The sequence below is a fragment of the Cyrtonyx montezumae genome, unplaced genomic scaffold, assembly GCF_038088225.1.
Source record: "Cyrtonyx montezumae isolate F1298 unplaced genomic scaffold, pur_monq_1.0 scaffold_16, whole genome shotgun sequence".
NCBI classification, from domain to species: Eukaryota; Metazoa; Chordata; class Aves; order Galliformes; family Odontophoridae; genus Cyrtonyx; species Cyrtonyx montezumae.
In genome coordinates, this window is record NW_027071892.1 from 10,477,628 (window position 1) to 10,579,242 (window position 101,615).

At 48.6% G+C, this 101,615-nt stretch overlaps 5 protein-coding genes and 1 long non-coding RNA gene across 9 annotated transcripts; 2 read left to right on the plus strand and 4 right to left on the minus strand.

The window, feature by feature from the left end:
• Window positions 1-1,137: 1,137 nt before the first annotated feature.
• Window positions 1,138-37,343, minus strand: EPN2 (epsin 2). Of its 2 annotated transcripts, none has more exons than XM_065732777.1 (9): window positions 37,227-37,343; window positions 19,308-20,081; window positions 11,564-11,676; window positions 9,996-10,088; window positions 9,576-9,732; window positions 6,386-6,559; window positions 4,688-4,780; window positions 3,588-3,803; window positions 1,138-2,104 (listed from the first exon to the last, which is right to left on the minus strand). In XM_065732777.1, the coding sequence occupies exons 2-9, from the start codon at window positions 19,900-19,902 to the stop codon at window positions 1,767-1,769; spliced, it is 1,779 nt and encodes a 592-aa protein (XP_065588849.1). In that variant the 5' UTR covers window positions 19,903-20,081; window positions 37,227-37,343; the 3' UTR covers window positions 1,138-1,766. The 2 variants fall into 2 exon arrangements, with proteins under 2 accessions (XP_065588849.1, XP_065588850.1); XM_065732778.1 differs by lacking the exon at window positions 37,227-37,343 and adding an exon at window positions 23,154-23,174.
• An 11,984-nt stretch (window positions 37,344-49,327) lies between these two features.
• On the plus strand, window positions 49,328-53,196 carry GRAP (GRB2 related adaptor protein). 2 transcript variants are annotated; one of them, XM_065732805.1, is made up of 5 exons: window positions 49,328-49,491; window positions 50,439-50,536; window positions 51,416-51,538; window positions 52,223-52,391; window positions 52,607-53,196. In XM_065732805.1, exons 1-5 carry the CDS (start codon window positions 49,414-49,416, stop codon window positions 52,790-52,792), a joined length of 654 nt encoding a protein of 217 aa, XP_065588877.1. In that variant the 5' UTR covers window positions 49,328-49,413; the 3' UTR covers window positions 52,793-53,196. The 2 variants fall into 2 exon arrangements, with proteins under 2 accessions (XP_065588877.1, XP_065588878.1); XM_065732806.1 differs by lacking the exon at window positions 51,416-51,538.
• Window positions 53,197-53,460: 264 nt separating this feature from the next.
• Window positions 53,461-82,996, minus strand: SLC5A10 (solute carrier family 5 member 10). The gene is made up of 16 exons (XM_065732808.1): window positions 82,955-82,996; window positions 81,686-81,866; window positions 80,992-81,063; window positions 80,316-80,420; window positions 79,703-79,762; window positions 79,474-79,578; window positions 76,292-76,397; window positions 75,207-75,287; window positions 72,143-72,348; window positions 71,098-71,233; window positions 57,743-57,850; window positions 57,249-57,399; window positions 54,680-54,848; window positions 53,965-54,180; window positions 53,719-53,800; window positions 53,461-53,623 (listed from the first exon to the last, which is right to left on the minus strand). Exons 2-16 carry the CDS (start codon window positions 81,794-81,796, stop codon window positions 53,469-53,471), a joined length of 1,863 nt encoding a protein of 620 aa, XP_065588880.1. The 5' UTR covers window positions 81,797-81,866; window positions 82,955-82,996; the 3' UTR covers window positions 53,461-53,468.
• On the plus strand, window positions 60,496-72,164 carry FAM83G (family with sequence similarity 83 member G). The gene is made up of 5 exons (XM_065732789.1): window positions 60,496-61,078; window positions 64,289-64,456; window positions 67,447-67,571; window positions 68,296-69,730; window positions 71,690-72,164. Exons 1-5 carry the CDS (start codon window positions 60,590-60,592, stop codon window positions 72,068-72,070), a joined length of 2,598 nt encoding a protein of 865 aa, XP_065588861.1. The 5' UTR covers window positions 60,496-60,589; the 3' UTR covers window positions 72,071-72,164.
• A 683-nt stretch (window positions 82,997-83,679) lies between the features above and the next one.
• On the minus strand, window positions 83,680-97,697 carry PRPSAP2 (phosphoribosyl pyrophosphate synthetase associated protein 2). 2 transcript variants are annotated; one of them, XM_065732779.1, is made up of 11 exons: window positions 97,570-97,697; window positions 94,664-94,814; window positions 93,927-93,979; window positions 93,741-93,807; window positions 92,527-92,699; window positions 91,551-91,666; window positions 87,990-88,045; window positions 85,600-85,748; window positions 84,884-84,954; window positions 84,527-84,673; window positions 83,680-84,016 (listed from the first exon to the last, which is right to left on the minus strand). In XM_065732779.1, exons 2-11 carry the CDS (start codon window positions 94,780-94,782, stop codon window positions 83,858-83,860), a joined length of 1,110 nt encoding a protein of 369 aa, XP_065588851.1. In that variant the 5' UTR covers window positions 94,783-94,814; window positions 97,570-97,697; the 3' UTR covers window positions 83,680-83,857. The 2 variants fall into 2 exon arrangements, with proteins under 2 accessions (XP_065588851.1, XP_065588853.1); XM_065732781.1 differs by lacking the exon at window positions 97,570-97,697 and adding an exon at window positions 95,410-95,476.
• A 1,614-nt stretch (window positions 97,698-99,311) lies between these two features.
• On the minus strand, window positions 99,312-101,392 carry LOC136046275 (uncharacterized). The gene is made up of 2 exons (XR_010621972.1): window positions 101,270-101,392; window positions 99,312-99,450 (listed from the first exon to the last, which is right to left on the minus strand). It is a non-coding gene; the product is annotated as an uncharacterized LOC136046275 (long non-coding RNA).
• Window positions 101,393-101,615: the final 223 nt, after the last annotated feature.

Consider the following 101,615-nt stretch of genomic DNA (forward strand, 5'->3'; position numbering starts at 1 on the left):
AAAGGCCACCACGATGCATCAGTTCATTCAGAGATGTCCTCGAGGCAGGAGTGAGCACCAGGACATCCCTTCCACACACACACACACACACACACACACACACACTGTGTGTTCACAGAGCTCAGAGTGCTGCCACCCCGGGCAGCCAGGTCTGAAACACAGACACAGACTGAGCCCTGAGCGTGGTTTAGTGCTGATGAGTCCAGACATGCACGTTAAAACGTTTAGTTCAGCTTACAGTGAGTGCGTGGAGCCAGTTATTAACACGGAGCACACCTTTCACGGAGGAAAATTAGTCGGTACAGTTAATGAGCTGCGTTTGTACATCAGGACTTTAAATGTCTTTAGGGGAAAAAAAAAAAAAGGGGGAAGTCAGAACAACAGCCTCTCTTCTGATCTCTGTGAAGGATGAACAGAGTCCGTGCCGGGAACAAATCAAGGGAAAGGCGACTTTAGTGTTTGTTCTTTTTAATGTAGTCTTAAATCACGTTATGTTCAAATTCATCTAAAAATAATTAGTCACGAGAATTTGTTTTGAACTGCATTATGAATACTTCATTTAAAAGTAAAATATTTTAGTGTTAATCTTCCCTTTTAAACTCTCTTTACAGAAACGAAGAGCTAAAACCATAAATAAGAGGGCATTAAAACCATAAAAATGACATTTGCCAATATCTTAATTTTTCAGCCAGACTTGATAAATCTATCAAAACCAGACAGTTAAATAAGAACCACATTATAAAAATTAGCAAAAAAAGGACTATCAGGTAACTCTGCAAACTCAAATATGAAACTGTACTAAACAAAATATGTGCAAAAGTATACAAGAGTAACTGCATATAGCAAGGTTAAGCCTGAATTAGTTTTAAAGCTTGCCACGGTGAAACTGAATTCAAAGTTGTCCCACTGTATTTTTTTTTTTTCTCCTTTCAACTCACATTGTAAGTCAAATAAAAACAAAATACACAACTTCCAACGAAGCTGGTACTGGACAAGCACAGAGCAGGACACTCACTCAGCACGAGTGCAGCATGCCACTCACAGAGAGTTCCTCAGCAGTCCTTAGAGTAGTGTACGAATTCAACACTGCATACAACAGCACACGTTATACTCGACAACTCGTGAATGTTCTTGGGCTTTTTGTCTGCTTTTTCCTTTCGAGACAAGCTTGCTTTCTCAGTCAGACCGCTGATACAAAAGCAGTGCGACTTTGCGTTGCAATGTTTAATGCATAAAAACCAGCCACCTGGGCCCTCCGAATCATCCTCTTCTAAAAGTAAGGACTATGGGTGAACCAACAGTCTAGAACTGTGTACAGTTATGTGCAAAACATTCACTAGCACTCTGAATCTCAGGTCTATCATATGGGCATAGGAAGTGACAAATGCAGGTAAATAGTAATTTCAGGATCCAGCACATCATCTGACATCTACAAAACAGCCAACGGAGTTTAAAATGGCAGGTTCTCCCTAGAAAGTGTATTGAAATGATTAACGAAGTAACAAAATGGGCAGAATCTAACTTTGGTGAAAAGTCTGAACATTTCACATAATGCTCAACAAGCCAAAGTAAGGTACCATCTGTAGCAAAGACTAGATTTAGATTAACTGGTAAGTAGAGACAACTCTTCAAAGATCATAACTGTAAACTGCAAATCTACTTCCAAGTCTCTTACACACCATTCAGTCCACACAGGCCACGTTTGTTTCGCTGTAAAGACTTCAGCCTGGAAACACTATGAAAAGAAAGTTCCTTTAATTGGGTCTTTATAGGAGAAAAGGGTTAGTTGTATTTGTAGACTGGGACGCTGACGGCGGGATTCCTGTACTGTGAAGAGGTTGGGTCATTGATCCTGCAATGCTCACGTTCATCCCCTGGCCCATCCTTGTTATGGATGCCACAGTGCCCATAGCTGGTATCGGTGCCATTCCCACAGGCACTGGGGCCATGGAAGACAGAGGTATTGGCTCCATGCTTATTGGTGGCACAGCACTGAAAGAAGGACTGGTTCCCATCACAGGGCTTGCTCTCATCTGATTTAGAGTGAGTGGCTGAGGCTGATTCACTTGGAAAGGGTTGATTGGAGTTGGTGCTGTAGCTGCACCTAGTTTTGAGAGAAGGGGGAAGAGGGAAGAAGATCGCACCTCCATAAATGCTGAGGTTTTGGAGATCATCTTTTCCAGCAAAGATCGCACCCTCCTGTACATACTGCCAACCCCAAATCACCCAGTGGAGAAACCCGTGTGGATGCCACGCAGCAGGCTGCTGCACAAACACGGTCTGTGTCGTTCAGACCACCTACACCACTGAATGTTCATTTACTGACCAACTGCTTCCACTTCTGATGGCAGTAACAGGACTAACAGGCTCTAAACTCAATAACATTAAACATGACTATGACATTATTTAATTTAAAAAACACCTTAAATTTGCCTTAAGAAGGCTATTTCTAACTCCCTTTCTGCAGTCTAGCTACTGCAGATCTTCAGGATCCCTTCCAGTGAACTCCATTTAGAAACTGTACATGTTTCTGGCACTAAGTTTTGACAAGAATTCATAAAGTAAACAAGTTGTTTCCGAGTTACAGTGGTGCTAGAAAAAGCAGAGAACGACTTTCCCAGCATTTGAGGATTTTTGGGCTGCTGCCAACGCCACAAATTCCTTTTACCGTATATGCACAGTGTTATTTGCATGGCCCAGTGACCCCTCACAAACTTTTTGTGGACTGGTAATGGCAGATACAGAGATTTTCTCTGGTTAAGCACTGCCAAAGCTCTTCAGAATTACTGCCTTTGTTCTTTACACAAGGAGATTAACAAACTGCCTTTTTCCTCCAACCCCCCCAGCCAGAAAAGTGAAGAAAACAGATACTGAAATACTGCTTTAAAGTATTTCACCAGACCAATGTCACACAGAAATTTCAGTGCATATCAGTAGCTTTTAAAAATACACACATCCTCCAAATGTTTACTGCCACCTTCTAAGTCCACTCAAAATAAAGGTCCACCTAACAATAGGGATAATCAGAGAGTGTGTTTTGATCAAAACTGGGTTCCCATGCTAGCTTAACCAGCAGCCCATCATAACATACAGCAGATTTTGGTGTTTGGAGCATAGGCTGGAGTCAGAGATACTAATTTGCTTGAGCATCAGTAGGAAAAGGGCTTGCCACAAGAATCTACTACCACCTACCACTTTCCCACAGAATTCTCTGATGGTACTTGTTCACATCTTACCTGTTCTTACGATCAGCCAGTTTTAGCTCAGGCATTTCTGATAACCAAAAGCCTTTCTCTAACCCAGATCCTTTTAAGACAGTAAGTGCAAAACTGGAAGAAAACCTGCTTGAACAAAGATAGCCCAACAGTTCAGCTGCAGGCACAGGGGTAGAAACACCCTAGGCTTTCAACAGCAGCACTCCTAGAAACCACGCTGTCCCACCCTCCTGCCCCCAGTCATGATCTGCTGGCTGAAGTAATCAAGAAAAACATGCCAAAAATGGCTTACATTAAATCAAATAGGAATGAGTTATGCAGAGTTTTCCTATAGGAAAGATAAAATAACTGAAGGAATGTACAGAAACAGACCTGGTGCCAAAAATGGATTCAGCGAAGTTACAGGTTGTGGTGGCTTAGACACCAGTGAATCCAGGTTCACCAGAGCAGCATTGGGGCCCAAAAACGACTCAGGGGTTTTCCGAGCTGTGCTCTGTTTGCCTGATGTCATGCTTGAGTGTTGGGAATCAAAGAGATCAGGACTTGTGGTACCGCTATGCTGGGACGGCAAAGTGGAACCCGATTCAGCTGTAACAACACAAAGAGAAAAACAACACTTATTTCACTGATTACATAATCAAGCAAAGAAGACCCTGAGGTCTCTGACATTGGAAATATTTTAAAATTTAACATTCATTTAGGCCATCTCCACCACCAGGTACACACAACACTCACTGTACCCAAGCAGATACACTGCAAAAGTTATTTAGAAAAGTAAGTAGCTACAATAAGAGTTGCAGGGCTCTCCAGAATACCCTGCCCAGTTTGCCCCAGGGAATATTCCTGTAACTATACTGCACCTAGGAATTAACAAGGAAGAAATACTCAAAAGCCTTCACTTGTGCCCTTGCAGCACCACACCACTGTACCCTTCCCAACCAGATTAAGCTCAGTTTTTCCTTTGTGGTAAAGAAGCCTAACCTAGCTTCAACTCAGTCACCAGCATTTCAGTCAGAACCTTCCTTAAAATACAGATAAGCAAAGCACTCATATGCTAAGATATGGCAGCATTCATAGAAGCTATTTCCTCATTTTCCAACCATCGTCATTCACTGTAACTTAAATATTTGAGAAATTTAATCAACATCGCTGTTCTGTTTGATCACATAAACCATATTCCAAGCAAATGCAGGACATCATTAATATAGAAACCAAGCAGATTTCTAGGCTAACCCAGCAACTTTCATTGCAGAGTAAAAAAAACTCTGTGGGTCACCAGGGCAGAAGCCAGCTCCCCCTGAGTTCACGGACAGGACAAAAGGTTAACAACAAGCCCTTAAAGCTGCATCATCACCAGCTTTAATCTTTGCTTATGGCATTGGGGCTTTGTTTTTTTTACATACAATTCAAGAACAAATACAGTTGTTGAGGCTATACCCAAAGTGCCTGTGAGCTAAGAATTGGATCCATACCTGGCTTTTTGGAAGTTCGGAGAGTGTCAAATTCAGAAAAATCATCTTTAACTGTACCATTCAAATTAGTGAAGAGGTCAAAAGATGTACTTCCTGTTCAAAACAACAAGAGAGCCCTGTCATTAGTAGATCTTTGACTGCATCACACATCTGATCCTATTAAAAGCAATTTCTAACCCACTCCTGTTAGCAGGAAGCCACTCAGGTCCAGGGCAGCAGCTCAGAGCAGCCACAGAGCTCCTACTCTTACGAAGGATCAAGGAGAAGGATAATGGCAGAGAATTCTCCTCACACTATCAGCTGAATGATTCACAGTAATGTGCTTTTAATCACAATGTAAGGCACACCTTAGCATGCTGGGCTTTTATTGAACGTCTGCACTTAGAGAGAGGCCCAGGTAAGCAAAGATTGCTGTGGAAGAAGAGAGAGCAACAGTTTTACAGCCTGAACTATGGAGCATGTTAATCAGCCCTCAAGTAAAATACACTTCTGAATATGCTTCTGAACACCAATGGAGTGTCACTGTAACTTCAGATTTGACTTAAAAGGAGAAGAAATGCAATAGAAAAGGTTATCTGTAGCACCTAGAGAGGGTAAGGCCCTGTTAGCTGAAACACTAAAACTTAGCCATAGCTTGCAACAAATGAAAACAAAACATCTTCAAAACGTGGACACACCCTTGCCTCAAAATGGGGAATAAAAACCACACCTAAACGAACAGTAATCACATTACTGAAAAGCTTTGACGTTTTACATTCACCAAAGTGCATATATTTTTTTTAAAGTTAGCTTTAACCTTCAACATATTTCCAGCAAACAAGAGTACAGACTCTCAGCTCTGTAATGAGCAAAAGCAACAACAAAAATCAAAACCAACAAGAAAGAGAACACCTAAGACCCTATATAATAGTAACTCTTAACAAAAAAAGAATCACCACAGCTCAACAATCCCATAACGATCCACTTACACTCCTTTGCCAAGGCAAAAGTACGTTAGACAACTTGTTACAATATCTGCTCTGTGACTCCTTTGTTTATTAAGAACTGGGATGAATGACTGGCAGAAAATGCATTTCGGATGTATTTAGCTATGGTGCCAATGTGGAAATTCCAGGTACTACGACTCATCAAGGCTGCATTAGTTACAGAGCATGAACAGACAATTATATCAGCACCTTCTTGATCTTGCTGTGCAACAGTTCAGGAGCAGATTTGACATCCTCATCTGAAGCAACAAACCTTCATTTGCACCTCTAAAAATCTCCACAGAGTGTGGAGCTGCTTAACCTGTCAATCTGTGCCTGCAGAGACATCCATCTGCACAGCTATTTATCACGATGAAAGGTAAAATTACAGCAACATTCATTTCCAGAAATTACGTCCCCATCTAATTAAAAATAAAACTCATTTAAAAATGCAACGGCAGCAGCAGTCATAACAGCTCGGCATGCATCCACACATACTAATAGAAGAATGGAAGAGAGCACCAAGAAAGCAGCAGCACAAACTCAGAGCTCCAAGTTAAGTGTATCTGAGGTTCTTTTTGCTGCTAGCCATAGTAACTCCTGTTAATTTTACAGAACACTGCAAGTAGTCCAGCGCACTGTTTCTTTTAAATAAGCAATACAAGAACAAAAAACTCATCCAGATTTCACTATTTTACTCAAATGAAACACACAGCAAATGAAAATTTCTCACCAGAAGTAGAGAGGGGTTTGTTTGCAGGTGCTGGTCCCCAAGGATCCACCGAAGGTTTTGCTGCAGTAGAAGATGGCTGAGCAGGAGCCCACGGGTCAACATTTTTGGACAGAGACTGAGCTGCAGATCCTGCTGGTGCTGCCCACGGGTCAACGGAAGCAGCTGGTTTGGCACCTGCAAAAAAAAGCCAGCAGCAATGCAAGTCAGTGCAGGCTGACCTTGGAAAGCTTTCCTAGATCAAACTCTCATTTATGAGTCACTATTGCCAACTAACGCTAAACACAAAAAGGTGAAGCAATTCAATATCAGGAACACCAGTCAGGTTTTAATAGATTAATAAAGCTAAGCTCCCACACAAAACTGAATTTTAGAAGATCCGCAGTTCCAACAAGAAAATGAGAATGCTTCTGCTGCAGAACTTGCCATCCCAACAGAGAATATCTGACCGGCAGCGATCTACAGCACACGGAATACTTATGAACTCATACACAGAATGTTTCTGAAAAGCCTTTGTGAAAGATACGAAGTAGATAACATAACGTAAGATTCTTTTCCACAAAACTGTTCCTTTATGAAAATATAATCTGCTTCCCTCCTTGCTGGCTGTGCTTTCTTTTATCCCCATTTGCAAGCACACCTCCTGACACAAATCTAAAATGTCCCTTTCCACATTATCAATTTTTAACCCTATGCCTCTATGCTCAGCATTCCAGTTTTTATTAGAAGACATTAACGATTCTTCACTCCAATAAATTCAGATCACAAACTGGTCCTAAGTCTTCAGGCCCTGCACAGTTTTAGGGCTTTTCCTTCTGCAGAAGGACAGATTAAGACCATAAAGGGAAAAGAAAACAGAAGAAAACTTGTCTCACTGTATGTAATTTCCTGCCCGTTTCTTCCTCCTTCCCACCCTGGTAATTGATTGCTCTTCAGTGTAGGTAACCTCTTCTTCCTTCCTCCACTATATAGTGCTATTTGGGCTTATCAAACCCCAGGACCACAGAACAAAATCCCTTTTCAGATTTGCAGTGGGTCAGGGCCCTGCTGGAAGGCATTGCTCATGCTTTGTTCCTATGGTGTCCACTCCCACTGATCCTGCCCTGCGGGAAAGCAAACCTAATGCTTTAAATACATATCTTTTGCCACTCTAAAGTGACCAAATCAGACAGCAGATGTACACTCAGTTCTTTTCCCAATGAAACTTGGTAATGGATTAACTAAATTAATTAATTAAGCATGGTTTAATTACCTCAAACAACTGTATGATCCAAGAGAAAAATAGAATTACCCATGAAGTACACAGCTGATGTCTTTAATCACCTTGTGGGTTTCAAATCACAACTGAACACTGTTTTATACTTTAAAAGTACATTAAGCACACACAACCCTCCCACCCCACCCCTCTGCATCACACTCTGCACTACACACACAGTACAAAATCCAATTTGCAATACTGGCCCTTGTTTCATCAACAGGTGGCACAGTCTTGTTGCAGTTTCAGATCAGGAAATGCTCCAAATAAATCCAACCATTCCCACTCCAGTACTTAGATTTCCTTTATCTGCCCTCAGTGCTGAGTTACAAGCAATGCCACACAAGAAATGCTAATGACAGAGCTTCCCATAAACGGAAGCTTTCAAAAAAGTCTCTTCCTTCATAAAGGGAGCTTACAAAATGAGAACACTCAGGAAGATACCTTCCCTCAGCTTCCATTATCTCTGCTGAAATGCTTAAGTACAAGCAGGATTTGAGAAATACTGTTTAATGAGTCACTCTTCTATTAGCAGTCAAATTCATAAATCTCACATCTCCACGACTGCCCTTGGGAGCCAAGCAACCAGCAAGATGGAACAAAGGGTTGTTATATGGCGTTAATAAAGTTAGGAGCCACTGAGAGGAAATGCTACAGCTGCAACTGATGCACAGAAAATCTTGCCAGAGGGTGATATATCGAATGCAAGATTGGAGGGAGGTGGGTTTCCTTTGTTTTTTAATCGTGCAAAATCAAACTGAATTTCCATTATATTAGGGCCCAAAACGCGTTCTCATTGTGCACTTGCAGTTTTTCACTAATTGAGTCACAAAATACACTTAAACAATGAGCTGCAGTTGTCCTTGCAGCTATGTGGGTGCCCTTAAAAAAAATTAAGTAAAAAAATAAAAACAAATGCACTTCAGTATTAATATTCAAAATTGTCATCGTGACAGCAGTGGGAAGCACACTGGCTCCTCACACAAACAGCTTTGCAGCATGTTAGAGCACAGGTCCTACAAACACCTGTCTGAAGCAGAACTGTCACAACTAAGCTGCTGGTCTTCAGGAAGAACAGCCCTCCTGTGCAAGGATCTGCTGTGTCATTCCCCCTCCCCCAAAAATCTCCAACGTCAACCAAAAACTATCTCCAACTGCAATTCCACAGAGAGAGTTTAACATCTGCAGTGAGGAGCCCATCACCTTTCAAAGGAAAGGAGTAACTGCTTGGACAGACTGCAGAGGCAGCGTAACAAATACACATGTAAGCAAACATGCAGGAACTGGAGTTACTGCCCTTTAATATGAGAAACACTGGACCTTTCCCTTCAGAAAGAAATTCCACAAATTTAGTAACAAAACCTTGTGAAACTCTGAGGCTATTCAAGAGAATCACTTCAATTTTCCTTGAGTATAATAAATAAATACATAAATTCAAACGCTTCAATCCATTTCATTCTGATGGTACACACAGCCCATTTCCCTGGGAGCAAGACTTGGCAATTCAGAGCTGCAGCCTTCCTAGCGAGAGCATCCTGCTTAAGTGCTATACTCAATTAAATGCTGGCAAGAGTCTACATCCATGACACTGGACACAACTAGCAGCCAAAGCATGAGCATCCCCCCAGGATGAGATGAGCTGTTTTTGCTGCACAAAGAGAAGACAAAAGCTTCCCTCTTCTCTTCTTTCTTAGGATTCAAAATGCGCACACAATCTCAGCTGCTTAAAAAAAGATGGAAAGGATTGCAACTCGCATTTGTTTCTGCTTGAAAATGAGTTAGAGGAACATTAATTCTGAAGTCTAGGAAACAACCAACATGGACTGATCCCCTGCCATTACCAAACATGACGCTGGGCACCGCTATTGAGAAAAGTTCAACATTAAAAAGCAAGCACTCTTAAGATAAATATTTCTTTCTGGCAGAGTACATTCTTACCAAATGATTGCCATGGGTCAGAGGCAGTAGCTGCAACTGTGGATCCTCCCCAGGGATCGGTTTGGTTTGCAACAGCAGGAGGTCCCCAGGGCTCTGTTTTCTGTGGGGCCGGTGCCGATGAGGGCAGGGCATCCATTAGGTCCAAAAGAGTTGTATGCTGAGGGCAGGAACAATCTGAGCTTTAATCAAGAGCATTACCAACCTGAAGTACAAACCCATGAGCGAAGAAGCTATTTTTTTTTCTCCTTTTACACACCTGCATTGACTAGTACTTTGAAATTTAACCCGCGTGGAAGAAGTTTTAAGCTATACAACAAAGCAATCCCAAAAGCATAAAAATGCTCAGTATTAAGCTACTTTGTGTTACTGTATTTCAGCTTTTGGCAGCGTAACCGGGAATTTCTTAGTTGAAGGCACTACCTCCTTCTTTTTGGGAATTTTAATTGTGTCTCTGCGACTCTCCTCCAGAGCCATCTGTAATCTCAGATCATCTCCGCGTCTGAGGCGCTCCTCCTGCAAAGGAAATCAACACTGTTGATATAGACCATGAGCCTAGACTGTGCTGCCTGCTCCCTCCGGCGTGCGACCCCGCTGCCAGGACAGCCCCGTGCAGCACCACTGGCCTCACTGCCTGCACCTCATCTGCAACCCAGCACGAGAACAGAGCTCCTGTGCTCCTCACCTCGCTCAAACAGAGGTCAGGAGCAACCTGACCCCAGGCCAGCAGTGTAACTGCAGTCATTACAGCGTCCATTTTGCTGCTTGAAATTTCCCTTTGTGTTGTTTTACTCCTAATGGGAAAGCTACAGTTCTGTGCAAAACTTGAGTTACAATGCTGGAAACACTACTGAATTTAAAAGACAGAGGAAATACTCCCTTTTCATCATCAGTTCTGCACATTCAAATCAAACTGAAGGATGCAGTGATTTAGAGTCTACTGCTGCTGGCTTTTGTCAACATCTCTCTACAGCTGATGCAACTGACATATTTACAAAGAAATCCAAGTGAATCAATCTAGCCAATTCCACGCATATTCTGTAGGTTTTTAACATCTGTCAACTGCCAAGTTTGTGGTAGATTCAACTACTGCAAATATTTTCACTTTCATTTGGTCTTTCAGAAGTTGACTGACTCCACCACTGGCATTTCCCTCGCAGTTTCTTTAGCTATTTCATCTGAAGTCTTCTGACTCTTTACTTTCCTTAACTTCATTGCAAAGTTTACAGGGTGGTAACTTTTCAGAGCACAGAGATCCTGATGTGAACATACAGCAGTACACCACACTTGTCTCAGGAAGCCTTTAAAAACATTACGGACACTCAGCATGGCAGACATGAATTTCCACTCACAGCTGAGATCCAGCACCCTTGTTCTATATTAACATGCAGTAAACTTTACCCACAATTACAGCATTTACTCCAAATTCAGAATGAATATCTTAAGAATTAACATAGTAATATAACAAGTGATGGCTTAGGAGCTACATTATTTTATAACAAGTTATTTACATATTCTAGCTCATTGTGTTCAATCACCCTTCTGTTCCAGACAGATCTTACCGAATTAACAGATCATTCAAAATTTCATTATAATCAGAATTCACTGGCATTTCATATGTTGGCCCCATTAAATGAAGGCTTTCAGGACTAGTCATGTTTTCAGTTCTTCCTAACTGAAAACACCTTCAGCAGTGTGATGATTAGCATCTTCCCACACAACAAAGTCTTCTTGCAAAGCGACTGCCATCTTCCACTAGTCTCAACAGCACGAAGGCCATAGCTACTTTAAAAAAGAGATTTAAAAGAACAATAAGCAACAAAAAGAATGAAAGAGCAACATCTTCCAGAACGGCCTTTTTGTTTTGTTCTGTTTTTTTTTTTTTCTCCCCCTATTCCACCTGGAGTAAAGCCAAGCTGCCATTGCAAAGAGAGGCAGGTAGTTATAACTATGAAAGCATGAACATGTGGGAAACCTACACGGGCACTGACCTGCTCCGCCACCTCCCGGCTCATGGCCAGCGCCAACTGCAGCTGCAGCTCCTCTTCCCCACTGGTTTGGGGCCGGGCCTGCTCCAGCTCGGAGGAAACTCGAGGGGACGTTGCTGTTAGGGGACAAAGCAGCAGATTTTATGTGCTAAATACTAAAAAGGTGGAAGAGCTCTGATGCCTTCTCTCCACATTCACACACCATTCTCCACGGTCCGAGGGTGGCAGCACTGCAGGCATGGAGGGGACAGGGCTGCTCCCAGCACTGAGATCTCAGCACTCGGCTGATGGCCAGAGAAATTAAGAAGAGAGAAATCCACAAGGCAGTTCAGTTGCATTAAAAGAAAAATGTTGCTCAGAAACAAAGGCTTTTTGTGTCAGCAAGACTGCAGGATCACCACATCAGCAAGCTGACAGCGAGGAAGGCTGAGACCCTCAGCACCGCCAAGCTGAGGGGGGACAGTCACTAACTGTTAGAGCTACAGAACAGATTATTTGAAGACTGACTGTTGGTACTTCTTGCATCTTCTGTTATCAGTAAGAATTTGCTGGGAGTTGGCCAATATCAGGGTAAAGCTGGATACCGCCCACTTTTCTGTAAAATAATACAGTCTTAAATGGGACAGATAAAGAACTATTCTTAACTGCTAAGAAGCAGGCTCTGGGACAAACAAACCAGCCATTCAGTCTCAAAATTTACAAAAATACTTTATCATTCCCTGCTTAAAAAAAGAAGAAAAAAAGTGCCTTATATAGGTCAGGGGGTAGTGTTTATTTCTTCTTGTTTGCCAGTCTGCCCTTGGGTGAAGGCTGTTAGCTAACAGCTAGCTGGTAAGCCCTACCCACCCACCCTCCCCCTCTCAAAAAAAAAAACCCATCAGGCTCAGCAGCTAAAACAGAGAAATCCTCAATACGTAAACTATCTTGTGCTGATGTTTTCTGAGTAAACAAAAATGAAATTGCCAAACTGTAATTTTAAAACCACTTTTTCAGCCATTACTTTAATTCTCCCAACATTCCCCCTAGGCTTTAGACCATGACAATACCAGGTAAGAAGTGCCCACTCTTCTCACACCCTGCAGCCATCCAGGAAGCAGCACTCAAGTGTCCATCCCACCCCATCCTGCTTCTGAAGAGAAAAATTATCACTAAATATTCAATTTCTCCAAGCTCTTCTGGTCCTGCAGCTTCCAAGCCAAGCAGACAAGCTCCTTGGTGAAGGTGTTACTCATACTTCAATTCTATCACTTTTCAAACTTGCTCTCATATAAAGTATCTGAATTTAGTCAGCTTTGCAAGCCCATTTTGCTCCAGCAGTCACAAACAGGCTCTCCTGTATGCTATCTGGAGTCTTACAAGGTAATATGGAATAAAAAGGACATCAGAGAACATGATATATCTGGCAGCACGGAAAAGGATGGCCTTAAAACGTTTGCAAAGCCTGAATATTCTCAAACACAAAAATAAAGAGAAATAAAAACAAAAGAGGATAAAACTCAACAGGAGGTAACCGAATGTAGCACATGACAGAAGAACTGAGGACTTTCCATGTTTGTTTGATTTATTCAATCAAGAGGAAGAGCAGCAGATACCCCGTGTGGCTGATGCTAAATGGGATGGTGCTGCTAGAGAGAAGTCATTGCAAGCAGCAGCACTGGGCACACAGAAGCTGCAGAGGAGCTGGCATCAGAGCTGCCTACCTCCAAGGAAGGCTCCCAACACTTTTTCAACGTGTGGCTATAAGACCAACTTAAAGTAAAGTGGTGTACTCAGCAACATGTAGGAGGTTACGGGAAAATGTCAAGATAACACTGAGAAACAAGAGTCACACAAGAGGGAGAAACCAGAATACAAAAATTTGATGCCTGAGAAGGGACAAATAGAAATGGGATGACATGGGAAAAGAAAAACACGTTGGTGACAATCTTCTGCAAGCTGGAGGCATCCCCGTGAAATGCTGGGGGTATAGAGAACTTTGTCTAGTGCCAAACCACTAGCTTAACACAGCTGTCATCAGCATTAGCACCACTGCAAAGCATTACCCAAAAGAAATCTAACATACCAAATGCAATTCCAGCCATACAAATCCTAGACTGATGGTTTCGTAACAGAATGCTGCAAAGATGCTTCCCCTCTGAGCACAGAAAACAAGTTTATCTTTGCAGAAAGATTGAGCAGATTACAGTTGCTAAATACATCACGTTTGCCAATGCTATGGAGTGAAAAAAGCCATTTAAGATCAAGGGGCAAGAGGTAATGATATAAAACAACCAGAAATAAACATACAAAGAGAGACAAATGGAATCGGGTCACCTCCAAGAAGCAGTTTTCTGGCAGAAATTACAGAAGGGATGATCCCCAACTGATTTCAAAGCTGAGTGGGATACACACACAAAAGCAATACAGCACAGCCACTGCGAAGGAGATGGCAGCTGCAGTGGGTCAGGAAGGTGTCTTCAGCTTCTGTAACCACAGTGCTGGGGGAGAAGGTGGTATCCTGGGCACCCTGCACAGGAGTCTTTCATCTCTGCTGATGTAACTGCATTCCACAACAACTGAACAGCTGATGGTAGAAAGACTTTATAAGCACATGGAATGGATTCCTTCAGTCAACAGCCTCATGATTAAAAAAAAACACTGAGAGAGCATAGGCATTTTACATTAAAACGTGTGTGGTAGTTGTAAAGCCATCTACATTGAACAGCACAGTGTGGGACTTTTCAAGAGAGGATCGAAGGACACTGAGCACACTGCTCCTGGCTGTCATCTGGCACGCTTCATCCAGCAGCATCACCTCTCGAGTCACTCAGCACCACAACTGCCTCTCTTTGCCCAGCACATCCTGCTTTCACATCTTCCTTGCAAGGGGCAGGAATAAAGGCTACTGCCTTAATGACAGCACCACTGCCACACAACCCCTTACCCCCAGCACATGAGAGTTAACTCAGATGTTTATGTAAGCAGGGACTCAATGGATCAATCCCAACCTGCTAAGTCCCATTCTGGGGCTGCAACAATTTGGAGATGCAGGCTACTCTAATCTGCTCCGCAACAGCTACAAGGGGAATGCAGCATGGGGAAGTCACTTCCAACCCCAGTTAATCACTAAAGTAGGATTCTGCTGCACCATCTGTCTCTAGTACAGGCTTTGATATCTTTTGTACTTACTTACTGGAAATTTACTACATTTTGGTTACATTAAAAGCCCTCTGGATGTGCCCAAAGGTTAAGTAATGAGTTAAAACTTATGCACAGTATACAGTTAGAAAGCAGAACCACTGCCTACATTAGTGATAAAATCAGTCCCAGCATAAAAACGACAGAGTATCATTATCCAGAAGCGTGTGCTTGGTTGTTGGTTTCTCACTGCCACTCTGGCAGCAGAATGGAAACTGGAAACAGAGCATTCTGAATGTTATTGTTTCACACCTGAATTAGTTACTTCTGAATTATTTTCTATTCCAAAGGAAAAAGGAGACAAAACCTGAAACAGCTGAGTGAAAACTTGCTGATGCTTCACAAACCTTTTGAAGAATGAGTCAACCTAACGTGAATAATTGCTGGAAATATTAAAACACACCATTTCAGCTGAGACAACTGCTCCCAGTATCTTTATACACAAGGTTAACAGACTTGGCATTTCACAAGGTCTGTAAAAGCCCTTTACAGTCCATCTTCCATCACTCCTGTATCAATCAGGCCAGCTGGGTAATGAATCTAATTTCCCAGTCAAGCAGCCTACCTCCAGGGAAGAACACTCCTGTGAAATCAGGTCATGCCAGGCACACTGTGCTGCTCCAACTCTGCCACGTCTGTGTGAGATCAGGACACCAGAACATGCACCAGTCCTGCTCAGCAGCACTTCTAGCTGCAACCCAGACCAAGGCAGCAGATGGGCTGAGGAAGGGACATGTACAGCCTGACCTAACACGGCTCCTGAGTCAGGCCTAGCGCAACAGAACATCTCAAGAAAGCAGGGCTTCTATAAATTCAGCTTTAAAACATGAAACAGAACAGGGGAGGAATGGCGTTTTACAGGGATCCTTCAAAACAAAGAATGAGGGCTCTGCTTCTGCTGTGCTGGTGGATCCAGTGACATCCCTGCATTGAGCTCTGCTCAAAGAGCACCCAAAAAAGAGTTACCCAATGAAGGCCCTGTCTGAGAGCAGGAGTTCTAACAGAGGCACCCCCAGATCTCTGACAGCCTCACATTTGGACTTAGAGCTCTATAAAAAGAATCAGAATCCTATTTAAGTGACTGTTGGCAGCCACAGATGGAACAAGGCTAGAAACAATCTGAAGTTCTCAAAGCTGGGTGACAAAACAACAATAGATAGACACAAAGCCAGCTTAGGGTGGGGCACTGCTGCTCCCGAACATTTCAAATATTACCCTTATACTCCTCCTACTCCCCAGCCTGGTTAGTTTCAGCACCACACAACTACACACCCTCAACTTGAAACAAAATATCTGCTACCAGATTTCATGAAAATGTATATAATTTACATACTTTACAAAAAAATCTGAATAACTTCTACATATTTTGAAATAGGATATTTCATCTTTCTAACCTGAACATCAGTAGCCCCTAACCTAAAGTTAGCACATGGCCCCAACACATCACAGACTGCTGGCAACACAGAGGTCAGGAGGATAGGGCTTTTGCGCTCATAGCTAGGAAGCATCTCTCATAGCTTCTATTTACACATCACAAGACCACAACTATAAAAGTATTGGTAGGTTTTTACTGATGACTACATCAAGCGGGGGGGGTTGGACTACATGATCTCCAGAGGTCCCTTCCAACCCTTCCAATTCTGTGATTCCACAATAGTAATCATCACAGGCCATAACCTATTCCCAGAATTGGAAAAGATTTACAGCACAAAGATACTCAGGCCCAACAAATACATTAAGAGAAAGCTGTGGGGGAAAGGATTTTAATGAAAACTACCATGCTTCTCTACTGCATTTCTCACTTTTTCTAGCTGATCACTGGAAGTCAGATGAATCTATCTGTAAGGAACAGGGGAAAACATCCCTATCCACCACCACGCCTTGCCTGCAGCAGTAAGAGACAAATGTAAATCACTCCAGAGATCTTTTTTTCTATCTTTAATTCCCTCATCTCACACAGGCTATCAATGCTGATTTTTCCGGAAAGGATAATTTGGAACAATCCTACCAGAACAAAACAAAAGCCCCTAGCTTAACATCAAATACAAAAATCAAATCATGTGTGCACAGCAGATACAAGCCTACACACATGCTTGAGAAGCTGCAGAAGAACAGCAGTTAGGGCACAGCAACATTTAGTCAGAGCTGTGCAGCCGAGCTACTCCAGCATTTAGAAGAAATCAAATGAAAAACAGTGGACTGGTCTCTCCAACACTGCCCATATAGTAACTGACAGGAGAGGAAGCGTCCTTCCTGCCAAAGCTTGAGAGATCATCCACAGGAAGTTACTTGTTCCCCCTGTGCTCTGTCCTACAGAGGCTATGAGGCACCTTCAGACCGCTCGGATTTCTTTTTTCTCTGCAAGAAAGTACTGAAAATTGGGAAATCATTGCAGCCAAGCACTCTCTCTTTAAGCAAGTAGAATGCATTCAGCTAAAACCTCTCAAAATCTGCAATCCCCATCCACTGTGCCTAGCCAGGGACAAAAGTAAAACCTGCTAAGAGCACAACACTTAGATGAAATACTTCTTTTAACCATGCTGATAGAAAGGCTGTTACTGACTCTCCCCCCAATTTTTATCTGCATTCAAATACTATCTAAACATGCTAAATCTTTGGCAAGAATTAGCGTACACTTTCTAAGAAGCAAATCTCAAGCTACTGGGAAAGATATTACAGTTAAATCTGGACGCTTCTGTATAGGAGAGTCTGTGAAAGAGAAGGATCTACAGAAAAAGAGACAAGCCCAAGATTTCTAAAGCTTCTTATGTATGTAGCTTATGAGGGAAGAGGGAAAAATGGTTAAGAAATCATTACCTCAAAAGCAATCTTTCGAACAGAGATACACAGCAAACCAACACACAGGCAAACGAGAACATCCAGTAACCTCATGCTCGGGACTGAAAGAACAACCAAGCTTGCTTCCTGACATCTCGTCCCCCATCAAAATTCCTCAAATGTCCAAGGAATAACAACTCAAACACACCCTGCATTGCTCAATCTTGGCTGTAAGAAATAGCTGGGAGCCTCTGGCCACGCTCAGCATGACAAACACTGGTTGTGTGCCCCAATTGAAGCATGAGCTGGTGAAGAAATACCAGTGTGGGACAAACCAGAGGTGTGCTCTGTGTACCTTGGTGGCTATTAGTTCAGTCCTTCAGCAGATGTTAAAAACAACAATATTTCATGCTATCTCCATAGTGAGGGATAATTTTTTAAGGTCAATCAATGAGGCCTAAGTTCTACATTAAAGGAAAAAAAGTGTTAAGACAGTGATGGAAGTATGTCTTCTTCAAAAAAAAAAATCATATTGAATCAATGCTCACGTATGGTGATTAAAGAAAACCTAAAATATTTGTTACTCCATTGTTAAAATAAGAGACAAAAACAGAAACTGTCATACCTGGACATCTTCATAAGCTTTTTGTTTTTAATCCTTGGTCTTAAAAGCATTTCCTTTTGGAAAAATGTAACCTTTTCCTGCTTTTCCTCTCCAGCCTTTATCAGCCTGAGATATTCTTCATCCTAGCTTGCTTTGTCCTGCTAGCTTCCTACTGCCCTGTACACAGCAAGGGTACTGACACCATTCCCATACTTATAACTTGAGCAGCACTTCCGGATGCAGGACATGAGAAACCGGAGGCCCTTAAAACCGATCCTCTATGGATTCACCACACTGGCTCTGTTACAGCCCCCCCCATACACTATAAGCATTCATGTAAAGAAAAGATTTTCCCTCAGGATTAGACCACAACCACTGACACTTCAGCCAAAGCATAATTCCTCAGATCATTACTTATATTAAGGATTTAGTGCCAACTCAGGCCTCTTCTGAACACAACAAGGAGCTCCCCCAAGCAGTGGTATAAAGAATCCATTCTTCCCACATCACTATACTTTTCTGGTGGTTTTATTTATTTATTTTTAGAATGAAATACAGTATTTAGCCCTGACATTAGCACACCAAATGTTGATTGTATAAATATCCAAATGCTGACATATTCAAAGTGTTATTAAACTAAAGACAACTAAGGAAGAAAGAAAAGCAGTGAAGGACACTCAATACCAACACTCTTGCTAAAATAGAACAGTGGCATCATGAACTACCCAGCAAAATGATGTGAGACAAGCTTGGTATTCCTAACTTTTTTTTCAATTGTATTTAAAAAGGAAGAAAATAAAAGTGAAGTAATAGTTTTTAAAAACAGAAAAAAAAAATCCATTAACCATCTCCCTCCTGAGACTGAGGACCTGTCACATCAAACATTGGAACACATTCACAAAAGCAGCCCTACCATGCTATTCTTGGGAACTGACAGTAGACAACTGCTTTTTAAATTGAGTTGTATCAACACACCCATCCTTTCCAGATCAAACATCCAATCTCAAAGACCTTAGTGCACAGAACAGGCCTTCAAAGATTCAGCTCCTGCAAACAGTGCCTTGCAATCAGCACCTTAACCCTTCTAGAAAGCACTCTCACTTCTAATGGTAATTCAGAGTAAAAAATATCCCAAAAGGAAAAACAAAAAGAACGAAGAAAGCTTCCCACATGTTTGCTTGTACTTACAGCCATGGTAGGATGCTGGGGAGCCTCCAGACTTGCCATACTCCTGTTCCGAGTAGCTGGTGGACAAGTTGGGCTGACTGGAGCCCCGACCAAAGGTGATCTGGTTGCTGCCCACCCCGGTGGCCACCTGAGCCATGCGTTCTTTGGTCTTCAGTGCCTGGGCCCTCTCTGTCTTCAGTCGCTCATCGTCCTTCAGCAGAGACACAAGCTGCTTGGATTTCTCCCTTACATTGATGCCCTGGTCTTTACCATCTCGATCAATATACTGGAAATCTTTCAACGTTTGGATAGCAAAAATATTCTCTTTACACTGCTGCGCCACTCTCTCAGAACCAGTTTTAATCAGGTAATCTAACAGAGTAAGGGCCTTGTACACGTGCCGCCAGTTCTTGCCGTGGTCATTGAGCCGCTTCCAGATCATGCTCATAATTTCAGAGAAGGCCACAACATTGTAGGTCAGATCTGCTATTTCAGTCATCAGTGAACTTGAGGGACCCCATGGGTCGTTGGAGGTTGCTTCCCGGACTTTGATCTCGGCCTCCGAGTAATTGTTCACGATGTTCTTCATCTGCCGCCTAATAGACGAAGTCGTCATTTTTATTTCCCTTTTTACTAAGACAGATGCTGGAACACAAACTAAAAAGGGCTATATCTGCTCTTCTATGAACGTTTCTGAGCTACGATGAATCCGTATCTGTGGCTTATCTGTAAGAAGTTCCACTACAATCATTTCCTCTCTTCAAGAAAATGACACGAGAAAATGAAAATCATGACCTAAGCAAGAAAAGAAAACAAAGCACATTAGTTGCATCTTCAATTATTCCTACTTGGAAAGCAAACTAGATATGCTTTCAAGAAATTCTGTGAAGAGTCGAGTGATGAATTTTCTCTCCACATTTCCTCAGAGCATCACATTTTGGAAACACATTGTTTGGAAACAACTTGCTCTTTCCATCTCAAGAATAAGGGTTAGAGTAACTACTGCAAAGTTGCACTATAAAACAATATTAAAGCTCAATAACATCTGCGCTGCTGAACACGAAAGCAAGAAAGTCATTGTACTGATGCAAATGCAAAACCTGAGAAGGGAATCAAAGTCCGAGAAACAAACTGCCTAAAATTTTTAATTACAGGAAATACAACATTAGCTTCCAGAGCTTATGGGAAATCACATTAGATCTGACAGTTGCAGCCTACACCCACTGCTGCAGAAATCTTGTGCTGAGAGAACAAGAGGATTTCCTGCAAGTTAACCAAGCAATTTCCGAGGCCCCAGACAAATGCAGAGAGCACCGGGGTCAGGGCAGAGATCTTGAACTGTGCTCTGCATATGCCCGAGGCCCAGCGAGGAGAACAGAGTACAGAACGATGCACTCAGCTCAAGGTGACCTTTAATGCTAAGCAGATTACAGGGGAATGTTTTTTTCCAAATGCATTTCCTTTGTGCATTTGACAGCAGTCGCCAGGCTCTCAATTTCTGCCCTTCGTGTCTTTCACATGGCACAGAGGAGTTTTTAATTATATGAAAATGAAAATGTAAAACCAAATTGACCAGCAAGAAAACCCGAGGACAAGCTCTGGAGCTGAAAATCTGCTTCAGTTATTTTTTAATGTCACTGTTTCAAGTACACAGTGCTCTATTAAGCGTTAGTATACGTTACTCGAGCAAACGGTAGGTTTTGCTATGTCACTCACCAGTTGTTTGAACACTAAGCATTGATTTGGTATTTGACAGGTTAATAGAGATTGCATTAAGATGTCCCCTAACAACATTTCTCCACACACCCAAAAGAAGGAACCAGCTCGCTTACAAACAACATGGGAAAGAAGCAAAGCACAGACTTCCTTCCTAACGCTGTTACCATTCTTCAAATTGTTATCATGCCTTCTAAAATGAAAGCAGAATTAAGTGTCAGCTCAGACAGCAGGCAGCGTTATAATGACTTTTTCAGCACAAAGCCATATATCCTCCCCAGAAAGCATCTCAGTTCAGCTAGGAGAGAACAGCAACAATGTGCTACGGTATTTTACGGTATTTTATTCTGTTCCACTACAGAATAGAGTAAAAAAGAACTATTACAGGATCATGGAAAAGCAAGCTGCACCAACTTGTTGTTTTCCTCAATAGTTAAAACTAGGTGTTAAAATCAAATCTGCCGTCCAATTACAGCAACAGAAACAAAGGGCTCATCCTCTGCAGGGCGTTCCCAGTTTGCATGCTGCAAAACAGAGCCCGAGGATGGTCCTGCAGAAACGTTCCCAGGTGCTCACAGCTGCGTGTCAGAAGTTCACTGCCCAAAGCTGCAGTCTGCTGTCCCCCTGACTGCTCCCTTGTGTGTTTCTGGAGTGCAGTGCACAGCCACGTGCCTCAGCTCCGTGTGCCTCCAACAGAGAGAAAAAGGGGAGCGCGTTTCAATACGTCTTCCAGCTTCACTTGAACACATCGCTTCAATGTCACACACGACAGAAGGACAGGTAAATTTTACACTACACAGAAAAATAAGTTGGTCCTACATAACCAACTCTGCCTAATGGAGTTAAGTAGGAAGGATGCTCCAAAAGTAATGCCTCCTGTTTTAATATGTTGAGTCACATCAGAGGCAGATGGTGGCCCTATGGCAGAAGATGAACCTTCTCACCAATATTCCATTACATTATACTGAAAAATAACATTCTGTAGCTGAGAATTCACTCTACCAAATAGTGCTGTTGTGCTCTTTGTATCTATTGCAGTTTCCATGGAAATAAATAAGAAGCATTACTTTAGAGAGACCTACGTATAACCAAATAATCACAATCCCAACACAGCTGTACAAATCCATCAGCTGCAGCTTCATAAAGGAAAAGCTTTTGTGGTTTGCTGTGAGGCACAGGCAGCGATGGGAACACAAGTCATGGCTCAGTTCCTTTTTTATGAACTTCATTTTATTCTATTAAAAATGCAGAGGGTGAGAGGAGTGGAAAGTGGCCATTTCTTTTTTGTGTTGTTTTTTTCCTCCCCCACCTTCTGGTTCAAACGTTCGAGACTATTTAGCAGAAGCAGCGAGCCTCACTGAGAACTCTGATGCTTTTGGTATCTGCTTCTGCATCACAGAAAGGAAATGTCTGACCCTATTACAGTCGGTGGAACACCCAAAAGCCCCACTTACAGGTAAAGAGATCAGAAAGAGCCAAACATCCCTACTGCATAAAAGTGAGAAACCACTTCTAATGCACAATCAGATACTTGCACAGAAAGCTCAGACTATTTCAGAGACCTCAGTGAATCCACATCCCACAACAAACCACCAGGAAGCACAATGCACTTGCAACTTCAGCACAAATCCGTGTTTGTGTGCTCAACACCAGTGTTGCAAGGACAGCAGAAAGCAAGAGCAGTTGGTTGTAGTCACTGTCCCACCAACAGGAAAAGCACCATCAGCTCCAGCACGTTCCTTTAGAAGGTTAGGCAGTGGGAAGAGGGCTTCTTGGCTTGCTCAGCTCAAGTGAGCCTTTCAAACCCTGCCTCCCTGGGCCCTCTCTGATAGAAAAGGAAATGAACATTTCTGCAGACAACCAAGTGAAGTTTCCCTGTGCTACTGAGGGTAACCAGGAGGGCAGTACCTCCTCCCTACACCAACAGCTTCATTACACAAATAATCCCAATGAATTCTAACAGTGCTTTTTAAGACACAAAATGTAGACAGAAGGAATTCCTGACTGAACTTCTCAAAAGCTCTCTCAAAAGAGATTAAGCTCACTAAATAAAGGAAACCATATTTAATTTACTGAGACTAACGCAGAACTGAGGCCAAGCCACAAAATCCTTCATAAACTCTGTTCAAAGAAGCAGTCACACGAACCCACCTATAAGCAGACTTTCAGCAGGATCCACTCAGATCTCAGGAATGCAAAACTCAAACCAGGATTTGTCTCCACTGATAAATGCCCTTCCCTTCGAGCCCGGAGGTAAACATGTACACAGCCCAGTTAGGTATGGACCAGAGATCAAGGGAAAGCCTTTCACATCACATGGGCAAGAAAAATGGTGAAAAATTACATTAAATATTAAAAGTTTGTCAGAAATTTGCACTAAAGCATTACTGTGAATTACAGCCTATACAGTGAACATTTAATTTATGCATCAAAAGTTATATTTTTTCTAAGTTACTAGTTGAATCATCATGCTATTTTCAGGCAGTCACTCCAGGCATCTTCATTTATATTAGGTTTCCCTTTACACATGGAAAGATAACTGCAAACTTTCAGCCTTAGGCTCAGCACTGCAGTTAAGCAAAGAGCTTTTTGCTGGCCAGCATCAAACACCCCAAGAGCTCCAGCAGTGCCCAGGATGGCCCACAGCAGCTCTGCTGGCAGCACAGAGCTTGACTTCTGAGCACACAAACTGCAAGATCCACTCCTCTCGCTATCTGGGTGGAGTGACAGAGGCAAGCGTTCCTTGGAGAGCTGCACTTTAGGGTACAGGGCACTGGGGAGTGCTTCTCACCAGGCAGCAGAGAAGCAGGCTGGAAGGGAAGCACTGCCAGATGCTGAGTAAGGGAGAGTTTCCCCAGACAGAAACTCACCCCACACCTGCATAGAGCACAAAGTCTGCCCACAGACGCATCCCCAGCTGTAACCATCAGCCAGCAACTATTTATGGCAGAGGAAAAAGATATACATAGCCTGGCACTGTAGGTTCCCATGGTAGCTTGTCATGTGTACAAAGACAAAACTATACCATGCCTTTAGAAAGCATTATCTGCCACAAACAGGAACCAGGATTTGTTGATAAATGAACAGAGTAAAAACCTTTACGTGAAATTCAGGCACATAATAGCCCTGAAAAATATGGTAGCAAAGAACGATCAGATACTTAGGAAAAAAAAAAATCTCTGAAAGGGCTGTCAGACATTGGCACTGCTCCCCAGGGAGTGGGGGGGTCACCGCCCCTGGAGGTGTTCCAGACCAGAGAGATGTGGCAGGTGGGGACGAGGTCACTGGGCATTGGAGGATGGGTTGGACGTGGGGATCTGAGAGGTCTTCTCCAACCTGAATGATCCTGTGATTCTATGGCATTTTCCTTACACTGGATCCCACACTGCTAAAGAAGCTCTCGAACTCAGTTCACAACACATTTCCCTATTTATTAATAATTCACAACTGGATGACCAAAAGAATATCACCAGACTGCCCATAGTGTAATATCCTGCTGGAATACAAACATCGTTCCCAAAACCAAACAGGAAGAGGGGCAACCGTGTGTTGCAATGCCCTGAAGAAGAGTGGGAAGAGAAGCAAGGAAGCTTGGCACTGCGCAGAGGAGCCAACAAGCAGCACACTTATTAGCTCTCTCTTGCTGTTATACAGCAGAGAAAACAGCAATTCATGTGAATAAAGCAGTAAAATGAAGACACTGAAATTACCATCAGTGCCCTTCCTCCCCTTGTTTAGGAAGTGAATTATAAACACAGATTGGCAAACGGTTTGAAGAACAGGGTTATCTCCAGAAGAAAGGTTTGATTTCCATTTCACACAGTTTAAACGCTTGTCCTCCCCTCAGTTTAATTTCTGAGAAAAGGAAATGGTTCAAAACTGAAAGTTTTGGAAACCTTCCACTCCCTTTTACAAATGAGAGAACAAGCTCAGCTTTCACAGACAGCAGGTGGCCGAGTGATTCCTTTAAATCAAGGGTTCATACTGATAGATACTCTCCTTCAAATGATGCATATTCATGAAGGCCAAGGTTAGTTTGAGCACTGACTCCACAGTTGTGCCAAGTCCAGCCTGCGCAGCCGCCAAGCAGATTTACAGGCACAGATTTGCCCTACTCCTTACCACCTTTTGTGACTACAAGCCTACCTGATGTAGGGGGCAGAGCTGAATGGAGAGCTCTGCTCACTCCTTAGCGTACAACCTGGAACTGCCAGTGACATACAACTGTCCTGCAGCAGCTCACATCTGGCTCTGCAGCACATCCCACAGCTGAAGTGCAGCTATGCAGCCCCAAGTGATGCTCTGAAGTTTGCCTCTGCAAGAGCCGTGCAAATCACCACAACAATCCAAATCCGACAACATTAGGACTACAAGCTTAGACAACATCTCTTCAAAACAACGCATTCCTCTTTCTACAGTTAGGTCAAGTGTCATCAACAGTACCGGCTTCATTTTATGCAGCAGACCACAGTTTATTCCCCACCAGTAATACAGCACTGGGAGGATAACGAGTAACAGAAGACTGCAGAATTACCAAACAGCATAAGGTCATCACACACTGCATCAGAAATTCTAAATGCAAATTAATCCAACGTGGCAGTGAAAATACCTCTCCCCAAACTCTCAAAAGGAATTTCTCCTCTAGGGATTACCAACTTGAATGAAAACACTTCATCTTCAATTCTCACAAATAGGAAGGAAGAAAAAATAATAATCCAATGCATGCCTTAAAAAAGGGCAATAATTCAAAATAAACTCAGTTTACCTGGCATGCTGAGCAGCATTTTCAAATGAATTAAAGACAGCAGGAGACAGTTCTCTCTTCTCATTTTCAAAGGGAGAAGGAAGATATCTGATAATCTTGCCAGAGAACGTGCCTTAGATTATTACTGATTACAAGAAGCCCAGCCTTGGTACTCGGGCTGCTTACTGGGTGACAGGCACCAGCCACAGGGAAGCCATTGCACCTCCACCCAGCGGCTCAGGGCTGACAGATCAGCTCAACCACCAGGGCAGTGCAAACAGCAGAACAGAAAAGCCTGCAGGATTACAAGATGTTAGCTACATCCTCAGTTCTTATATCATCACCATTTTAGAACGTAACCAACAACTATATTCGTATATGCATTTGTGTTTGCCCACCAGATTTCATATTTGGGAAGGTACTTGCTCCTTACAACGACACAGATCTCATTAACTCAATTCAGTTTGCCCTTCATTACTACAAAGCAGACGTCACCATGAGCAGCTTCTCCTCCCCACCCACACACCACAGCCATGCAACCACATTAATAAATTCAACAGGCCAAAGGCAAATGCTCATCATGACACAGATTAGGGAAGAACACTGGTTTAACTCTCCACATAACAGCAGCTAGAAGCTCAGAGACTAATTAATACTTCTACGTTACAACATGAATTCCTAATGAACTGTTTGAGGAAGAGTAAGATCTGCAAAGCCATCACTGTTCAGACACCCAAGACATGACTGCTTTTTTCAGGTAACATTTTTAAGCATACCAACTACCAGCACAAATGGCATCCTGTAAAGAAATCAGTGCTTGATATAATATCAGCTACATTCCTCAGTGCCCATACACAGGGTATATAACATCAAGTGAACCTGACACAGCCACCATACTTGCACACTCTTCCTGAAGCATCATTAATTCAACAACAACACACTGGTAATAGTTAACATGAGGTTACTTTATCCCTAAAAAATTAAGTTACATGAAGATATATACTCATGACTAATTAAGTTGCAGTAAGAGGGAAACTCACAACCTAAAATTCTCCATGCAGAGATTTTTTGGCTGAAAATCCAGGGGAGCTGGGTTTTCTGACAGATTAGGTCAGAACTGATCCCGAGGTCACCCTCAGTGATCCACCATCAGTGGAAGACAAAAAGAAATCAACCCCCCTGATGCAAGGACTCCTTGATTTTTCTTCATTACACTATATTAACCTTCCTGCTTGCTTCATTCAGGCACTGATAAGGATCCTCCCAAGCGTAAGGATTTGTTTTTATTCTTATTTTGTTGATTACTGTGGAATTAGGAAAAAAAAATCTGGCTGGAAGACGACAGTGAATCCCACATTCTCTTCTGCAGACATGCACCAATTTTCAGCTGTCATGACTGCTCCACGTTTCTGAATCTATCCTACAGCATCAATACTCTACCCACGCTCTACCTATTCTGGACACTTAGATGGAAAATGCTTTGAGTGGGAATTAGCTTGCTCTTCACACAGAGGATGACAAAGACTTGTTACTAAAAAGCATCTGTGACTGTTTCATTATCAAAGGGCATTTTCTTGCAGTCAGCTCTTGCAGAGCACATGTTTAAACCCCCCTCCCCCGCTCTGATACTCCACATTTAGTAGTTCTGTGTATGTCCTCAGGACTCCATATACCCTGTAAGGAGCCCCAGAGGCAAAGGGTAGGCAATACACAGCACTTGCAATATAAAAGTCAAACCTCTGATACTTCAGGTGCATCTGACTATAGCTTAAGGTGTGATTTTCGATTGTTTGTTGTTGTTTGAAGTAAATTCACTGTGTAATACTACTTTCTGTACATCCCATGGCTGCCTGCACTGCCCTGTGGATTATTCTTTTAACCACTTGTAACACATATTATTAAAAGCAGCCTCTTTCTCTTTAGATTTATAAACAGAACAAGAAAGTGACTGAAAAACTCACCCACTCCATTTTTTTTTTTCAAGAACATTCCATCTAGTCTGAATGCACAGAAGACATTCGAGCCCATTAACATCCATCAGCTAACAGAAGGGTAATGAATTCATCAATACTGCTAAAATGCGTGGGTACAGTATCATGCTGAATCATTTAGTAACTACATTTGCAGCAAGAAAAGCTCAAACAACCTGCCTTGTGCTGTCAGCAACCATCCTTCTGAAGGCGGAAAAATGAATGTACTAAGATCACCCTCAATCCCATTATCCCTCTTGACGAGGCTGGCTGTGTCCCTACACACAGCATTGCTGTGCCAATGAAATCTGTCGGCTCCCACTCACCCCTGGACATCAGCTGCTTCAGCCAGACCACCTGGACACTTACAAGCTTTCATTGCTCATTTTCCAGTAAACAACACATGGACTTGGCTTTCCCCAATCACCTGAGTCATTTAAGTCTTTAGAATAAAGTTCTCAGGTTATAAAGGCAAATAAATCTAAAAACAACCACGTATTGTTCCGTCAACACCAGGCTAGCATCGCAATTGTTAAGAGTGCTACAGATCCGAATCCAGCTTTTCCTTGCTAGCTATTTACAAAGCCAGGGAGGGACCACCTCCTTCCAGCAACAAGCACCCCCAGCAGTGCTGAGTTCTACACACACAAAAAGCAAAAGCAAAAAGCAAACAGATTAGTTGGCCTTCAGAGATAACACACTGCCAACAAACATGGAAGCACAACTACCAAAATGCCTGGACCTATGGCTGGGACTAAAGGTAAAGCATCACAGGGTAAGAGGAACCGTATTACTGAGCAGAGCAGTGTTAAGTTATCGTTTTCTTAACAGTGAAAGTATTTATTCTTTAGAAAAAAACATTATAAAACCAGATTTAATAATATAAAGAAACAAAATGATCTTCGAAGCGTACATTAGAAACTACCTTGCTTGTTTTACCTTCTCAGGTCTACCAGGTCCAGTCCTCTCCATCTCACAGCAGGTTTTTAAATGATAGTGGGGATATTGCAATTCTGTTTATGCTTTCAGTTTTTATGGTATCTACTCTTAATTAAGGCCCAGAATAAGCAGCATTTTGTTAAGGTAGCCTTCACAAAGTCAGCACAATTAACTCAACACTCAGTAGTTCAGCCTCCTTAATATAGATAAAGCCTCAGAATACATACACTTACACATGTGTCTACATATCCTCAACTCCCACAGCTTAATTCAACTAATACTATTAAATCTTTAATGCTCAGCTTCAAAGGCTTTTTTAAAATTTGTAATAGCTCTCATAGGTTAGCATGAATGTTTTAAGTCTTTTTACTATATTTTAAATAAACTCATCTTTTCTTTCCACTTTGATGTTTGCCTTTCTGACAATGCTCTGCTGTCTGAAGCTCCTGGCACCTTGTTTTCTGCAAAAAGACAACATTACAAACTCCAAAAGATATGTTAATAGCTGAGCTGCAATCAGGGACTTTTCCTCTCACCTGCCCTCCAGGCTGGGAGTTGGACATGGAACTGCTTTAATCAAAACAATGTGGCAACCCGTGAGGAGAAAGGATGCAACAGTGAGGGAGGGGACTGCATTTGCATCTGTTTAGCATGTAAGCAGCGGGCGGTGCTTGATTCTCCTTTACTCTGCTTTCCCATGAAAGGAGAAAATGGAAAAGACACTGCATTTTATTAAAACGGCTCAAATAGCTGGTTAGGCAAAATGCAAGCTGAGACTCACACAGCACAGGCTCCGTGGCATTTAACATCACAGAACCACAGAACCCCCTGAACTGGGAGGGACCCAGCAGGATCACACCCTGCACACAGCTCAGCATCCCAGCACGGCCCACCTTCATTGCTCAGGTTCTTTGCTCCGAGGTTGGAAGGGAAGCACAGTGCTAGTCCTGAAGGCGTGTTTAAGGCTTTCTATAAAGCACAAACTAGAAGAAAAGGAAAACAAACAGATTTTCCTCCTCCTTTGAAGTGTATTTTTCTTCTGAATTAGAAAAAAAAAAAGAAATCCCTTCTTAAAATAAAACGAAAAATCAGCATTTCCAGAGACAGGAAAAGCCACTATGCATTATATACACTATCCATGCTGACAAAAAAAAAAAAAGATGCGATCTCTGGCTCTGTCCCAAGGCATCCAGACGTAGCTCTGTGCCGGCACGCACATAACAAAGCCACTGCATGCAGGATGTTCAAGCATGTTTCCTTCACTGACACCTGGTAAGCTAACAGTACCAAAGCCCAACATGTTATTTTTGGCATCAACTGCAAATGACCAGCCCAGCCCCACAGACCCCTCACATCCAAAGCGTGGAAGCACATGCTCTGTGCATTGCACAATCTGGGCCATAACCTCAGATCAGAAACCCCCTCAGGAAGTGTATTAAAAATGGTGTATTGAAGGCAACCGACCAAATAATCAGTCCTGCTTGGTATCTTCAGTGCTCCAGCAGCCTGACATGTCAGCACAGAATTACCACTGCACAGAGCACATCTCAGCACTGCACGCTGCAGACACACACCGTGTAGATGCTTTCAGAGGCAGAATAAGTACACTCTTGGAGGCATCACATACTCATATTGTTGGGAAATTAAAAATAAGCAGATGCTCTTAGTTGGAAAACAGACACAATTGTTGGTTATGCTGTTCAGTGTGCTTAAAGCAACAGGCTGGGCAAAAGGAGATTATTCCCCACATCGTCAAACATACAGAAAACCAGACGTGTCTGAGTGCCTGTGTGTCTTACAAAAGGGGCAGCGACTTGTAAAGTTTAAATGCATCACTCCAGCAGCTCAGCAGACTGAAAATAACACTCTCACATCCTTTAATTATATACCTCAGTGCTCCTCTGAAATAAAAGTATATAAGTCAGTTTAAAAGTGACTCTGTTGTCACAAAAACATTCATCCTCCAGTTTCCCTAAAACTCAAGGATTCCAAAACAAACAAACAAGATCTGCTACAAAGCTTTGTATGTTGCCTCCTTATTAACTCTTCCCAAGAGAGTCGTAAGCATACAAACAGAAGTATCTTTCAGACACATCACCCCAGTACCAATCCTTAAAAAACATCCTCAGGAAGCAGTTCTTTTGATGAGAGAGGACTGAAAAAGCGGGCTGCGTAACTGCAGTCCAGCACAAGGCCTTCTGCTCTCCCAAGCAGCATACAAACGCGTGCTTTCAGAATACATTCACCAAAACTGTACCTGCAATGTTAAATATTGATTTCCAATCCTTGTTTGCATGGTGGTAACAAGGGAAGTACTTGGTGTCACGCTGTTTATCTAAACACATTCCACCAGAGGCATTATCTTTACTTTCAGAGAAACACTCTCCCGAACTCGTAGCCAAAGTGTAACTTGCCTGTGTTCAACAACAGCAGCAACAATACAGCAATGCTTCTCATCAATAAGCATTTCAAGCCATTAAAAAAATCACTGCAAGAATCACAGCATTTACAAGAAACAATCATAAAACTATGCAATAAGGCAAGACGTGCTCGGAAGGCAAACATTTTCTCAGATAACAGATGTAAGTCTTATGCTTTCAAATGGCTTCTGCACAGAGGTTTTATCAAATGATGAAATAGCTAGGCAGCAGCACTGTGAAGATTCACCACATCTCCCCTGGATCTGCACACTGCTGGAAATGCAGAGTCCAGTCTCCCCCTAATCAGACATAACTGCTCGCGTTCCAGCAATGTCACCAAACGGTAACGTGTTTCTCTGATTAATTAGCTAACTGAATAATTAAAAGCATTGAAGTTCTGTTTTTCAAATAATAATGTGAGCGCTCCCCTTTATGCACACCACGTGGCAGAGGACAGCGTGCTTGGCCATCCATCAGAGGGCAGGCAGGCACATTTCAGGTGCTATATACAATGGAAGCATGAGGATTAATTAAACATCTTCAGTTTTTGCTGATTTTATAGGGTTAGGGACTGGGCTGGATCAAACATCTGCATCTCACTGCTGGAGTCACAAGCCTCACCCCTCTGCAGAGTTGAATCTTAGCAGAAAGGCAGCAGCACCAGCAACTGGGTCACCAGAACTGACTGAGAAAATCCTTACTGCTTTAAAAAAACAAACGAATAAAAATCAGGAGAATGGTCAAACCAAAACACTGCTCAAGTCAACTCACCCGCTAAGCAACACACAGCTAACCACTCCAGCAGACTTCTTATCTGCAAGGAAAGATGTGTGAAGGTGTCCTTCGTGCCTGAGTCCCAAGGGAGGAAGCTGCTTTTAAAAATGCTTTGTGTTGCCTTTCCCTGTGGAATATCAGAACTGTATAGCAATTATTTTTGCGGGTTTTGTCCATGAGGTCCTACAAACAAAGGTCTTGTTTGTGAACTGTACAACCCTTACACTAGTGAGCAATTACTCATGCAGTCAGTCCCAATGAAGTCAGAAGAACTGTTTGGGAAAGAAATTGCTTGCCAACCTAAGGGTTGCACAATCAGAAAAAAAAAATACGTAACAAAAACACAGAGGGGGATAAATAACATCTGTCAAAAACTACAATCAAGAAATAGCTGGCAACAGATTGTTATTTAAGTACAAGGAAGTGATTTAAACAGGAGCAGTTGTAATACGATTATACGATTCTCTATTAAGATTCTTAAAATGTCTTTGTTCTAGTAAAGCTGGGAAAGACCACTGCCCCTGGCCCCTGTAAAGGCTCAGAAACTAAAGTGATGTTAAGTCTCAAAATTAACGTAGGTTCAAACCAAGAAAAAAAAACAAAGAACATCTCTAACACCATTATCACCTCCGTCACCCACGCTCACACCTCCAGCTAGCACGGGCACTACAAATCAGGGGATTTCTTTCGTGGCAAAACTGAACCCAGCAGAACAGGCCAACATCCGAAGCACAGAGCTCACTTGTACTCAAGTTTCTGTTTCTCAAGTAATGACAACTACCACTCTGATTTTGGAGACATTACCTTCTGATGTGACGCCTTCAGAGCTGCAGGAATGCTTCTTCAAGCAAGGTCAACTCCATGTTTGGCAACTGAGTTGCTCTAGAGGATCAGATGTGGCATTTAACTACGGCCCTCAGAATTCACCGTCCATCTCTAAGCAGTCAATTATAGAACAGCGGGCCCAGAAACCAGCCATGAGTTCAGCTACTGCTACCCTGAACAACTGACGAGGGTATTCTGATTCCTACCTTGTGGACTGGACATAAAACATCTCTGGGTAAGGTTCCCAGCATGTTTTTAAACTAGTAAGCAGCTTTACGTTATACACACAGAAAACCCAAATGATTCACGGCTTAATATTTTACTATGAGGGATAAGAACAGAAATTTCCATTGGAAAAAACCATAGCACAAAATATTGGGTCTAAAGGTGATCATATCTGAGCCGTGTTGAACGCATACACGACTCAAGGAGAGACAGGAACCAGGACATCTATTTAGATAAGCAATAAAATGAGTGTACGTGTGCAAAGCACAAGGTAATCATGAGGGCAAGAAAGTACACAGATACAGAAGTCCAGAAGACAAAAGATGGGCTTGTACCACTTCCAGAGAAGCAGACTGCATCCATCTGGATCACCCTCCAAAACCATTTTACTTTCCATGCCTTGTAAATTTAGTATTCATTATACTGGTACATGACTGAAGACTCAGCAACCAGAGGCTACATTAATAAAACAGCACTTAGAGGAAGGACAGGAGCAGTCAACAACAAGGAAAGGAACTGCATGTATCAGAATTCCCTCTAATTACCTCAGACAGCTCAGGGACCTGTACTCCTAACCATGGAAGAACTACTAGATAAAATGAAAATAAATCACATGCACCAGGACAACAAAAGTACCGCGTCAGAGATCTTGGAGAACTTCACGCAGCCGCTTCCACTGCAAAGCCAGGATGAAGGGAGCCTGGGTTGCAGGATGCAAACAGCTCCAGGACCAGTTTGGAGCTGGGACCTGCTCACGCCAGAGCTCTGTGCTGTGTTGGTTTCCCACCCAGAAAGAGCCAGTGTCACCAGGTCAGCGTGCAGCAAGGCACGAGCAGCGTGAGCGGGCCAAGCCTGACCTCCAGCACAAGCTGGGAAGGAACTAGGCAGAGGTATTTATGTTAACAGCCCTGGGTGACATGAAAACAGATATACACACTATTAACAATTAACACAGCAGAGGGCATTGATGCTGGGATCCTTTTTTAAGTTTAGTTGCTCAAAACACGTTAAAAAAAATGAGCTAGTAGTTATCTATGAAGGAGAAAAGCACTTCACTAAACATACTATTACCAAAATGAAAGCATTCAAAGTAATATTTCCATATAAAAATGCATAAAGGTGATCTAAAAACCAAATTCTGATAAACATTTACAGTCGCCAATGGCACTGGGACTAGAAAACACAAATATTTTTCCATCAATTTTCTAATGGTATAATCACTCAAATTCCAACATTAGATATTTATATGCACTGAACTTCATGCAGTAATTCTGAACGTATACAGCACAGTCTGAAGGAACTCAATATTTTAATTTACCTCCTACTTAAAAACTGCCCAACACTTCTAATTACTTCCAAACTATTTTGGCAGATCACAGTTTAGACCACCACCACAAAGCCTACCAAAATTTAAAACCCAAGGCAATACTGTCATTTGCAAACTGGTAAACAAGCAATAGCAGCTCTTCTGTAACTTTCTGCCTCCTACACCACTTCCCAAGAGGCTCAGCTGCAATGGCCATGCAATTCTAGACCCATCCTGAAGCTCGCAGCCTCTCAATTCACTTATTCTATTATACAAGCATTCTTTTTTTCACTGATTTTGCTCTGTTTTGCCTCATGGAAAAGGAAAGCATTTCCATACCAACCACCAAAACCAATTAATCCTGAGATTTTTAAGGTCTGCTATTCAGCACATACCAGTATGAAAACAAACTGACATACACCAATGCTAGCAGAACTGCAATTAGACCCAAAAGGTTTTATTCCAGCGGACAGCATACATGTTTTTCTCCTCCACAGTGTCTCATGCTTTCTTAATGAGCAGCTAGGCTACTGAAATGCACAAAAAAACGCTGCTCTTTGAAGCACTTAAGACAGCAGGATACTGGTACATTTCAATACTTACCCTGCACAGATCAGAGCAAGACAAAGTGGAAAAAGAACATTACAGGCATTCATACAAACCAGACACCTTTCATTTTCTATTAGCAAGATCCCAAGAGACAATTTAGTATTCTGAGAATATGGCACTGGAAGACTGGAAAGTTATTTCCTGAGCACTAATCATTACACAAAGATTTTAGAGTACGTTATATTCTAGACCAGACAAAAGCAACAGTCATTTCCCATCCTACATAGGAGCAGCATCACGTACATCGTGGCTAATCAGAAAGATACCTCTCCTAAGACATTAAAATTTAATTATTCCTTGGGAGAGAAAAAGAAAAAAAAAAAAAAAGGCAATTCCTCTATCAAGATTATCAGCATTTTTCTGAAGTAACAAATTAGGCCTTTGGCATTTCACAGCAGTGATCCAAGATTTGAGGCTCCTTAAAAGCTCCAAGTTTTGAAGCAATCAAATGGCTGACAGCTGAAACACAATTAGCATGATTAACCAGTTATTTAAATAACAACACGGTCAGTACAAGCACAGCTCATCCATGCACACTGCATTATACAGCACTACCTGCACTGGACATCAGACATTTGTCAACTGACCATTAAATATGACCATAAGAATAATGCACGTGGAAAACACCACAGCATTACCATGAAGAAACTGACAGCCAGGCCTCAGGCCTCTGCTCCGTTAGGGCAGGACCACCAGGTGAGGTGGTCCCCCTCCAGGGAGGACTTTTCCTTCCCACATATACCTGAGGCTATTTAGCTCCTGCTTAAAGAAGCAGTCTTTTGTTTCCTTTTGTTTTCTTCCTCCTAAAAAAAAAAAAGTCCATTTCTTAAAAGTGGGCACTGTTTTTCATTTGTCAGAGCACACAGAAAGCTGCTGCCCCACTCTGCCATGCTGACCCATCACAGCAGCAGAATGATGTCACGTAGCTGCTCTGTAACATCAAGGAAGTTCCAATCAGCACCACCAAGTCAAACTTCCTCAAGTGTAACTCACAGTCAGCTCAGCCTTATCTGAATCCATCTCCAGGAATGCAAACTCACAGTTAATTTGTACTCGGTAATTTTCGATAACACGGTTAAATATTTAATACATGCCCGATTATCTCTGAAACTCTATCTAGTCAGTCTGCTGTGACCCCAGAATTGCAGGAGAAAACGTATCAAAAGTTTTAATCCTTCACAAGGAAACATGATACATGAGTTTGTTTGAAAATAATGTATCTGGGAATCAGCCAAGACAAACATATTTTGAAGTACTTCCTAAACAGGCTGCATTTTGCTGGAGATAGGGTTATTTTATGTTTATATTTTAATCAAAAATCATTCTAACACCTAGTATTCCAACCCTTAGCACTCTGGTTTTCTCTGACCTTGCCTCGCACAAAATACACAATTACGCAAGAGCTCCGTATTTCCATAAAACACACATTTCAGCAGAGAGAATAATACAACTGAACCCCGTGGCCTGATTTGCATTTTGAACTCCTGAAGTCAGCCTCCAGCCTGCAACATCCGCAGCGCAGCTCGGCCATCAGAACAAGTGCTCTGTGCCTCCGGATGGAAACGGAGAGCTGGGGTACTTCCTTTGTAAAGCAAGAAAAAGAAGGATAGAAGCGTAGGACCGTTCGGGTTGGAACAGATCTCTCAGATCATTTAACCGGTTCCACCGGTGTCGATTTTAAGGCTAATTTAGCTTTCTGGATGTGAGTTACGGAGGGGGGAAGGCACCGCACGCCCCTTGGCCAAACAGCGCTGAGATCACCTCGCTGCTAGCACCGTGCCTTACGGCTTCAGAACAGGGAAGGCTCATTGTTGGCAGCCCGCAATGATTCCTGCCGAAATATCGTTCCCGGCTCTACGGATGAACGCAGCGCGCTAACTGCTCAGAGCCAACGCGGAGCATCCAACGCGCTGCAGGCAGAGGATTCGTTAATGAATAATCGTAAAATAATAAACTGAAAGAAAGGAATCTGAAATCAGATTAAAAATAAATAAATAAACGAGGTCTCTCCAGGTCTGTCGCTGAGCCCGGCGGCGCTGGGAGGGCCGGGCCGGGCCGGGGGCCGCTCCCGGCGGTGTTTTACACCGTACCCCGAACGGACGCGCTCCCCCCGCCCAACACCGCCCTCCTCCCGCCGGCACCGGCGCTGCCGGAACCTCCTCCCGCCATGATGGCAGAACTGTTGCTACCCACCGCCCAACGCAGACAACAAAAGGCCGCCCCGGCCCCGCGGGGCCCCGCTCTCACCGCCGCCGCCGCCGCCGCCGCGAGGCCCTCGGCCCCGGTGGGGGGGATGGGGAAAGGGTGGGGGGGGCCCTTCCCGCGCCCACCCCGCGCTGATGAGGCAAGGCGGAATGCACGGGAAGGGGCTGAGGCGGCCTTACCCGCGCGCACCCGCGATCCCGGACTGACCTGCGGGGAACGGGAGGAGCGCAGGAGGGGTCCCGGCGCCCGTCCGCCGCCGCCTCTGGCTGCGTTTGACACCCACACGCACCATCCAACATGGCGGCGGACGGAGGAGGCGGAACCGGCGGCCGCGCGCGCCCCCGAGGCGCGGCACCGGGACGGGCGCGGCGGGGAGAGAGCGGGGGCGGGAGATGGAGAGCGGGCGGCGGTGCTGCTGTGCCCTGTCCTGCTCTGCCCTCACTGCTTTCTCGCCCCGCAGCCCCTCGTCCTCAGCCCCTTCTCATGGCCTGGCCGGACACTTGCCCTCCATCGCATCCAACCGTCCGCGTTAGCCTCTCTTATCCTCCTCCTGTTGCCCAGTTTAGCGATATAATAATGTATTTTGGGGGTCTAGATACCCCTCAGGGTGGTAGCGGGAGTCTATGTGAGATCCCTGTGCTCCATGTGAGGCGAGCATGCCCCGGAGTGGCCGCCATCGCTTTCAACTGTCCACATTCACCACTCTTATCTTCCTCCTCGTGTCAAATTTAACCATGTAATAATAAAAATCTATATTTTAATGGCATTTTTGTACGTAGGGACGCCTCAGGGTGACGATGGGGGGCTACAGATGGTCACTGCACTCCTCCTCAGGAGGTGGCCACCATCACTTTCAACCATCCCAACTAATCCTCCTCCTTATTATATTAGGTAACAGCGAACACTATTTTTAAAGGCATTTTCTGATTGAGAGACGCTTCAGGTGGAGGCTGAACTGAGACCTCCATGACGACACTATGGAGGCAGATGCGGACTGTGGTAGCAGGATCCAGGCAGCCTGTAGCTCACGATCTTCCCCTTTTTGGGGACAGAGAGCCCGGGATCACGAGTTGGAGGAGGTCAGTGGTCTCCTCCTGGTTCTCTGAGTGTTTGTTCCTATCATAAAGCTGTGAGACAATGCAAGGAAATGGGATGTGGCCGTGCTGGAGACAGCAATGGTCAGCACAGGCTGGGACGGCCACATTAACTGTTGGTTCCAGGTAGCACTACTGCTCATTTAAAACCCAAATTCCTGAGCAGTCTTGCCCTTTTAAACACACTAAAACAAATGAAACAGAGCAAAACCCAGTTTATAAGGTACTGCTTTCCAAAAGAAGCACTGCAAACTTACAGCCCAGCACTTAGTCCCTTGGAGCTGGTAGTAAAATTCCCACTGACCCCAGAGACAGATCGAGGTTTAAATACAGAAGAACATGGACTGCAGCAAAGCACGGGGTAAGCTGCATTAAAAGCAACTTGCTTTAGAAATGCTGCAAGTCCAAATGCTTCAAATACCATCTGGTAGTGGGGAAGCCAAGTCTGCAGCTAGCTGCGATATGGCTTAGCTGTTAACCTTGAGCTCGGGGAGCTCAGCAGAATGAAATTCTGGTTGAAAAAATAAAGCATCTGCAAGCATCTGACACTATCAGCAGGAGCTGAAAGAATACTTCCCTCTTTTTGTCCTCAGAAAAAACAGCAATGATGGAAAGCTAATGTTTCTGTGTGTGTTCATTAATCCTAATGATTAGGTGCTGACAACTCTTAAGAACAAGAAGAAAGCTCTTGTTTATAGTAAAATGTGCAGAATAAGAGTGTACCTTCTGCCTTCTCTCCTGCCTAACTTCCTCTCACCTTTGGACAGATCTCCCAGAAGCAGGTGTGAGCTTCCCCTCTGCTTCCAGCTCCATCCCAGGCATCTCCAGGGCTGTGTCTGCAGCTCAAGTGTACAAATAAACGAACCCAGCAGAGAACTCCTGCAGCTGGCACACCTGTATCAACACTACTGTATTTTCTGTCAACTTGATCAAGCCACTCCATGCAGGCAAAACAAACTGTCCGAGTGAAATGAAGGTCTTTTTAATACAGTTGTGTTGACACCTTAAATTGTGTTGGTGCTAGGCTGCCCAGGTTCCCCAGCTCCCTACAGCTGCACCAAGACAGATTTGCCTGGGCTGCAATGGGACGATCCTGAGGACATTGCAGCCAGTGCAGCATATCTAAAACTCTTCTTGCATGCTAGCCACAGCCAGCTGCTGATTGTGCTGTGATTTTAAACCCAGGAGCCAGCTTGGCAAGCTTTCCATCGTAGTCCTGTCCTCCCTGAGCGGGCTGTACCACACCTTGGATGTTGACCCATAACATCCTATCAAGTTGCTCTCAGCACACATTTCATTCCTGCTGGCAGAGCCAGAGTTCAAGGCCATTATTTGCAAAATGGGTTCAGCATCAGAAGGCGATAACCGCGGCGTCTCTCCAGAAACTGCTACAGCAGCAGAGCAGCCTGCGTGGAGAAGGCAGATGGAGGCAGCGAGTGGGAGGAAAGGGGCCTGTGCACTGCAAGGAGCAGAAAGACAAGGAGAGAGCTGCAGCACAATGCTGGGCGTGCACGAGGCTCTCCCAGCACAGCCAAGGCATGGCTGGCCCCAGGGAGCCCCAGGAGAGCCTTCCACTGCCATAACGTGAACATTGCCCACACAGCAACCGCCGCCACGTGGTGCTGAGCACACCGCTAATTAGCTAATGAGTTTGTTCCAAATGTCTGGCCACAGCGTGACTGACAACAGGAACAGCACTCAAGAAGTACTGAACAATGACAAGCACATTCGTCTCTTCTCAGTGACCCCCGCCCCGCATTAACAAATGGGTCACAAATAACAGTGCTTTGCAGTGATCTAATCCTCCAGCCATATGTCGGCTGGCCGAAAAAATACAGAAAAAAAAAAAGCTGTACCAAGAATGCAGAAAAGCTCTGCAAAAAATTGCAAGGAAAACTCGATAAATACATCTCTGCAGTTTGAAATTTGATTTCCTCACTCTATTGTTTCTCATTTCCTGAGAGCTGGCTTGGTGGATCACATTTTCTGCTTCTGTCTCTAGCGTTTGTAACCAAACAAGACTGAATCTCATTATCCTGATGCATGGCTCTAGCTGCATGCAATTCAATCACGGTCATTTTTGCTCCATTACCAATTTCCCTTCCCATTCTTAACCTATAGGTCTTCAAAGGAATCGATTCAAAAATGGACTTGCGTCATCTAATGAAGGTGTGTTTAATGCTCAGCATTTAACTCTGTATTAAGCAGGCAAGGAAGAAGCTGCCCGGTGTACCAGAAGGTCAGGCATCCTCCGCTCTTGCTGACCCCAGTGGGAGCTGGCATTTCTCAGCCTCCCTGGCAAGTCAGATGCTTCCACAAGGGGGTAAATAAGGACTCGAGTCCTTTAGTGCCCAGCTTTGTAAATCTGCTAATTAAATGAGAATATGGGCAAATGCAATCATTATTGTCCTCAGAGCCAAAGAATCGAGGCATTTCTCAACACACACACAGGCTCTCCTGTCAGTTTTCCGAGCCGTCTGCGTATTGCTGACAGTGATATGGAAAATATTCAGGTTTATACCTAGTGATGTTCTCCTCAGATTATTCCTGGATTCATGAATTTTTCATGGAAATATCCCAAGTCTGAGTTGTGCTGGTACCTGCTGTGATGGGGCACACAGAACCAGCGGGTCTGCAGCCAGACCACACGCATGGGATTTTTCTAAAAGGAAGACCAAAATTAAAGTTTGTTTACTTAAGTTGATTTCTTTAAACATCATCTACACTTTGAATAAATGAAGTTACGGGGGAGAAAATCAGAGCGACAAATGGGAGAGAGTGTGCCCCAATAAACCCCTGCCTGAGTTCAGCTGGAAATAACCCAAGTTTAATCAGAACAGAGCACACTTGCCCCCACTGTGAAGATTTCAGTTTCATTTGCGATGCACACAAACTTGTAGAATTGTTTCCAGAGCAAACATTCATTCTGACAAGCTCAAAATTAATACACCTCTAATGCAGGCTTTTGGAACGGGCCTTTTCTGAACACGTTAGCAAATTCATGAAAAGAGGAGAGAGAATGCAAGCCCAGCACATTGTTTTTCTTGAAATGAATATGCACTGACAGCGCAAGAGGCAGTGACGTTTGAAATGTGCTTAGTTCTAGTAATTACCAAGTGTTGTGTTTCTTCAGAAGTTAGAGCCCTTCTCCTCTGTGGGCACCTTCCTTCATGCCTTTCTCCTTACTGCTCTGGAGGTGCAGTTTCTCCCCATGCCACATCGAGAAACCAAGACCTCGTGTACTCTAAATCCCACTGAGGGGTGGTGGAATTCCTGAAGTTTCAGTTGACCCAGGTCGGGGTGCTGCAGTTCCTACCCTTTCTTCCACCCCCCCCAGCCACATGGCTCCGTTCCCTCCCTGCCACCAGCACTGGCTAACACCATCTGTGGTGAGAGTTAATCACTTTTTGGGGAGGAGGAGGATTGCATTGCAGCCAGTTGAGCACTCTGAACCAGCTTGGCAGAAGGTCAGACGAACAGTTGTGTCAGCAGAAAGGAGAGGATAGGAGTTTTTACTGTAATCAGACATAACCAGCATGGCTGTGCTGCCCATTCCAGGCTGGGAGCACTCGCCTTTTGGGACTGTCTGCACAGCTTCTAGTGTCAGACTAAGACACAGAACATTTGCTGTGACACTGGCTACTTTGTCACCCAGCCAGAGCCTTCCAGCCCATGCTAGAGGATGTGGATTCCCCTGCAATCAGCACATCTCATGCTGTCCTTCTTGACTTCCTCCTTGTCACGATGAGAGCACTTCCTGCCAGGAAGGGCCTGATGGACAACATCACCCTTCTGAGCTCCTTTATCATTCCAGCAGCCACCCAAGGAACATCAACTCCCTTTTGCCCCAGGCCTATCTCCAGCCCGATCTGGGCGTCATAATAGCAGCCAAACTACAGGATGATGTGTGCTGTTGTGCAAGGATCTCATGTGGCCACGGATCATCCTCACTCCTCCCAGCTGTTGCTCACCTGAAGGAGGCCACACTGCCAGGCAAACACCTGTGGAGCAGGAGGAGCTGTGCTGCTGGCCCAAGCGCTGCCCAGCGTGTGACAGTGAGTGAACTGCTGAGGAAGGAAAAAGACATTTTGTACACTATGACAAAGCAAGGGGAAAGTGTTCTTCTGACCAGAAGCAAATACAACCAAGCAACGTGTGAGAGCAGTGTCAGCTTCTTGCAGTGACCATATCCATGGTAGGAGACTCAAGCACAAAGTGTTTCATATTCAAGCACAAAACCCAGAGCCTTCAAGAAAAATACCACTTTGCTCACAAGGGATGAGTCCAGCGATTCGTCTGCCCCTTACCTGGGGATGATCAGGGGGAGAAAGACTGAAATAGGTGTAATCTCACTCGCACACAGAGGCTTGATGCAGCAGATGGTCCGTGGGAGCACCTTTTGTGCTCTTCTGCCAGAGCACCCAACAGTGTCACATCTGCCTATAGCCCTGAGAAAAAAAAAAAGCTTTATACCTCCAGTGCAAGTCTGCAGCCATTGGTAGTGCAGAAATGTCATACTAAGGCAGAGACAGGGCTCCAGAAGCAGAGCAAACATTTTGAGCTCTGCCTCTTTTAAACCAAGGGATTTGTGACAGTGCTACTGAGCCCCTGGATTACAGCTGGTTGCCCATCACTGAGCATCACAGCTGAAAATCTCGTGGTTTTTCCCTTGACAGATGAAAACTGAGGGCTGTCTGTTTGGTTTGTGTTTGCACAGCACCCAGCTGGTTGCTTAATTACTTGGCCCAGTTTCGAGGTTTCTGATTCCCACTTCTGCAACTGACTTCCTCAGTTCTCAGGCTCACGAATCCAGTTGCAAGTTTCACATCTGTATTGACGGTCACGACTCCTAGCTGGTCGATCACTGAGCTTCTCACCCTCAACAGGTCTTCCCAGGTGATTTCATAATACAAACAGCAAGCAGCAGCTCAGAGCTGTAAATACACGCTCCCTGTGTAATCACCAAGCAGATTAAAAACTCACCAGCTGGGCTGGGAGAGATTCATGGCAATCCATTAAGGCTCCACAGCGCGCACACCGCACAGCACTGCAGGCAGGAAATTCTCAGAGCACGGTCAGTTCTAACACTATTTGGCAGAGCTGCTACGTGGATTCATCCTGATGAACTGCTCTGCCAGCCCCTGGACCAGAAGGCTTCCTTGGCTGAGCTGAGCCCGTAAGAGCAATCTGCATCTCCCACATTTGCTGGTCGTTGAAGCAGCCATGTGGACACAATGACTGACCAAGCAGGTTATATATAATCGGCTGTAATTAATACTCCTACGAGCTTCCACATTCTTAAAGACTGAACGAGGTGGAGAAATACAAGATTGCACGCTGACCTTGTAAGCACTGGAGGAAGGCAGAGGAACCCGCTCCTTTCTGATCAGAGAAGGGATGAGGCCAGCACTGGAGCTGCTGGGAGCAGGCTGTGCACAATGCTTCTGCTGGGGTGCAAACCACAGCCTCAACCTCAAACAAAAATAGCTGCAGAGCTGCTGCAGACAGCAGGCTTCCTCCTCGTCCCAAGAACCCTCTTTCTGTGCTTGCACATCGCTGTGTGAGCCTGGTGGGGGTGCAGACTCTCACAGCCACAGCAGATCTTAGCAGTACTGAAATTGGCCTTCACAGACATGCACAAACTGATTAACCTGCTCGACAAGAGAGAGAGCCAAAGAAGCCTCAGCTGCCATGGCCACCAGTAGGCTGGAAGAACAGCACTGATATCTGCATAGCAGAGCCTGAAAGCTGCTCAATTGGTCTTCACCAATACATCACTACCAGTGTTGTGATTCTGGGCTGGACACCACTTGTTAGAGCAGAACAGGTGCTGGTTTCCCATCTGTTGCCCCACGGTTCTGTACATCAAACCTGTCCAGGTGTCCTACTGGAAAACAGGGACAAAGCACAGCATCCACACGCTGTTTCCCAGCTCTCCCAAGAAGGACTGTCCCCAAAAGTCTGTGTGTGCCTTTCCCCAGACTCTATTAGCTGGCATGTTTCATATCCTCGAGGCTCTCTCAGCCTTGCAGACAGGTGGCATGCCTTTCAGCCTTCAGCACCTGGGGTGGTGTTCAGAGCCTGTCCTACACGGCAGATTTAAACACATGCTAAAATGATTTACTGAGCCGGTGAATGCCTCTGCCCTGGGGAGGCAGGAACAGTGCAGCTGTGCTGCTGGAGGCTGTGTTGCTGATCCGGCTTAGGAAGCAGCAAACAAATACAGCTCAGGCTGCAGACCTAGGGTCAATCCCCGGAGGGTGAAAAGGCAGGTGCCAGCTGGAGCAGGGCTGGAGCCCACGCCTGGGTTATTTCTGAGGGTCTCCCTGAAGAGACTCTGTGCCCGGGGCACTTGGTTATAACCATTCCTGAGCCAGCAAGCTGGTAAAGCCTGCAGAGAGCAGGGAGTCAGCCGGGGCTGCCCAGCTAAACCCAAATCCAGCTAACACCAAAACCAGTTCCTCTTCCAGCCCGAGAAAGGAAAAGAAAGGGAAGAAGACGGTAAATCTCTATTTCAGGAGCTTGCTGCCTGGGGAGCTGAAGGGAACGCCCAGCTGGAAGCAGTACTCTAAATAAACACAGACTCAACGTCTTGCATATATTTTGCTACATATTGCATGTGCATCTCTGTGTATGCATATGCCACAGAGACACCTACACAGGTAAGATTTTACAGCATGTGCTCACGTCCATGCCCTGCAGCTCCCACACTAAAGCCCCAGAGCCATGCTGCTCCTGAGCCATCCTGTCCCTTGTCCTCAGGTTCCTAGGGATCCCATCAGCTCTTCCATGGAAGCAAACACTGCCATTTCCAACTCCGTATGACGGTTCTCAGGGGAAGCAGTGCTCTGACTTCTCACGTGCCAGCGCTCCTTGTAGTGATGGCTCGAGGAGGCACTGCTGCCTTACTTCGCTCAGACCAGATCCTGCCTCACCCACACGGGTGGATGTCTGGTGAGGCCTCAGCACCATCACCCCGCATTTCCATAGCCACTGTGGCAGAAATCACAGTTGAACGTTGCTCTGGGAGGATCCATTGGTTTTGCTGTGACCTCCTGCAGCCTTTGCTCACATTTTTACCTTGGCTTGCATGGCACCAACACCACAAGGCAGCTCTATTTTGCTGGGCTCTCTGCAGAAGCGGAGACCACGCATGTGAACTCCTCTCTGAGGCTGTTGGCACATTTCAGACCACACTGATGACAGGCTGGGCAGAGACTTCAGAACTGCTTCATTTCTAAACCCTTCCTGAAGCAGGGCAGCTAGGGAGGGGAGAGAGGTCATGCAAAACTCTGAGAGGGCTCAGGCCTTTACAAGGCTTCAGAGCATCCCCACCCTGAGGCCCAGAGTACACGAGGAGCAGCTGCCCCAGATGCTGCAGCAGGAATAAATCACAGCAAAAGCTGGGCCAGGGGAACTCCTGTCTACATCTGCTCTGTCCCCACAGGAAAGGGTGGCACGGAGCAGCCGGAGCACCCGGGGAATCCACAGCTGCACCTGCATCCGCCCTGGCCAGACAGAAGGCCTCAGTGCTGCGCCTTCTCTCCGCTTCCTCCCTCTTGTCCTTCTCATCTCCCTCCTCAATAGGCAGTTTCAGGAGCAGCACAGTGCCTGGATTCTCTCAGGGCTTTTACGGTGCATCCGGCACCCGGTGAATTACTCTGCAGGCACCGCTCCAGCAGCATCCCTGCTGCCCAGCCCGGGATGCAGCCACACGCACATCCCCAGTGAGGGAACACCTCCCCCTGGCTGTCCCCAGCGTCTCCATCTGCCCTGGCACCAGTCAGACCTCTGCCCCACATTGCGATGGGCTCAGCCATCACCACCGCTGTCCCCAGCCCTGAGCCTCCCTGCACCCACACCCCCTCCTCCTGTGCTATATCCCATGGACGCGTTCCCCCATGCAGCCCCACATGGGTGCCTGCACCCGACCCTGCTCTCTCACATCCGCTCGGTCACAGCAGCACTGGGTACGGTGCTAAAGGAGGAACCATAGCAGCTATTGCCACACTTCCAGAGGAAGGCATGACGTGAGCTCGGGCTTCATTGGTTATTAATAACTTCTTTGTTAACAGGCCAGCCCTAAGGAAGAACCAAAATTGGTCTGACCAAGAGCGCAGCCCCCCCTGTGTGGGCCATCATTCACAATTTCTTCTGAAACCATTTCTAAACCATTTCAGTTCTCAGAAGTCGCAGACGTCCCCGCTGAGTCACCGCGGCGCAGCATCCCCTCACCTACGCACGAGGCTCCACGCTTGGCTTTTTTCTTTTTCAATCCCAGAAAAATAACAGATGTCCCTGTTAAGAGGGAGCTTCTCAGACGCCGTCCGCGTGACGGGTTGTGCCAGGATGTGCACACACTCGCACCATTTCCCTAGCACAAACCCTATGAACGCTGCAGAGCCCTCCTGCTTCTCCAGTAAACTTCCTCTGCAGCAGATCCCTCCTTCAAACAGCCTCCATGCCCTCCCCATGGCTGCATGTCTTGGGATCCTTCTGATTCCTCTCCCTCTCACAGAATCAGTAAGGTTGAAAAAGACCTCTCAGATCACCGAGCCCAACCCCAACTCACCCCACCATGCCCACCAACCACATCCCTCAGTGCCACAGGTGGGACATGAATGCCACTGTGGCTCCTCACACCAGCAGCCTCTGGCAGACATTGCCAGAGCAACACTCAGCAGAAAGCTTTGTGAAGTTTGCGTGACACAACACAGTGTTGTGCACAGAGCTCAAGCAGGTCAGGATGAGAGCAGCCAGCTGGAGAAGGCAGCAGGCCCCAAAGTCAGCACACAGCATCCCCCTTCCCACCAATCCATACCCAGCTGGTGGCTTCCATCCCTTTATAGGGCCCAGAGGGCACCCATCCTTCAGCTGCTGGGGCCCTACTGGCTAACATCACATAAATGGCTGTCACAGCCCTGACCTCAGAGCCAGGCAGCAGCACTGCTTGCACCCATCACCCCAAAACCAAGTACCAAAAGTGATGCCCCACTGCCAGGACCCCACCCACAGGGCCCCCACCTCACATCTCACCAATACCACGGGCAAAGGGGACCCACTCTGCTTTCCTGGCTCATAAACCCCAACTACAGCCCCAGCTACGTTTGTCAAACCCCAGAGACCCAAGTGGCTCTCATAGGACAAACCAGCTCTGGGTCTGTGTCTGCTGTTAGCCCTTTCCTACAGACACCCAAACTTCCCACGGTGGTGATGTCAGCATCCTGCCTGCTGGGATGGTGGCATGCTGGGGCTTCTGGGCGTGTCCCCTTCAACATAGTGCAGTGCTGTGTCACTGACCCCGAGTACTGCGGTGCGTGAAGGGCCAGAGTCCCGCAGCCACCCCTCTCCTCCTGCCAGCTCCCAGCCATACAAGAGGCAAACTCAGACTCCCCCTCTGTTGGACTGGAGCAGACTGAGGAGCTGTGGTGGACACTGGGCAGAGAGGAGCCCTGGGGCCAGGGGCTGCTCCATCACACAGCAGGAGGGGAAGAGGCTCCCTCCCTCCTCTTCCTCCCTTGCTCGTGGGGATTTTGCAGCCAGGTAAACACAGGATGCTGATGAAATGCACTTGGCAGATTGGGCAATTTCGGGGTGACCGTGCCAAAGTGAGTGGGCAATGCCAGCACCAGGGGCACCCTCCAATGCCTGTTCCCAGGGGCACAGAATTCTCCTTTTCGCTAGGAGAGGCGGATGTGGAAGAATGACGATACCCACGTTCTCCTCTTCAGCCCTTGGGGTCTCCTCACAAGCCAGGACGGTGCTCATTGCACCATCCACCTTGCTTCAGGCTGCAGATTCTGGCACTCATAACAGAATGTGAGAGGGAAGAAAACCCCATGTTTTGAGAGTTTTGGCTGGCTCAGGTCCACAGGTGTTCAGCACTGCCTTCTGGAGCTGAGCACTGCAGGGATCCAGCACAGCCCTGCGCCTGCAGCTGAGCACCATGGGGCCACGACTCCTTCTGGGGGCTCTGGGTTGGGGGCAAGAGTGGGATGGAGGGGCTCAGGGCTGCTTGGAAGCAGGGAGAAGGGTTTCCCTGGGAAAGGAGGCAGTGGAAGGCGCCTCCGATTCTGCTGAACATGGATGCTCATGGCCGTGGGATGGCATCTCCTGTACGTATGTGGGAAGGACATACCAGAACTGCACCGCATGCACGAGGACATGGAGACAGAGGGTTGGAGTGAGCATGCGAGACTGTCCCGAGTCCCCAGTGTTCCCAGTGCCCCCAATGTCCCCAGTGTCCCCTGGATGCTGCTGCCATCTGCTGGCAGGACACAATCCCGCTCCGATCCTGAGTTTGGCCGCTGCACCGAGGTCCCCTCTGTCACCCCCTGTCCCTTAGGGTAGCGTGACTCCACGCACGGCTCCATGCCCAACAGCTCCAGGTGCCCCATGACCCGGGCACCAAAATGGCTCCACTGGAGCCAAAATCCCACTCTGATCTGCTCCCCCTGGAGCCAACCTCTTCCCATTTGGCTGCGGTGGCCACACAGTCAGACTTGCCGCGTCCCCTCCTCCTTGGGACACCCAGCCTGTTCCCACGGCCCCGCGGCCTCCCTGATTACACCAGGGATACACCGGGGACAGCAGCCAGGGACTGGAGCATCGCTGGGCGCAGGACACCCAGCGCTGCAGCTCACCCCTCCTTAAGCAGAGGGCAGAAGCTCCCCACACCGAGCACATGGGAGGGTCTGAGCCGCAGCCGTCCCCTCTCCAATCCCTCACTTCAGAGCAAAACCGACATCCAGGGCGTTTTCTGAGCACGCCGTGCACACGCACGCACCAGAAAGGATGCGCGGTGCTGGCCCTGTCCCAGACTTCCACCCCCCAGGAGCCCTGCAGGTACAGCGCGCTGATTTTAGTCCGGTTTCCAAATAAACCAGGTGCGTGCACCGCCCCGCTCACCTCTGCCCATCCCACCCTCCGTGATTTCATCGTCACGTTAACAGAAAGAGCCGTTCCCATTGCGAATCCTTCCACTGCGTGCCAGCAGCTCAGCCCGTACGAGACACCGGAGAGACCCCTGTCTGTCAGCTCGCAGCACACCTCACTCGCATCCTCATCCCATCGCTGCTCCGCTTCCTTCCAAAATCCCACGGCGGTCCACGGGGACGCTGCACACCCGGGGCCCGCGCCCCTGCACGGCTGTGCAGCATCCCACCTACCGCACCGCTGCTTTGCTCCGGTGACACGGTGACATCAGTGCGGCTTCCTGCCTGCCGGCACCACCCGCCCCGGGCCCCACAGCCCCGTGCCGTGGGGCAGCGAGCCCCAGAGCCCCGCTCGTGCCCCACAGCATGGAGTCGGTGGCTCTGTACAACTTCCAGACGACCGAGAAGGATGAGCTGCCCTTCCAGAAAGGGGACACCTTGAAGGTACAGGGGGACGGTGTGGGTACATGGGGTGCTCTCGTTGTTGTTTGTCGTCTGTTTGGGGCTTTCTGTGGGGGAGAAGGAGTTGGTTTTGAGGAAGTTTGGAGCTCGGGGCAGCATCACAACTGTAGAAGGTACCAGCTGACCGTGCCACAGGACACATCCCCGGAGAGGTCCTGACTGGGGCATGGCATGAGGCCCTGGGGCATCGGTGACACCGTGCTCTGCTTTGGGGCTGAAGCTTGTTTTTCACCTGCTCCACAGCCACAGGAACCCATCGGCAGGACCATGAGCCCAAACCCCAACCTGGGCACAGCATTCGGGAAGGGCTCAGCTGCCACCTTAGCACCCCAGAATCCTCAGGGAGCCTCAAAACACCCACAGGCCCCACAGCCCTACAGCAGGGACATGGGCACCCTGCCCCACTGCTTGCTCGTCTCCGTGGGGCTGATACACCCCGCAGCACCCCTCCAGCCCCCGGGGGCACCAAGGGCACCAGGAGCCGTGCACAGCCCCGGCTCTGTCTCCCCAGCATGTTTTCCCCTCAGCCCTGGGGTTTCAGATCCTGTTTTCACAGCTGTGCAGCTGCCCCGGGGCCCTTGCGTGGGAGGTTGGAAAATGGTTTTGTGCGGAAACGGGTGTCACAGCCCTCCTGCTCACAGCGGGACCGTCCTCCTACACTGCCACCGCCCCGGGGGACACTGCTGCTGGCTGCTGCCAGGCCCTCGTGGGTATGGGTTTTACCACTTTCCTCGGCTGGGGACATGGGGGGATGCTGGGAACCTCCTTGGTGAGCCAAACCTCAGCCTGGGGTGAGCAGCAAAACGCACCTTCACCAGAGCCCCGCTTTCCCAGGTTTTAGGGGTGACATGGGGCAGCTGCACAGGGGCAGTGGGGCGCCATGGGGATGGCAGCTGGGCTGATGCCTTCCTGCTCCTCTTCCTACCCAGATTCTCAACATGGAAGATGACCAGAACTGGTACAAGGCTGAGCTGTATGGCTGCGAGGGCTTTGTCCCCAAAAACTACATCAAAGTCAAACCCCACCCGTAAGTACCAGGCCTGCCCCACAGTGCCCCTCCAGCACTAAGCAGTGACCCCAGCCCTGTGTCCTGCTGCCCAAAGGGCTGACACAAGCCCCGCACATGGGGAAACTGAGGCACAGAGTGTCAGGGTGGCAATGCCAGGCCCTGCTGGGTCCCTGTGCCATTATCACTGAGGCAGTGGGAGGCAGCAGGGAGCCCACGTACCCGAGGCACACAGAAATCCATCCCCACGCCACGTTGCCCACTATATAAAATGATAATTGGGGAACAACAAGGCATTATGGGATTACAGCTGCATTAGGCACAATCCCATTAGTATGTTATTAAAGCCTGGCATAATCCATCCCCAGTTTGAACCTGTGTTTTACGTATCGTTATCCCCGGGTAAATCACATTTTAATGCCATAGAGAAATCTGCTCGGGGCTGTGGCTGTGGGGAGCTGTGGGACTGGGCATCACCACGGTAGGTTCATCAGGTAGCAGAGGGCCTCCCCAAGCCCTGGATTTGTGGGTACAGCACTGGAAGTGACCTCATTTTGGTGCCTCCATCCCAGCACATCGGCTTTTCAGCTCTGCACCGAGCACCCATGGGCTGTTTCCTTATTGGGCTGTGAGTCACGGGGGGGCGGGGGAAGCAGGGGACGAGGCACCGTGCCGGCAAACAGGATGCGGCCACGGCTGCCGGTGATGCTGCATGAACATCCTTTAGGGCCAGCACGGCGTACAGTGGGCACCCTGAGATCACATCCAAGGGGAAAAACGCCGTGGGTGGGTCCAGGCCCAGTGGGGACCCCACTCCCACCGGGTTCCTCTCGGTGCCTCCATCCCACGGGGTGGGGATGTGGTGGTGGGGTGCGTGTGGCTGAGCAGTGCCCCTGGCAGGTGGTATGCGGGGAGGATCTCCCGGCACATGGCAGAGGAGCTGCTCCTCAAGCGTAAATACGTGGGAGCCTTCCTGATCCGTGAGAGCGAGAGCGCGCCGGGGGAGTTCTCCATCTCCGTCAAGTGAGTGCTGTGGGACACTGGTGGGGGACCCTGGTGCTATTCTGGAGACCGAGGGCTGAGGGTGATGGCCATGCAGGGTAGGGCCAAGCTCTAAGTGCAGCCCAGGGGAAGCATTTCCATGAGCATCCCTGGAGATGAGCAGCACTGCATCCGGGTGCCCCAGGGACAGTGGTTTCAGCATCAGAGCCAGGGATGTGTGAAGGTGTGCCAATAGGCAGAGCCTCCCCTAGGGCTTTCACCCCATTGCTGCCCCCTCCCCACCCAGAGACAGCGTGCAGGAGCAGGCCCCAGGCCAGCCAGGCACTTTCTCACACTGCTGATCTCTAATTAAGCATTTAAGGAGGTTCTTGCCCATAATGAAAGGGAGCAACACTCTGCCCTGCGTCACCAGCGGGGCCACATCCCCGCCCCTGCCCAGGGCCCTGAAGGCAGTGGGGACATGCAGCAGCCCCACGACTGCACTGAGCCAAGAGGGGAATCCAGCCTGCTCTATTCTCCTGGGTCTGGGGAGATCCCATGGCACCCAAACCTACAGCCCATAGTTCTCCTACCTGCCCTTTGTGAGTGTATGGGTCCCAATGCCACCATCACCTCTGACTGGGTAGAGTAGGATCCTGGCTTTGCACGCAGTGCTGGAAAGCATTTGGGATCCATCAGTAACATCCATCCCTGCTCCATCCGCAGCTACGGGCAGCACGTCCAGCACTTCAAGGTGCTCCGTGAGCGCAACGGCAAATATTTCCTCTGGGAGGAGAAGTTCAACTCCCTCAATGAGCTGGTGGACTTCTACAGGACCACTACCATCGCCAAGAAGCAGCAGATCTTCCTTCGGGATGAAGAGCAGAACCCAGAGGTACCCGTGGGGCCACGGGATGGGATCAAGAAGGGCTCTCCCCTGCACCCCAGGCTCTGCCTTGCCTCTGGGGCTCCAGAGGTCCCCGCCAGGCAGGATTTCCTTTGTCCCTGTCCCTACTGTACGGGTCTTTGCAGTGTCCCCAGCACCCGGTGCGGAGCTGCTGGTGGATGCTCTCCCCACTCCTGACCCCTCCGCTTTGTGTTTCCCCGCAGGTGAGAAAACCCAAATTCGTGCAAGCCCAGTTTGACTTCTCTGCCCACGACAGCTCCCAGCTGCCCTTCTACCGTGGGGACATCATTGAGGTGCTGGACTGCCCCGACCCCAACTGGTGGCAGGGAAAGATCTATGGACGCATCGGTTTCTTCCCCCGGAACTATGTGCACCCCATCCACAAGTGAGCCGCCCCGCTTCGCACATCCCCCCCTCCCCACGCTGTCCCCGTGGGCTGCACATCCCAGCAGTGCCATCCGTGGATGCTGCGCTGGGGGCAGAGCCTGCCCCGCTCCCCACTGACAAATACCCAGATGTGAAGAAGCAGAGGGCAGCGTGAGGAGTATCCAAACTTCTGTGGAGTCACAGAGGGCAGCAGCTCCTGGCCAGGACTCCTCCAGCCCCAGCTCTAGGAGTGCTGCAGGCAGCCGGGACCCGGCTGGGCTCAGGGATGCCGTGGTGTGGTGCTGGGGCACAGAAGGGCCTCTCAGGAGGAATCCAGTCCTGCTGGTGCCATCTGTAGCTGCAAAATGTGGCTTTTTTATTTTTTTGTTTGTCTAGAGTTAGTAAAGTGTGTTGATGTGAAACCCTCCCACGTGGCCATAGTGTTTCCACCCAGACCATGGCCCTCATGGGGCTGTGCCTCATCTGCTCTGCCCCCCTCAGCCCTCCTGCACCCAAAAGCCTCACCATCCCCACCCCTGTCTCCCACTCTCACAGTCCCCCAGGACACAGTCAGGTCCACAGTGCTGAGAACACACAGCTCACTGCACCAACAGCTTTAAGCTTCTGCTATCCCAAACTTAACCAAAACCATCACCTAAATCCCCACTTCTCCACCAGTTCCCAGGGGCTGGCAGGGGGCTAGGCAAAGTAAGCGTAGCAGAAAACATTGATGCAGAGCAGGATAATGGCATTGATGCTGCAGACACGGGTCCAGAAAGCAGATTCAGTGGTGCTCCACAGGGATGCAGGTCCCTCAGTTTGCTGCTGGCTGCTCGGGGTGGCTGAGCAGGAACCTGGCACAGACAGACAGTGATTGTGGGGACAGGAGACTGAGGCACGGGGCATCCATGCTGCAGGGAGCTGGGGATACCCCCCTGTGCACACTCACCATCCGGGCACCTCTGTGACGTGTCATCTGTGGAGTGCTGGGGGGGCACCTGGGAGAGGCTCCACCAGGTAAGATCCTGCAGCTGGAAATGGGATGAGATTCAGTGGGAAAACACCCCCAGCCCGACCCCCCTCCACAGGGACCTCCCTTTGGGTGAGCTCAGGGTGCACCTCAAAGTGACAGCAACGTCTCCAACCAAACAGTCCTGGGGCGCAGGGGCCCGGGGTGCCCACGGGCTCTGCTCACCCTCTCCGAGGGTGGTGGGGGGGTCATCAGGCTGCCCCCCACCACAACAGCCCCCGTGGTGGCACACAGCAGCGCAGCAAAGTGCAGGTAGTGCAGGTCAGCCAGCAGCCACGGCCGCCTGTCGGGGACCCCGCAGCGGGGTGCAGGGTGCGCCAGCTCCAGCCCCATCCTGGCCAGCCCCAGCGCCAGCCCCGCCATCAGGCCCCAGAAGGCTCCCTGCAAAGCAAAGGGCAGGAGGGGACAGCTGGAAGGGGACGGCCTCAGCACCAGGAGACAAACCCCACAGTGAGGACAACCCGCCCAGACAGCCCCGAACAGGGACGGGCAGCCCCAGGCACGGTGCTGTGAACCCTGGCCGGCCAAAGCCTGTCCCCAGTGGCACTCACTCACAGGGGATGCCCCCTGCCAGCCCCGCCATGCTGGCTGGCCATGCGTGGCAGCACCTGCACCCTCTTCCTCACCCCATCCACCCACCAGAAACATCACAGAGCAGCTTTTGCATGTTCCTTTTGCACACCCACGTGGCCGGTGGGCACTGTGGGCATGGGCCAGCAGTTGGGCTCAGCGATCTCAGAGGTCTTTTCCAACCTGAACGATGCTATAACTCCTCCCCCACCTCTCCAGTGCCACATCCTCATTCCTCCCTCCTGACCCCACTGGGAGTGCAGTGGGCAGGGCGGTGTTTCTGTCCCCGTGTCCCCCCAGCCATCCCCACCTGCTCGTTCGCACGGGGCCAGAAAACAGCCAGGATGAAGACGGCGGTGACGGGAGGAGCCAGGCAGCTGGTGACAGCCTGGATGTAGACGTAGAGCTGCCCACCAGCAGAGCTCTGCAGGATGGGGATCCACACCACGCTGAGGGCCAGCAGCAGCACTGTCACCACCCTGCGAGCGGCAGCACACGGTGACATCATCCCACCTGCACCACACGGCCCTGCAGCACAGGCTGGGGGTCGGCGCTGCTGCGGGTGGGTGCTGCCCTGGGGGCAGTGGGAGGATGCCCAGCGCAGTGCCCCCCCCAGGGCTGGGCAGGATGTTCCTGCCCCGTGTGGTTTCTCGCCTGTCACGGTGGCAGACTCGCAATGTGTTGTCTGGGCTCAGTTCAGACATGCCTGAGGCTGAGGTTGTTTCATGTCACTGTGCTCCTTGCTCCCTCCCCCTCTCCCTCCCTCCCCTCCCACCGGCTGCAGCCCGGGCAGGGGATCACCACCTGGGCACGATCCCATTGGGGCTGACCCCAAGCCACGGCTCTGAGGCTCAGGATGGAGCCTTGCACATCCTCCAGGCTCTTATGGAAATGTCACCTCAAACCACAGCCTGCAGTCCCCGTCTCACCAAACCTGCACAGGGCACAGTAATTACAGCAGTGCCAGCTCCATCCCGGAGCACTGGGGGCTGCTGAGTGTCACCCCACGGGGGAACACTGAAAAGCCCCATGTGCAAATCTGTCTCTGCGGGTGATGCTCTCATCACCTCCACGCACCCCCAAGGTGTCCCCAGGCGTCCCCGATCCAAAACAGCAGGCATTGCCAAACCCCAGATCTGGGGTTCAGTCTGAGCATGGACAGGGTGTGTCCCAAAAGCACAGAGCCATCAGCTCAGCAGCGATGGAGGCAGCAGGAGCTGGTACCCAGCGCAGGAGAGCGGCTCAGCACTGCTGTATTTATAGCTCAGTGCCACGTGTTGAATAACAGAATTGCCCGAATCTCCATCTGCTCATTTCGAAAAGCAGAAGTATTTTAAAAAGAGAAAAAGCAAGCAAGAAAGAAGCCATGAAAGCTCCTCTCCAGGCGCAGCCGCTCTCCGGTGCTGCCCACTCAGCTCTGTGGAAAGTGGAAGCACAAAGCACACACCCTGACCCACGGGGCAGGAGAAAATCCCCCCAGTGGGGGCGGCCCCATGGCACAGCTGATGCTGGGAGGGTGTGGGGAAGGTGTGGGGCAAGGGGTTGGCACAGAGTGAAAAACACGAGTGGGGATTTCCTGTGGGGTGACGCTGCAGTGGCATGAGCAGAAATCCCCCGATGTGGGGAATGGGAGCTATTCCCACCCCACACCGGGGGACGCTCCTGCCCTCCGTCCACTGCACACAGCACCGGGTCCCTATGGAGAGCCCCTCTGAGCTCAGCATTGGCTCTGGCCATGGGCAGCCCCTCCCCAAGGCAGCTCTAGGGCACTCATGGAAGCAGGGTGAAGGTTTCCCAGCAGGATCCCAATACTTTTGCCCTGTACCTACAGCACGAGCACATGTTTTGGAGATGCTCCAGCCAAGGGTGAGCAAATCCCTTTCTCCACACAGAACTGAATGGGTCATACCCCGTGTGCAGGTGCTGTAGGGCCAGACTGGGACTGGGAACCATCCTATGTCCCCACGCTGATCCCTGCTGCTCCATCAGCACTATTTCCTCCCTGTAACATTCCTCCTTTGCTATGCCCCCAGCTGGCACCCTGCTACCTCCTTAGCACCAGTGGAAAGCTATTGCCAAGCTCCTATGGAAGTGTGGGTGCTGCTTACAGATGTGCCCATCCCAGTGTCATTTAGTTTGGGAAAACAGCTGGAGAAACATGGAGTGATCCCAGGACCCCCTCTGTTAACACATCACCTCTGTCCCGTCCCCACGTGCCACCCTACAGCTGCTGTCTCAGCATAGGGCCACACACACGTTGCCCCCTGCACTAGTTTATCATTACAGTCATTTTTATAGACACAGCATCCAGTTCCTGCTCCCACCCGGGCAGTCACACTGCTGCAGATGGATCAACACCCATCATCTTCCCACTCTCCTTCAGTCACCCAGACCAGCAGGGCTGGCAGAGCCTCCTCGCAGCCCCAGCCCAGCCCAGCCAGAGCTCTGACCCAGATTTCCTCCCTGTCATTGTCCCCATAGCGCAGCACTGTGCTGGGCCATGCTCCAGCACTGAGTGTGCTGCCCCGGGCACAGCACACCACAGCACTGGGCTGGGGGCCACCACTCACCGCCTCTGGGGCGCACACTGGGGCTGTGCCACCCTCTGCCCCACAGCAATGTGGGGCAGCCACCCAGCCCACCCCACTGTGCTTGTTTGGAGGGCACAGCTCAGCCCCTCCAAAACGCTTTCATGGGCCCCGTCTGCATTTCCAGCGCTTTCATCCATAAAACACTCTGAGGGTTTTGTTTTCCTTCTGCAACCGCAGCACTTTGCAGCCAGGCTGAGCTCCCAGGCTCCAAAGCAGATCACAGAGGGCTGAGCTGGCCCTGCTGGTCTCCCCAAAACCTTCGTTATCCCCAAAACACCCGCTCCCTACCTGCCCACCACGAGCAGCTCGCGCTCACTGGCCCCTGGCCTCATCCTCCTCCAGATGTCCATGGTGAAGAGAGTACTGCTGCTGTTGAAGATGGAGGTGAGGGAGGACATGAGTGCAGCCATCATCACTGCAATCATCAGACCCCGCAGCCCTGGGGAGGAGAGGGACCGTCAGACTGCGGCTGGGATGGATGTCCCCGACAATGCAAAGGGAACACATCCTGCTCTGCACGTCCACAGGTTGAGTTTTGGGAATGTCCCGAATGTTCTAGAGGAAACACGTCCCAAGCTGCATGCCATAGGTTGGGCTTCGGAGACACCTAGCAGCCCCGTAGGACACTGGGACAATTCACAGCCCCCAGTCTCACTTCTCAGGGTCACTGGGGCTGGGGCTGCATGGCCCAAAGCCACCTGAACAATGTTGTGATGGCCGAGCCAGGACACCAACACCCACGAGCACAGCAGGACCTGGCTGCAGACAGAGCACGACCTTACCACTGGGCATCAGCTCCACCACCAGCTTAGGGTAGGCGATGTTGGAGCAGCCCACTGCAGCCCCACACACACGGGTGCACTCCTCAGGGTCCACGCAGGCCACGGCATCTGTGGGACAGAGGCAGGGGAAAGTCCTGGAGTGAGTCTGCATCCTCCAGCAACACCCAACCCCCCCAGACCCCATGCACCATGCTTGGGTTGGATCTCACCCACAAACCCCTGACCACCCTAAATCCCACAGCAGCCCCCCAGGCTGACCCCAGAGCCCTGCTGGGAGCCGGGGGCAGATGGCTTTGTGCACCACTGGGGCCATCACCTCCGCACCCACCACTCCCTGCAGTGCTCCAGGACAGTCAACACCCAATTACTTACGTGTCTCAATGGGTGCTGAGCCCTTTTTTATTGTGAGGCTCATAAAATATTGACATGGATGGAAATTAATGGCAAGTATAAATATTCATGTCCTGGCTGGCTCTCAGCTCGGCATTCTCACCCCGAGCAGCACGGGGACCAGCGTGAGCACCCCTACGCACAGCTGGAGCCACAGGGAGGGCAGGAGATGATGCTGCACAAAGGATTTCCCATGGGGTATGTGCACCCCTTCCATCCCCACTGTTCTTCTTTGGGGTGCAGACCTCACAGTCCCCACCACGCACCGCTGCCTGCACCAAAAGCCCTACAAAAGGAGCAGGACCTGGGCTGTCTTGGCTTTGCAGGAGCAGGGGCTGGCAGCTGCTTTTCCACCTTTCCCCGGGGTGAGAGACAGCGCCAGGGCTCTGAGTAACGCTGCCATCACCGCTCTGTGCCTCAGTTTCCCCTTCACCAAAGCACCACGCTGTGTGTGGCTCCATGCAAATGCTCACAGAGCTGTAGGGCTGGAGGATGCTCCCGAGGGCAGAGCAGTGTCTGGGTGCTGCACCCCAACCGAACACCCCTCGGTGCACTCTGGCAGCAGAACCCAGCGTCACTCCCTGCTGCATCATTAGGCCTTCGGATGGAGATGGGAAATTAATTATGAACTTTTAATTAACGCTTTCCACTGTGGCCAGGAGGAGCCTGGTGAGAGCTGCAGGGCTGTGGCAGTGCTGGGGATGGTGCAGCTGGGATATGGGATGGATCTGCCCAGCCAAAGGAATGGGGACTTTGGGACACTGAGAGCTGATGCTCAGTGATCCCTCCGTGCACAGCAGGTTCAGGGCTGCCAGCTCTTTTCCTGCAATGGGGAATTCAGAGGAGCAAGCTGGATATGCAGGAAAAATACATCAAGTGTGCACCCAAATAACGAGTTCATCCACCCCTGTGCTCAGTGCAACCGTGACAGCAAAGGTGGCCAGAAGAGAGTTTTAAGGAAGAGAGGAGGAGAAGCACAGCTGCAGCGTTGCACCTCAGTGACAGCTGTCACAGCATGGGACCAATGTGACACTGTCATCCTCACCCATCAGTTCCAGCACGCAATAAATCCCAACTGCACACACAGCCCTCTGAAGAGGCTGCAGATGAACCTGCACAGCAACTGCAGCACAGGCACAGGGCACACGGGGCTGAGGATCACTCAGCTTGGAAAAGACCTCCAAGATCCCCAAGCTCAACCCCACTGTGCCCGCTGACCACGTCCCTCAGTGCCACATCTCCATGGCTCTGGAGCTCCTCCAGGGATAGTGACCCCCCCCCATACCACCCTGGGCAGCAGTGCCAGTGCCCAACTGCTCTTTGGGAGAAGATACTGTCCCTGACATCCAACCTGAGCCTCCAGTGGGAGGAGCTGGGAGAGGACACACGGACAGAACGGGAGGAGAGGCACAGTTCGGTGCCCAGCACCCTGCACAGCTCGCTCCAGAGCACGGCCCCGCGCTGCTTTGCCCTGAGGATGCTGACTCAAGCGGGGCTCTCATTTACGCGGCCGCAGATCCAGACCAACTGCACCCAAGCGGCTCAGCGAGACGCAGCCCGTGGCATTTTCCTTTCTGACATCTGATCCCAATTCATGAAATTCTTCTTTGCCCAGAAGTTCCCCACGATCACTGCCTGGTCAATGCAGAAGGGCATTTTTAATCCATCTTAGCACACTCTGCCTGTGCAGGGCCACGTCCCCCCAGCAGTCCACACCCAGCAGAGCCCTCCCCGCAGCTCCAGCTCGAACACGGAGCACAGACACTTCCTTCCCCAAAACAAGCGCCTTCCCAGCGAGCCCAGAGAGAGAGGGGACATCGGGGCAGAGCTGACTTTTGGAGGTGCGCTCGGAGCAGCAAGCAGCACCGACCGAAAGAGTTAATGGCCGAGCCAAGCTGGGAATGTGCAGGCGGCATGTGACCGCAGGTGGGGCAGGGCGGAGCGATGAATCACTCCTCCGCTTTTCCTCTTTTCACTTCTTGCTGTTACCTGTCCGGCCCGGCACTGCGTGCGGGCGGGAGCCCGCAGTGACCCGCGGAGATGCCGAGGAGTCCGGCGGAGACGTTGTCGGGCACCGAGGGCACCTCCGAGCCGCTGCCCCTCCACCGCGCGGCCGATGCTCGGGCTGAGGAGCTCTGCTTCGAGCACACTTTGTGAAGCTCTTGCTTTTCCTTTGTTTCTTTTTTCTTTTTTTGTCTTTTGTTTTGCTTTCTCGCTGCGTTGAAAGAGCGGAGCCGGAGGTAGAGGAGGCGGTGTTTGTGCGTGCACGGAGCCGAGCTCTGCCCTGACCGCAGCAGGAGCTCAGATCCTCCTCCCCGCAGAGCACAGCGTGGCAGGAGCCGGCCGAGCAGGGAGGGCGAAGCGAAGCGCCTATGTAAAGACTGGGGGGTGGAATTAATTCCGTACTTATTGCCGGAGAAGTTCCCTTGGTGGAGGGACGCGGCGCGTGCTGTCGCCATGGCTTTCTCCCAGGTGCAGTGCCTGGATGACAGCCACGTCAACTGGAGGTCCAGCGAGTCCAAGCCCGAGTTCTTCTACAGCGAGGAGCAGCGCCTGGCCCTGGAGGCCTTGGCCGCCCGCGGCCCCGATGCCTTCTACGAGGTCCTGAAGAAGGAGAACATCCGGGACTTCCTCTCCGAGCTGGAGCTCAAGAAGATCCTGGACACGCTTGAGACGTACGACCCCGGCTCCGAGTACATCCCGCGCCACGGCAGCAGCACAGCGGGGAGCGAGGGCGACAGCCAAGGGGACGAGCAGGAGGTGGCCCCGTCCCTGGAGTACTGGCCGCAGAGGTCCGACCGCTCCATCCCGCAGCTGGACCTCGGTTGGCCCGAGACCATCGCCTACCGTGGGGTGACCCGTGCCACCGTGTACATGCAGCCGCCCATCGAGGGCCAGGCGCACATCAAGGAGGTGGTGCGGAAGATGATCTGCCAGGCTCAGAAGGTGAGGTGCCGCCGGTGGGCTGGGGACGGCTGCGGGATGTCCCACTGAGGATGGATCCCAGAGTCCTGCTCAGCCAGGTGGTCCCCGTCCTCTGCTCAAGCCGAGGCATTGGGATCGGTTATTTGGGTTTTTCTGTATGCCTTCAGAATAAGCAATATTCAGTCATCGGGTTTTGCTGCCGCTGGCCTGGCCTAATGCTCTCTGGGTCCAACATAACCCTTTCCATGGCCACGTCACTCACCCCAGGGTCTCCACAGGGCAGAAAAGTGGTCCTGGCCGCCCCGTGGTCACTATTTCCAGAGCGCTATTTCCATGTAGCAGCATGCTGGAACCAGAGGAGCCAAACTCAGCCCTGGGGCAAAGCAGCAAAGCCTCAGGACTTGTGCTGGTGGATGCGTGGGGATCAAGTCCGGCTGCAGAGTGGCACGTTGCCCCATGCCAGCCCTATCCTGGCTGTAGGAGAAAAGCGTTAGGGTAAGCACAGCAACCCACCTCGCCAGGCTGAGTTTGGGTTGAGGCTTGTCCTCCTCATGGCAGCAAACCAGAGCAGAGATTTGGGGCAGATGAGCAATGGCGTCACACCGGTGTTGTGGGCAGGAGGACAAGGGAACTAGGACATAGTGGCAAGCCTTGAAGGCCACCAGTAGTGATGGGCAGAGGCCACTGGAACTCTCAGTGACACGGCCATGGCAGGGAAGCACAGAGGGACCGGTGCTCACTAGTTTCATGGGATGGTGGTTAAACCCTCCAAGAATTCATTTCAGAGAGAGCAGCACCCCAACACCAGGGTGTTCCAGCAGGAAAATGGGCAGACCCCAGGAGATGGGTTGGGATGCATTGGGAGGCACAAATCCCAGCGAGCCCAGTGCTGGGCACTCACAAAAGTCAAGGTGCTCTGTCCTTACCTGCAGCGTTTTCCTGCCAAAGGGCACTGTGGTGAGCCACATCCTTACAGCACGGGAGGGCAGGGCTGGAGCCTCAGCCTCACACATGGGACAGAGTATGAGGAGACCTCTCCCATCACAAACAATGTCTCATCTTTGGCTCTTTCCAGCTGCCTCTGCCCCAGCTCTGCAGCTCCTGCCTGGCTCTGCTTGCTCACTGCTTCCCCCACGCCGCAGCACCTTGTGAGTCACCCATCCCTGAGTCAGGGCTGGCACTGTCCCCACCTCCCCTGGGTGCATCTCCATGCTGCGGATATGCTGTGCCCTGTGAGTGGGGCTGGGGAGTGGGGGGAAACAAAGAAGGAGCCATTGGGGTTCAGCAGATGGGGCTCCTCCAGCCCTTCCGCCCCATGTACAATCCCACAGCTGAACCCATGGTCACACTGCTGAGCCGGCAGTCCCAGAGGAAGATCAGAGTCGCTGTCATACACCAACACACGGGCTGTGAGCACAGTGGGGAGAGGGAAGGCCATCCAGCAGAGCGGGGCCCCTTGGATGGTGAGGCTGAGCCCACGGATGCACACGAACAAAGAGAAGCACCGCTGCGTTCAGAGCTTTACTCTGCCAACAGGCAAATCCGGGCGAGCTGCAGCAGGGCTGCACACGAGCTCGTCCTCACTGTGGAAAGGAAGGGGGGAGCAGAGAGGAGGGATCCCAACACCACGGCCACGCTCTCCTGACACACCCCCAGTTCTGTGGCAGCACGGTGCTGCTGGGCATCCTGGCACACCACTTCCCCATGGCCATCGCCCCCGATGCTGTCCCCTTGGCTGCTCAGCTCATGGCACTGCTGGGGAGGAAGGGCTGCCTCCTCTTTTCTTCATCACTACATCTCAGCTCTGTCTGACCAGAAATGGGCTGAACACACCTCAGCACACAGCCACCATGAGCCCGACCTCTCTGCGCTTGAGGTTCCCAGTTGGGATCGTGGTGCTCTGATTGCCCTCTACAACTTCCAGCAAAGGTTGGGAGGCCCTATTAATTACTGTTTACAAAACCTTCTGCCATTCCTGGATGAAAGGTTCGACGAGAGAGAGAGCAATTATTGATGTTCCTTGTCCCATCTCTCCCTCTTCCCAACACGCTTCCTCTAATTGTGCGTTGGTGCCTGCCTAATTTATTGAGTGCCCACATGGTGTGCCCCAGGAGTTATTATCTGATGATTCAGAGCGACTTAAGAAAGAGCTGCAATTTCCTCTATAAAGCATGATCCTGCAGTTTGGGCGTTCATCAAAGCAGCTCAGAAGGATCCAACGCTGCCTGCCCTGCATCGGAGGGGATGCACGGTGTGGGATCCTCCGCTGTGTCCCACAGATCTCAGCAGCTCCAGGAGCCCAGGAAGAAAAGCAAACGATCGCCCACTCAGGCACGGGGAGATCTAGCATTAGATCCAGGTCTTATATCCTCTTCTCTCTCTGGATGAGTGGTGAAGGGATAGGCAAGCTTCCCACCATGGTCCAACAGCAAAGGACTTCAGATGCAGCGACATCGCTGCCCTGTATCTCTGCCACGCACCGTCCTGTCCACAGAGCCTCCACCACAGTGGGGAAATGCCCAGAACAGGGGCCAGCCCCTGCTAAGCACGCTGCCCCATGCTGCAGCGAAGGGGCTTTTCACCTTTCCTTCTCCTTCAAAGCACTTTCCCCATTAGAACCTCTGATGTGGAGTCATCGCTCTGCCCACAGTGCTGGTTAGGCCAGAAAGTCCTGCAATTACCATCTGCTGCTGACCGCCATCGGCCTCGATTTACAAGCGTGCCCCAGAGAGAACAAGGCACACAGGGACGTGACCACAGCCACAGAGAGCACCAACGTCTGTGATGGAGCACATCTGCCACCAAACCCATCCCAAGCCCCCGGCACAGCATCACCTGCTTTTCTGCCTCAGTTTCCCCAGTGATGTGGGGAGGATTTGTCTTTTCACGGTGAAGCTCATCAGGAGGTGCCCGGGGAGGATAAATGGGAATTCATCTGAAAGCCCAAAGGTGCCCACAGGCTGAAGGCTGGCAGAACTGTGAGGTCCCCCCTCAACTCCACGGCCCCAAAATACCTGAGTGCATTGGGTGGCACTGGTGGTGGAATGGGATGGGCTTTGTTCCTTGTGCAGCTGCCTGCCAAAGAGAAGGAAAAGAGACAGCAGCGTCCTAATGTATGATTCTCTTCATAATTAGAGCTCTCCACTTTCTGTAGTGCTAATTAAAAGGCAGTGTGGTGCTCAGAGAGGCCCAGGCGGAGGTGCGGACTCATCTCTCTCCTCCTCTCTGCAGGTCATCGCTGTGGTCATGGACATGTTCACCGATGTTGACATCTTCAAGGACCTCCTGGACGCAGGCTTCAAGAGGAAAGTGGGAGTCTACATCATTTTGGATGAGACCAATGTGAAGCACTTCCTCCAGATGTGCGAGCGAGCACAAATGCACACCGGGCACCTGAAGGTAAGGACGGTCCTCAATCTCAGCAGCAACTCTGGGCTCCGCTGTTCCATTTGTGTGGGATGTGGCCGTGGGATAAATCACTCCCCTCTATCTACAGCCTCCAGCTGTAGGTTGCTTGGACAAAAGGCAGTAGGGAAATGGGTCTGAGTTCTTCTGAAAGTGCTATGAGAATTCCTGAAGGGCCAGGAGCTCTTCTTGCCCTGTGCTGCAGTCCCAGAGCAGCGTTAGAGGAGTTAGGTCCATCTGTCCTGCAGACGATGCCCACATCCAGGATGGAGAAGAGCAGGTGGGAGTGCAGGACTAGGTCCCTTGGCCCTAAGCACCCCAAATCTGCACCCTAGCAGAGCACGTTGCGGCTAGAGGCACGCGACTCAGCGTTGTGCAGATTCCCCCTGCACAGACCGTGCCTCGCCGAGATAAGCAAGCAAACAGAGAGCACATTGCACACAAAGCAGGAGGTTGGGGTTACTATTTAACCCAGCCCCACAGGTAACACTGAGTGCTCACAGCAAAACACAGCTCAGCCCCACACTGCGTGCATGAGAACAAAACCCAGCACCATGCTCCAAGGGGGACGAGGGACAGGAAGGGGCAGAGGAACGCTTCCCCCAGTGCTAGGACGGGGTGGTGGTGGGACACTGCTCCGTCCCTGTGTTCCCAGCACTGTAGAACCCCACAGTTTCACTTTCGGGCTGCAGCTCCTCTCCCAGTCTCCACGCCTGCAGCCTGGCACAAGGGCGATGTTCCCCGCCTGACATCACCTGGCTGTGTGGTGCCAAGCGGCTTCGCCTGGGCACGCTCCCTCTGAATTTGCTTACGGTGAGCACAGAGAGCAAGCTGAGCAGGAACACGTCCCAGCCACGTCACAGCACTGACAGCAAGAGGGAGGTTGGCATGCGGCCGTGATGCTGTGCCAGCTCTGGGGACCCACAGGAGGGGACACTGAGGTGGCACTTACAGTGCACCCATCCAGCCAGGCTTTATGCCCTCCCCATCCATGAGCCCGAGAGCTCTGCCTCATCACTGCTCAGGACAACTAAACCAGCCGAGCTTCCCTCTGCTGTTACCTGCAGCCTGGAGAGGGCTCTGCTCCCAGACCAGACAAGCCAGCGCTGACGCACGCCGCGCTCTCAGGCATGAGCTGCCTGCTGGCAGGACCGGAAAAGCAGGAGAACATCTGCAGAGCTCGGCAAATGTCTGGAAGCGGTGATTTGCCACATATTGCTTGTTGCAAGCACTTTGCAGGGATGGAGGGCAGGAGGTAGTGAGGAAACTAGGGCAGTGGCTGGGAGCTGCTGTGTAAGCCAGGAGATGCTAACGAAACGAACATCGTTATCTCGGTGCCTTCTGCGCTGTGCAATTAGCGAGGCGGCTTGGGCAAGGCTGTCCTGCGTTGAGCAAGGGTGAGTGCTTGGGGTGTGATTCAGCCCCGCTCAGAGCTGCTCTCCAGCTCGGCAGTCGGCTGCACGCTCACTCCACGCTCATTTTGGAAGAGATTAAGTAAACAGATCTTACCCAACTGCGGCAAGGGGAAGGCCGAGGCAGCCGGCAGCATGCTGCCGGGAGCTTTATTTCCCTGGGTGTTACCCAAGAAAAACGCAGGCTGTTTCATGCCTTTGTGTGCAGATCGGGCTGAGAGCGAGAGGGAGATGGCAGCACCGTGGGGATGCTGTGCATGGGGACATCATCCTGATGTGACCCTCCTGTGCTCATCCCCACACCGGCCATAGACCCCATAGAACCATTCAGGTTGGAAAAGAGCTCCAAGATCCCCAAGCCCAACCCATCCCACCATGCCCTCTGACCACATCCCTCAGTGCCATCTTTCCACGGTTCTTAACACCACCAGGGATGGTGACCCTGCCACCTCCCTGGGCAGCAGTGGCAGTGCCCGACCACTCTCTGAGAGAAGAAATTGTTCCTAATATCCAGCCTGAACACAATTTAAAGCCATCGCCTTTGGTCCTGTCGTTGTTACCTGGGAGAAGTGGGTCCTTAATACAATCTCCTTGCAGACTGAACAATCCCATTTCAATCCTAGGCCACCAGCTGCCTGCAGCCAGGCACCAGAGTCTCAGCACTAGGCAAAAATACCAAAGCTTCAAGAAATCAAATGCACAAAAAGTACCCAAACTTCTCCAGTCAGTGCGTAAAACTTATCTGGAAACCTGGTGAGGAGCTCCAAACAAAGAAACGAAGGGCACGACCCAACGATGACATGGTGCCTTTAGCAAGAGCATGACCACCATCCCAGCAGAGCAGGAGGAATGACAGTGCTCTCATAAAAAAGTACTTCCTCTCCACTCCAGGGAGCCCACTTTATCTGCTGTGAACAGGGACACCCTGCTCCATGCTTGGACCTATACCCACATCTCCCCACATCTCCTTTCCCAGTGCTGCCCCACTGCTTTTCCCCACCCACTCATAAAACCAGGGTGAGCTGCTCAGATTTAGGAGAGGAGCAGGCCCAAGGGAAGCCCCTGCCATTGGGTCTACGTGCACTGTGCTGGAGTCAGCACTGTCCCCTAAAAAGCACTGGTACATGTCCCAGGAGGAAGGAGGAGAAGAATTGCCTCCTGCATGGTGCCATTCACAGATCATAGGAGATGGAAAGTGTTTGGCAGCGCCATCACAAGCTGTTTACCCGTGGTTGTGGGTTGAGTGAGCTCAAGAAGCAGAAAACACTGTTGGACACCATGGGGAAAGCAGGAAATTCTTGGCGCCAGGTCTCTGGTTCACTGCACAGCCCTGGGCAAGTTATTTTATCTCATCACTGAGGTCTCTTACGAGCAGACTGTGAGGAGCACTGCCCACTCCTCAGTGGGGTTGGGAAACAGCTGCAGGGCTCTGAACGTCAGCTCTTCATGGCTCAGTGTGGGGCTGAAGTGAGCTCCAAGTGGGGCAGAATCATGGTGGGGAGGTGGCCGTGTGAGGATGTCCGTGCTGGTCTCAGCACTGCCTGCTCATGGCTCCTTGCCTTTGCTCTGCAGAACCTCCGAGTCCGCAGTACTGGGGGGACGGAGTTCTTCACGCGCTCAGCCACCAAGTTCAAAGGGGCTTTGGCACAGAAGTTCATGTTTGTGGATGGAGACCGGGCCATGTGTGGATCCTACAGGTAACAGCAGTGCCCCTCTCACCTGCCCCATAGCACCGATGTCAAAGGACCTGCATGGTCCCTGTCCCAACTCCTAACTTAGAGGACCTTACTCCTAACTCCTCCCTTACTCCTAACTTAGAGGACCACGTCACATGGGAAGCCTAAGTTCATCCTAAGGCCACCCCATGGCCAGGACTGGGGCAGTGTGGGACACAATGATGTCAATGCACAACACCATGCAACAGGAACAACAGTTCTGAGGCCCAGCCAGCCCCAGCTCCACACTGACCTCAGATTTTCCTGTTAAACATTTACAACCCTAAGTGTTTTCCAATTTGTCCCAATGAAAACATGTTTTGGTTGAAAGCAGTGATGTTTTCAGCACTAAAAATACATTTCATAAACATGAAAATGGAACATATCCTATTTTCTGTCCACAACAAAAAACACACTTGTTTACAAGTCCCTCTTGTTAACTAACCTTAACTGAGAAAAGAGAAGCAGCCAACACTAACATGAAAAACTAGCTGACCTAAAAAATTTTTATTTTCATTCAAATTCCTGACTTCAAGCCTTCATTCCCATTTGGGATGAGAGCTTCTTATTAATCCCACTATTGATAATTTTTATAGCAAGATCATGTCCTCACTAGCACAATTAAACCCCCTGGGAAAAGCCAAGGTTGTCAAGAGGTGTGTTGTGTACCAGCGAGCCCTCAGCTTCCAACATGTTTCCATTCCAGCTTCACTTGGTCTGCAGCAAGGACGGATCGAAATGTCATCACGGTGCTCTCGGGACAAGTGGTGGAGGCGTTCGACAAGCAGTTCCAGGAGCTGTACCTCATGTCCAAGGGGGTGAGCCTCAAGTCCATCTCCATGGGCGAGGAGCCCGAACCCGAGCCCGTAACACTGCCCTCCGTTGTGCCGGTGACCCCTGCCAACGCCATGGTGAAGAAGCTGATAAACCCCAAATACGCTCTGGTGAAGGCCAAGAGTGCAGACCAGATCAGCAAGACTTCATCTGAGAACCAGGACAAAACGCAGAAGGCAGAAAACAAAGGCAAAGCCCCACACGAGGGCCAAGCAGGAGACAGGCACGGTGAGGCAGCAGACCTCTCCCTGCTCATCCACCCCGGTCTCCTGAACCTGGAGAAAGCCAACATGTTTGATTACCTGCCCACCTGGGTCGAGCCTGACCCAGAGCCTGGGAGTGAAGTCTTGGGCTACATCAACATCATTGACCCCAAGATAAAGAATGTGAAGCTCTCACAAATGAACCGCATCAAAGTCTGCGACGTCTCCCAGGCCAGCGCCCAGCACCGGCAGATGCTGAAGAACAGGGAGCTGGAAGCCAAGAAGACCTCAACCCAAGAGCCACCTCTGCTGTCCCTCTGCCAGAGGGGGACCCCACAGGTCCCCACAGAAGCTCCTGTGGCACCGGCCACCAGCCCCATTGAAGGCAGTGGTTGGGTGACAAAGCAAGTGGAAACATCGGCTGCTCAACCACTGAGCCACCACTTGAAGCCACCTGAGGAGACACCTGAGGAGGCCAAGCCTCCAGTTCCAAAGCCAAGGACTGTCCCTGTTGGTGGCCTTGCCACCAAAGCCACCACACCTTGTGACAGCAGCAGTGCCCCAGATGGTGACATGCAGCCACCGCTGGCTCACCATGTGGGTGCGAGGCAGGAACTTAAGGAGAACCCCAACAGAGCTTCGCCGGACAGCTGCCACCTCCCAGCAGTGGGGCCCCAGGAGGACAAGGGCCCTCCCTGTGCCCACAATGGTGTGGGAGAGGAGGAAGAGGAGGAGGAAGAGGAGTACATCACTCTCAGCGACCAGGAGAGCTGCTCCAGCAGCTCTGCTGACCACAGCTACCGCCGCTCCAATGCTTCCTCCATTTCGGATGAGTACTTTGAGGTGAGGGAACGCTATGGGCCGCTGCGGCGAACCAACTCAGATGTCACTCACAATGGGGAGTTTGTGCCCATCCAGAGGAAGCTCAGCGACCCTCACATCAGTCGGGGCACTTTTCTCAGCCCCCTGGGGAGCCTCCCATCCCTCAAACATGTCCGCATGGAGGACGTGGCCAAGAGGAGGAGCAACGCTGTGGAGATCAGGTGTGTGCTGCCCCGCACCATCTTGGATGGCAACGGCTCCTACCCCACCAGTGCCACACAGGTAGGTCATCCGCGAGCTTCTCCTCACTATTTGTCCCAACCTGGCCCACAAGTGTCCTCAGTTCACTGGGTCACAAAATCATAAGATCATTCAAGTTGAAAAAGACCACTAAGACTGTCAAATTCAACCATGCCCACCAAAACATGTCCCTAAGTAGAATCATAGAATCATAAGTTGGAAAAGACCTCTCAGATCGCCAGCCCTAACCTACCCCACCATGCCCACTAACTGTGTCCCCAGGTGCCCCATATCCACGATTCTGGAACAACCTCCAGGGATGGTGACTCCACCACTTCCCTGGTCATTGCATTTTTCTTATTTCCAATCCAAATCTCCCCTTTTACCTCCACAACAGTTGCAGAAGATATCCAGGAGGTGCCCATGGCCACACCATAGCTCCACAGATAGCCCAGAGCACACAGAAAAGGACTGGATAAAAGGAAGGCTTTCTGGAATTAAAGAGCAGCATGTGGCACGGGACAGTGCACAGAGCTCTATGCCATCACCCAACAGCGGTGGCACTGCTCTGTGGGACAGACTATGCATGCAGGCGTGTCCCTCCCCGCCTTGTTTTCTATCTCCTTGCACTTTGATTAGCATCAAAGCAAAGTGCACGGACACATAAGGAGGTGGAGCAGCATGGCAGAGCTGGCAGCTGCCAGCAGCACCCACAGGAGCTGAGGATCCACAAACCAGGCAGGGGGACACAGCCCTGCTGCTCTGTCACTGATGGCACCTGGGATGACCCCAGCTGAGCCGCCGGGTCCATCTAATCTTTGCTTACAGGGAATTGAGGGTATTAGTCCAGAGTCCACCCGTCACACCCTGCCCAAGGCTTTGCTCCAGCATTCAAGCCTTCACTGTGCTGCTCAAAGCACTCAAGTACCTTTGTGTTCCTGCAATAACTTGTCCGGGTCTTTTTTCTGAGAGATAATTGAGGTACTGCCAGAACCAGGAAAGCCAGTGCTCAGCTGATGGAAGCACGCAGGGAATAGTTTCTCCCATGCGTAATAACAATAAACAGCCATCTTTGGTTAGCTCTGTGGAAATCTCTCATCTGAGGTTGGAGAACAGCAACAGCATGAGGAAGATGGCCCACCCCTGGGCCCCAGCAAGGCCTTTTCTTGGAAATTCTGCAGATTTCCAAATTAAATTGTCCTTCTGCACCTCCTGGCCTCTCCCAGCCCCTGCAGTTGGGATGTGAAAGTGCCCAACGTGCTGCCTGTTGGCTGTTTGCTCTCCCATCTTGGACAGTGTAGGTATCTCCCACCATCAACACCACCACGAGATTTTATTTTGGGTCCCATCCCTCACGCACCTAATCACAGTGATTTCTGCTCGGTGCCGGGCCAAACACCAGCCCTTACCTGGGAACAGGACCCTGCTGATCATCCCTGGCATGATAATGACAAACAGGGGCAGCATCTTCAGGTAGCTGGCCAGGATGGAGCCAGCCTTGGCATGGCTCAGGCTCCTCGCAGAGAGCGACCTCTGCACGATGACCTGCAGAGAGGCAGGGACATGGCTGAGTCACCAGCATGTTCCCCCTCCGTGTCAGCCTCCCCACTGCTGAATGCACCCCCAGCATCCCAAATGCTGGAGCTGGGGGGCATAGGACCCCAACGCTGCATACATTTTTTCCCCACAGTGCAGGTTAGGTTTCTCTCCAGCACTGAGTGATTTGGGTTACGCCTTTGCAGCAGGATCCCTGGGGGCCCACAACCACTCTGAGCCCCATCCCATAAGGACCTGCACCTCCACACACAGGTCACCCACAACCCTAAACCAGGGGGAGAGTTTTCATTCAGAGGGTGAGCAGCACAGTGGAAGCATTTGGGCACAGGACTGCACCAAGCAGCTGAAGGACTTGCCCACAAGGACCAGGAGTTTGTAGGGGAGCAGCATCCTTACAGCACCCACAGGTCATATTTTGTTCTTTTTCTGCTCTTCAACAAACAGGGCACGCACATCTACCGGTACCGCCCCAGGAACCTCATGGGCAAAGAGCAAGGCAAGGAGCCCTCCTGCTCCCCACCGTGTGAGAAACCCCCCGGGGCCAGCAAGCACCGAAGGGACAGCACCGAACCCAAAAAGACCATTGCAGGCAGCCAGCCCTACTGGCAGGGCAAAGCCTTCAGCCCCAGCAAGCCCAGGGCAGCGAGCAAAGCCCTGAGCTCCCTGCCCGAGAGCCAGAAGGCAGCAGAGGAGATGAGGACACCACTCGGCATCCCGCTCTCCAAACTGTCCCAGTCCAAGCACCTCAAGAACAAAGTCACGGCAGCTCTGGGCGCTGACTCCAAGAAGAAGCCCCCCGAGCCCACCAGCCAGAAGGAGCAGTAGGGGTGGACGCAGGCAGATGGACTGCAGGCGATGCTCTGCTATGCGGGGCAGGGGAATCTTGTTTACATTTACCTGGTCGGTGCACCAGTACCACGTGGCCATGATGGACAGCCCGAACGTCATCCCAGTCCAGGGCAGATCTCCAGAGATCGGGTCTCGGAAGAGGTGCATGGCGTCTGCTCTGGGCAGGTGGCAGGTCGTGTTGGGAATGATCTTGGATGGCACAGCTTTGAGATAGGCCTCTTCCAGGTTGGAGTAACCTCCGATTGCATTAAAAGCTGGAAGGCATCGTTGGGGGAGGCCGGTTAGAGGCCATCTGTTTGCCTCCAGGGTCAGCCAGAAAGACATTCAAGAACTCATTAAAATGAGAACTGCTGCCCCCTCCTTGACCCCACCCTTCCCACAGAGGGAGGCTCACATGCGTGATTATATTTTATTTTAGTTATTTAAGAGACTCTTCTATCACCATTTTGCACAGTATGTCCCATTGCAGCCTGCCCTCCCTCGGGAGGGTGACCCATGTCTGGGACAAAAGGGACTCACGCCTCTTTTGACTTCGTACTGTAAATGCAAGCTGTTATTAAAGCTCTCTGCTCCTAGAGTATGGGAAACACACCTAGAACCATTAAAATTGAAGATTAGGTACCTTTGTCTTGACTCATTGCAGCCCAAGGTGCCTCAGAGCAGATGTCCACATAACACGGAAGCATTTTCTACCCATGTGAGCATTCCCCATGCACAGCCCCATCTTTTATGAACCTCCAGCCAAAATTCCCAACAAATGGCCCCTCTCCACTGCACTTTTCCCAGGAATTGGGATCCTCCTCCTGCTGAGGGTGATGTGCCATGAACGAGCCCCAGCACGCGCAGCTCCGAGCCCTGTGCAGCTGCACTGGATCCCATCCTGCCCAGACAGCCCCAGGCTCTGCTTCAGCCCCAACACCTCCCTCATCAGGGGGGTGGGGGGGGAGCTTGGGATGAGCCCTGCTTGCAGCTGCTCCATGCCAACAGCAGAATTTGGGAGTCTTGGGGAATCAGAGGCACTGTTTTTGGGAGAGCTTTTGGGGACCCCGACTGGGCTCATGGAGGGGGATCATTCAGCTTCCCACGGTGAGGAGGCAGGCTGAGGGTGAGGGAGGGATTTCACTGAGGGCTGGGGAAGGTCCCAGCACCAAGCAGGGGCTGCTCCTGCAGAATGAGGTTCAACCTCCTACTCAGATGCAGTTTTGGGTACAGGGAAGAGAAATTATTTCCAAAACAGCAAAACAGATCAGGCTCAAAGTGAGACCCAGCACGTCCCTGGATGGTACTCCACACATCCTTCCCAACCACGGGCAATACCCGTGTGCCTCCTGCAAATGCCCATTCCCCATATCCCCTTCCAGGATGGCACGGTCCCCACAGGACAGCCCCTTCCAGCACCAACCCACATCCTGGGTCCCATCCTCCCGATCTGAGGCTTTTGAGGTGTTTGGAAAGGGGCATAACACCCCACTGCTCCCTTTGCAAAGCACTCCCCAGTACTGCGCAGGAAGTGCGCATTCACAACCCTCTCCTGCTCTTATGAAAGCAGGGCTGGCTTCTCTCCAGCGCGTGGTTTATCCGGGCACTGGCTACTCCCAAGCTTTGCATGGGCGTTGGGCACCAACAAAGCTCTTGGGCACCAACAAAGCTCTCCAGAGGCAGAGGCTGAGTGCTGAAAGCAGAGATAGGCGCCTGGGGGTGCGGACCTGCTCCCTTTCCAAAGGTGTCAGCCAACAAGTCGCAACACCTACGCCTGCTCACATGGAAGAGCGAGGCGAGGAAGGCAGGGCAGCAAGGAATCAGCCTGCAGATGAAGGGCTGCAGTGGGAGCGATGCTCCTCCAGTGGGCACGATGCCCTACCCCTGGGAGCAAAGTCCCACTGATGAGTGCAGTGTCCCCGTGCTCAGTACCAAGGGGACATAGTGAGGGCTGCAGGACAGTGCTGGTGCTGAGCCACAGCCAAACGGCCCCAGCAGTCCTCAGGACTTCAGCATATGTAATCTCTCCCTACTTATTTCTGCCAGGTGCAACCAATAGCATCCACACACCCCTCCATGGGGAGAGTGGTCACAGGCTGGCAGATGAGCAACAGCTGCATTGCTGTGGCTGCCACAGTCTAAAGATATAAAATGGGCAAAACCATGGAGAGCATCCTTTATGAGCTGAGCCCAATGGAGCTGGAGGTGGCAGCCATCAGAGGATGTGAGCCTGCGGGCTCTCCCAAGACCAAGCAGCAGCTGCACGGCCAGCAGGCTGTTTTTGATCCCCTGGATCAGCGACTCTCCCAACACCACCACCTCCCTGCACACACCTTGCAGAGCGGGTTAGCATGTCTGCAGATGGCTTAGCCACGCTGCTGCTGCCGGGCATTTTCCAGCCATGCCTTGCTGCCCTCCTGCTGCTGCCCAAAAGCACAAGGGAAAGCCTCAGAGGACCTGTGGGCAATTAGCACTTCAGACAGTGATCAGCTATACCCAAGCACCTGGTCTGATGTGTGGGCTGCGGTGTGGAGCAGCTGGGGCACCTCCTCTGCCTGGCACTGGTCCTCACTTCTGCTGGGGTAATTATTGTTACTGGTATCCCTCTCAGAAGGGGAAGACCTTCCCTTTCTTTTTCTCCCTTTCGTAAAGTGAGGCATCTACTAAACGCCCTTACACTTGCTTGCATATACATCTTGCCGCAGCTCAGCCCTGCTGCTGTCCCACTGTGGGAACATTTCACACCACCTGGATGGGTTTGTTCATCTCAGGACCTGGGCATCCCACTCCCCAAACGCTGACCTTGGGCACTGGAACCTAAGCTGTACCCAGCTGGGAAGTGATGCCAAGCTTCAGCCAAACACTGGAATGAGCTCTTGGACGGTGGAGAGCTGAGGACAGCCAAGAGATCACCAGCATTGGAGAAAGCCCATGCAAAGAACCAGCAGGATGCCATACCCACAAGGAATGGCACAGAGGGGAAATGCAGCAGCGAGGGGTCCCAGGTGGACGACAAACTTTCCTTAGGTGATTGCTGCTGTTTGGCCACAGAACTGCTCAGGCAGAGTCTTTTTATTTATCCAGGACAGCCCAAGCAGGGCAGACGGGGCACAGTGGTCCTCCCAGCTCCTACCTCTCACTGCCAGCACGATGGCTCTGAGGACCATAATGAACGTCTGCAGCGCATCGGTGTAGATGACGGCCGCCAGTCCCCCTGCAAAGAGCAGAGCACCACGAGCACCAGCGGGTCAGACAGCCCCAGAGGACTGCCCACATGCACAGAGCAGTAGCGGACCTGGAGAAAATGGGTTTCAACCCGTTTCAACCCAAGTCCCTGATTCATCCCCATCCAGCACCTGCCCAGCCATGCCTGGGATCTGTTCGGGACTGGGGTGACGCAGCAAGCACACCTCTGCCTGGCACGCACCAGAATGCCTCGCTGCACAGAGAGCCTCGTGGGCAGGGAAAAACCAACGTGGGATTTGCTCAAAACCAGAGTCGTGCAAAATCTACCACGTTTTGGATACAATTACACCATTTCCCATTTTGATGGCTGGGAGAAGATACCAGGGGAGGATTTTACTGCTGGGCCATCTCCGCGAGAGCTAACAGGGAAGGGAATGTCCCAGCTGAAATAAAAGCTGAAATAATATCCTGGAAACGACAATTGGTTCTGCAGTGCAGGAGCAGGACTCCCCATTTCCATCTCCAAATCATCATATCCCCAAAGCACAAAGGAAAGGCACCAACTAGTGCTGCACAGAAACGGTCCCAACGTGGGAACAAGCACAGGAGGTGTTCCCTGCTGCTGGGCAGGGGAATGGCAGCAAGTTGCACTGCAGGCAGAGCAAGTGGGAAACGAGTTAGGCAAAGGGCTCTCAGATTTTAGCTGCCTCAGTAATGGTTCTGTAATAGGAGAAGCACTGATTAGAGCTGATTACAAATAGGTGCACACACAAGAAAGCATTTAGCTATGAGACAGAGGAGGAGCCAGTGATTACAAAAGCAGAGTTGTAATGACAAAGGAGAGCTCACACCCGAGACACAGCTTAAGCTGAGGCTCCAAAGGATGCACAGCAGTGCTAGATGGCAAAGGGAACAGCAGCCCCATGGGCTGAGCCCGAAGCAGTATCAGCCCCAAAGAGCACACAAAGAAGAATAAAACAGGAGTGCAAGTGGTGCTGGTCAACCAAAGAAGACAGACAATGAGCAGCCTACCTGCAATGGTGTAGAGTCCTGTCACCAGCAGCATCAGGATGGTGGAGAGGTAGAGGTCCCAGCCCAGGCAGACTTGCACAAACAGAGCCCCTGAGTACAGGTCGGTCTGTGCAGAGACAAGGAGTATGACTGTAGGGTGCCACAGCCTTTGGAAACAACAGGGGAGCGAGAGGTGCTCAGCCCCTCACAGGATTAGGCCCAACCTGGCACTGCCCAGCTCCCCAGCTGGCATCTCCCCATGCTTCCTGCAGAGTCCTGGAGATGGGCACCTGGGGCCATCTGAGGGCCCCACTCCTCCTGGCACACAGCACCTCTGAGTGCTCCAACCTCGTGCAGCCATGCCCGTCCCAGGTGAGAGCACGAAGTTAGGCATAACACTGACTAAATCACAAAGAAACCAACATGGAGAGCATTTGCACCATGAACTTGACCCGAATTCAGGGCCCGTTCCGTGACATGTGCACCCCAGACTTTCTACCACTGTCCCTTCCAGCACCCCAAGGGAGATGCTACGTGTCCTCAGTGGCACTCAGGCCTGGCCATGTCTTCAGGAAAGCCCTCGAGAGCACCATGAGGAAATTCACCCCAACAAGTCCTGCTGAAGAGGAACCAAGCCAGTGGCAACCACGCCAAAACCTCCACCAGTAGCTCTTCTTTCAGAGGTGCTCTTCACCACAAATGGGATCCACCTACAGCCTGATACCACAGACACCTCCAAGCAGCCCTACAGGAGCACAGCTAAGTCGTCTCCACACTGTGAGCTTCAGCTACAAGGCAGAAAAAGACCCAAGCAAGAGCCCTCAGCCATCTCCTCCCAGAGCAATAGCCACAGAATCGTGCAATGGTTGGGTTGGAAGGGACCTTAAAGATCACAGAACCATGGAATCACTGCATGATTGGTTGGAAGAGACCTCGCAGCCCCCCCAGCCCCAACCCCCTGCAATGGGCTGGCTGCCTCCCACCACATCGAGCTGCACAGGTCATCACCCACGGCCTCATGCACCTCCAGGGATGAACAAGAAGCAGAAACTCAAAAACATTCTGAGCCTTCCCACTGCATCCTTGGTGCCTTCTGGAAGCCCCCACTGTCCACCTCTTGCCACTGCAGTAGAGCCCCAGAGCTCAGATGTGAAGGCTCAGCCCCAGAGAAGACATTTCATAACCACTTCTCTGGGCTTTCTCAATGCCAAAGCATTTTTGCAGTCGTCTGCAAATGAGTCTAAGCCTTTGCTATGAGGAAGCAGAGGGATCCCCACCTCCCTTCCTCATAATGCTGCTACGGTGGGAAAAAAATAAAAGCGCATGTGACTGAGTTGTTAATAAGATATCCCAAATATAAAAACAAGCTAATTAAAACCAGGCATGACCTATTCATAAAACAAGTCCTTTCAACTGTAAAAGGAGAGCAGAAGCCTTTGAAGTCAGGCTCCTAATCCAGTGAGGTCCCTGCCTCTGCCAGTGACCTCACTTGGAAACCCATTCTTACCCAACACCACTAGTGCCTTCCCAAGGAGAGCTGCTGGCCAAGCACAAGCAGAATGAGTTACGTGGGACATGGAGTCTCCAGAGCTCTCCACCAAAGCTGGAACACTCATGCAAAACGTAATATATTCCTAGCTATGGGGAATGGAATCTCCCAGCTGGGCTATGGGCTGCCCCAAACATGGGGGTGTGGGGGACCAGCAAATGGGGAGGAGGGACAATGTTATTTCCTGACCACAACGGAGCCACCGGAGCAGTGGTGACAGTCCCCGTTGCCCTGAGTTTCACACTGTGCTCAGCAATGGGGAGGGGACACAGCACCACCTGGCAGATCTGCTAACACTCAACCCATTGCATGGGTTCACCATGGGTGGTGCCAGATGCCAGGTAACCCCAGTCAGATTGATCCCTCTTCTATGGGGTCCTGCGTGGCTCAGTGGTCACGGGAAGCTCAGCAGCACCAAGAAAGCATGGCAGAGGCTGAGCAACAGCACAGGCAGAGCTATGAGGGTGAGCATGGGACTTCCATCCCCTCACCAGCCAAAGTCACTGGTGGGACTGGGAGGTACATGGGCTGAGCACCCCCATGGCAGAGCACACTGCTTCAGTGAGAGGAGAGGGGTTTGTGTCATCATCCAGAGGGAGACCCCAATACAAGTAGCCCTCAAATTCTTTAAATTCAGGTCACCAAGATAAATACTGAACCATCTCCCTCTCTGGGCACCATGGGCAGGGAAGATAAATGAGTGCTGACAAGTTCCCGGGCATTAGGACAACCAGGGAATAATGGGTATCATTGCCCCAACTTGAGAACTGGACAGATACTGCCACCCATCCCCGTGGGAGCGGCAGTCAGAGCTGGGCGAGTCCCAGCAGCTCTGCCAGGACACAAAGAGACCGAGGGCTGGGGATGGGCAGGAGAGAGCACTTCTGCATGGCTGAAGAGCAGCAGGGACACAGGGAGTTTAGGTGAGCTGTACAACCGACCCTAATGGAGGAGAAATGCCATTAGGTTTCCAGCTACAAAAACCACGAGGGTATGAAGCAGCTTTATGGAAAGGATGACCTCCAGCGTGATGGAAGGTGGCTTTAGGGAGATTACAGGTGACAGCTGCACCGACAGTAGAATCCCCAGCGCTGCTTCTGCGGGTTCTGCCCGTGCTCAAAGCTCTGCATCAGCAGGAAGAGAGCTGCTCCCTCCCCTGCAATCTGCCTTTCAGTGCAGCACCCAGAGCAGTGCCGAGGCTGAAACAGCAGCTCCAGCGACACAGCAGCAAGCAGTGCCGCCAGCAAGGGTAAGGAAACGCAAGGGAAAGGAGAGCTGCACTAAACACAATATTTGCAAAACGAGTGTTGCTCCCAGGCTGCTCCATCCTTCCCCTCTCTCCCGGGGTTAATCCTGGCCCCGACCATTCCTCCCAGGCTCCGTGCAGGCTGCGATGCGGTGCTGCCCGGAGCAGCAGGCAGTGAGCGCCGCTGCGTGGGGACACAGCTGCTGCTGCAGCCACACAGTGCCTCCAGGTAGAAGCACTCGCTAAATATTTTCCGTGCAGCCATCCCCCGTGAGACCCCTCAGAGCTGCAGGAGCGTGGATAAAACCCCAAGGCACAGCACAGCCTGAGTGCCTGCCTCTCACCCACGGCCTCTCCGCTGCAAGGCACAGCGTGGAGCTGCCCCAGAGCTGAGCAGAGGCTACTCACAGAGATTTTGGTGAAGATGGAGAGCAGGAGAGACAGCCCAGAGAGGTACAACCGGATCCTCTCGCCCCCAAACCTTCGCTGGAGGTATTCAGGCATGGTGACGATCTGCAGGAGGGGACAGGAGAGGTGGTTGCCCTGTCCTGTCCCCATGTCACCTTCCCTGAGATGTGGCAGCATTCCCAGCGCAGGGTTCAGGGGATGTTCCTAGGATTAGGGTAGATCCACGTACCCCAGATGAGATGTAGACTGGGACAAAGACCCAGGCCAGTGCCAGCAGTGCGTACGTTGCCTGTTGGGAAGGAAGCACTCAGCACCGCTCCATTCACCACATCAGCCCCAACCCCAGCTCCCCCTCCTTCACACGTTTGTTTCTCCAAGTGGTCCCAAACAGGAGGTGCAAGAGTGTAAGATCACAGTGGAGACCACCCAGCACCCAGCCAACAGGACTCTGCCCCTCTCAGCCCTTCATCTCCAGAAGCATCCCATCACCATGTGGGATATGCCACGGTTTTGCTATAGAACTCCATGATTTTGGATGTCACCCATGAGAAAGCAGCAAACTGGTGACACATCCAGCTACCTCCCCCTGCTGGGGTGGGTGCAGGGCTGGAGTAGGAAGCTCTGCTCCAAAGCATCCAACTCTCTGCTCACAAGGCCTTGAGCTGTCTCCAGTGTCGTGATACGTGCACTGGGCACGATGTAGAGAAGCTAAATTTGTGGGGTTACACTGGTTATCCTTTGCACAATTCCTCCCAAGCCTCAGAGACAGCTTTCTGCAGCCACAGATCAAAAAAACAAAAAACAAAAAAAACATTTTCTTGGTAACACAAGACATTTCTTACGTTCCACTCAAAGCCAGTGACAGCGATTCCCCCAGCAGCACCAGTCCCAGCCAGTCCAATAAAGAGCCCTGAGCCCTCACTGCTGGCAAACAGAGAGGCTCCAATCTGCAGAGAGAGCAGGAGGAGCTGCTGGGACATGTGGGCATGGGCACGTTGTGCAAGGACAGCTCTTAACAGAGTCCTCTGGAAGTACAAATTGGGCCCCAGCAACCAATGCTCCCTTGCATCCTGCTCATCTCTACATCCCCAGCAAGTTTTGGGTAAGATTTCTTGGTTTCTAAGAGTGGCCTCAGTAGGAATGGCCCCTAAAGATCATCTAGTTCCAACCCTCAGCCACGGGGCTGGTTGCCAGCCACATCACTGCTGCTCAGCATGGTGCCACCAGCAAACTGCTGAGGGTACGCACTCGACCCCATCATTTGTGTCACTGATAAAGATGCTGAGGAGCACAGCTCTGAGGATGGAACCCTGGGGGACCCCACTCCACCTGACACGGAGCCATTGGCCTCAGCCCTCTGGCTGTGCCCATCCACTCTTTATCCACCAAATACTCCACCCTTCAAACCTTTATCTCCTCCATCCGGAGATAAGGATGTGGTGCGGGACTGCCTTGCACAAGGCAGGATGAGGAACATGCAGTGCAGCATCACAGGGGAACCACGAGGTCTCTACTTACTGGCCACCACGCCATGTCTCTGCCAGCAAGGAAATAGCCACTGACCGTGTTCCTGTTCACCCTGCATGAAGACTGGGAGGAGAAAGCATCAGCACGGAACACTTTCCCTGCAAACCCAGACAAGGAACCAAGAACCCAGTCTGCCAGACAAGAATCCAAGAGACAAGAGACTGGATAATTAATGGGAGCTCAGCAACTCCGGTGTAATTACACAGAACTGCAGCTGCACCCCAAATCCCTGGAGCCATGAGGGGCACCCTCAGAGCGGGCAGTGGGGAGGGTGGGGGATGCTGCCTCCACGCCGGGCAGACAGGCAGGCTCGTAGGGCCTCGGCCAGGATTCTTCTGCAAGGCAGAATGTGTGGCTTTGCAGAGCCTTTGTCTCAAATTGCAGTTTGCTGAGAGCTTTCTGTGGTAAGCAGAGTGTTTGTGTTAACAGCCTGTAATAGAGAAGGGCAGAGCTGCTCGCAGGCAGCAGGATGGGGGAGAAGTTTGCACCGGGTTAAGCCCACCTCGTTCTGAGCCCTTTTATGTGGGATGAGAGGAGCAGAGGGTGTAAACAGAACAGAGCAAACGTAGCACAGTACTCAAAATGCACAGCTAAAGTAAACTACAATTGGAGGGGAGAAAAAAAAAGAGTGTATTTTAAATGATGGAAGAGGAAAGCAAAAACTGAACAACAAGAACACTCTTACCCATATTCCCACAGCGAGGTTTAAGGAAAAATAAATCACTACGACCACAAGATCAGCAATACTGAACTGCTGCAAGGGGGTGAAGGATCCAGCCGTGGAATTGCCCTCCATCGTTCTCTGCTCCCTCCTTCACCCTCCAGGAAAGCCTCCCACTGATGGTCACTGAATCAGTAACTCATTGCTACCTGAGGGAATTGATCATTAATTGACCCGCCCCCCTCCCCTCACAGCTCAGCTCTCCCAGCCCTCACCCCCAGCTGTACCAGTGGGGCTGGGTCCTGCAGGCACAGCTTGAGCGAGGCCTGGGACAGCAGCTGAGCCCTGCTATCACACAAGCTGTGACTTCAGCCTTAATTTATCAGTTTGTGTTTAAGTCTTTCATGCTTCTTTTACACACAGACAGAAATGAAGTTCTCCACCACTGCTCAACTGGAATTTCACCCTCACTGACACATTCCGAGCACATGCAAGTGTTAATGTGTCAGGGTGGTGTATCCAGTGACACCACGGACTGCTGGGTAACCATCACCACAGCACAGGCAGGCACAGCTTCACATCTCACAGAATGCACCTCACAGGACAGCAAAGCCTCCATCACACTTGTTGAACACACTAATGAGACCACAAGGACTCCCAGCCACAGCCCTGCTGTGCCAGGTGTGTGCTGAGACGTGAGGGAACGGAGGGGAAGCCCTCCAAACACCGGGGTTGCCTCCTTCAGACCTGTTGGCAAAGGACAGCTTTCACCTCTGGTTTTGGACATGTCAGGAGTTCCACGCTTATTTGTAGGACATTGATTGAGAGCAATTAGACCAAAGAACCCTTAAATGAATGCTCATTAATTCCACCACAGCCAGGAGCAGCTGAGCAGGCTGTTCTGTAAGCGTCCACCGGGACAGCTGGGAGAACAAACCTGACCAAGTTCAACTTCGTGCTAGGGTTGGGCTGTGCTCGGGGTTGAGTCAGGTTGGGGGGAGGGTCTGCACATTCATACACTGAGACCTCTGAAGACCCAGTTTACCTGCAATAAGCTGAGTGTATCAGCTGGAACCTCTGGACTTCCACATCTTCCTGCTAAACAAACCCTACAAACCACCTCCAGAGCAGCTCTTGTCCTTCAGTAGACAAGACATCCCCTGCTTCATAGCCGCCCTCAATTCCATACACTACTCGTGCCAGGACTCCCATGTCCCCGCTGCCCCCTGACATCCAGCCACAGGTTGTTTCCTCCCACATCACCCGAAGCAAAGCAGAATGCTGCAAGCATACCTACCTGCCTAATTACAATGGGACTCATTAACACATCTCTGATAGCCCCCAGAAACTGGATGCTGAAAGGTTGGGTGTTCTGTGCTTTTATGAAACTGCTCAGCAGAAAGACAAGCTGAAATGCAACGAGTCACAGCGGTGGGGAGCAGCAGCCTCTCCTTGCCTGCAGGTGCTCTAGCACAGGGATGGGCAAAGCAGATGTCGGCTCCCTTCCTGCCAAGGAGCTCCAATCCTGTTTACATTCAAAGGATCACATTAGCATGAAACAATCAATTCACCTCCTCATTTCCTTCAACATCGCAGTGTCTGCGGATCGTTCTGGCAGACAAGTGACTGCTACATAAACATTTTTAGAAAGCTCACACAAAACAAATCTTTATTCTTTGTCGCAGAAAATAAATACAGGTGCATATTTTCATATGCTTTTCTATAAAAGCACTGCTACAAAAATCACTTAACTGCATCCAACAGTACAACCTTTTTGGCTTTTAGAATGCAAATATTATACAGTCACTTCATTTCATTATCTTTTAAAGCACTTGTAAGCAAGCAGCTTTGGAAAAGGAATGCTTAATTTAGAAGCCAAATTCTTGCTTCAAGTGTTTTGTGGGGTTTCTCACCATGTATATAGTGCAACTAACCTATAAGCAACTAGAACAGTGTTCTGTAAAATGTTTTCCCTCCTCCCTCCCTCTCTTCCCACTTCTCCCACAAAAAAAAAAAAAAAAAAAAACAACCTGCAAAGAAAAAAACCAGCTCTTAAAAACTGTTCTACCTTGATATTCCAACCAAGAGAAAACAAAAAGTGGCTCCATAGAAATATTAAGATAAACATGATGCTTCACAGCTCAGGATCTTTTCACTTCCAGTTTGGCCCAAGGTGTGTGTTTAAGTTAAAAACCTTTAATCATCCAGTCCAATATTTCTGAAAAGGTATGACATCGACTCCCCGTTGTGGATCCTGCGAATGGCTTCTGAGAGGATCATGCTGATATCCACAGTCTTGATTTTCGGGCACTGGAGTTTCTGAATTTCATGCGGAATTGTGTTGGTAACAACCACCTAAAGAGGGAACAAATGGTCAGAAAGACACCATCCCTTCACACTTTCCACACCCCACATCAGATCTGTGGAAGTTCGCACCTATCCTCCAGATCCTACTGAACTAGTCTCACAGATAAAGGAACAAGATTTCACGTTACTGTCAGGACCAAAATCTCAGAAGGTATCTATGCACTGCTGCAGGATTCCTCATACCCACAGACATGAGCAGCAGCACTCTCCCTTCTTTTAATTCCAACACCTGAGTTCAAAATGGAATGTACAAAGATATCCCACACACTGAAAGGGCAAAGCACACTAACACTGACAGCTCATCTCTCTCCTCTCCCTAGTTTCCCACTGCTAAGGTTTACAGATGTAGAGATGCCTCCATTCTAGCATTCAAGTCAACAGTAATAAAGCCTATACGCAGGATCCTACCTGGATCAACTCTTACCGCCAGAATCAAGTCAGGAGAAATCTGCTGAATAAAAATAATCATCTGAGTAGAAATTCAGAATTCATGCTTACTTCATCAATTGCAGATTCTTCTATCAGCCTGGGAGCATCTGAAGACAGCAGGCCATGCGTGGCCATCACGAAGATCTTGTAGGCTCCCCTCTCCTTCAGGGTCTCTGCTGCAGCAAGAAAGCTGTCAACATCATCTATAATGTCATCCTGCCACAGAAAGAGGACACTGAGTCAGAGGAAACTCAACGTGTTCTCAGACAGAAAAGCACAGTGCACCCACAGTGACCTTTAATCTTTTTCAGATATAACATCCAACTGTTATCAAAACTCCACCACCAAAGTTCAGTTCCTAATGCAACAAGAACCCTACTTGGTGTTAAGACATCTAATACAACCTATCAAAAGCGCTGTGCTTACCACAATGATAGCTATTCTTCCTCCTACATCTCCAACAACCGTGATGGGTGGCTTCTCCTTGGGAATCAGCACTGATTAACAGTAATGTTTTGGAGAGACAGAAAAGAGAAAGGAAAAGGTTTATACAATTTACTTTATGTGTAAAAGTATCTGCTTTGCATCAGTCACCGCTGTTTCAGAGAGAAGCAATGTAACAAGTACTTCAACTGTTACAGTGTTTTTGGGAAACACAGCGTGATTTTAATATAAAAATTATTGTAAATTTAATCAAAAGCATTAACTACACACATAGAGTGGCTTGCAGACACAACCCATTCAGTCACTCTGCTGAGGCCCAAGCTAGGTTTACGCAGTGAAGTTTTGCTGGTGCAGCTGCAGGTCACACCCTACTCAGCACGGTTCCCCTGTCAAGCCATGACGCTGACCCAGATACACACACACCCGGAGCCAGCTCAGCTTATTAGCTGTGTGTTCCAGAACAAAATTCATTAAAACCAAGAGGCAGAAGAGTGGCCTCTATGCCAGGGGCTCCTCTGACCAGCTGTGGTGCCATAGATTTTACACAAGGCCTAGCACTAGAACCATGGATCACAAAGACATCAAACAGCAATCTTTTCTTCGCCTAAAAAGATCTCTGATGGTCTATCACTATCGCCGCTGTCCTCCAAAACCACAAAACACAAGAGGTGAACACCTCCACACACAAACTTACTTACTGGGTATCTCCAAACTGGGATGAATAGCAGCTACGTTTTTGGCTGTGGGTGGTGAGTGTCGACCATCTACCATGTCAGACTCAGCATCCTGAGCTTCCCCATGGATCACAGCAATTCCCAACCGCAAGCGTTCAGCAAATGACTGTGCCCTGGAAAGGAAGGGTTACAAAAAGAAATCATGTACATATAGATATATACATCAAACTTAAAACAAATCACATGCATACATGGCTAACCTGTAAGTATTTCAATTTTATTTCTAAAGTTACAGAGGAAAAATCCAATGATTCTAAAGTTGCAGGAAAACAGAAGAAATCACTTATCCCATTGCATCGCTTTCACTAGGTTTGTGAGAGTCAGATAACCCTGAAAGCATCCACACTGGCTTTGCAAGCAACAGGTCAAATGCTGCAAAGTCAACAAATCTGATTACTACCTTCTGTTTTGCCCAGTCAAAAAAACACTTTCCAGCCTTCAGCATTCTTGAGATCCTGTGCTTTAGCTTTTCTCATCACGAAGAATATCTGGATTGCCTACATTTAATGAAATAGGGAATAATACTAAAATACAAACAGAAAACAAGTGTTCACCTATTTATTTTTAGCAAGACACAGACTAAGTAAGGCAGTATCTCTGACCTTCTGACATGTAGCTTTAGATACCCTACTGAAGAGGCATCAAACAATGATTCTGCCTGACAAAAAGCTCTTGAAATTAAAACAGCAATCTACAAACTTACAAGAAGCTCCTTCACCATGCAGTATTTTCTTCAATTCAGAATTTACATAAAGAAGTGTGAAGTCAGCTGAAGGAGTGGGAAAAGCTTAGAAGCAGGAAAACAGGAAATTCACATCCAGTGCTTGTGTTCCAGATGCTGAAAGCAGCAAGTAAAAATGCAGCAGTGGGATTCACCCTACCTTACTTTGCACACCCAAGAGGTCAGCACCTAGCTAACACCAGTGATCTAATCTCCCTCCGGTCACAGTGAGACCAGCACATGCAAAGCAAAACACTTTGTCCTGACCTTAGTACCTGGGACTTGTGGCCTGAATCACCTCCTTTACATTCAAACCTTGCTTCACTATCCAAACAACTCAAAGCCCGCAGAATAATATGCTCACTGTGGTGCTCTGCTAATTGAAAATGAAGAATTTTCTGCACTGTGGTTATTATAGTTATCTTTTTCAAAAGTTAAACACATATGAGTCCAAACACATTTATTTCAAGAGTTATGACTTAGAAGAGAATCATATAAATGAAACAACCATTAAAAACACAATATTGCACTGAATAAAGTTCAAAACCACAGTAAATGATTTATTCATTTTCCATTGAACTCAGAAACTGCAGAAGCATTCAGAACTTCAAGCACAAGTTCTCACAAGCAGACACTCATCTGCAGATTATTTTCCTTTATTAGGATAAACCATTCAACCATTCTTTTCCGAATACAACACGTCTCCCTCAAGCACTGTTCTGAAATGCACATCTATACTCATGAAGAAACTAAACACATACAGCTCTGGGATCCTCTTCTACACACCTGCGACTGCCTGATCAGCCAAAGGTATGAGAAGCTATTTGCTGGCATACGCAGTTTCTTGGCAATCATGAAAATGTTTCAACAAATGTAAATAGACCCACGAGGCAACACTGACACCAAATCATTGAAATCAAGAAAAGCATATGTAAAATAACTGTCCAAAAGAAAACAGGTCACCTAAAAACTACTGCTGGGAACAAAGACAACAAAAGTAATTCCTCTCATTATACAAAGTAAAACATCTCTGGTTTACAATGTACAACAGTGAAAACTTTTTTTTATGAAGACTATCATGTTGCCTTGGCATAAGTGTCTAGGTAACCTGTCAGCAAACCATTAGTTTGTCACTACAGCAAATACAGTATCTTAAATCACCATCCAGATCTTTAGCATCCTCTCTGAGAAGCATAACTGCAAAGAGCTCAGGTATAGCAAACCAAAATGCTACAGGAATTACGAACAACTGTTTGGCCAACAAGAGCTTCTCAAGTAAAATGGTCTCAGCCATCAAATCCCGCTCCACCATGCCAGATGGAAGTCATCCAAATTTAGGATCTGATCAACAATGCTCTGAGCTGTGACTGCATTAAGCAATTACTTAGATTAACGATGTTCTACTTTGAGCCATCTTTCTTCATTCACAATAGGGAATCCGTGATGTAAATGCACAAAAATGTAATATCATTAACTAGGGTCTTTATGCTAAGCACTACACATCTGACAAAGTCTAAGTGGCAGGGGGTGCAGGCTGCATCTTCTAATCTCTGAACATCTAGGTTCACTTCATCTGAAAAGCAAAATCGTGATAGATTTCCTGCTCTAACACAAGAGAGCAGATCTTACCCACCTCTTTGCAGACGCAGGTGATTTGGCCACAATTACAGCATTCCTGTAGTCTGGTATCTGTAGTAAATAACAGATAGCAATGTCTACTTCATATCTTCAGACAGATTTAAACTCAATAAGAATCAAAATTTTATTTTGCCAGAAGAATTTAAAACATTGAATTCTTTACCTAACATAGAAAGCAACCTCAAGAATTGGCAGTCCACGATGAGACTTCATCTCAGTAAGGTCAGGCATTGAGCAAATTCAGACTATTAACTCAAAATTCCACCTTTCATAAACATTATGCTATATACAGATGACACAAAAGTAACTGCCTTCATTATATGTGGATTACAAAGGCAAATGTTAAAAAACAAGAAACCATGAAAACTAAAGTTTCCTTTCTATTTAAATTGTCTTGTACATTCACACACCAGTTTTTAAACTCTTGAAAACACAGCATTTCATCTTTCCTTGTTTGTGGGACTGTTCTTCAAGTTACAGCAAAAAGAGAGAGAAGGCTCTCCATCACATCATACCAACTCCTTATATGTACCATCAAAAGGCTAAAAATTCTACATTCAACATTCTGATCCTGGACCCACAGTCCTCTGTGTAGATCAGCTTGAGAGGACGCAGCTCCATATGCTGACAGCAGCAAAGTGGCAAGAGCAAGCAGTTTGGTTTTCACTTCAAGACTGACAAGTCAGTCTTCACACGCACCATCCCCTCCCAGGTTTGCTGTTCATCACCATACTGGCTTTTCCTCTCTGACACTCTTGATTTCACCAGCATTTCAGTCCCCATCTCTCAAAGCTTCTCATCTTAAGTCTCCTGTTTTCCCTTCAAAAGCTGACTCCTTGTCAGACCCATCTTTCCTCTCCCACAGCTTCAAGCATTTCACTATCTGGACTTCGAGTCCTTTCTCTCCTTTCCAACAGCACTTTGTGTTCCTCTCATTTCAGTCCTTTCCTTGCAAACTCAGTGTTTTCCTTCTCGGTGCTGCCCTGGGACAATCTGTTTGCCACAGAGCACAGCAGACAAAGAACCTGCCTGGTCTTGTAGCAACTAATGGCCACTCTCAGCAGCAATAACAAGTCCTACAGAACAGATCCAATTCTTCAAGAACCCCAGTGCTACAGCCTCCAGAGTTACTACTGAACACCTACGAAGCACTCTGCTACAGCTGACATTTAGCAAAACTGAGGGAACAGTACCCTGAAACAGAGTTTGTGGCCTCACTGTCAGATGTTAAATAGCTCCAAAACATGGAAATACTTGTTTCTCCCAACCACAATCAAGCTACGTCCTTCCACAGCCTTATCCTCAGACACACAGACTGCACTGGTCAAGTATTTCCAAAAACATTCTATCTGAAAGAATTATTTTTTTCCCACACTTGCTTAAGTTCTGAATTTTGGCATGGACCAACCGAAAGCAAGAACTTTTCAAAGGACATGTCAGGAAACATTAATAATCCGCAGCGCTACCAACTCCACCTACAACACTGGGAATTCAGCATGTTCTGTCCTTTACAAACGCTAAGTTAAACAACACACTAGGAAGATGAACATGTTGGAAGGTACAGACAAGGCAGGGCCTGTCATCTGACATAATAAAGGCTTTGATCTTGTTCAAACATCATTGCTTCACTTTTCCCCTGCCAAATTATCAAATTTGTTCTCATCTCTTCAAAAATGAAGTCAGAAAGCCAGAAATGTCATCCAAGAGACAGCAAAACATCAACAGCTCCTAGTAACAAAGAGCTAAGTCACTCTGAGATTAACAAATCAATCTAAGATTAACGTGCACCCATAGGAAAGAAGACTGTAGCTATAAATATGTGCTAAGCATACAAATGAAAACCACCAAAGTATCTTCACACCACACGAATTTCACTGACCAGACTGACTTCACCCCAGAACACCAAATAATTCCCTTCATACCTACACATAAATTCCTGACTGTGAATGAGGCCTCATCCACAGAACTTCCAGGTAAATGCTTTGTAAGTGACCTTTGCTCTCAATCTGGATTCTAGTTCACACTATTCAATATATCCCTTCACAACTCCCACCTGAAACATTTTTCACACTGTGGCATTCATAGTGCAGGAGATGCACCAAGCATCGGTGAGCTTGACAAGAACATTAAATTCTTTCTGAGCAGCACTGGAAGAATCTTTTACAAAAGGAGGATAAACACAATTTGGCTAGAGAAGGTCCTTGCCAATATAAATCCATGTGATCACACAGCTTCAGTCAACTTCAGTTTTAGCACATCACCTCTAACAAGCAGAGGAATGAAGAAAGAAAAAACAAAGTCTTTTTAAGTCCTCTCTACACATGCCTCAGCAACGAACATATGAATGCTCATCAGTTAGAAAGCAACAGGAGTACCAGACTCAGCTGCAATAACTCTTTGTAAATCATTAGGACTATCAGGTATCAGAATGTGTTTAAAGATTAAACCACACCATGACTTTTGTTATCTACTTTAGACAACAGGTTCAAGTAACACAGAGCAGCAAAACTTGTCTTCAGCCTGCCTATTTGGACTTCTACTTTATTTTCTTTAACTTACACAGGGATTACAATACACAAGTGTAAAAGAATGGTGAAATGGTGAGATGAAGGATGGTGCCAAAGCCAAGAGCCCACAGTTTTGTTCTATTGTCTTCCCTTGTTGCTAGGACTGTAGTACCAAATAAATGATAATAACATATTCAACTGGGAACTGATTCTCTAGCAAGAGAGTCTTCACAATCACAGTGGGGATTTTTTGTTTGTATTTGCATTTTCTTAAATTGAGGCATCTATTTCTGTATAAATGAAAAGGTGTGGGTTAAAAAGTAATAGTGAACTATGCATTTTCTTTTCACCAGGAGGAAAACAATTGCTTTCTTCCAAAATTGTAATTAGTCAAGACATAATATACACCTTATACCTACAATTATCAACTGCACAATTTGTACAGATGAATCTACAAGCAGCACTTCTCAAAGCACTTTCTAAAAGTAATATCCATTTCAAAGACAGAGAACTGGATGCACACAACATCAGAAGTCACACTCAAAATGTGCTGAACAAACAGCAGCTGAAGATTTCCCCACAACAGAAGTAATACATTCTTATTTTCAGATTATGATGGACAGACTTCCATCATTTACATGTTAACCAACAAAATATTTACATAATATTACATAAATTACACCTACACAAGCATTCTATCCTGTAAATGGCAAGGAAATTGGAAACAGGAAAGGAAGAGGACAACTAGAATAGGAAAATGCTCCTTTTTTTTTTAAATATTAATTAGAGGAACATGTCTAAGAAGATGGAACAGCAACCTTACATCAATAATAAAATGCAAGTTCTTGGAAGGAAATCTGTCCTCTCAGGGGAGTAGAACCAACTACAGACTTCCTGCCTCAACATTACCCTTCCTCCTTTCAAAATCTCTTTGAAGAATTAATCTTTCCACAGGAATTTGCCTCAAGAGCCTTGAGACATGACAAAAAAAAAAAGGAAAAAAAGAAGAAACAAACAAACAAAGCACAGCAACAGGATGTCTTTCTTACCTCTTCTTGGATGTACTGCAGTAAAAATGGAGATGCTCTCAAATTATCAACTGGAATATTGAAGAAGCCCTGTATTTCCTTCTGATGTAAATCCATAGTAATAAGATGAGTTAGTCCTTCAAAAATAAATTAAAATAAAATAGACATACGGAGAAGCACATAGAGAACATTATTTCTCTATTCAATTTAACAAGTTCTTCAAAACAAGCTCTCTAAGCTGCTGTGATGCTCTCTAAGCTGCTATGATAACTACAAGCATGTAGCAGATTAGCTATGTCCCTTCCAGATGCTTCAGGGTTCATTACACCTCAGAACAACCTACATAACTGAACCAGCAGTGCCACACCGAGGCAGGTATGATCCTTCTCCTGACACATGACAAAACAGAACCAAGGAGATGAATGGTTTCATGCCACACAGTACATGCCTGGCACAGCAAGCATTGGAGTTCTGAATTCCTGGGAAATGGACCCAAATTCTATTCACTGCCACATTTCTTCTTTCAAAGTAAGAACCAAATCCCAGCATTCATTGTTACTACATATCCTTCCCAGAAACAAGAGTAAAAGGAAAGAAGCAGAAAAGAAAAGCTGTTGAGGACTGAAAATGAATAAAATCCCATTCCCCGACATCAACTCAAATGTGAAGAACAAAGAGCATTCTCCAAGAGGTAAGAGACAGACTAGAATTGAGAAAGCACATTTGTTCAAGACTGTTAGAAAGGCAAAGAACAGCACTGTGAGGGATAGACAGCATGACCTGAAGGGGTAGACTCATCTTGCCGGCACAGTAGGATACAATGCAATGGATTTTGAAAGATTTTCTTCTTAACGAACATTTGGAGATCTCTCTGATTGCATTCTCTTTTTTATGTACGTTTTAAACTTAAAACTCTTGCACTGACCCCTTTCAATCTGAATGCTGAGCATAGGATCCCCCATTGCCCTGATTATTTTGCAACAACCTCCATCCTTACCAGCTTTGCACATCATTGAAGCCAGTAATTTAGAGACAATGGAGCCTCTTTTTCTCATCTTGCACTGTTTGCTGTAGGGGAAGTAAGGAATCACTCCAATAATGCTTTTGGCACAGGATGTTTTACAGGCGTACACCATGATCAGCAGTTCCATGATCGTAGTATTCACATCCCTGGAAGAGAAGTGTCTGCTTTTGTACCCAAGCATAAAAATCCTGCAGCGGAATTCAAGGTAACACCTATACACCCCACACAGATTTTACTCCACTGTAGTAGTGTGTGGTGTCAGAGCAACCTTCAGAAAGAATCCACTTGTGCACCTAAGGATGCAAGTACCCTGTACCTAGCATTTCAATTCTGCACTAGAATTACATTATCTTTCTTGACTTTTGACATTTGACTTTTTCAGGCAATTCAGCAGCTTTTGTTATACCACTTTCAGGCTTTTAGTAATACAACACATTGCTATAATGACCCACAACACTTTTGATGGTTGAACTAGATGATCTTAGGTTCACTGAATCATTACGGTTGGAGAGGACCTCTATTCCCCAGATTTATTTATATTGTGCACAAAACAGAATATTTGTATTTTTCAATACACAACTTTAATTTTAAAAGCTGACTTGCAACATATTTCTCTTTTGTTCAAGCCAGCAACAGGCTAAATATTCTGTTAACTACCATCTATTTTATGCTCTAAATGACAGATAGAGAGGGCATCTCCATAGATGAGAACTAGTCATCAACTAAGAGACCTGTTACTTCTGTTGCCATTAGAAATAAAGAGTCTTAGCACTTGTTTTGGAGGAAAAAAAAAACAAAAAAACTTTACAACAACAAAATTGTTTTCTGTATCGCCAAACATTGCCTAGGAAATGTTTCTTCTACTTTCAGAGCCCTGTAATAGTGCTGGAGCCATGGTAACTGAAAAGGGAGCAATTTAAAGAACATCATGAGCAAAAGAATGCGTTTAGCAGAGGAACTCAGAGAGGCCATGGGGAAAGTTTCAATGACATTTTCAGTGAAAGTAAAATTAACAGATGTTAGCTTATAACGAAGTCTTCTTTGTGCATGTATTAAATACATATATATAAATCTAACCATATTTTATTGTATCATATACATATGATGCAATGAAAAGCTAGAATTGAAGCTTTCTTATGGACAGCCTACATCAAAATACAGTCAAGTGCCTTTAAACAGTTACTCACTTTGAAACTGTCTGGATGATAAACACATCCTTTCCTCTCACAGACTCTTGGATCTGTACTCTTGTTTCTGTCAAGAAGAGAACTACGTAAGATTTGTAGGAGCAAAAAGCAACAGAAACAAGAAAGGGTAGCCAATACAGGCAGATTGTACAGGTAAGATTCCAGTTTTGCCAACTAAATGCTCACCTCTGTTTGGCTCTTGATAAACCTGAACCTTCCCCATCTCAACTCCCAATCGCCTGCAAGAAGAGAAAAAAAAAAAAAGAATATGAGAAAATGAAAGGTGAAACAAATGAAGAGCACATGCAATGCAATGGCTACTGAAAAGGCTGTAGCTGAGGAGAAAAACAGGAAAAGAAAACCACAAGTCCTAAAATCAACAACCACAGTGGAAATCTCTTGACACAGCCATGCTGCAAGTTAAGCTAAACTCATTTTCTAGTCAAGCTCAGAAGAACAACCAATGGAATGAAAATACTGCTTATTAAATTATGTAACAATGCATCTTTCTAATATATTTACTGCTGTTGTCTCTAAATCAACATAGGTAGTTGACAACATAAACATTCACAATGCTTACAAGACCACTTTTAAAGCATTCTTTTCCAAAGAAAAACGTCAAACTAAAGCAAAGGGAAAATGTTAGAGAGCTCTATTCAATAAATAAAGGAAGATTAAAGCCCACTGTGTTTATTCCATTTCAGTATTAACACAGTCCACTACCACTGAGAAGAGCAGAAAGCTGGATATGATAGGTACACATGCCCAAATCCTTCCCATGCACAACTCCTTTCTATATCTAACTTTCGATACATAAACCTCAGAAATAACCACATAACAAAACATAAAATCAGCCTTTACTAGAACAAGTCTCATTGTAAAGACAGAGATCCCACAGTGCCCTGCAGATAAGCATTACTTACTCAGCAATTCGCTTCGACAGTTCCATGCACGAAGAATTGGAATTAGCTGAAAACAGCACCAGTCCACCTTTCGTTATATTCATGATGGCCCCAGTTTCAGTTGATGGCACACAAAACATCAAACCTAAGTTGTCTTCCCACTCCTAAAAGACTGGAAGAGATCAAAGGCCATGTAAATGCACAATTTTAAAAACACAAAAAGAACAAATTTTCTCTGTTCAGACAAGGAGTTTTTCTTAAGTCTATATTCTCCAAAATTCTTAATATTTATTATCACTACTGTAATAGTACCATAAAGATAACACTGCAATGGTTTGTGATCCACAACCAATGCTGGTTACAGACCCAGCTCAGCACACCTAGCAATGTGGCGAAAAGAATGGACTCCCACCTGTCCTGCCTTCTTTCTGCTGCCCTCAAGCTTCACTGGAAATGAATGTTTCAAAATGTTTCACTGAAGGCCTCAGAAAGAACTCCTTTAGACATCTTCCTAACAGATGGGTTTTTATTTGCTGGCTTTTTAAATGCTCTCCTTAGGCTATCATTCAGCAGCACAGATTCTCCTTTCCATCAGCCTGCTCAGTTTCCTTTCTAGAGCTGAGCAACAATGACTTCATATCACAAAGCCAGTCAGGCATCAGACTGAGCTAAGACAGCCCTTGGGTCTGAGCTCCTAAATCGACCAGAAGTGTCTATCTCCATAGCTGTGTATCCTTCCATCTCTTTGCAACAAATGATAAACTTACAAATAAGGATGAAACGTAAGGAAGAGTTCAATAAAGTTGGTAGCTGTAAATAATGACCTCTTGCACAATGCATCCACTTGATGAAGGAGCTGTCATTCTCTGATACTAATATTTCTCCTGCGAAAACAGGAGAAAAACATCAAGAGGAAATCTACTTTTTATTTTCAAATAAAGGCACAAACACTAACTGATGGGATTCCATCTTCACACTTATTCTTCCTTGAAACACCGTATTTTCACGCCTTCTTCTAATGTATTATTTTGATCAAATAATAGAAATGGCCATGTTTACCAAAAGACACCAACTGACCTCAGAAGCATCCTAATAAAGAAGTCCAAACCCACAGCACTTATGTTTAAATACCCAGTCCCTCACTATCCAGTTTAGCATTATGAAAAGAGAGTGAAAAAAGCAAGTAAAAGCTGCATTGCTGAAAACAAACTAAACGAGTTCAGATAAATCAGCAACTGCCCCAGCAAACACCTCCTACTCAGGGATCTAATTCTGCAAGTCATGCATATCTGTTCTAAAAATTCATGGCATATCAACCATTAAGTACTTCCTAACAGCATCTAGAAGGAAAAGAACAGTTTTCATACCTACAGGAACAGCTATCTAAGCTCAATTAAAAGAAAAAAAAAAAACAAATTAATTCTGCCTATCTTTGCAACCGTGCACACTGTGCTTAGTTTGGCTTAGACACAGTAATGCTACCTGATTCATCCTCAGTCAAGAGACATGGAGAGGTTGGGAACTTCCTAACAACAAACCTCCCCGGATGATGCTGCACTATGTTCAACTGCTATGAATGAAAACTCATCAACAAAACTTACAAAATGTGCAGAAAAAGCACAACTGGGAACAACTTCAGAATAGTAATGCCTAGCAGCTGACTCAGCTAGAACCTGGTGGGACGCCTGTAGCACTAAAGCAACACCCTTTTCATTTCAGACAGTAACAAAAAATAGTACTTAAAAAAACCTCCCCAAATGCTGGAAGGAAGCTGCCTTAAACACCAAGTTTAAAGCTAATCTCCCTCTCAAACTAGGTTCCCAATGATTTAAGGAAAAACACTAACCGAATTCCACTTCTCAGCTAGTGTTTCTCCTTTCCTTCTGGCACACACTTACTCTCCACAACTCCCAGCTGGCAACCACCTGCCCAATACTCATAATGCATCCTCAATCCAACAAAGTGAATGTGTACTAGAAACGCTCCTAGGTCTCAGAATGTCAGCTGAAAACATCCTCCTCTGGCACAACGGGAACAATGCTGAGACAGCTTTCAAACGTTACTGCAAACATGGCAGTTTGAGGACAATTTTTTCTCTCCAGTTATGTTACCTTCCTTCCTGCATGGATTAGGAAAATAAAAAGAAATAAGAAACCTGGTGAAAGATTACAGTTGTTTCATGTTTATTGCTCAGGATGCACTTTACTCCACAGAGGTACTGCCACTCCCAAGCAACACAGAAGATTTGCAGTTTATCGCATAAGCATAGGTCAAGTACATGTGGATGTACTGCAACAGCAACACCCGAGCCACAGCGTGTGGGGCAGGCAGAAGCCAGGTTTGTGGAGCGATGCTGCTGCATCAAACAGGGAAAGGGCACTGGGGTGACAGCAAACTGGCAACGACTTTATTAGGTGTGCAAACACGCGACTCCACAGGTGCCCGTGGGACCACAGCTGTCCCTGGCTGCAGGTGGATGCATCTCCCAGGCCAGGCTGTAGCAAACACACGCTCCATAGCACAGGCTGCTGCTGCCAGCTCCTACCCCTCCTTTAGGGCAGCACGCAGAAGATGATGAAGATAACAATTCCTGGACCGGGTGTACACGACCCCATCGGCTTTCCCCGTTCCACCTTCACCAATTCAGCGTGCGCATAAGGCAAGTAACAGAGGCAGTAACAGCTGCCAAGCGACTCTCACGGCCTGGGGGGGGGGGGGGGGGGGGAAGGGAGCGGGGCCTTCCCACGAGGGGACGAGCTTCTCCAAAGCCCCACGAGGACCTCGTCAGCGACCTGTCCCCCTGGGCTCACTGAGAGGGCCGAGCCCCGCACCCACAGCATCGCCTTCCCTCAGGGGAGCGGCCCAGGCGCCCCTCAGCCCGCGCCATGCCTACAACCCTCAGCCCTACCCCTTGCTGAAGGCCTTACCTGCCGGCTCCGGCCCTCCGGCCCCGGGAGAAGGCGGCCCGGCCCGGAGGGATGGCGGAAAGGCAAAGGCAACGCGGAACCCGGCCCCGTCCACTGCTCGTCCGCTCGCAAGATGGCGGCGCCGCGAGGGGGAGGGGGAGGGGGCGGGCGGAGGGCGCGCGAGTGAGGCCACGCCCTGCATCCCCCCCCTCCCCACGGCTTCCCGCCAAGGCCGCGCGCCGCTCTGAGGGGCGTCGGCTTCGCCGCCATTTTGCTCCCTGGGGTGGGAAAGCTCCTGTCGGCGTCCTGCGAGCACGAGGCGCTGATCCTTCTACCTTTCCCCCATCCTTTTTTTTTTTTTTTTTGCTAACGCACCGGCGAGAAGCTGTTTTAAACCGTGTTTTTTGATGCCGAGAAATCCAGCAGAGTATTTTGATGTGCCAATGAGTTATGTCAAGCAATTATTCCCTTTATTACAGCGCTGGGTGCATGGGGATCGCTCCACCAAACATGCACACTGAAGAGAGAAACGACTGCACGTTTAAAGGTATAACACATTAATATTGATCACATTCCAAAGATACGGACAGAAATTCCAAAGTGACATAGGATAAAAGCTAAAAGTAAATTTCCAAATGTTAAGGGGATTACATTGTGTTGCCAGCAAATCTGCCTCCTTATCTTCACAGACTCCCCCACTGAGTTGCAAACAGCAACTGCGCTTACCTTCTCTGGACCCTCCATTGTGTTGTCGTTATCTTCATGGGATCACCCTGCACTGAGTTGCCAACAGCAGCTCTCTTCGGCAGTACCTGTATGATCCCTGTCTTTCTTCCTCAAGTTATCTGTTTGCTCAAGCTATGATGCCTAGTTTAGATTCACTCCAATTCAGTTCTTTGATTCATTTTCAGGGCACCCAAGATCAGTGTTTTGTCACGTATGGGTCACAATTATAGCATTTAGAGTGCAGGTGCAGCTCAGGTACTATTCACTGCACCACACCAGGAGCACCGGAGTATAAGCTCACATACCATGAAAGGCACAGAAAAGCCACATCAGCCCATACCACTCACACAGTGCAAACAGACAGCTTTGGGTTTCGTACTTTCAAACCTCATGCAGTGAAACTGCCACTGTGAGCTGTGTTTTCCACACTGGTCGTGACCATGGGCTGCTCATGTTGGAGCGGAGCTGAGCCCACAGCAGCAGCCACGTGCTGGGCACTGCTCACAGAGCACAGACATCCATCCAGACAAGCGAGACGCGATGGTGCTCTCGGAGACGCAACACTGCAGTGGTCCTATGAGTGTCTGCAGGCTCTCAGGTTGGAAAGTGCAATAAAACAGGCCCCGTGTTTCCTTGCTGGCCCTGCCGCCTGCAGTCCATATTCCTTTGTATGGCAGAGCAGCCAGAAGCAGCACGTGCTGAAGCACTGAGCTGTGCTGCAATCAGCAGCCTTCCTCAGAGGCGTTTTTCAGTACCCTCGGGGCAACCAGAATTTGCTGACCGCTCGATTCGTGCTGCCCCGAATTCCTGATGTTTGCACAAGCAAATCATGGGACCGGGAGCTAAAAAAAATAAATAAATTATGTCTTCTGATCCTTTTTTTCTTGGACAGCTGCCTGCGTTTTCTCAGAGCAAATCAGTTTCTTTCCTACCTCTGTTTTCCTGATCAGAGGAATGCAAATAGAAGCCTCCGGTCCCAAGGGAGAGGGATTTGTTAATATTACAATACATTATCCAAGCACTGAGAGTTTAACAGATTACTTTCCCAAAACGAGCACCTGGAGTCTATTTCATTTACAATGATCCAATTAGCAGTCATCTAAGGAATTCAGGAAACTCGTTATGCATGACTGGAGCAGCTCAGGGAAATTCGGGGTTCTTAATCCAGATGCAATTCTGTCAGAAAGAAATGTGCCAAAAAAATATATAAATAAAAAAAGCCCACAGTTAGTCCAGCCAAAGTGAAGGGCACTGGTGAACATTAAAAATCCCCTGCCAATCCACTTGTTGGCAAGACATATTAAGCTTGGCACAACAAAGAAATGTTTTGCTTTCATCCTGACACAGCCCTGTGAACGTTTGGTCTCTCCCAGTAGTCTTACGGGGCACCTTGAAGATATCCTCTGCCCGACACATCCTTCCTGAGCCTGCTGGGATGCTCTGCAGCACGCAGGAGCACTCAGTGCAGCCTCGAGGCTGCCACCTCCAATCCCTGCCTTGGGAGTGTCTGGTTTCCAGAAGATGCCAACGTGGATATTACCCAGATAGTGAGGCAGCCCTCAGAGCAGCTATAAAAAGATTTCTGAACCTCCCCCGTGCTTGGAAGTGATCTGGAAAATAGCATTCCCCACTTCTGAGAACTGAAGTGCCTTAAGAAAGGCCCCAGAGCATAGCAGGCATCTTATCTGTGTGCAGGGCTAAATAGACAGCACTCTGCTTTTGTTTTATCTAATATTAATGCCTAACCGTGGCTTTGCTGTCTGCAGGAAACAGGCACCAACTCATTCTGTTGTAGTAAAGTTCCTCCTGAGTCATGAAGCTTTGGGGAAAATATATATATATTAAAAAAAAAATCTCAGAGGTTAGTTTGTTTTCCCATTTCTAACAGTACTCCAAGTTCCAGGTCAGTCTGAAATGATTAACAGATCTGCCACATCAGCCTTCAGCACGCTCAGGGTTATCTCCCATCAGCCTCCAAACAAAGCAACAAGAGGCTTGCTGGAATAGCCAGCGTTTAACAGGTCACTGCACAGAAAAGTGTCCCAAGCTCAATGAAAGGAAGAGGACTTGAGCAAACACTGCCCTGGAACGTGAACGAGCAGTAGCATCTTCTGCTTTGTTCACATACTCTCTTTGCTTTGCTGTGATTGCATACAGCAGTGTCCTGTAAAGTTTGTGTAACGCTCAGTGGCCTTCTGTTTACAGATGTGCTTTGCCCTTCAATTCTCCCTTAAACAAAAGCAGTTGAACAATGAAGTCGTGTCATTTTAGGGAAATTGAACAGCTACACAGTGCCAAATGCTCTTTTCCACTGTCCTACCCACTGGGTCCTAGTTTGACTTGCCATTCACTGCATTACTGCACAAAGTTACAGCTCTTCTACAGAGGGAAAGCGAGCCTGCATCATGCCCTGGACAGGCTCTTAGTGAAGAAACAGGAAGGGTTTGAATTAGGCATGGGTCAGTGTACAGCAGGCTTGCTAGTGAAAGCAGAGCTCAGTAGGGAGGAGATCCTGTGCTTCACTTACACAAATAAATGTGGGGGTGGGGGGAGTAAAGAGAGGGCTGATTTCCAACTCTGCCCAGGGCAGCTAGGCAGAAGCTAGGAGAGGTGCAGGGAGGACCAAAGTGCAACCTGCAGGGACACCCTGATCTCCTCCCAGCTTGGTGCAGAGCAGGGCTGACCCCAGAGCAGCAACACACGAACACATGTGCAGGTTGGGATCTTTACCCAGCTGCAGTACCAAGAAAAGATGGAAAGACCCATGTAAGGCTCAGCGTGCACAATTTACTAACATTATTACCAGTACCTCTCTTTCACAGAAAGGCTTTTTACCAGTACTAATCCCCTGACTTGCTATATTTTTCCCACCTAGTTCAGCAAGCTCTGGAAGAGGTTCTGCTCTCAGACCTCTGTGCATTGCCTTTAGCTTGACCTTAACTAACAAGTCCATTCCCCAGATTCAAGAGTGGGACACTTTAAAAGTTTTACTCACCAGGGAGATTTCAGCAGAAGAAATGCAAAGGATCTAGTAGGCTTCTCACGGGCTTTTACTGCCTCATTAAGGAGCGTCTAATGAGAACTTCCTCCCCTGCCAAATCCCTCTCCATCCATCTGCACCCACTGGTGGTACTTCTAAGGCTTCTCAGCTCCTACTCTTCCCTTCCTCTTTCCTCTGAACTATCTGAGCTCAGTTTCTATTTCCATGCTCTCCTCCAGGTTCCAAGGAAAGAGTACCTTCTCCTCTTGAGATGCTGCTTGGTTGCTTTGTCCCTGAGAGCTCTGCAGCTTTTCCCACCTCCAGAGTCACCTGCTATACTCCCTCCTCCAAAGCAAAGCAG

Bases quoted from the DNA above. Each gene is read 5' to 3' on its own strand.
- EPN2 (XM_065732777.1), bottom strand. From the start codon at position 19,902: ATGACGACTTCGTCTATTAGGCGGCAGATGAAGAACATCGTGAACAAT. The intron at 6,560-9,575 runs GTAAGAATGTAC...TTTTTTTTGCAG, and splicing joins TGACCCATGGCAATCATTTG to GTGCCAAACCAGCTGCTTCC. The intron at 3,804-4,687 runs GTATGGATCCAA...GTGTTGTTACAG, and splicing joins CCGAACTTCCAAAAAGCCAG to CTGAATCGGGTTCCACTTTG.
- GRAP (XM_065732805.1), top strand. From the start codon at position 49,414: ATGGAGTCGGTGGCTCTGTACAACTTCCAGACGACCGAGAAGGATGAG. The intron at 49,492-50,438 runs GTACAGGGGGAC...CTTCCTACCCAG, and splicing joins AGAAAGGGGACACCTTGAAG to ATTCTCAACATGGAAGATGA. The intron at 50,537-51,415 runs GTAAGTACCAGG...TGCCCCTGGCAG, and splicing joins ATCAAAGTCAAACCCCACCC to GTGGTATGCGGGGAGGATCT.
- FAM83G (XM_065732789.1), top strand. From the start codon at position 60,590: ATGGCTTTCTCCCAGGTGCAGTGCCTGGATGACAGCCACGTCAACTGG. The intron at 64,457-67,446 runs GTAAGGACGGTC...TTTGCTCTGCAG, and splicing joins TGCACACCGGGCACCTGAAG to AACCTCCGAGTCCGCAGTAC. The intron at 69,731-71,689 runs GTAGGTCATCCG...TTCAACAAACAG, and splicing joins ACCCCACCAGTGCCACACAG to GGCACGCACATCTACCGGTA.
- SLC5A10 (XM_065732808.1), bottom strand. From the start codon at position 81,796: ATGGAGGGCAATTCCACGGCTGGATCCTTCACCCCCTTGCAGCAGTTC. The intron at 79,763-80,315 runs GTAAGAAATGTC...CCTTCCCAACAG, and splicing joins TCACTGGCTTTGAGTGGAAC to GCAACGTACGCACTGCTGGC. The intron at 57,400-57,742 runs GTAAGGTCGTGC...TCTCCTCCCCAG, and splicing joins GGTGGAGCTGATGCCCAGTG to GGCTGCGGGGTCTGATGATT.
- PRPSAP2 (XM_065732779.1), bottom strand. From the start codon at position 94,782: ATGTTTTGTGTGCCATCAACTGAAACTGGGGCCATCATGAATATAACG. The intron at 92,700-93,740 runs GTGAGTAACTGT...CTTCTCTTCCAG, and splicing joins ATCATCCAGACAGTTTCAAA to GGATGTGAATACTACGATCA. The intron at 84,955-85,599 runs GTAAGTAAGTTT...ACTGTTAATCAG, and splicing joins TCCCAGTTTGGAGATACCCA to TGCTGATTCCCAAGGAGAAG.